We start from the raw sequence: 115456 nt of genomic DNA on the forward strand, positions 1-115456 counted from the left end.
GAGCTGGGCACAGGCATGGTGATGCTTGCTTAACGGTAGTCCCAGCTACTAGGGAAGCTGAGGTGAGAGGATTGCTTGAACCCAAGAATCCAGCCTGGGCAATATAGCAAGACCACATCTTAAAGACAAAACAAAACAAACAAACTATGTATATAGTTTGCGTGGTGTCATCATAGCTCACAGCAACCTCGAACTCTTGAGCTCAGATCCTCTTCCCTCGGCCTCCAGAGTAGCTGAGACTGCAGGCACCTGCCACTGTGCTTAGCTAGTTTTTGTATTTTTAGTAGCCTGTGTTCTCACTCTTGCTCAGGCTGGCCTCGAACTCCTGAGCTCACTCCTGCCTCTGTCTCCCAGAGTGTGAGGATTGTAAGTGTGAGCCACTTTGCCCCACCCATAATATGTATCTTATGTCTTTAACCTGTTTATTGTTGTGTCCTCTGAAAAGGCTAAAAACTCTGTGGGTGGGGACTTTTGTTTTGTTCCCCACTGTATTCCCAGCTTCTAGAATAGGGTTGTGCTGTGTTGAATACTGTCTCCCAAAATTCGTGTCCACTCATAACCTCAGGGAAGTGAGGTGATGCTGGATTAGGAAGGGCCCTAAATCCAACGACTGGGTCCACATAAGGAGAGATGCTTAGATATACAGAGAAGGCAGTCATGTGATGATGGAGGCAGAGACTGAGGTGATACAGATAAAAGCTAAGAACATCAAGATTTGGGCAGGGCCTGTGGCTCAAAGGAGTAGGGCGCCGGCCCCATATGCCGGAGGTGGTGGGTTCAAACCCAGCCCTGGCCAAAAACTGAAAAAAAAAAAAAAAAAAACCATCAAGATTTGCTCTCCAGCACACACTGGAAGCTGGACAAGGCAAAGAAGGACACCGGATTAGATTCAGGGCCTATCTGTGTGGCCCCATTTTCCCTTAATCCCCTCTTTAAAGGCTTCAACTCCAAATAAGGTACTGGGAGTTACGACATCAACCTATGAATGTGGCGGGGACACGACTCAGCTCATAGCATCCGACAGCTCTGTGTCTAACCTCCAGAGGAGCCACCAGAATGTTTTCCACAATGACTATGCCCACAGGTAACTCTTTAAACTTGGCTGCGTTTTCTCCACACTCATCCTGCCTGCTGAAGAATTGCAGCTTTTGAAGACAAACTTAATCTCCAAATTGTTCTCAAATGTAAAGACATGGCAGGAATATTTAACCGTTACTTGACTTACTGTTAGATGTTTAACAAAACATTAGCTAACTTTGATGTTGCTGGTTCCTTTCTGTATGGAACCAATATTTTCTTTTCTTGCTCAAACATTTTGGGGAGGTGCTTAAAAAATAATTGCAATTGCCAGGATCTCACCTAAGGTGCACAATGTGAGGGTGTTCAGCACGTCCCCTTGGTAAAGGACTGAAAACAAAGCAACATAAACATCTATCCCTTATGTTAATTTTTTTTTTGAGACAGAGGCTCACTGTGTTGCCCTCAGTAGAGTGCCTGTGGCGTCACAGCTCACAGCAACCTCTAACTCTTGGGCTTAAGCGATTCTATTGCCTCAGCCACTGGGACTACAGGTGCCCTCCACAATGCCAGCTATTTTTGTTGTTGTCGTTGCAGTTGTCATTGTTGTTTAGCAGGCCCGGGCTGGGTTCAAACCCACCTGTATATGGCCGGTGCCCTCACCGCTGAGCTACGGGCCTGAGCTCCCTCATGTTAATTTTTAATACAAATTAAATAAAAATTTCTCTTGCCCACTGGGCCTGTCAGGCCTGTAGACAAAGCATTAAAGTAACTTAGCACAAACATGCTAAGTTTGTGAATTTGGGTCTTTGATTTTTATAGCTATGGAAACCTCAGTGTGATGCTGAACTATCATAAAATTATTTCCAAAAGTTTTTCAGAAATACTAAAATACGTCAAAATGTCTATTTTGTGGACCGCACAATTCTTATTGTTAATCTTTTAATTATATGTATGGAAAGAAAAATAAATCTGAGAGGACTGACATCAAAATGTTAGCGGGCTGGTGAGTTCTTCTCTGGGCTTGGGGGCTGGGGGAATGTCCACTTTAGCTGTTTTGTTGCTAACAGCCCACAGAGATTAGTGGCTTCAAACAATGATTTCCTAGAATTCAATGGGTTGACTGGTGGTTTTTCTGCTGGTCTCTTCCTGGGTCACTTGTGCGGCTGCAGTCTGCTGGCAATGGACTGGGGAGTGGCATCTCAGACACCAGGGCTGCTTCTCCTCAAGGCCTCGCTGCCTCTATATGGGTTTTCATTACTCCTAGTCTGCAAAATGGCAGCTGGCTTCCAAGAAAGAGTGGGAGCTCCAGTTGGCCTGAAATTCACATATCATTCTTCTGCATTCTGTTGGTTAAAACAAGTCACAAAGTCCACCCAGAGTGAGGGGGAGGAGGAACAGACTGCCCCTCTGATGAGAGGAGGGAAAAGCATGTAAAGAAAGGGAGGAATTGTTGGCAGCCATCTCTAGAAACAACCATCACAGCATTATTCTTTCTGTTTTCTAGAACGTCTTCACTGGGGATGTATTACTTTTTACGATGGGAAAGATTATTTCTAAAATAGTGCAATTTAGCTGAGCATTGTGGAAGGTGCCTGTAGTCCCAGCTACAGGAGGCTGAGGCAAGAGAATCACTTGAGCCCAAGAGTTTGAGGTTGCTGTGAGCTATGACACCATGGCACTCTACTGAAGGTGACAAAGTGAGACTCTGTCTCAAAAAAAACAACCAAAAAGCAAATAAAATAGTATAATAAATTGTGGGAAACTTGAACAAATAACTATAGAAATCAGTAAGACCCAAATTCTTGAATTAAGCTTTAATTGAGGTGAAGAATGTATGACAAGCTGAGGTCAGACTGTATCAGTTCTTGTGGGCTCCATTAGTGTTTTATTTTGAGAACAGCATGAAATTTACCAGAACAGGGGAAGGGCATGATCCACCCTTCATCTTGGAAAGAAATCTCAGCCATAATTTCAGGTGCTGAGATGTACCTGGGACAAATGTGGGGAAGGCCAGAGGACAGCAGGCTATTACAGGCGCTGAACCGAAAGAATTCTTAAGGAAGAAAATAAGAATCAGCTAGGATTCCTCAAGCAGAAGTACGGTAATCCCTGTTGTTATTGGTTGTATATTTGCAACATTCCATAGGTATAGATGAAGATATAGATACAGATGTGAATAAGGGAGATATAAATGAATAAGGCCGGGTGTGGTGACTCATATCTGTAATCCGGGCACTCTAGGAGGCCAAGGCAGGAGGATCTGTTGAGCTCAGGAGTTTGAGACCAGCCTGACCATGAGCAAGACCCCATTTCTACTTAAAATAGAAAAATTAGCCAGGTGTAGTGGGGGCTGCCTGAAGTCTCAACTACTAGGAGGCTGAGGCAGGAGGATCCCTTGAGCCCAGGAGTTTGAGGTTGCTGTGAGCTAGGCTGAGGCCATGGCACTCTACTCTGGGCAACCGAGTGTGACTCTGTCTCAAAACAAGAAAAATTGTGAACGTTGCCATTACCTCATGGCAAGACCCAATCAGATCAGGCCTTATTACCCTCTGCCTATAAAACCTACCCCAGGGTCAGCGCCCGTAGCACAGTGGTTACAGTGCCAGCCACATACACCAAGGTTGGCAGGTTCTAACCCAGTCCAGGCCTGCTAAACAACAATGACAACTGCAACAAAAAATAGCTGGGTGTTGTGGCAGGTGTCTGTAGTCCCAGCTACTTGGGAGGCTGAAGCAAGAGAATTGCATAAGCCCAAGAGTTTGAGGTTGCTGTGAGCTGTGACGACACAGCACTCTACTGAGGGCAACATAGTGAGACTCTGTCTCAAAACAAAAACAAAAACAAAAACAAAAAAACAACCTATCCCAGCCTTCGGCTAGGGAAGATGGTTAAGAGTATTGCCTCCTTATATCTTTGCCAGTTGACTCACAATAATGCCCTTCTTTTCTCAAAAGCCAGGATTGGTTTCTACCCAAATGAGGGAGCCAACCCATTGCTTGCTCAGTAACAAGAGGAGGGGCTGGGCCAATAGGGGAGGTCTGGGGAATGTCTACCCTGCTACTGGGACATCCAGCAGCCAGGGCCTATAGACCAGCTCAGGCTCCACAGAGAGGTACACTGTAACACACTGGTCATCAGGGCAATGCTGGGAAGGAGGCTGAGAGAAAATGCCTTTACTCATCCTTGATTTACAGACAGAAGACTGAGGTCCAGAGCAGAAAGAAAATAGATAATCATGAGCCTCAAATAGAACTGTAGTTAAGATCAAACTATGCAAATTAGAAATATTTGTATCGTATACCAATTTTTTTTTGTTGTTTTTGAGATAGAGTCTCACTCGGTCACCCTGGAGTTGAGTGCTGTGGTGTCACTAGCTCACAGCAACCTCAAACTCTTGGGCTCAAGTGATCCTCTTGCCTCAGCCTCCCCAAGTAGCTGAAACTACAGGTGTCACCACAACTCCCAGCTGGTTTCTTCTATTTTTAGTAGAGACAGTGCCTCACTCTTGCTCAGGCTGGTTTCGAACTCCTGAGCTCAGGCAATCCACCCACCTCTGCCTCCCAAAGTGCTAGGATTACAGGCATGAGCCCCTATGACCCAGCCTTGCATACCAATTTTGAAGATTAGAAAAATACATGGGAATTAGCAAAAAAAAGGCAGTCACTTTTCCCAGATACTTTACTGCCATCTGCTGGAGTATTGTTGTAATGACTAAAAGCATCCTGACACTATTGCACCCAACTGCACCCATGAGTGTGTAGCGGACATTCACAAAGCATCTCATAAGAATTCTGAAAAGGGGCGGCGCCTGTGGCTCAATCGGTAGGGTGCCGGCCCCATATACTGAGGGTGGCGGGTTCAAACCCGGCCCCGGCCAAACTGCAACCAAAAAATAGCCGGGCGTTGTGGCGGGCACCTGTAGTCCCAGCTACTCGGGAGGCTGAGGCAGGAGAGTAGCTTAAGCCCAGGAAATGGAGGTTGCTGTGAGCTGTGTGAAAAAAAAAAGAATTCTGAAAAGGAAAGCCGGCTAGGAAAAATGTTTCAAGAATTGCAAAGCTCTGGGGGATTTGTGAGGTAAGCCTTTCTGGGGTAAGGTTGAGGACCATCCACATACCACATACGGCATACTGAAAAGGGAAAATGATTACATTAAACCAGGTAGGACAAATTCTTATTTAATTAAAATTTGTACATATTCTGTATCTTGCCATCATGAAAATTTTGTCTCTATTTTGTTTGCTGAAGGGAGTCAAAAGCTTTCCTCCAAATGTTCTGCTTTTAACATAGCTCATCAAAGGTTTTATCATCTCCCAATAAATAATTTCTATATCCCTTCCTAGCTATGACCTCAGGCAAATTGCTGCCTGACTTGTGTCTCAGTTTCCCCATTTGTAAAATGAGTATCATGGCTATGGCGAGGACCCAGTGTACTCATGCCTTTAAATCGTCTTGACACATAAAGTGCTCAATACTACTGCACACTGGCTCAGGGAACAGGCTCCAGAGCCAGTCAGATGGCGTTTAAGTCCTACCTCTGCCGCTTGCTTGCTGTTTGACCTTGGGCCTATAACTTAACCTTGCTGTACTTCAGTTTATCTGTAAAATGGGCATCCAAAAATGTCTAATTCATGGAGATAAGAATTAGATTTTAATATATTTCTTAGATAAGAGCCAGGCATCCAGCAATTCCTTCATTGCCTTTTAAGGTCTCCATTTTATAGGAGGAAACCGATGCTTGCACAAGTGCAAGGGTTTCCTCCAGGCCATCCTCAAGATCTAGTTTAATGTCAGTGGGAGGAGGGCAGGAGGGACAGGGCCACAGCCCTGGCTAAGTCCTGGGACCCCTGGACCCCCTGACCTCTACCCACATCTACATCCTGCATCCCTGTTTTTTGTTTATTTGTTTTTTGAGACAGTCTCACTCTGTTGCCCTGGGTTGAGTGCCGTGCTGTCACAGCTCACAGCAACCTCAAACTCTTGGGCTCAAGTGATCCTCTTGTCTCAGCCTCCCGAGTAGCTGGGACTACAGAGGCCCACCATGACACCCAGCTAGTTTTTAGAGATGAGGTCTCGCTTTTGCTCAGGCTGGTCTCAAACTCCTGAGCTCAAGCAATCCGCCGGCCTCGGCCTCCCAGTGTGCTAGAATTGTGAGCATTAGCCACTGTGTCTGGTCTGTGTTTGTATGTATATACGTATTCAAGATAGAATCTCCCTTTGTTGCCCTGGGTAGAGTGCTGTGGCATCTACACTCACAGCAACCTCAGACTCTTGGGCTGAAGTGATCCTCTTGCCTCCACTTCCCAAATAGCTGGGGACTATAGGCGCACACCACAATGCCCAGGTAGTTTTTCTGTTTTTAGTAGAGATGGGGGTCTTGCTCTTGCTCAGGCTGGTCTTGAACTCCTGAGCTCAAGCAATCTGCCAGTCTCGGCCTCCCAGAGTGTTAGGATTACAGGTGTGAGCCACCATGCCCGGCCCTACATCCCTCCTGCTTTTAAAGAGAACATCTGTTTTGATTTTGGTGATTTTTACTTGTTTTGCAAATGTTTGCTTGCCTCATGTGCTTATTGTGGTAAAATGCACATAATGAAATTTACCATCTTAATCGTTTTAAATGTACAATTCAGTAGCATTTAGTACACTTACAGTGTTGTGCAACCATCATGTACATCTAGTTCTAGAACATTTTTGAGACACCCCCTCCCAAGAAACACTGTAGCACTAAGCAGTCATTTCCCATCCTCATTGCCCCAGCTCCTGGCAACTACCAATCCACTTTCTCTATATATAATTTCCCTACTCTGGACGTTTCATGTTAAATGTCCCTCAGACTCACTGTTTTTCCTGGCTGAATAATATTCCACCACAAGGACAGACCACAATTAAAAATCCATTTATCCGGCGGTGCCTGTGGCTCAAGGAGTAGGGCGCTGGTCCCATATGCCGGGGAGGTGGCAGGTTCAAACCCAGCCCTGGCCAAAAACCACAACAAAACAAAACAAAAATCCATTTATCCATTGGTGGACATTTGGGTTATTTCCACCTTTTAACTATAGTGAATAGTGCTGCTACAAACATTCGTGCACTGGTTTGTGTTTAAACACCTGTATTCACTTCTTTAGGTTCTTTACCTAGAGGTGGAACTGCTGTCATGTTGGAAGTCTGTTTAGGAGTTCTGCCTGAGGCGGTGGCTCACACCTATAATCCTAATACTCCGGGAGGCTGAGGTGGGCAGATTGCTTGAGCTCAGGAGTTCGAGAGCAGCCTGAGCAAGAGCCAGACCCCATCTTTACTAAAAATAGAAAAACTAGCTAGGTGTTGTGGCAGCCCCCTGCAGTCCTAACTACTTGGGAGCCTGCAAGAGGATCCCCTGGGTGCAGGAGTTTGAGGTTGCTGTGAGCTATTATAACAGGGCACTCTACCCAGTTCTGCTTAACTTTTTTTTTTTTTTTTGAGACAGAATCTCACTATGTCGCCCCTGGTAGAGTGCCGTAGCATCACAGCTCACAGAAACCTCAAACTCCTGGGCTTAAGTGATTTTCTTGCCTCAGCCTCCCAAGTAACTGGGACTACAGGCACCCGCCACGACACCTGGCTGTTTTTTGGTTGTAGTTGTCATTGTTGTTTGGCAGGCCCACGCTGGGTTTGAACCTGCCAGCTCCGGAGTATGTGGCTGGCGCCCTAGCCGCTGAGCTACAGGCACTGAGCCTCTGCTTAACTTCTTGAGGAACAGCCAGTTTCCCACAGGGGCTGTAGCAACTTTCACCCCACCCAAAGCAATATATGAGGGTCCCACTTGCTCCACAGGTTTCTGCTGTAAAGTACAGGCTGCAAGGCATAAGACCTCAGGCTTTTGCTGCTGCTCCCTTGAATCATCTCTGACACTGGAGGTCACCCCACTGGTACCCTGAGGCTTTAACTGCTTCCACCCACTACCAGGTGTTGAAATTCCTCAGTCTGGCTCCCCTCAAACTTTGGGCCACGGAGATGGGAACTGCGGAAGGACTCACAGGCTCAATTTTTGTCTGTCAGGTGCAGAGCTGAGTGTGGGAAGGCATCTGTCCCTTTGGCTGCCAAGTGCCTGACATCCCCTGGCAGGCAGGAGACAGTTGTGCCCACCCTGTGCTGTGGAGGGCTGGTCATCTCTCTGCCTGCTCCTGATGGCCACGTGGGCCTGTGGCCAAATCATGGCCAATGACAGATGAAGGGGCAGGTGAGAAGATAGCTTGAAAGAGACCAACAGTGGCCGGGGGGTTGGGTGGTGGTGGTGGCTTGTAATCCTAGCACACTGGGAGGCAATGTGGGAGGATCATTTGAGGCCAAGACATCCAGACCAGCCTATCTTGAAGCCTGGCCTTAAGATCATGTTTCTACAAAAAATGTAAAAATTAGCCAGGCCTGGCGATGCATACCTTGTAGTCCCAGCTACTTGGGAGGCTGAGGGAGGAGGATGGTTTGAACCCAGGAGTTTGAGGCTACAGAGAGTTCTGATGATGCCACTGTACTCTAGTTCAGGCAACAGAGTGAGACCCTGTCTCCAACAAAACATCAAAAAAAAAAAGAAAGAAAGGGACGGAGAGAAAGATGGAGAGAACCTGGGTCCTGGCTGCTTCCAAGTCTCTGCTCTATCCTGTCATGGTCAGCAAGGGAAGTGGTCTTCTGAGACCCCCCTTCTGGGTCTCTGGTCTTTTCTTCACAGGGTTCCCCGTTCAGCCCATGAATCCTGGGACTCTGGCATCTGCTCTTGCCCAGCAGTCTCCTGACATCACCACACTCATGGTGTCTACACCCGACCTCAGCATCTCCCTGGCCTCCCTGTGCTTTCCACACTCCCAGCTAAGTGACACCTCTCAGAGCCTACAGTCCTTGGTGTTAGTCACCTGCTTTCAGTGATGTTTCAACCTCATGCTCAGAAGTTAGACTGTGCTTTTTTGTTCAACTGCCTCTTACATTAGACCCACTTGTATTTATCCTCAACTCAAAATGTGCTGATAGACCAAGACTTTCCTGCAACAGATACTTTCCCTCCACCCTGCTCCTTCATGCTAACCTGATCATAGTTTGTTTGGGTTATGAGGACAGCTTCTGAATTTGTTCTAACTTTTGTGTTAAGACAATGAACTTTACCGGCTGGGTGCAGTGGCTCACACCTGAAATCCTTACTCTCTAGGAGACTGAAGAGGGAGGATTCCTCCAGCTTGGGAGTTTGAGACCAGCCTGAGCAAGGGTGAGACCCTGCCTTTACTAAAAATAGAAAAACTAGCTAGGCATTATGGTGGGTGACTGTAGTCTCAGCTACTCCAGAGGCTGAGGCAAAAGGTCACTTGAGCAAGAGTTTGAGGTTGCTGTGAGCTATGATGTCACATCACTCTACACAAGGAGAGTGAGATTATGTCTCAAAAACAAACAAAAAAAGACAATAATCTTTACCAAGATACTCCCCATTGTAACTTCTTGTGTCTCTTAAATTTCTCTTTTCATTAAATTTTTTTTTTCTAACAGCTACTTGCAAAAAGATAAAAATTAAACCCCTCATATACCATGTACCAGAAGGAACTCCAAACAGGGTGGGGATCTCGGTGTAAAGACTTTGGAAGTTGCACAAATGCCAGAAGAAACCTGAGGAGACGGCCCTGAAACCTGGGTGTGGGAGAGGCATTCTGACTCCCACACCAGCCCTATGATGCAAACACTGATAAATGTGATGTCATAAAAATAACTTTTACATAGTGAAACTCCATGAATGAAGTCTAAAGAGGAAAAGATAGTCTGGGATATATACTTTATAGAATGGTTCAGCTGTTCACAAATTTGTGGTATTTGCAACGTACATGACCAGTAAGAGGACCTTCAGTCCATCACCTCTGCTCTGTTCCTGCTGGAGGGCCACCACCAGCAGAAATACCAGCTGAATCCCAGTGGACATTTTTCATACAAAGACTACAAGGGAAGGATCTTATTCATCACAAATGTCAATGTCATTAAACACAAAGGGGTTGAAAAAAAAAACAAACCAAAAACGCTCCAGATTAAAAGAGACTGGATTGCCCTGAGCTCACAGGTTTGAGACCAGCCTGAGCAAGAGAATCGCTTGAGCCCAAGAATTGGAGGTTGCTGTGAGCTATGATGCCACAGCACTCTATTGAGGGTGACAAAGTGAGACTCTGCCTCAAAAAACATATAAAGAGACAAAAGGGACCAAATGAACACAAACATGCACACACACAAGTGCATGCCAGGCAAACACTCAGGGTAAATGTTTCATAATAGTGAATCTGGACAAAGGGTATACAGGTGTTTTTTGTACCTTTCTGGAAAGTTTTTGTTAAAGTTGTTTCCAAATAGGAAAAGGAAAAAAGAAGCAAACAGGATTTTATGAGGAATGCCAACAGGAATGCCATATTTAATATGGGCCCCTTCCTATAGGAAAAACTGCCATTTCATACATAATGTTAAGAATTTTGGGCTCGACCTACAAATTTAATTTCAATCATAAGTTAAAAAAAAACAAAAAACTTCCTCTTCAAAGATGTCACTGTGAGTCTTGGTGAGGTGGGACATGGCAGGCAGCCTCCTCCCAGGCTGCTTCAGGGGTTCCTGTCCCACCTGCTGCCCTGGTCACACCATCAGCATGAGGTGACAGGTGATTTCCCAACCCTAGACCTGGTTGGCCTTAGTGACTTGTGGACTGACAGAATATGGCAGATGTGATGGGCTGTGACCCCCATGGCTTTCCCGCTGCAGGGGAAAAGCATCTAGAATGCTACCTTGTACCCAGCTGCCATGGTACGAGCAGAGGTCCCATGCAGGGTCTCAGGGATGGCTCAGCTAACAGCTTGCAGCAGCTGCCTGTCATAGCAATTAGCCACCTTGGATGTCCACCAGGCCAGTTTCATATGATGCCAGCCCCAGATGCCATCTGACTATACGAGTCCCCAGGTAAGCACTGCACAATCTTGGAACTGAGAGATGGCAGCGATATGCAGGGCTCTTTTTTTTTTTTTTTTGAGACAAAAGTCTTACTCAGTTGCCTTCAGTAGATTGCCATGGGATCATAGCTAACAGCTACCTCAAACTCTTGGGCTCAAGCGATCCTCTTACCTCAGCCTCCCAAGTAGGTTGGGCTATAGGAACCCACTGCAACGCCCAGCTAGTTTTACAGATGGGGTCTCACTTTTGCTCAGGCTGGTCTAGAACTCCAGAGCTCAAGCAATCCACCCACCTCAGACTCCCAGATTGCTGGGATTACAGGTGTGAGCCACTGTGCCCAGCCCCACTACACGGTTTTTGAAGTCAGCAGTGTGCTTTATTCCACAGCTGTGCAGGAAAGAATTAACCTTGCCCAAAGAAAGGTTGTTCTTCTGAGGGGTCACCTGTAAGCCCTTGGAATAAGCTCCTTGATAAGGTCCTAGTTTTGGGGGGGCCTTGGGCCACATCATGTAGTCTAAGGAGGTGATTTACGGTGGGAGCTGTGGTTAGCCAAGTGAGCTAGGTAGTTGTCGTAACCAGCCCCCAGTGAAAACCCTGGATACCGAAGCTCAGGTGGGCCTCTCTAGGTGGTCACACTTGGGTTAGCCCCCAACCCTAGCCTCTCTACCTCCTTCCTCTTTGTCCAGGGAGCAGACCCTCTAGCCAGCCCCTGATTCTGCTCCCACTCCCTCTGCAAACCTCTGTTGGTCACATCAGTGCAGGAGGAATGAGTGCTCTAGTGGAGAGGATGGCTGGAAACTCGTACCTGGGCTCTCTTGGATTCCACCCAACATGCCTCTTCCCTTGGTTGATTTTAACATCTATCATGACTCTGAGCATGATGGCTGTCTGAAACCTGGGAGTCTTTCCAGGACATTTTAAATGTGAGAATGTCTGGGGGGGACCTCCCGAAATGCCGCAGAACAGAACCACCACCCTTACTGAGCCAGAGAATATTCCAGGTTCCCACCTGGCTGAATCCCACCAGAGGTCTGAGTAGCCCTCCTGATAGGCACCACAGCTTCCGTTTTTCTCATGGGAAATGGAGGGTACTGGCAGCCTGGGATCTTTACTTGTCTTTCTGAAGCCACTCTAAGCTCCAGAGCTCCTGCCCAAAGAGGATGGTTTCCTTACGGCAACACTGACTGGCTTAGAAAAGCATTCCTGATGGCCAAACAGAATTGGGAATGTAGTCGCCTCACTTCTGCCCAGGAGGCCACTAAAGGGGCCAAAATACTCACTGGACTATACCCTGCAGGTGTCATCTGCCTGCAGACAATACCCCAGGGCTATATCTTCCTAGGGTAAATTGAGTCCAGAAGAGCTCAGCCTTGAAAACAGAATCTCTCTGGAGGGCCAAGGCCAGGCAGGACAGTCTGAGTGGGATTCAATATGACCCTCAACAGCACCAATGAGGGAGTGGCAGAGAATCCCCCATCTCCCTTGGCGACTGGAGATATCTGTCTCATCACGTAAGGTCAAGAACAAGAGCTGGGTCCACCTGAAAGGGGTCTACTCAGTGGGCCATGAGCTGGAGGTAGAGCTGACTTGGGGAAATGAACACCCATTGGCAGAGGACAGATGAGGAGTTTCTCCCAGCTTCCACTCTTGTCCTGGCCTCCCTGGTCCAACCCAGGCCATGTCTGTCTACACGACGGACCGGTGGCAGGATCTCTCCCTCAGGCGGCAGGGGAAGCCCCCTAAGAGCACATGGTGCTAGGCAGACACAGGCAGCCTAGGCAACAGCCCTGAATGTGGCCCACCCAGCTGGTGAGACTGAGTAGCCTCCCCATCCCTTTGGTCTTCTGAGGAAATGGTTACCCCAACCCTGGCAGTTTTGGGGGCTGCACTGTTTGAGACAAGCTGACGTACAATAATGATTTTATTTTAACATATTTAATTACAGACATAAAATAGCTGGGGAGGGGTGGGCCCAGTCTAGCCCCACCATGGGGCTCCTGGAGGGGGTGCAGGCGAAGCCTCCCTGATGACCCTGTTTCTGAGGGTCTTCCTATGGCGGGGCCCTATTGCTTTAGTGGGGGAGGAGCCATGCACATGAAGGGGGCAGGGCAGCTGCTTGGCCCCACCTCACCCTGAGACTGGCCTCCCTCCAGAATGCCCGGCTGAGCCCCCAACCCTAGCCTCTCTACCTCCTTCCTCTTTGTCCAGGGAGCAGACCCTCTAGCCAGCCCCTGATTCTGCTCCCACTCCCTCTGCAAACCTAAAGGGGAATAAATACAAACTTTACAAAGTAAAAGGAGGTCCAATGTTGCCCTGGGGCGGGGCCGGCTCTGCCCTCCCCTGCCCTACCAGCTGGGGCCTGGGATCCAGTGGGAGGGGAGAGGCCCTGGGATGCAGGACGCCCCACACGTCGCCTCACATCATTCCTAGCTGCAGCAGCGTGTTGGCGTAGGCCATGGGCTTGACGTTGGGATGAGGCTGTGGAATGAGAGGCAGACGGGATGGACAGAAAGGTGAGTGAGTAAGGAGCCAGTTCTGGGGGAACCTCTGAGCACCTGCACACAAAACCCACCTCTTTCCCCCTTGACTAGGGATATCGCTCAGCCTCCCCCTCCCCAGGTTGGGTTTGGGAGGGGCAGGGACCCAATGGGTGACTCACCACTGCTGTGAACTGGTGGAACTGGGGCCGCAGGTCGGAGCCCCGGAGGTGGATATAGGAGGCTTTGTTCCCCATCTGGTCACTGTAGGAAAAGGAGCAGAGTGGACAGGGTGGTCAAAAGTTGGGCAACTCTGGAGGGTCAAGAGAAGGGCCAGAAGGAGAGGAGAGAGAGGGGCGGAGAGGGAGAAAGAGAGAAAGAGAGAGGAGAGGGGAAAGAGGGGGAGACAGGAAGAAGCAAAGGGCAGAGGCCAGGAGAGAGCAGAGGGAGGGACCTGGGGAGAGCCATGACAGGGATGGAAAGAGAGGAATGCAGAGGAAAGGAGGGGGGCCCAGAACACCAGCAGGATGAGGGGGATGAGGGAAAGAGGATGGGGCTGAGAGAAGTGGAGAGGATAGAGTACAGCCTGGGGAGGGGGACTCTCCAATACTGGACTTGAGGTCTGATACAGGGACAGAGGAATGCGTGACTCAGCACCACTGGGGTGAAGTCTGCCTAGTCCAGGGCTCAGGTAACCAAAGCCAAGCAGCCTGGTTTCTTCAGCAAATAAATGTCAGGGGGTGGGGAGTTGAGGATGACAGGAAACTCACAAGGAAAGGGACTGAAATGTGGCCCTTATTTGGGAAGAAATCAACTGAACAAACAGAGCTGGGGGAAAATGGAACTTGGGAGGATTCAGGTGACTCCATGGAATTATTCCTCCTTTCTTAGAATTGTGACAGCGATACTGTGGTTAGGTTGAGAAAAGAAAAGAGCTCTGTGTGTCCAGCACACCATGCTGGGCAACGAATGGAAGGCAGACAAGACGCCTCGGGTTCTCTATAACACAGCCCAGAGGACAGGCTGGTTGGCAACAAGAGATGACTGGCTGGTGCCTGGTGAGGCAGGTGATGGGTCAACGGTCTTGATCATATTGTCAGATCTACTATCTTTGACATCTTTATGACTTCCATCTTTATGTTCCACCATAAAAGTTAAGACAAAGACAAAAGGCTGTGGCCTGGGAAGAAAGGCTCTAGTGGGGCAGGCAGGACATACCAGTAGTTGGGAGCAGAGAAGACAGTGACGCAGCGGCCTCCATGTGCCACCTCATAGCCCTCGGCCTTGACCTCGTGGCTGCGGATGATGTAGTCCAGGTTGTTCTCCTCCAGGAAAGCCTTGGTGACGTCAGGCCCAAACTGACAGCTTACACCCCGCTTGCTGACTGAGCGCCCATTCTTGGGGCAGGCAGGTAGGGAGAGATGGGCATTCAGAGTGACTTTTGCTCTCCCCAACTGCTCTGCCCACAGCCCACCTGCTGGCCCTGGAACCACCTCCCAGACTCACCTGTGGCTGTGGATCTGACCAAAGCAGGTCACACATGGGACCTGGTGGGGAGAGAAGGGAAATGTCAGGGACTTGTCTGCCTTGCTGGGGGTGGGTACTCACAGGCCACATCCTGGCCCAGTCAGGAGCTCAGCCCATGGCACAGCCTAGGTAGGGTCCAACAGGGGACAGATGTCCACTGTGTTCAGGGCTCAGGACATGTCACTGTGATTCTGCTCCAGTGGGCTCCCCAAGCTCTTCCCTCCAGACTCCATTCAATCCACTATGGCCCTGGAGCCACAAGGAGCTTTTAACATTGCAACTCAGAACCAGTCCCTCTCCTGCTCAAAGCCTCTGTGGCTCCCCACTGCCCTAGGAACAAAGACCAAGCTCCACACTGAGGCCCACCCGGCTCCATAGGATCCAGCCCCAGGTAACCTCACGTCCAGTGTCAGCTCTTAAAGCACAACCCTGCCCACCTGCAGTCACTCTGCTGCTCCTCCCCGCCACGTTCGCCCTTCTCTGCATGCCTGGCATGTGCTTGACAGGCACCTCTTCCTCCTACGTGTTACCTCAAATGTTACCTCCCCAACCACCCAGCGGCACTCCACCCTGTCCGTGTCCTCCACAGCACTTACATTGTGTTTGTGTGTGAATACTCTCTGCCATCTGTTCCCATCACTAGAATGGGGACTTGGGAGTACAAGGACAGGTGTGCTCCAGGGCCTTTGCACTGTGCTGTAGTCACTAATGTGCTTCTGCGAGCCTGGCCCACCAAGGAGGAGCACTAACCCATGTTCCAGAGGAGGAAATTGAGACTCAGATTTGCTGCTTGTTGCCAAGGGCACACAGTAAGGGAAGGGCTGTGGTTGCAGCTGGGATCTGAGCCCAGGTCGCTCCTTTCTACTGGAGATCCTGGGGCCCCACAGGGAAGGGGTTAACCTCCTGACCCCATCACACTCACCGGAATCTGGGGGCTGCCGATTCCGCTCAATCTTCCGGATATCATCCAAGGTGACGCCGTCTTCACTGAATAAGCCGCCATGCATGATCTGGGGAGTTGGAAGGATGGCCACGGTGAGGTGAGGAGCCAGCCACCCCAATCCCAACTTACTTCACCTGCACCTCTGCCCAGGTGACATGGTGGGGGAGGGACCCCACACTTGGTCCCCAGCACCATCCTTACCAGCACTTTGCCGTTGATGCACTGCGCCAACGGGAGCCACTCAAACACCTCGCTGAAGAGCTCGTACATCTGAGCTGTGTACTTGGCCTTCACTTCACCCTCAAAACCATAGATCTGGTTCATGTTGTCTGTCTCATGGTTGCCTGGCCGACAAGGGGACAGAAGAGAAACCTCAGCTTCCAAGTCCATCAAGGTCCTCCTGCAGTCCCAGGTGTTCTCAGCCCACTGGCCCTTCACAGGAACACCATGATGTATAGACGCCATTCTCAGTCTGCCTTCTAGGGGAGCAAACTGAGGCTGAGAAGAATCCATGAGAACATAACCACCAGGGCCTCCGATGTCGTCCTTCCAGGCTGGAGGTACCAAGGAGGAATCACAACAAAATGCAGGACAACTTACAGAGCATCTGGTGTGGCCTGGTCTGCACAGATCTCTATCCTTTACACACACACACACAGCTCCATTTTTTTTTTTTTTGTAGAGATAAAGTCTCACTGTACCGCCCTCGGGGGTATCTGGTGTGGCCTGGTCTGCACAGACCTCTATCCTTTACACACACAGCTCCATTTTTTTTTTTTTTTTTTGTAGAGACAGAGTCTCACTGTACTGCCCTCGGGGGTAGAGTGCCGTGGCGTCACACGGCTCACAGCAACCTCTAGCTCTTGGGCTTACGCGATTTTCTTGCCTCAGCCTCCCGAGCAGCTGGGACTACAGACGCCCGCCACAACGCCCGGCTATTTTTTGGTTGCAGTTTGGCCGGAGCTGGGTTTGAACCCACCACCCTCGGCATATGGGGCCGGCGCCCTACTCACTGAGCCACAGGCGCCGCCCGGAGCTCCATTTTTCATACACACACATCCAGCCACATCCATCTCTTCTGGGGTGTTGGGCAGACCAGTAAGAGGCCTAGTCCTGCATCTGCTAAGAGTCTGACTTTCTCATTCCTCAGTCCCAGCCCTTCCTACCTCCTGAGATTGGCCTCCTCAGGGGCTTCCTGAGCAGTCACCATGGTGCCAGGTGTTGTTGTGGAAGCCCATGGCCGGGCACAAAGACTCAGGCACCCAGCAGACTGGCACCTTTCTCGCTGCCTCCTCCTGGTGCCCTCTCACAGGCTGCACCTCCTACTCCCCACCAACCTCACAGTGGGCCCCCTGTACTCCTCGGTCCTCATTCCCAGGCAAGGTCACTCTGCCCACTGCCACTGGAATCCACATTCATGACCGCTTGGGACCCCACCCCACCTCATGTCTCCTAAGTCTCAAAGGTCTTGGCCACTCTCTGCCTTCATCAGTGGCAGCCACAGCCCTTCTGGTGCTCCAGCCTAAAACTTGGAGGCCCCTTTGGCTTCCTCTCTCACACCTGCCTCTGCTCCTCCAGTCTCTGGGTTCTTTTTCACTCAAGAGACACCAAATTTGATACTGAGCTCACATCTGAGGCAACCCAGTCATCTCTTTGTCAGTCTTCCTGCTCTCATCCTCAGCCCCTGATCTGTTCACTCAGTTACTCAACTTGACTTTATTCCTGATTCTGGCCACCTAGGAGCCTGTTTTATGTCCTTGTGCAAATCAGGAAAAAAGGGGCCCTTCCTTAAGACCTTGACTGTCGTCTCCTGAAAAATGGACATAATAAACACACTATTTATGCTGTCTATGACATGAGTGCTGCCCCTTAGTGTGATGACATTGTGCAGTGAACAACCTGCTCAACATTACAAGACAGCCCTGGAAATGATCTCAGACAATCCCCAAAACAGATGATAGCAGCAACTATTATTCTTGCTTTCTGGAGAAGATGGAGGCTCACAGAAGGCAAGTAAATGCCCCACCTAGGTTCCTACAATGTCCAGGCTCTGCTGCCTTTCAACTCACCTCGCAGTAGATGAAAATGATCTGGATATAGGAGCTTAAAGCCAAAAAGGGTGAGAATCACTTCTACGGAGAAGGAACCACGGTCCACAAAGTCGCCATTAAATATCTGCCCTGCTAAGGAAAACATAGTATGGCGGAGGGGAGAGCAGATGGGCCAGAAGGGCTGCTCCTTAGGTTCCTGTCACTACCACCCAAGGAGTGAGGACTCAGCAGGTTTGAGGAGCTCTTGGTGTTTGTCTCTTTCTTTGCTATGTGGCTCTGGCCAGCCCCAGCCACCTAGCCTCTGGGCCTCAGTGGGATGGCGTGGAAGATACCAACCTCCCAATTCTCAGAAAAATCAATGGCCCCTGGGAGGGGGCACTGACAGTCAGCCTGCTTCAGCTCTTCCCCAGAAGAGGTCCAAACCTAGGGAGATGGGACACAGGCCCTCTCAGCCAACAGTGCATAGGCCCAATGGCCCTACATCAAAGAAACGGCATAATATCAGCAATGCTAATGTAGCATCAAGTACAGACCAGGGCCTGTTCTTAATTCTTCTACTTATGTTAATAACCCTGTGAAATCAGTCTTATTATTACCTCCCATTTACAAGTGAGGAAACTGAGGCACCAGGCAACAAAGTAACCTGCTTCCACTTGGATGTGATCTTATAGTAGACACAAAAAAGCCAGGACCAGGACAGACTGAGTTCCCAGCCCAGGCCACACAGCATGTGAAACTGGCTGGCCTGTCTGACCCTACAGCCTGGAATGTAGGGCCAGCCTGCTGCTCCCCCTCCCTTCCAGGGTCACGCCTTTGATCTAGCAGGGCTCCTCCCCCTCCACGTGAATGGGGTGGGGGAAAAAATGGCTTTTGGGAAGGATACATAGGGGTTGGTCTCAGAGGGTAAACCGTTGAGTTCGAATATGTTGAGGAGGTCATAGAACTGGCCATGAGTGTCCCCGCACACCGTAATCTTCTCTGTCTGGAAGAAAAGAGGCCACCGGACAGGGAGGGGCCCAGAGACAGACGTGGGGAGGGGGCAGAGGTGAGGGGAGGGACAGGAGGTCACAGCAGGCCAAAAAGAATCATGCAAGAGGCATGAGCAGGGGACACAAATGAAGTAGAAGGGACACAGACCAAGAGGCCAGGAGAAGAGGAGACATCCAGGGAAGAACACATGGGGTGGGGGTGTCGGGGGAGAGGGAGGTGGGTGTGTGAGTTCCTGAGTTCCACGGCCCCTCCCCAGCCAGGAATCCCCCCATCCCATCCCCACCCCCCAGGCCCCACCCACTGCCCCACAACGCACACCTCTTTGAGTGTGGTTTCCACGAGCGTGCTCAGTTTGGAGAGGACCTCTTTGACCTGTACAAGAATCTGGAAGGCAGAGCAAACTGTGAGTGGGACCTGTCCTGGGATCCTAGACTGCCCAGGTGGTGCTGCTGGGGGGAAGCGGGGAGATGAGAGGAAGGCAAGGGAGGCCAGGACGGGTGCGTACAGGCCAGGCTACAGGTGGCTCCCAGCTGTGTCCCAAGTGGCCTACACGAGACACTGATACATCGGAATCATTCTATGTGAAAATCTTGACTTTTGATTTCCGTTAAAGTAATCAGCATCACGAGGAAACATGGATGAATTAGGAACATAGAAGATTTTACAAAAACTGGCCTAGATGTGACTCAATGACACTATCATAAAAGGTCTCCCACAAAAGACGTGAGACTTTCCAAAAGAAAAGAGGTAAAAAAAAAAAAAAAAAGAGAGAGGTTAAAAAAGGTTGTTTTGAGAAAAACTGGAGGAAATTAAAATATCTGTCTAGACGGTGCATCTTAGAATGGATACAGGCGAAACCTACTAAATGCAGAATACAAATGTCTACATACAATAACTAAGAAAATGCCATGAAGGCGACGTTGAACAGTTTGATGGGAATATTTCAGATTGTATATGAATCCAGCACATTGTACCCCTTGATTGCACTAATGTACACAGCTACGATTTAACAATAAAAAATAAATAAATAAATATACCACAAAAAAAATCTGTCTAGAAATGGAGATAAGATAGCATTATTTTTCACAGATTGAAGATTACTTCAAAAATGTCATGTATAGTTGCCAGTGATTCCAGATTTTATGGATGGCCGATGGACTGTTACATTAGTCAGTTATTGTCATGCCCATGGTAAATTTCTAAGGAGGAACATTCTACTGTAGTCATGCAGGAGAATGTCCTGTTTGTAGGAGATCCAGGTTACGATGACTGCAACCATTCTCAAATGGTTCAGGGGAAAAAAGTACACACACACATACATACACACGTAACCAGAAACACTAAATGTGTCAAAATGTTGACAACTGGTAAATCTAGGTGAAGGGTACCTGGATGTTAACTGTACTGTTCTTTTACTTTTTCTATAGGTTCGACAATTTCCAAAAGAAGTTTGGGGAAAAATGTGTTTAAAAAAGTAAAAGGAGGTGTTCACTTATGGTCAAACCGTAGAAAGTTACAAAAGACTGTCATTCTCACCCTACCAATGAGAACGAGCTAAATAAGCAATAAAATCAAATGAAAAGTCATCTGAGAGCCAATAATACAAAGGCTCTTAAATTAATCAAACTGCACACAGCAGCGAGCCCTTTCTTGGGGGAAGAAGCCCATGCTGCTTTTACCCCGACAGTGTGGTGGAGGGCAGATCCACCAAGGCTGAGCGTGAGGGGCGGCCAATGAAGTTCATGGCCTTGTGGGGGCTGGTGGGACAGAGGAGAACCCAGGGAGGCCCAGCCCCACGTGCCAACCCTATCATGCAGCTGTCATGGAAGGCTGGGCAGGAAGTGAGGTGGAGAGAGGGCTCCTGAGGCTAGAAAGTGGAGGTGAAACAGGAGAGCAGAGAACTCTCCAGCAGCCCCCAGTGTGGCTGCAGGGCTGGATACCAAAGGGATCACTCACTGTTCCATAAAGACATTCTTAGGATTTGACAGGTCTAAAATCCCAAAGCCCACCGAAGGGAAAGTCCTGATTGCACTTTGAAAACATTTAAAGCCTTAGGTGAATGAACTCCAGCCAAAGCTGCTCCTAAACTACAGATGAAGTCCATGTAGCCCCCTCACTCCCTGTAGTCTGACAGAAGGAAGCTGCGCCATCTTCTGAGGAAAAGTTTTATTTACCTCACTCTCTACTCTTCTTTTATACAAAATGTCTGAAATACAATAAAAAATTATGAGACACAAGAAAAACTGACAGCAGAAGCCAACTCTGAGATGAACCAGATGCAGGCTTTAAAATAACTATGGTAAGTGTGTTAAAGAACTCGGTGGAAACAGTGGACAGTATGCACGAACATATGGGGCAGAGAGATGGAAACTATAAAAAACCCCCAACTAAATGGAAATGCTGCAAATAAAAAACATAATATTAGAAATAAAGGATTCATTTGCTGGCTTAGCATTTAGAAAGAAAAAGTGAAAGATTCAGGCAGACAAAAGCTGACAGAATGATCTACAGTAGACACACACTGCAAGAAATGCTAAAAGTACTTAGGCAGAAGGGACGTGACACCAGATAGAAGCTCACATTCACAAGAAGAAACAAGAAATAACAGGGAAGGTAAATATGCAAGGAAATATAAAAGACATTTGAAAAAAATTAGGTATGTGTATCCATATACATATAAGCAGTTCCTTTAAAAGACTCCTGGCTACTTAAGGAAATAATAACAATATATTCATCATGGGTTTACAGCATATGCGTAAGTATGACAACAGCGTAAGGTTCCTGTAAAAGGAATGATAGTAATGTAAAATTCTCACATTGTTCATTGAGTAACATTATTTGAAGGTAGAACAGGACAAGTAAAGTTGCATATTGTAATCTCTGGGCAGCCGTTCTCACTCTGGGGTCTGAGAAATAATTTCTGGGAAATAATTAAGCTCCACAGAAAATATTTTCAGTGCCTATTTTCTCAGTTTTCCCAAGGAGGGTAGACAGATTCACAGGAGAGAAGCTAATTCACTGCATAAAATGGATCCTAAGGGCATTAGAGCTTAATTCTCTACAGAGCCCCAGTGGAGAAGGGCTGCTCCAGAGTCAACACCGAACAAAATCCCCTCCTTCTCTTCGCACATGCTAACACGGGGGTGGGAAGCTGCAGTTTAAGGTCACATGTAGCCTTCTCAGTCCTAAATGTGGCCTTTTGACTGAATCCAAATATACAAAACAAATCCTTTTATTTTCATTCATGTATTTATTTTTTTGAGACAGAGTCTCACTATATTGCCCTCGGTAGAGTGCAACATCAACCTCAAACTTGGGCTTAAGCAATTCTCTTGCCTCAGCCTCCCAAGTAGCTGGGACTACAGGCGCCTGCCACAACGCCTGGCTATTTTTGTTGTTGTTGTTGTTGTTATTGTAGTTGTCATTGTTGTTTGGCAGGCCCTGGCTGGGTTCGAACCGCCAGCTCCAGTGTATGTGGCTGGCTCCCTAGTCGCTGAGCTATAGGCACCAAGCTGCTTTCATTTTTATTAATACCTTTTTGTTTGTCCTTAATGATTTTATTTTGTTTAAAATAAATGTATTTAAAATACCAAATAAAATAAGTTTTCAACAAAATAATCCTCCCACAATGACCAGCACAATTAGAACATTAGTAAGCCTCAAGGGCTAGATTGACAGCTGCTACACTCATGATTTAGTTCTAAGTTCCCCTGCCTGCCTTATACTACTACCCCATGGAGCTGGTTGGTGAGAACTTATGGGGGTTGAGTACACCAGTTATCAGCTTTTGCCAAGGATACACTGTTTGTCTGAAGAGGAATTTGTGAATAATTCCAAATTATTCAACAATACTTTTTTTTGCAGTTTTTGGCAGGGGCTGGGCTTGAACCTGCCACCTCCAGCACATGGGGTGGGCGCCCTACTCCTTTGAGCCACAGGTGCCACCCTCAACAGTACTTTTTAATTCTGTCTACTTAAACTATAATGTCAAAAAAGAACAAGAGAATGCTGAAGGAAGAAAACAGGTTTTTTCAATGAGGAATGGGAATTGCAACATTACCTTGTTTCTGCTAAAGATAAGGTGATTCGCTTGTGATATGGCAATATCAACAAAAAAGAAATTCAGTACCCCTGAGCATCATAACACTCATAAAGACCACATTTTAAATGAGAGAGAGAGGCATGAAATTGAAAGATAAAAAAGATAATAGGCCAGGCATAGTGGCTCATGCCTGTAATCCTAGCACCCTGGGAGGCCGAGGTGAGTTCAAGACTAGCCTGAGCCTATTAAAAATAGAAACAAGAGGATCACTTGAGCCCCAAGTTGAAGATTGCTCTGAGGTATGATGCCACGGCACTCTACCTAGGACAATAGCTTGAGACTCTGTCTCAAAAAAAAAAAAAAAAAAAAAAGAAAGAAAGAAAAAAGACAATTCTTTCAAGCAACAATAAGACCTGGAATAATGCCACTGAAGGATTATAAAATAGCTTATATTTTGGGGGGGGGGGAGAAAGGGAAGCCATTCAATGACGGAGAAATGACTGTCCAAGCTGTAGAATGCTTAGACATTCAAAGTTCAAATGTTTCAAAGTTCAAATAACTGACTCTTTCAAGGAGGAACACAACTGATCCGCAGCATAAATCAGCCTTCAACTTAACAGAACAACTTCATGCAATACTTCAGAAGGAAAAAAAATATATATTTTTATATATAAAGAGTTACTCACTTTGGGCACTCCTATAAATAAAATATAGGGAGTAGATATTTTCAACAACTTTTAAGATAAATGTCGTGAAGTTGGACAAATTTGGTAAATTTGTGAGTTTATGTACAAACAGTGCACCTCCCACAACCGGAAAACATGAAGGGTTTTATTGCACAAATTAAAAAAAGTATTAACAGATCCAGATGCTCTCATTTCTTTTCATTGTATCTTCCATCAGCAAAATCTCTGTGCTAAAGCTACTATCTTTGTAAGTATTGTTAACTATATTTGTGCAAATGCAACACAACATTGTCAGTTTCATGATGTGCTAAAGTTGAACGTGAGGTATTCAGCACGGATTTGCCATATCATTCTCAAGTGCACTGGCTATGGCAGCACAGAGACAGGTGTTAACCAAAATTTTATCTCTGTGAGAACAGATACTTAAATTTTATGAAGAACAGAATCAGCAATGTGAATTACTAAAAGATTACATACGAATGCAGCATCTCTGTGTGATACTGTATCAAATCAAAATAATCTGAATATTTCTTTGTAAGGTAAAACTAAGTCTATATAGACTTAGTTTTTTTTTTGTGGCAAAAAAAAAAAAAAAATCCAAGCATTTGAAAAAAGTTATCTTTTTCCAAAATACTTCTTTTTTTTTGAGACAGTCTCACCTGGTCACCACTGGTAGAATGCCGTGGCGTCATAGGTCACAGCCACCTCAAATTCTTGGGCTCAAGCGAAATCTCCTGCCTCAGCCTCCCGAGTAGCTGGGACTACAGGCGCCCCCAACAACGCCTGGCTATTTTTTGAGATGAGGTCTCGTTCTGGCTCAGGCTGGTCTTGAATCCGTGAGCTAAGGCAATCTACTCACCTTGGCCTCCCAAGTGCTAGGATTACAGGCATGAGCCATCGCCCCCAGCCTCAAGACACTTCTTCAAAACAAATTGTGGATGAATATTTTCCCCAGGTAGCAAAGGTCACTGATAAGCAAAATGACATATGTGAATCATCTGAAGAATATGTAGGTATTATAAACCTTTTAATTGGAGAATACAATGAAAGGTTCACTGACTTTGGGAATTATGACATCACACTCAAATTAGCATTTCAGTCTTACTAGTTGATATCACCAAGGCACCTAAAGAACTACAGACTAAATTGACAGAACTCTTGGGAGATGACATTTTAAATCATTGTTTGATGTTAAGGAAGATCCAACTGAAATGTGAGAAAATGCAGAATACCCATGCCTTTGGCAACACGCCCAAAAAATGCTTTCTTGCTTTTCAACCACTTATTGCTGCCAATTTACATTTTTCTACCTAACTCAAGTCAAGATGTCCTTACAGGGTGGCACCTGTGGCTCAATGAGTAGGGCACTGGCCTCATATACCGAGGGTGGCAGATTCAAACCCGGCCAAACTGCAAAAAAAAAAAATAGCCAGGCGTTGTGGTAGGCGCCTGTAGTCCCAGCTACTCAAGAGGCCGAGGCAAGAAAACTGCCTCAGCCCAGGAGTTGGAGGTTGCTGTGAGCTGTGTGATGCCACGGCACTCTACCAAGGGCAATAAAGTGAGACTCTGTCTCTACAAAAAAAATAAATAAATAAAGAATTAAAAAAAAGAAAATCAATGAAATAGAAAAAAATACAAGCAAAAGAGAAATTCAACACAGCAATGAAAACATATATCCACCAAAAGACTTCTCCAAGAACATACACAGCAGCTTTATTTTTTAAAGTTACAAAGTGGAAATAACCCAAATGTCTTAAAAGACTGCATGAGCAAATGGTGGGCTATTCATGTGAAGGAGTACTTCACACAGGTATGAAGCTCACACATTAAGTCGAGTGAAGGAGGACAGACACTGGGATTACAGACCCCCCTGACATTTCTATGAAATTCAAAACCAGGCAGAATTTAAGGTGACAGAAACCCAGTTAGGATGGCACCCGTGGCTCAGTGAGTAGGGCGCTGGCCCCATACACTGAGGGTGGCGGGTTCAAACCCAGCCCCGGCCAAACTGCAACAAAAAAATAGCCAGGCATTGTGGTGGGCACCTGTAGTCCCAGCTACTTGGGAGGCTGAGGCAAGAGAATCGCCTAAGCCCAGGAGCTGGAGGTTGCTGTGAGCTGTGTGACACCACAGCACTCTACCAAGGGCGATAAAGTGAGACTCTGTCTCCTTTAAAAAAAAAAAAAAGAATACCAGGCCACCAGCTGCCTCTGGGATGGGATGGGGGACTTATGGGAAAGGTGTCAAGGGAACTTGCTGAGTGATGGAAATGTTCTACAACTTGTTTGGGCAGTGGGCACATAAAACTTAAAATTCATCTACCCAGACATTTCAGACTGTGTATAAATTATATTCCAATCAAAAACAAGCAGGAATGTGGACATCCCTTCTCTTTGCTCATCTTCATCGTGTTCATAACAGCTAATCCATGCACAGCACTATGTGCCAGCCACTGTTCTAAGTACTGATGAGGATTAAACTCAGTTAACCCTCACAAACACCCTTGAAGGAGCCAGTATGATTATTCCCATTTTACAGACAAGGAAATCAAGGCACAGAGAGGTGAAGCTGCCTACCCATGAGCACACAGCTAGTAAGCAGAAAGATTTAACCTAGGCCATCTGGCTCAAGGATCCATCAATTGGTAACATCACGCAGGTGGGGTGGTGTATGCTTGCTTGCACCAGGCCCAACTGCTCCCTAAATCTTCCCAATCACCTGCTACACTCAACTGCCTGTCAAGTGGACTCATAGCAAGTCCTCCTTATACGACCCCAGGAAATGCAGGACCCCAGTAGTTCCAACTGTACAGTGAAGTCCCTGCATTCCTGAGAGGTCAGGGGAGAGGGTCTCATTCAGTCATAATACAAGAGCCTGAGTCTCAGTAAGCTCAACATCCTGTGGCCAGCTGTCCTCCTGGGGGTCACAAGGGCTTAACAAACCATCAAGTCCCAAACAACCTGCAGCAGCTGACAGCCACAGATACTCAATAGCCCAGGACCAAAGCTGCCAGCCAACAGCTCTGTTGCTTCCTCACCTTTGGCCCATCGCTGGTCACCTAACCCCTCTGGCTCTGTGCCTTTGTACCTCTGACAGGGCATCACCTGCCACTTCTCCAAACTGCCGTGGGACTAGATGAGATCATGCAGTAACCCCTCAGCATGGCACCTGGCACAGGATGCCCACACAGCGTCAGCTGTCCTGACTGCCTTTCTCCCGCTCTTCTGCCCTTCTCCATGGTGGTTTGTGCAGATGTTACAAGGAGTCCCAGGCAGGCCCAGTGCAGGTACGTTACCTGGTAGGCGCATTTCCGGTGCAGTTTCTTCTGGTCCTTGTACCACTGCATGAGCTCCTTCATGAAAGTGATTGTCACTTTGCCGTCCTCAAGCTTGGGCCCACTGTACTCATCCTCAATGGCTGGTGTGTGAACAGAAGGAGAGTCAGTGGCCATAGTCATTGTGAAGGTGAGAAGGAGGGCCTGGCTCCCAGGGACAGGCCAGACCCAGTCCTGGACACACAGGTCACGAGGGGTCACTGGGTGCAGAGTCCCCTTCCCCATGAGGTCTGGCTCAGAGGCCTCTTCCTGACTCCCCAAGAGGTGAATCAGACAGGGGAGACTGTGAAGGGTTGATGCTCCTGTCAGCAGGCAGGGGTGTGGGTGGTAGAGATGCCAACAGGGAGCCAGGGCCCAGGCAGGGAAGAGGGGGCAGTGAGAAGGGGGAGCCTGGGCCCCAGCCTGGCTCACTGGGGAACACGAGGCCCAACTGTGGACTGTGCTCAGGGATGCAGGCAGAGAAGCAACAGATGGGGGTCTGGGGACAGGGCTAGGGACTACCCAGCTCGTCTGTACCTCAAGGTATGCAGGCAATGGGAAGGGCTCATGCCAAGATGTTCTTGGTGGGGAGGGTGGGACAACTGGCCTGACTCACTCATGCTCTCGACATCGAGAGAGTCCACGACTGAGCGCTTGTGCTCATCGCCTGCGATGGCCCGCTCGAAGGCCTTCTGCTTCACAATCTTGTTGCATTCCTGGTATTTCATTTTGGCATCCTTGTCATGGGGCTTCACCTTGACCACCTGGGCAAGAAGGAAGGGGCACCCACACTGAAGCCTCCACCAGAGACTGCCTAGCCCTGGTTCTGTGAACCCTGAAGTCAGACTGCCAGGGAACCCCCCTTGAAAGCAACCCTGTAGTTTCACTTCTGAGCCTTGCTTTCTGCACCCAAACAGGGCACAAAAGAGCTGCCCACACAAGTGTGCTTCATAGATCTAGCCATGAGTACTGCTAAAATCAAACGCCACTTCCTGTCTGAGAACCACTGCTCAGCTTCAAGTCCCTCTGGGAACTAGCACAGGCATAAGCAGTGTCATAGAGGCATTCACCCTGATGTCACTATTGTACTACCAAGGCAGTGGGAGCCTGAAAGGAAAGAACAGACCAGGTCTATGGTCACAATGAACAGCCCAGACTCACCTGAAGGGTCAGTGACTTACTGGGTGACCCAGACTCTCTGAACTCAAGTTCCCTCAGATGTAAAGTGGGGGTGATGAAGGGCTCCCCCTGCCAGGGCTGTCAGGAGGAATAAGTAACAGATGCAAGGCCTGTCGGGCAGCAGAGGCCTGGCAAGGAGCAGAACTGAGTAAAGTCACGTGCCTCACTTAACCTCTGGGGACCCAGGACAAACTACTTCCCTCAGCTTCCTCCAGTGAAGAGAGGTGAGACTGGGCCACAGACCCAGGCCACCTGGGGCCGAATCCCATCTCTGCCAATTATGAGCTGAGCAAGCTTGGGCAGGCCAGTCTGCCTCTCTGCAGGTCAGTTTTCCCTGCGAGGCAAGACCCACGGCAGCACCTAGCTCAGAGGGCCGCTGTGAGAACTGAGTGAGTGAACACAGCAGGGCCAGGCGAAAATGAACTGCAGAGCACAGACAGCTCTTCCCTGCCCCTTTCCGTGGGTTGCTGTGCCAAGTAAATAAGCCCAATAAGCTTGGGGCCCTAGGACACAGAAAGGCAAAGGAGTCTATGCCCTCTCTCCACTTTCTACCCCACTTACTGCACACTCTAACCCTCAAAAGCAGACAGAACTGGATTCAGATACTCACTCTGCACTTACACGCTGTGTGACCTCGGACAAGTGACTTCATGTCTGTTTGGTTATCTGTAACTATCACTGTAATATTGTGAGCCCTGCCTGACCTGCCCATTTCTGAGTTGGCCCCCATAGCTCTTGTGCCAGGGACAGAAGTAGCCAGAGCTGGCCCTCAAGAAGCAGGGGCAGCCCCCTGTGAGCCTGGCAGTGTGAGTCAGAAACTATGCCAAAAAACTCACTAACTCTTGGAGGCTGGCTAGCCAGCAGCATGGGGGTGAGGCTCATTCATCCTGGGGATAGGTGTGTGTACCAAGTGGGGGGTGGGGGGTGGGGAAGCAGCTGAGGAGCAGTAGGCAATGGCCTCCTCCCTGTCTGGGTAGGCCCCAGCCAGGGCACCCTGCCAGATGGCTCCACGGGTCCTGTGGGTGTGATACAGGGCAGGGCAAGATTAGCGGCACCAAACCAAACAGGCCCTGGAGTCCTTCTTCTAATGGGAAAAAGTCCAAACCACCACATGGCCTGGCCCATGGGCCACATCCACCTCACCACCTCTCTATTTGCCCAGTACCACCCAAACAGGCCATCTCAAGCCCCCAATGTGCCAGCTCCCTTTTCTGGGCTGTCCCTGCCCAGAAAACCTCATTTCCACTTCTAACTCATTCTTAGCTTCTCCTCCCTTAGGTCTTACCTCCACTGTCCCCTTCTCTAGGGATCCCCCCTTCTCCTGGAAGGGGGGATCAGCTAGGTCAGGCACTTCCTCTAGACGTCCACAGGGCCCCAGTCTCCTTGCCTCAGCCCTGGGCACTGTTGGGAATGGGTCTGCCCACCAAATTGGAAGATGGCTCTGTGAAAGCAGGACCAAGGCTCATTTACAGTTCTGTCTCCCATAGTGAATGAATGGGGATGTGTAGGAATCACCACCACCCTGCACCTTTCATCAGTGGCGGCACTTATCTCTGCTGTCCCTTTGTGATACTTTTTTGATTCCCTACTTTCCTGGGTAGAGACAGCTCTATGGCTTCCATCTGGCCTTTTCTACCATAATGGCCCTCACTACATAGGTTTGGGGACCAACATGGGGATTCTGCCAGCTGCTGAGTATGTCTATTCTGATTACACATGCTGGAACTGCGGGGATGACCACAAGAAGGGTTCAGGGGTCCCGTGGACCCACCGTGAGCTGGACTTGTACTAAAACTCCATTGATCACCTTACCTCCACAAGCCCCTACTCTGACTGAGGACAACAGTCAGAACACTCTGATCGCTGCTTTGCTTCTGCCGTCCATTACAGAGACCTGGCCTTCGATGGCCGAGTGCTACCACTTGGCTCCTGCCACCCTGAGATCCAATTATTCCCACTGTATTTAAGTTTCCTGATTTATGACTGTGGTCCCTACTGTAAGGTCCAGCATACAGAGAGGCACTATCGTCATGTTCTTCAGAGTTGCTGGGACTTGCTCACAAATCTATTTCTCAAAGAATTAGTGAAAAGTATGTCTTCTGGACCCTTTCAGTGTGGGTGAGTAGGTTTTAAGTGACAAATACACTTCGGTGTTCCAGTCTTTTAAGCCTTAGATCTGTTCCTTTATGTTAAACCAAGAGAGACTGGGCATTTTTCACTCATTATGGGCCACCTTTTGATCCATGTTTCAGCCAGCACTATATTAGCACCGTACCTAACTCCTAGCTGTAAAATTAAATACAGAATCTGGGGAAAAAGGGATGGGGTAGATGCTGGTATGACTGTGCAATTTTTGCCAAGGGAGAGGTACCCCAGCATAACGATTATACTTTTTTTGTTTTTCTTCTACACATCACCTCAACTCCCTGTCCCTTACTCTCCACCTGATGCAGTGGTCCCAGGACCAGAGCTTCAATTACAAGTGCTAGAAGTAAGATGATTTCTAAGCAAGAAACTGTAACTATCTTCTTAAACCTTACATCAGAATTCCTAAGGCCTGATGGAGGTGAGTGGTGTCTTCACCCCTCTGGACAAAACTGGGGCTAGCAGTGAATGTAGCTGTATATTGCCAGATGTTGAAGTAGCCTGTGCAGTATTCCCGCATCTGAATGGGAGTGACTGAATGGAGGCACTTGTTAGACTTGCATCGTGTCCTAAGATCTAGACCCAGCACAGTGGCTGATTCAAATGTCCATTCCAAAGGTGGAAAAATTTGAGGAAAAAAAAAACACAACAACACTTTTTATCTGAGGAAAGTGAGTCCCTTTTAAATTATCAGGACCGGAGTGGCACAGCAATGAGATAGCAGTCAATATCCCACTCCTCCGTTGAGAAAAGTAAACAGCTCTTTGCTATATAGGCTCTAGATCAGTGGTTCTCAACCTTCCTAATGCCGTGCCCTTTAATACAGTTCCTCTGGGTCGTGACCCGCAGGTTGAGAACCGCTGCTCTAGACTGACTGATGCCACAAAGAGTTATAAATCAACCTAATGTTGTCACATGGACATCATGTATAGCCAATTACCAATTGATGTCAGTCCTACAAATCAAGGAAAATTCCTGAAAAACAGCTCTTATAATTGTCCCTCTCCTGATTTGTCTTTGAGCCTCTCCTTTGTTTCCTGGAGCACTTTCCAAGATAACTTTGAAGTGTTTCCTAGGCTGTAGTCCTCAACTTTGGCTCAAATAAACTCTCTACCTATATTAATTTTGCCTTAGTTTCTTCCTTTAGGTCAACAGGTATACATGAAAAGAAGGAGAAATAGCAGCTGAGAATAAAGAAATGAATAAACAGATTACAAATTGAGAAAAATACAGTATTATGATACATTAACACCTCAAAAAAGGCACACAGCAAGAGACAACAGTGTCTCTTAGCTCAGTTATACCAGACGCCTGAAAAGGTGAAGCTAGGTTTGCAAAAACCACCCCTGCTTATGGAACCTGACAAGATGGCATGGAAGCCTGCAAATCTGAATGCCCTTCACCCTACAAGACATACTCATACAATATGATGGACTTCTTTTCTTGTTTTGTTTGTTTGTTGTTGTTGTTGTTTTTTTGGAGACAGAGCCTCAAGCTGTCGCCCTGGGTAGAAAGCCGGGTACCACAGCTTACAGCAACCTCCAACTCCTGGGCTCAAGCAATTCTCCTGCCTCTGCCTCCTGAGTAGCTGGGACTACAGGCGCCTGCCACAATGCCCTGCTATTTTTTGGTTGCAGTCATCATTGTTTTTTGGTGGGCCCGGGATGGATTTGAACCTGCCAGCTGAGGTGTATGTGGCTGGCGCCTTAGCAGCTTGAGCCACCATAAGTCTATGATGGACTTCTTAAAAAGAAAAAAAGGGCCACTGCCCGAACTCCTTATGCAAAGGCAAGATAAAGAACTCAGGCACCTGTGTAGAACTGGCCCCATGATTGTCTACGAAGGAAATTCCCTGCTGACCTCCCATAAGCAAAGACATGTAAATTCTGTTAGAATCTAAAGCTGAAGCTTGTTTAATTCCACACTAATAATGAATTACAAATTTCCCTTACAGATGACAGCACTGGAGCCACACAGAATCATTCTTCCACCTATATCTACATAATTGATGCTTCCACCGCTCTCTTTTCTTCTAACTTTCCTTTTATTCAATTGTAAAATGTAAATTTCCTGGGCCTCACAAGAACATAACCATTTTGCCTCATCAGTCCCCTCCTCCTTACATCATCCCCATAGGCCTTTAAATGCTGAAGCTTCCCCTTTGAAAAACAGTCACAGCTCAGTCTATAAAACCAGTGTATGGTGCCCCATGATCGCATTAATGTACACAGCTATGATTTAATAATAAAAAAATAAAAGAAAAGAAAAAAAGAAAAACAGTCACAGTTCGACCTCAGCATCTTTCCAAGTCGAGTCCCCCATTTGGTTTAATAAACTCCTACTGGATTGATATTTTTGCCTTAATCACTTATTTGGGTTAAAAGACTAGATTATTAAAGACTGAATTGTAGTTATGTGTCAGTATCTTCTCAGTTGTATATCCTCTAAAGCAGTAGTTCTCAACCTTCCTAATGCCTCCTAATGCTGAGTCCCTCATGTTGTGGTGACCCCCAATCATTAAATTATTTTCGTTGCTACTTCATAACTGTAATTTTGCTGCTGTTACGAATCGTAATGTAAATATCTGATATGCAGGATGTATTTTCATTGTTGCAAAGGAGTCCTGACCCACAGGACCCACAGGTTGAGAAGGGCTGCTCTAAGGGAACTGTGTTTAAGGACCAAGGGCGGACTATGATACTGTGAAATACATATTTTGGCATTCATGTTTCATTCCCTAACATACAGGTTCTAAAATCTTTGGAATCTCCAAAGTGGTGTTTTTTTGTATGTTAATGAGTGGACTGGTGGCTGGCCATCCCTAGGTAGCTTCAAGGTGGGGACTGGTCACTGAAAAAACCAAGGCAGGATTATAGGACTGAAACTTTCTGTCTCATCCCCTTTCCTCCAACCTCTAGGGAAAGGGGCCAAAGGTTCAGTTGATCACCAATAGCCAATGGTTTAATCAATCATGCCTGCCTGGAGAAGCCTTCATAACAACCCAGAAGGACTAGGTTCTGAGAGCTTCCAGATAACTGAGAACATGGAAGTACCTGGAAGATGGTGCACCAGGAGAGGGTATGGAGGCTCCACGACCCTTCCCACACCTCCCCTGTGCATCTCTTCATCGTTAACCTTTTTTTTTTTTTTTTTTGAGAAAAAAAGTCTTACTCTGTTGCCCTGGGTAGAGTGCTGCCACATCGTAATTCACAGCAACCTCAAACTCTTGGGCTTGAGCAATCCTCTTGCTTCAGCCTCCCAAGTAGCTGGGACTATAGGCGCCTGCCACAATGCCCAGCTACTTTTTCTATTTTTAGTGGAGAAGGAGTCTCGTTCTTGCTCAGGCTGGTCAAGAACTCCTGAGCTCAAGCAATCCACCCACCTCAGTCTCCCAACGTGTTAGGATTACAGGCATCAGCCGCTGCACCTGGCCATCTGTAACCTTTGTAACATCCTTTCTAATAAATCAGTAAATATGTTCCCCTGAGTTGTGTAAGCCCCTCTAGCAAATTAATCGAACCTATGAAGGAGGTCGTGGGAACCCCGATTGATAGCCAGCTGGTCAGAGGCACAGGTAAAATCACCTGGGCAGCTGACATATTCTTTGTCCCACAAGAAGACAGTCTTGTGGGATAAAGCCATCAACCTGTGGGATGTGATGTTATGTCTATATAGATAATGTCAGAATTGAATAAGAGGATACCCAGCCAGTGCCTAGTACAAAACTGCTTAGTTGCTGGTGGGGAGAAGTCTCTACATATTTCTTTTTTTTTTTTTTTTTTTGTAGAGACAGGGTCCCACTTCATGGCCCTCGGTAGAGTGCCGTGGCCTCACACAGCTCACAGCAACCTCCAACTCCTGGGCCCAAGCGATTCTCCTGCCTCAGCCTCCCGAGCAGCTGGGACCACAGGCGCCCGCCACAACGCCCGGCCATTTTCTGGCTGCAGTTTGGCCGGGGCCGGGCCCGAACCCACCACCCTCGGTACATGGGGCCAGCGCCCCACCGACTGAGCCACAGGCGCCGCCCTCTACATATTTCTTGGTGACCAGAGGTTTCAGAAGTATTAATTACTGAGTGAGAAAACAGAAAAAAGAAAGAAACACTGGTTTTTATCTCTATGGTCTCAAACTCTTTAACAGATGAGGACACTAAAGCCCAAGACACAAGGCACTGGGAGACACTGGTCCCAGTCTGAGCTGGCTGTGAAAATGGCATCCTGTGCCTTGCACCTGTGACCTCAGACCTTCTGACTATGGCTGACATCACAGCCAACACACACCTATATTCATGAAAGTGAAAAACATTTTCATTAAACAACATATACCTACTTGATGAACAATTTTCTCTTCTCCATTTAATGAAGACAAAAATGTTGGTCTCAAGACATTCAATTGACTTTGCTGCCCACAGTTATAAGCATGAACTCTGGGTTCAAGTTCTAGCTCTACCACGTCCTTGGTGGGTGATATTGGAAGAAGGGCTACCCTTCTCTAGGCTTTAGTTTCTTCCCTATAAAACAGGTTGGATTCAGGCACACAAAGAGCTCCCAGTGGTGCTGGACCCAGAGTGAGCACCACATGAGAAAAATGAGGCCCAGAAAGGGAACACCCTCACACAAGAACCCAGGCTGCTGAAAGGTCACATCTGGCTCTATCCTCAGGTGAGCTCCAGGTCCAAGAGGACAGGGCCTGGGCATGTCCTCTGTCACACTCCAGCATCTGTCACAAGAGGTGTCTGAAGGTCAAGAAGGGTCTTGGCAGGGAGAGCTGGACCGGGGAACACAGGGCTGAAGAACCCTGTCAGAAGGGAACAGGACGGAAGGCCTGCAGGCATGCGATGGCCTCCTGATAGGCTAGGCCTTCAGGCTCAAGTGAGAGTCCCCAGTGCTGCTGGGAGAGGCCCCACAGGGAAACGTGCCATGACAATTTAGGGGCTGGCTGTGGCTCCCCTCAAGTGGTTCTGCAGAGGGCTCCAGATACTCCCACCAGCCCTCCTTGGCATCAGCTAAACCTGGACACAGTTCTCATGGATATGACCACCAGATGGCTGCAGCCAACCAACCAAGCCTCAGGGAGCATGTGAGGTTGGGGCCCACACTGGGCCAGAGCCCCCCCAAAAACCCGCTCCTTGCTTTGGGGAAAGACTTTCCAGCAACCCTGAAAGTACCAAAGATCCTTCCCTAGACTTGTCCTCCTGGCACTCTTCTTCTCTTCTGCCCCCACACATCTTCCCCAGGATCTTCATCCCACCTGCAGCCCAGCCCTATCTAACCTCCACCAACCTCTACTATCCTTCTTGGTTACTCATTACTGAGCCCTGCACACCAGTGACCTTCACTCGTATCAGGTCATCAGAGCCAGGGGATGGCTTGGGAGCCAAAGCTCAGAGGGACTCTGATCTGCTGTCCCTCCCCCCATTCTCCTGGCTGTCACTCTAACCCCCTCCATGCTTCTGCCTCCACCCTGACACAGTTATCCCCTGGCCATACAGGGACCTGAGGGACTCCCCCTCCAGACAGTCCCGCCGCTATGGCTGGTGAGGGCCCTTGGCTCTTAGCCTCTCTTATACAGGCTGAGAGTCTGAGAAATCATCCTCTGAAATAAGTTTTTCCTCTCCAACTCCCACCCCCAATTTAATATTAAATTAACAGGCCAGCAGGCCCCCACTTCCCCCTGAGGGGTCTCAGGAAGAACTTTTCACTGCCCTCTTTGCCTACATTTTCCTTCTTTAATCCTCTTACCATGACTCCACTTCTCCTGTATCCACTAATTTGATTTTTCATTTTGCTGCTCCATCTTTGAACCTCCTCACCTTGCCCATTCTACCCCTGTCATGCATCGAAGGATCTTTGGAATGAGCTCTGAGTTTTGGGGCCCTCTCCATCCCTCAGCTACCCCAGATCTTTCCACACCTCTTCCCCTGAGGGGCCATGGCCCTGTGCTAGGCTGTGGAGGGTGCTGACTGGTTCCCAACTCCTCCTCTCCTACAATCCTCACCCAAACACGTCACAAAAATCTTCCCTATACCCTCTTCTGCCTTTATTTTTTGATTTGTGCAACTTGTAACCAGGTGTTTATGGAGGAAATAAACTAGGAATAAAGGAGAATGGAAAATGAAAAAAAAAAAAAGGGTTGGTTCAAGCCTTGACCCAGCCTAAAGTCCACCCTCTACTGGAGAGCAGCCAGTCTAGGCCACCTGACCTGGCTCCCACCAACTGTAGACTGTGGCCTCTCAACCCTCCTTGACTCCCCCACCCTAGGTGACAAGAGATGCTATCAAAGCATGTGATAGATGCAATGGAGGGAGGGAGTGAAGGCCTGTCTGTATGTGGAAGCAGAACACGTACTGACCAAGCTCCTGCTGCATTACCCCAATGAACAGAACAAATGCACACTCTCACCCTCAGGCAGCCAACTCTGCAGTGGGAGGGACAAGGCCCTAAGACCCTGGATCCCAGCTCCCACTTACCAGCTAGGGGTCATTGGGCATGTGACTTAACATTTTGGGCCCTCAGTTTCCTCATCTGTGCAATGGGTGCGATCCCAGTTCCCACTTCCCATGCTGCTACAATGATTTGAGTCAGCCAGTCTCTGGCAAGGAAGAGACAGAACACACCTGGTGTGAAGATGTGTGCTTGCTTTGTCACGATTACCATCAGAGCACATCACCACTGGTGGCAGTGATGAATTCACTAGGGAATTCCAGCCAGGCTCCACGTTCCCTTCTCATCACTACATTTCGACACATTCTATCTACTTGCCCCAACAGCCAATTGCTCTATTTCCTTCAAAGCACAGATCTTGGTCTGTAGTTACACTGCAGACCTACCCAGTGGTGGGTTGTTTTGCCAGCCCCTGAATCATTAGCTCCACCAGAACGGTAGTGTGGCTCCTGTTCACCATGACCAACATCAATAACAATAATTGTCAGGTTAATCATCACAGGATACCAAAACTCACTTATTCCTCACATAACTCTTAAGGGCAAGTCCTCCGGTTCTCATTTCAGAGGCAGAAAGGAATAGAGAGGCTGGGTAACTTGTTCTGGGTAACAAAGCATGGGACGGTCCTCCAGGGATGTGACCTGGGCAGTCAGCTTGCAGCTAAGGACCCTAGGAATACTTGCTGGCTAAATGAGCAGTGATTAAAGATACGAATGGCCCCTCAGCAGCCATCTGGCACAGGGGCCCACACTGGGCCACACCCTGCAGCCCAGCTCACCGTCTCGTAGTCTCTCAGGGCAGCCCGGAACTTGCCCAGTGCCATGTTGCTGGCGGCCCGGCGGTAGTAACCCTTGATGTACTTCTTGTCCAGCTCAATGGCCCGCGTGGCATCGCCCAACGCATAGCCATAGCACTCTGTACGCAGGTAGGCCAGGCTGCGGTTGCCATAGTAGATAGCATTGCCGGGGTTCAGCTCAATGGCCTGGCTGTAGAACTTGATGGCGTTCTCGTAGTCCTTGGCTGCAGAGATGGAAGAAGAGGCATGAGGCAATGCACCACCCCAGCTAGAATAGGCCCCAGGTTGGGTGTGGTCCAGTCCCCTAGGTCACAGGTGGGAAAGCAGAGGACCACAGCTGAGCTCAAAAGCATCTCTTCAGCCTGCCCCTCTTCACTGCTCTGATTGTCCCTCCCTAGCTCAGGCCCTGTCCCCTCAGGTCACCATCTCCCAGAACCAAACTGATTCCACATACCCACCCAACACCCACCCCTCAAGCCACCAAGCTGGGCACTACTGGCAGGACTCTAGGAGGGGCCTGAATCCTCGCCATGGTCCCCAGGGGTATGTTAGTGAGGGCCAGAGCTTTGAATCAGGCAACTCTGACTCTGCCCTGGGCCCCGTGCAATTTGCCAAAGCAAGTAGACAAGCCCAAAGAGGGAGTCAAGTGGGAGAATAGAAAGTGGGGAAGGAGAGGGGACATATCAGCAGAGACCCAAAGAAGGAAGACCCAGGCCTAGAAGAAAAGCACTGGGGCAGAAGATAGCAAGTGGAGACCCTGAGGCACAGCCAGCCTGGAGTCTGAAATGGGTGTGGCTGGGGTAAGGGGAGGTGGGAAGAAAGGCAGGGAGGGTGGAGGGACAAATCCCCAGGGCCCTGAGCCACAGCAGAAGTCTGGACATTGATGTTCTATTATGCAGTGACAGCATGTGACATCTGGCCAAGGGGATTTAAAATAAGCCATGGCTGTGCCCTGTGGAATCCTCATGTCTCCATGGCATAAGTACCACCCAGCGCTTACTTAGCAGACAAGCTACAGGGTCTAACACCCTGTCTGCACCTGAAAAGCCAGGCTTGACCCCTCCCACGTGCCGATTTGACAGGCAAGAAAACTAAGGCTTGAACAGCCTTAGAGCCTTGCCCAAATTGGGCTGTGCTGTGCCAGGTACCACCTGGGGTTTCAGTGCACGAGGCCCTTCACATAACCCTCACAACCTCAGGACAGCTGCATCACCCCATTCTCCACACAAGGGGACTGAAGCTCACAGAGGGAAGGCCTGTGCCAAGGTCATACAGCAAGAGACAGATAGGGATTTGGAGCCAGGCCAAGGCCAAAATGCTTCTACCTCACCTCCCATGCCAGGTTGACTGCTGGTGGGAGTCTGGTGGAGGTGCAGGCACAGATGGAGGGGTAGGCAGTTGCAGTCCCAATTCCTTGCTCTGCCACTTACTAGCTGTGTGTCCTTGGGCAACTTAGGAACCCCATCTGGACTTGAGTTTTTGAACAGAGTCCCTACTCTAACTCCCACTTTAAACCATGACATTTCCTTGTTTTGTCTGCTTAGTATCCAGCTCCACCATTTGAACCTAAGCCTTGTAGTACTTCCTTGAGAACCTCCCCTGTCTGATGACCAGGAACCCCCAGCCCTGCCCTTCCAGTGCTCACAGTCCAGAGGAGGAGACAAATCCATCCCCAGTGGTGCCCCGAGAATGTTTAGGGTCAGGGCAGCCCAGAGGACACTGGTGCTGAGACCTGGAGGGTAAGAGTGAGTCAGGGGAAGAAAATGAAAGAAGAGAGTCCCAGGTTCAGGGAGGGAGGCACAGAGAGATGGAGATAGACACTGGAGAAGGGAGAATAAGCTGGGTGCTGGGGACATGGCCAGAAACAGTCTAATGACAATCCTTCCTGCCAGCCTAACTTCTGGCAATCTTTCAAATGGCTCAGATGTCCCTTCCTATGGGAAGCCCTTCTTCACCCCCAGGGCAAGGTCAGATGTTCCCGCTGGGCTTCCTCAGTCCCTGGGCGCCCCTGTCTCAGCCCTGTCCACTCTAGTTGTCACTGTTCAGTGATGGGTATGTCCCCTCAGGACTGTAAGCCACAGCAGGGCCCAAGACTTTCCAGAAATAAGCCAAAGGCAGAACTGGGCAGCCCAGCTCTGACCAACCCTCCCTGGAATGCCAGTGCTTTCGAGGACTCCTTCCAGCCTCCTGGCTGTGTTCCAGAGGCCAGTTGGCCAGCACTCTTGATGGGTGAGCTGTTACTTACTCAAGTGGCACAGGGTAGAGAGCCTGGTATCTCCGAGCCTGACACCAGCTCTGCAGATCCCTAACAGCAGACCTCAGGCAAACAGCTGCCCCTCTCTGAACCTCATCTGCTTACCTGGAATTTGAGAATCACAATCAGCTCTGTCTCACTGGATGGCTGTGAGGCTTCTCTGAACTTACGAAAACTGGCTTCCTCAGAGTAAACAGTCACAGATACTCTTTTTGTAAAAGAAGTGAATGAATGAATGACTAATGAAGGAAAGAAGTGAAGAAAGCTCAAGGAAATAGGAGGGGCCTGACCTACACACCACATCCTGGGCCTGCCATAAGTGCTAGAAATATGAATACATTTAAGCCTCAAGACATCCCCCATTTTAGAGATGAGAAAACTGAGGCACAGAGATGGTTAGGGCAAATGACCAGGGATTACAGAGCAAAAAAGAGGAAGAAATAGGATTTGAATGGATGCAGCCTGAGCTCTTAATGATGATGCTTCCTCTCCACAAACTTAGACCTTAGGGGTTAAGCAGTAACCCCCACCCCAATTTTACATAGGAGATGCACTGAGGCCCAGAGAGAGAAGAGGGCTGAGCCATTTCCCCTGGACTTGGACCTGAGTCAGGGACCAAGCTCTGCCCCTCAGGACCTATGGAATGGGCCTGAGCTCTCTCCCAACTGGTGGGAAGACATTCTCTGAGCTCCCAGGACCCTTCTCCCCACTGAGACCCCTTTTCTCCCCAATAGGACAAGGATGGCTGTGGTAGGGACTCAACGTGGGAGCCAAGCACATGGCAAGGAAGGGGATATCCGGGCCCTGCTGCTCATACACTCTGACCTTGGGCAAGCAGTTTCGCTTCTTTGAGCCTTGCTTCCTCTGTAAAACAAACAGGGCTGTGCCTACCTACCTCCCAGCCCCCAGGCAAGATTAAACTCAGAGGTATACCTGACCCCCGCAGGGCTCAATTAAGGTGAGCTTTAATTATTCTTTTTATTGTTATTCCCATAGCCCCTGAGCCTGGGGCTCTGTGCTTGCCACTGCCTGCCAGACAGCAAGGGGCCTGGAGGGCTGCTGTAACTCTCCTTTATGCCAGCTCAGTGCCACACACCTCTGGCTGCCTGCCCAGCCCCAGGGTTCCCAATTGCTTGGATCCCTAGGCCTGGGGGACAAGGGGCCCCTCCCAAATGGCTACTGTTCCCAGAATTCGTACAGCCTCAGCAGCAACCTCTATATTGGCTGCTCCCCGCCATGCACCATCTCAGGGACAGGCCCCCTTCCATGCCATCACCCAGCTGAGACTGGGCCCCTCCTGGACATCCTTGACTCCTTAACCCCCAAGGCCTGGTAGTCACTTTGTTCTGTCAAGGAACATTTCTCACATCCATTCACTTCCTTCCACCACCACCCTGCCCTGATCTGGCCTGTCCTCTCCTGCCCAGGCTCCTGTCCCAGCCTCTACCGTGGCCTCCCAGCCTCCAGTCCTGCCCCTGCAGAGGGGTGTTTTTAAAGCACAAACCTGACCCTGTCCTTTCCCTACTCAGAACCATTTATGGCTCCCCACAACCCTCAACAGAAAGCCCTGGGTGACCTGAAAGCCTCCCCAAAGCCCTGCACAATTTGATCCCTGCAGCCTCACAGAAAACTCCTCCCACCTCCTTTACTCACCTCCTCAGGTGCCAGGCTCTGTTCACCCTTGGGCCTTTGCCACCTAGTTTTTTCTGCCTGGAGTACCCTTCCCCTCTCTCCAAGGAGCTCAGGGATTACAGAGCAGGAAAGAGGAAGAAATAGAAATAAAAATAGCTTTCCTTCCACTTCACTAACCATTTCACCTTTGCCTCTCCCTCTTGCACTTGGATTTCTGTCCTAGACCCTGTTCCTAAATAACCTTACACATTCCCAGGGCAATTCCAACCACAGGTTGATCACACCCAAAGTCTTCTCCAGTCCGGACTAGCCCATCTAACCTACTCAATGTGTCCTCTTGAATAGCTAAATAAAATACAAAATTGTATTTGTAATGACTTATGAGACCCTGCACAATCTGGTCTCTGCCCTACTCATTTGCCCAGCTCCCTGAAGTTCCAGCCATGCCAGCCTCCTTTTATTCCCTAACCCAGGGCCTTTGCACATGCTCTTCCACACACCTGGAACAATCCTCTCCAGTTTCCCTTCGAGTTTCAGCTTAAATGCTTCCTCCTCAGTAAGGCCTTCCCTGACTACTCTATATAAAGTAGCCTCCAACCTTTTCCTCTACTTCATCACTGTTAGTTTTCTTTCAAAGCACTCATGACAATTTATTCATGTGTTACTCAATGTCTGATTCTTCTGCTAAATTGCAAGCTAAGGGCAGGGCGACATCTGGCCCATTCACTGCTACATCCCCAGAGTGTAGCATCACCTTTGGCATGTAACAGGTGGTTAATAAACCTTTTTGAATTAACATATGAATGAGTGCCCCCACACCTCTCTTCTTCCCAAAATCTTAAGTCATGCTATTCTTGGGAATCCCACACCTCTGCTCTCAAGGGCACCCCACATTTTCCTTTTACTCAGGTCACCCCAAATCTCCCACTTCTTGACCCCTCCCCCACGCCTTCTAATGATCCACGCCCCACCCCTACTTTGCCTTAATAGGCTGTCCCCTCTTCACTCCCTACTCGGTGGCATCCACCCCAGGTCTCCCCAGTTGCTAGCACCATCACTCCTCCGCCATATGCCACTGCTTGGTAGTGCCCTCTTCAGGTCTCACCACCAAGTAGCACCTCTCCACATCTCAGAGTTGGTAGCTCCTTTATTTTGGTCCCTCTCCCGCCCCGCACTTGGTAGCGCCTTCCTCAGTCTCCCCAGTTAGTAGCATCCACTCCATATACCACTTCTAGGTATTATCCCTCCCCTACAAAGCTCCCTATGCTGCCCCTTGATAGCGCCATCCTGGCCTCCCCACGCCAGGTCACTTGGTAGTGCCTGCCCCGAGCCCAGGCTGCCGCTCCGCGTTGCCATGGTTCCGCGCGGGCCCGGAACCCCTCGGCCAGGGCCGCTGTCCACCCTCCCTCAGAGGCCAGCATACCTTTGAAGTAGTCGTTGGCCTGCGTCTTGAGCTCCTCTGCCCGCTTCAGGGCGCCCTCAGCTGGGGGCTCGTCCCGGGGGGACTCAGCACACTCCGTCCGCTCGCCCTCCGCCATCGCCATGCCGCAAAGCGACCCCCACCCTGGCAACGGCCGCCAGCGGCACCCGGCCGAACCGTCGCGAAGGAGCGCCGGGTGGCTGCCGCCGCTGTCGCACAAGTGTCGTAAAGCGCGGGCCCCGAAGGCCCCCTTTGCGCGCTTGCGCGGGGTCTTCTTGCCACAGAGCGCGGACAAGGTGACCACAGGGTACCCAGACGGCATCCCATGCACGATGAACCAATAGGGAAGGAGAAAGGGTCATGGCGAGGGGGAAGACCTGGTATAGCTTCTGCTCCCAAAGATACCAGGTTCCGGCCGCAAAAGTGTCTCAGGTCTTAAAAGTGGGGTTCCCCGCCGCTCCCTCCAGTTGGTGGGTGGGTTTGCAAATGCCGCTGGGAGTAGAGCTGCAGCACAATTCTCAACGCGGAACTGGAGCTGGGCGTCCAGCCCGACTGCCAGTTGCCTGTGTGACCTTGAACAAATCTTCCCTTGCTGAGTTACCCCTCTATGGAAAATGGGTGGTTTCCCCAAATTAATTTCCAACTTGGAGGATCAGTGTTTCTAAGTTTTTAAGTGAAAGCAATCTTGAGTCCCCAAGTCCTGAGCAAGGCTTGGGAGTTCGTTATCCATCTTTTTTCTCCTCCTTGTATTCACCTTCCTGAATCCTGCTGAATCTTCAAATTGACTCTCCTGCATGTATCTGTATTTTTTTCTTTGTCTAGATCACAATGTCTGCCTTCTCTACTGCTTGCATTCAGCTTTTCCTCCTCCAGTTTACCCTCCATATGGCAGCTAGAGGGATTTTTCTAAGACAAAATAAGACCACGGTGTACCCCCTCCCCCAGCCTTCCATGCCTCTCCAGTGCCTTTAGGAGAAAACCCGCTCTTGATGACCTAGGAGACCCTAAATAGTCTAGCCCCAGGCAACATTTAGACATCCTACCCCTTTCCATTAATCCCCCCACACTGCACACCCTCCTAGTCCATCCCTTCCAAGCCCTTAACCTCTGTTCACCAGGAGCTATAGCTCTGAGTACTTTAAGGCACTACCCTGGCTCCCCTCCTGGAAGCACAAGCTATCCCATCCCTAACCTCTTGTCCTATCTGACATCACCTCTCTGACCATTTCATTGATGAGGACAGAGATTTGCAGAGGTCAATACACATGCCAGAGGTCAAACTGCAAGGAAATGTCAGAACCAATGTCTCTCCTAATTCCTGTGCTCTTCACGACTACTTTAAACCCTTTGTATGTGCTAGAGGGTTAGTAAATTTTTCTTTTGTTTTTGTTTTTTAGGCTATCTTAATGGATTTGAATCTTGGATTTAAGTCCAGCTCAGTTCTTTCCTGGCTGTGTGTCCTTGGGGGCCCTCTCTGGGCCTCCTTTTCAACCCCTATAAAGTGAGGAATATGCCCATTATATAGAATTAGAGGGGCATTTGATGAGATTACAGGAGTATAGCTTTTGGCAGGGGGCCTGACACAGAGTAAGCACTTTTCATATTCAAATACTCAGAGTGGAGCAGAGTACCTAGTGCTGTAATGGGGGCAGGAGATTTCAAAGGGTTATGGGAAGACTTTGCCCAAGTGGGAGGTAGGGAAGACTCCTGGAAGAGGCAGTGTCTGAACCAAGATAAACAAGTGAGGGAAGGAGAGAAAGGAGAAACTCATTTAAGGCAGAAGGAACAGCAAGTGCAAAGACTTGAAAGTGGTTTTCTTCCCTTGAAAAGATTCCTACGTAGACCACCAGAGAGAGGTTATGAGGGTGATATAAAGAGGTATGACAGAAGAAACATACCAACCTGCACTTGAATCTATAGACACATACTCTCTCCCACACCCGTGCTCAGTTAAGTACATGGAACCAGGTTGTACACATGTCAGTACCCAGAATCACAGTGTCAAACAGTCCCATGCAAGTACACAGAATCATGACATTGCACAGATATATACAAGTACAAAAAAATATACCTCCCACATTCAGGAACACAGAAACGCAAAGTAACCAGAGACACACATAAGGCAAAATCATTTCACGGATATTAACACATGTAGAAGGAATTACAACCCTCCAACAGGTTCACAGAATTATGTCACAGAGACTCACATGTATATACAGAAGACCAAATCACCAGGTGCACACATTGCATAGACCCTGTAGGAAGATAGTCACTCCCCTCCCGACAGAACCAGACTGGACTCCCAGCCACCTGGGGTACCCACGCCCCCCAAAGCGATCCCAAAGATAAGTCAACACACAAAGGTCTGGTGCCTACCAAGGTGAAGTCTTTATATGGTGGCATAGAGATTAGCGAGTTTCAGATCCAGCATGGCTGATCCAGTCTCTTCTCCCCTAGACCAGCATAGCTCCCTCCCTTGAGGATCCATATCACCCCCTGAGGGAACGAGGGGACAGACCCTAATCTCCCCCCGCCCCCAGCATCAATTTGGACAGGTCACCCTTTGTCGAAAGAGAATTAGTGGTCCCTTCCCAATAGGGTATGAATGGAGCTGAAAAGCAGAGGGCTTTCCCTGTGGGAGATAAAGAGTAGCACCATTGTAGAAAGGGAGCTGAGAGGTAAGAGGGACATGTAGGTGCTGGCAGAGAGCTGAGGAGTCCTGGCCTCTCTCCCCACCCTTTGATGTGCAGATAGGGCTATGCTTGTGCCTGTGCGGCTGGAGAAGTCTTCTGGATTGTGAACACCCTCCGAGCCCCACGTTTCCCAGATATCAGGGATAAAGTCAAGGTAAGTGCACATCTGGAGGACAGGGTAGGCAAAAGAAGAGGTTCTAGGACAGAAATTGCAGGGATATTAGGTTGGAGAGGCTTAACCAAGGCGTCCAGGAGCAGCGGGGCCTGGAGGGTAGGAGTCTAGAACAGGAAGACTTAGAACAGGGTAGGAATTGGGAAATGTTCAGTGGGGTGGGAAGCCCTATAGTTAGGTGGGTAAGGTCTGTAGTTAGGGAGTCAGAGATTGTAAGATTTAGCACCAGAGGAATCTGGTACAAGGTAAAGTGTAGATTCTAGAATCAGAAGCATTTGGAATCCCGAATCCTGCTGAATCTAAATTCTGGAATTTAGATCTGAAATCAAAGGAAACTGATTAGAAGCTGTGAGGCCTAGAAGCAGAGGAAGTTATAGAGTAAGGACTAGAATTAGAAAAAGTCCAAAGACTGAGTTCCAGAACCAGAGACATTTTGGCACCATAAGCTCTAGAATCAGAAGGAATTGGTGGTGGTGGTGGTGGTGGGGTGTTTGTAAGGTCTAGAACCAGGGAACTTTATAAGTTCATGTTTGAAGGCTGAGTACTAGACTCAGGATAATTTGGAGTCATAAAATCTGAGTGAGGGGGAGTTGGAGTTGAATATGAGGTCTAGAACCAAGGGAACTTACAAGATGTGTTCTAGAATCAGAAGACCTTTGCAACTCAAGTATAGAATCAGAAAGAAACAGAAAATCAGATCTGGGATTAGAGGGCCCAAGAGGTCACAAGTCTGGAGGTTATGTAGTCTAGAACCAGTGAATGGTGGAGGTCATGAAGTCCAGTACCTAAAAGAACTGGAACATGGTGTCAGGTTCTGGAAGAACTTGTTATAAGATCAAGACATAAAAGTCATTTTATTTCTTTTTGATGGGGAAAATGAGTCCTGATTGTAGAAAATTGAAGAGGAATGAGTTGGGCCTCATGAGGTCTGGAACCAAAATGATTTAGAAATTAGGAGGTCTGGATTTAGAACCAAATGTATTACAGATTGGGAAAACTAGAGACAGCAGGAAACTTGAAGCTGTGGGGTCATTGGATATAAGATCTAGAACCAGAGGGAGTTGGCGGGTGTGAGATCCAGAACAAGAGGGATTTATAGGGAGAAGTCTAGAACCAGAGGAAGTTAGAGTGAGTTCTAGAAGCAGTAAAATCTGGTGGTCATAGATTCTAGACGCAGGAGTCCTCAAACTTTTTAAACAGGGGGCCAGTTCACTGTCCCTCAGACCATTGGAGGGCCAGACTATAGTTAAAAAAAAAAACAAAAAACTATGAACAAATTCCTATGCACACTGCACATATCTTATTTTGAAGTAAAAAAACAAAATGAGAACAAATACAATTACACCACCGCATGTGGCCCGCGGGCTATAGTTTGAGGACCCCTGTGTAGAGCCAAAGGGAGTTAGAGGTTATAAGTCCCAGAACTAGGCAATTTTTAGAGATTACGAGTTTGGCAAGCAGGCAGAATAGGAGGTTGTGAGGTCTGGAATAAGAAAGATTTACAGGATAATGAGATCTATATCAGACCATGTTGAGGGTTATGCAGTCTAGAACCAGTTGGAGGTCAGAGGTTATATAGTCTGGAACCAGAGAAGGTTAGAGGTTATGTGGTTTGGAAGCAGAGGAAGTTGGAGGCTGCCACTGAAATTGGAAGACCACAGATGAAGCCAGTGTCCAGGCGGAGCTGGAGGCAGCAGGAAGTCTGGAGCAGAAGGGGAAGGCAGAGCTGGATGGCAGCTTGGGAGGCTGAGTTCTTAATCATAAGTTGCTGGGGGAAGGTCTGGCCCAGAGCCTCCCCCAGGGACACCTGAGGATGGGGGAAGAACAGAGTCCCACATTCTTATGGACTCTGAGAAATTTGTAATGATTTAAAACCATTCTCATGAAATCAGCAAAAATAATAATAAAAGATAGAAAGAAATTGATTATGGTTATCCACACTCCCCAGAACCCAGAAACACAGCTCTGACCCCCAACTCTCCCCAACCCTAGTTCCCCAAAATAAAGCCAAGAGAATCTGAAAAGGGGATAATGAGGTAACCAAGTACTGAGAACCCCAAGGGAAGTCCTGAGTAGAGGAGGGGGGACCCCCTCCCAGAGGTCACTAAGCTGATATCCCAAAGAGCCCCCAGACTGGGAGCAGGCAGAGGGGTGAGGGCTGAGGTAGGCCCGAGGTGGGTGGGGGCACTCTGAGAAGAGAGGTGGCCCCTCTCCTGGCACCCTCATCCTGTGCTCTGGCTGCTGGCTTGGAGTGTGGTTGAGGTCCTTGCTGGGGGAGGAGAAAGGACAAGGTAAGAGGAGCTGGCTCAGTGGGCCTGGGCCAAGCCTGCGCCTGGCTGCAAGTGGCTCCTGGGCTGGGCAGTGTCCTCATCCGGACAGAGAGAGAGCAGTGAGGGGCCCAGGCCTGTGGGGGAAGATGGAAGATAAATAAGTGGAGAATTATCACCCCAACCTGTTTTCCCTTCCTGGGCATGCAAAACTTTGGCAGTGAGGCAGGCCTGCCTGGATTTGAACAGCAGTGAAATCTCGGGAAAGTCCAGCTCTCAGGGCTGTGGTTAAGAGCCCAAGTCTGGAGCCAGATGCTGCTCTTGTTTGAATCCAAGTGATCCCAAAGATGAGTCAACACACAAGGTCTGGTGCCTAGGTGAAGTCTTTATGGTGGCATAGAGATTAGTGAGTTTCAGATCCAGCATGGCTGATCCAGTCTCTTCCCTTCCCCTAGACCAGCATAGCTCCCTCCCTTGGGGATCCATATCACCTCCTGAGAGAAGGAGGGTGTGCTACTTACTTGCTGTGTGACCCAGGGCAGGTGACTTCACCTCTCAGTCCCCTCATCTGTAAAATGGGCTAATAACAGTACCTCCCTCCCAGGGCTGTTGTGAGGACTAAATGAGTAAATCCAACTAAAGTGCTTTGAACAATAACTAGTACTGGTGAGTGCTCAGTGAGTGAGCTGTTATTACTTGGGAAACGTGGATGGTCATGCCCACCTCATTATGAGAGTATACTTATTGAGCACCTACTATGTGCCATGCACTTTGCCAGGTGCTGGGGGACACAGCTGTGAGCAGGATGAATGAAACTCCCTGCCCTCACAGGGCTGACAGTTCAGGGAGGGGGACCAATTGACCCATATACATAAAGGATTTAGCACAAAGCCTGGCATAGAGTGAGTGCTTCAGTGTTAGTTCTTCATTTACAAAGATGTTCTGGGGACTTTCTCTGTGCCCAGCCACATGCACAAAGTAAAGTGCAGCAGTGACCAATACAGCATGGGGCCCCTGCCCTCACCGGTCTCTTACCTGCTGGGAGAAGACAGCCAGTAATCACATGACACAAATGCCTGTATAACATAAGCCTGATCTTTCTCTGGAGGACAATAGGGAGCCATGGAGGGTTTTGAGCAGAGAGGGGCCAAGGTCAGATTCATACTTTGGAAAGATCCCTGTGGTTGATGCCTGGAGGCTCCAAGTGGAGCTATGGCTTTTGAGAATTGCATGAAAAATGATAAAGCATGGTGTTATAAGCCATGAGTTTATGAAGGAAGGGAAGCCTTTGTGGAAGGAGTAATATTTTATCTGAGATCTAAAGGATGTGGGAATTTGGCAAAAAGAAGAAGGAAAAGCATTCCAGGCAGAGGGATCAGGATATGCAAAGGGCTAGAGGCAGCCTTCTCAAGCAAGAAGCCATGACAATGCCCTACAGAGAGGCTCTATGCAATCTTCCCTTCCCTCTTCTGTCCTCTTCTCTGCTTCAGCCATACTGGCCTTGCTTTACCCACATAATACAGATACACTCCCACCTCAGGGCCTTTGCACTTGCTGTTCCTGCTACCTAACACACTTTCCCCCAGATATCATCAAGGCTCACTCCTCCAGGTCTATGTTCAACTATCACCTTCTCTTTGAGGTCACCTTGATCATAACTATTTGAAAACTGAAATGGTCTCACCCTAGAGCTCTCTCTTCCCTTGCATGTGTTATTTCCTTAGTAGCACTCATTTTCATCTCTATGTTATGGTCTGTTTCCCACACTAGAATATCAGTTCCATGAGGGTAGGGACTTCTGTGCATTTGTTCACAGTATGTGTCCAGTATCTAGGACAGTGTGCTGGACACATACTGTGTGCCCCATAAATATTTGTAACATGCACAAAAGAAGGAATAAACTGAAAGATGGTGATTGTGGCTGAAACAGAGGATCTGAAGCAGACTGTGGCCTGAAATGAGGTAGTAGCCACAGTCCAAGGGGGATTGAGTCCAAGCTTGATCTTTCTTTGAAGGGCAAGAGGGAGCCATAGAATGGTTTTGAGCGGAAGAGGGCCAGGGTCAGGCTGGTTCTTTGGGAAAAATCCCTCTGGTTGATGCCTGGAGGTTTCAAAATGGCTTTTGAGAGTTGCACAAAATATGACAAGCACAGTGGCTTGTCTAGTGTTCTGCGGAGCCCCACAGCCATTGGGCAGACATTTGTTGAGTGCTTACAACATAACATATCTTAGGCTAAAGCCCTTCTGGTCTGGCATCTTCATGAGTCTTCAAAACATCTCATTTGGGCGGTGCCCGTATCTCAGTGGGTAGGGCACCGGCCACATACACCAAGGCTGGAGGATTCGAACCTGGCCCAGGCCAGCTAAAACAGCAATGACAACTGCAATAACAACAAAAGATAGCCAGGTGTTGTGGCAGGTGCCTGTCATCCCAGCTACTTGGGAGGCTGAAGCAAGAGAATTGCTTAACCCCAAGCGTTTGAGGTTGTGAGCTGTGATGCCACAGCACTATACCTAGGGCAATAGCTTGAGACTCTGTCTCAAACAAACAAACCAACAAACAAAACAATTCATTAAGGCAAGAGTTCTTGCCTTATAGTTATCACAATAGGCCCCAATTGGCAGAAGCAGCAGCTTTCACAAAGGCACATAGATGGGAATGGCCAAGGCAGGATTCAAGCCAAATTCAGTCAAAAAACCAAGGCTTGGTGCCTTCAGTCAAAAAACCAAGGCTTGGTGCCTATAGGTCAGCGGCTAGGGCACAGCCACATACACCAGAGCTGGCGGGTTTGAGTCCAGCCTGGGCCTGCCAAACAACAATGACAACTACAACCAAAAAATAGCCGGGCACCTGTAGTCCCAGCTACTTGGGAGGCAGAGGCAAGAGACTCGCTTAAGGCCTTAAGCCCGAGTTTGAGGTTGCTGTGAGCTGTGATGCTACAGCACTCTATTGAGGGTGACATAGTGAGACTCTGTCTCAAAAAAACAAAACAAAACAAAACAGGCTCGGTGCCTGTGACTCAAGCGGCTAAGGCACCAGCCACATACACCTGAGCTGGCGGGTTCAAATCCAGCCTGGGCCTGCCAAACAATGCCGGCTGCAACCAAAAAGTAGCGGGGCATTGTGGTGGGCGCCTGTAGTCCCAGCTACTTGGGAGGCAGAGGCAGGAGAATCGCTTAAGCCGAGGAGTTGGAGGTTGCTGTGAGCTGTGATGCCATAGCACTCTACCCAGGGTGACAGCTTGAGACTCTGTCTCAAAAAAACAAAACAAAACAAACACCAAGGTTTTGTTGAGAGTTATAAGAAACACCTGTATAGCTCGAAAATGAAACACCTTGGTGAAAAGGGCATGGGGAGGGTTTAAGCTCTCTTAACAAGCATGAGAGCTCGCAAGATGAGAGCATTGGTGAAATTGGCAGTCTCTGCACCTGTGGAGTTAAGCGCCACAAGATCAGCTCTATATTAGGCTGCAGGAGCAGGCAGTCAGGAGTATGCATTCTATCATGGATTGCTCACTGACTGTCGCTTCTTCTGCCTGCAGAACACCAGCATGGCATCTCTCTGCTGAAGATTACTAAGCTTTGCTAAAGACTGTGAAGACTTATTCTAAGACTGCTTCACCCTCAAAGACTATCTCTCTCTCTCTCCCTTCTGCTAAAGTAGATAGCCCTCAGGCACCTAAGAGCAACTACCTGAGCAAGGTAGCAAAGTGGTCTGCCTCCGGAACCTAGATAAGCCAGGGCCAGAGACCAACCAGTCCGGGCCCCTGACCACTGACAATGAGAGGTCTGGGCTCAGCTTCTACCCCAAAGGGGAGCCTTGGCAAGCCCCTGCCTCCCTGAGGGTGTCTCCTTCCTCTGCAGTGCCTGTTTCCACCAATGTCACCCCTGGGCACTGACAGTCTCTTTGGAATGGCTCCATCCAGGTACCTTCCTGGGGAGAGGGTGACCCAGGGCCTCTGGATACCCAGATTGCCACTCACCCAGGGGCTCATTCAGGTCCAGGAGGTGGGTGCTGGGATGCTGTTGGCTCCCTGGGGCTGGGCCTCCTGTCAGAAGGAAACTCTGTGGGAGAGAGACATACCCACTGCTATCATTGTCATCACCATCATTATTAACATCCAAAGAGTGGTTAAGGGCGCTGTTGGGGTCCAGCAGCCACCTGTCACTGCCCCAGATGTCCTCCTTGTGTTCCCCCTGTGCCTTGTCCTCCCTTTTCCTCTTCTGTGCTCTAGGAGGCTGGCCTGTACACGTGGACTGCAAAACCGTGCAACCTTGCCCTGTGTGTTCGTGTTAGGATTGGGTTCAGCTCAAGGGAAATTTATGAGGGGTATTTATTCTTCTAGCTGTTTCCCTGCTAGGTCACTATGAGAAGGTTGTGTCTCTATACGAAAGGTTTCAGCTTTTATCAAATGGACTCCACTGGCTCCAGAATCTGGCAGCCACCTCTGCCTGCACCTTCCGACAAGGGCTAGTGCCAGCTTCCCATGTTGCTAACCCCAGGGTGCTGCACCAACCCTTGCTGACTTCCCTCTACCCTGTCCACAGCTTTGTCAATAGTCCTGTTATGAAATGCCCCTCAACATCCCATCCCAGTTTCCTGTCCAGACTCTGACTGACACAGTTGCTTAACTTCTCCTATATAAATGTATATAATAATATCTCAAGAGTAATTTTGGTGTTAAATTAATTATGCAAGCCACTTAGTGCAGTCAGCATCTGGCACGTGATCAGCACTAAATACACGTAAGCTGTGATACTGTCAACCACATCCCTTGGGTTAAAACAGCTCTTTGCAAAGTGAGGAGCCAGGGTATTTCTATGGGTAATAGGGAGCCATGGGAGGACCTAGAGGGAGGCCTTGTGGAAGGGACAGAGCCCAGACTGGCTTTTAAAAAGTGCATTCTGGTTGCTGTTGTGCAAAATGGGCAGTAGGGGTTGAGGCTGAAGGCCAGGACACTGGGGGGATGCTGCTTTTGTTTGGTTTGTTTTTGTACATCATTTATGGACAGCCTACTAAGTGTCAGCCAAGAGGCTCATTTCATTTACTCATGGCAGTCTTGTGAAACGTTAACTATTCCCACTTTCCAGATGAGGAAACTAAGGCTCAGAGTGGTGATGTCTCCTGCCCAAGGTCTCAGTTACTAGTGGTCAACGTGGGACTTGAACCCAAGTCAGTCCGACTCTCAATTCTGCACTAGTAATCCAAGGCCAAATCCTGTTCTAGTTTGGGGAAGGAGTCCCATGGGAACAGTGAAGATTCCTACAGATACTAACCACCTGCCATTTCTCTCTTACCCTAATTAATTTTCCTTAGCACCTATCACCAACTTACATGTATTTGCAAAGCCTTTTCATGCCCATTAGTGAAACTAGAAGATCAAGGTCCTAGCCTTAGCTGAGCTGTAAGACCTTCGGCCATTCTCCTCTTTGGTATCCAATCTATAAAAGAGGGGATTTAAGCCTGCTAGGTTCTGAGAACCAGAAAATCCCATCAATCCCTCAACATACCAGGCTGAGGGGAAACAGCAGAAAGTTTTCGGGTTCTGGGCTGGGGCACCGTTTGGGGGGTCTCACTCCCAATAGCTCTGCTCCTTCGGCCTCGTCCTCTGAGCTCTGGGTCAGGGGCCTACAGGAAAATAGGCAAGAATCTCTGGACACAGCAAACCTGGGCAGGTGTGAACACCATTGTAAGCAGGTGATGAGCATTCATTCACTCCCCCAAATACCTCCTTTACTTATACACCCTCAAGCCATCTTCCCATTTGTCTATCTAGTGATCCCTCATCTACCCACCCAAACTTTAATCTACCTCTCCTTTCATCCATCCACCTATCTTAGCATTCACACCATCCATTCATCCATCCATCCATCCATATTCACTCATTCATTCAGCTATATACCTACAAATTTTTCCATTCATCCAGCTGATGATCCATCACCCACTCATACTGCCTCCACCATCTACCCTTCCATTCATCACCTGTCTATCCACCCACTTGCCATCCATCCATCCATCCTTCCATCTACCTACCCACTCTATTCATTAATAATTCCCTCCCAGGGCAGTGCCTGTGGCTTAGTGGGTAGGGCGCTGGACCCATATACTGAGGGTGGCGGGTTCGAACCCAGCCCTGGCCAAACTGCAACAAAAAAATAGACGGGCATTGTGGTGGGCGCCTGTAGTCCCAGCTACTTGGGAGGCTGAGGCAAGAGAATTGCCTAAGCCCAGGAGCTGGAGGTTGCTGTGAGCTGTGACACCACGGAACTCTACTGAGGGGGATAAAAAAAAAATTCCCTCCCTCCTTCATCTTATAGGTCTTTGTTAGGCATCCACTGTATACCCTGCCCCAAGCTGGGAGCCTTGGGAGATATGAAGAGATGTCCATAAAATCCTCATAGGGGGGGCAGCACCTGTGGCTCAGTCGGTAAGGTGCCGGCCCCATATACCGAGGGTGGCGGGTTCAAACCCGGCCCCGGCAGAACTACAACAACAACAAAAAAATAGCTGGGTGTTGTGGCAGGCGCCTGTAGTCCCAGCTACTTGGGAGGCTGAGGCAAGAGAATCGCTTAAGCCCAGGAGTTGGAGGTTTGCTGTGAGCTATGCGATGCCATGGCACTCTACCTAGGGCCATAAAGTGAAACTCTGTCTCTACAAAAAAAAAAAAAAAAAAAAATCCTCATAAAGACAGTAAAAGACCATTCTGGATACTAAACTGGGGACATGCCTAAAATCTGGAGAGCAAAATCTGAGTATTAGTAATCTAACACCTTTGGGAGGGGGATTAAAGGCCCTCCAAAATCATATACAAAATCATGTGTGTAAATTTCCTTGGAAAAGAGTACATAGCTTTCATCTGATTCTCAAAGGTGTTAGAGACTTAGTTCCAGATAGCTTCTCTGACATTGTGGCAATATCTTAACTATGCCAAATTGTCACTAGGCCATATATAAATATGTTCCAAAGGAGAGACCCTGGTGGACAGGTAGGATTTAGATCAACCATGAGAACAGTGGCAGGTACTTGAGAAGGGGGCACAACCCAAGCAATGGCAAGAAGCTGGAACAGACTTGGCTGTGCTGGGGACAATGAGAGCTGGAGCAGAGATCAGGATAGGAGGACTGCAAAGGCTGATGTAGAGGGAGGGACAAGACCAGGCGAAAGGACCTACTCTGTACTCCTATGGCATCACCTGTATAAGGTGGCTCACCTCTTCCGAGCCCCAGCCATCAGGGGGGATGCTGAGGGGTCCCCTCTGGAAGGGCTGGTGCAGCTCAGCCGGGGGTCACTCCCCCAGCGGGGCAGCAAGGAGGGCTCAGGGGGAAGGGGTGACAGGCCATGGAAGCTCCGAGCACGGGGCCGGGGGATAGCCCCTGGAGGTCTGTGGTAGGCCCTGGGTAGCTGCTCGCTGGAGTTGAGCTGGAAGTCATCATCCATGGAGATGTAGGGGGCCAGCATCTCCAAATCCAGAGCATCGACATCCTGCAGAGGGCAGGAGGGAGTGAAGAGCATGAGCCTCGGGGTGGACCTGGGCTGGAATCCCAGCTCTACCAATCCCGAGTTGTGTGCCCGAGGCCGAGTCTGAACTTTAAAGTGGGTATAAAGACTCTTTGAAAAGCATGTTAGAAAAATCTTAACTTGCTTTTAATAAACTATTGATCAAAATTTGAACTTTGAGGAGGCTGCTGATGAGGGCTTAGGGAAGTGAGTAGCATGTTATTGGAAACCAGAGAAAAGGGGGCTGTTGTGTAGTGGTAGTGGCTGAAAGTTTAGCAACACCATTGCCTGTAATTATGTAGAAAGTAGTAACAAACTGGGTGACCCAGCTAAGGAGATTTCCAGCCAGAGTGTTGAAGGAGCTGGCTGACTTCTTACTACTCATCGTACAAGGCAAGAGCTGATAAAGGAAATTTCCTTTTTTTTTTTTTTTTTTTGAGACAGAGCCCTGGGTAGAGTGCTTAGTGTCATAGCTCACAGCAACCTTAAACACTTGGGTTCAAGTGATCCTCTTGCCTCAGTTTTCATTTTTAGTAGCGACAGAGACTCTCACTTTGCTCAGGCTGGTCTCAAACTCATGAATGAGCTAAAGCAATCCACCTGCCTCAGCCTCCCAGAGTGCTAGGATTATAGACGTGAGCCACCTCGCCTAGACTAAGGAAATTTCTCCTAAAGGAAGAAATGTTAAATATGAAGAATCTGGCATTCAAAGGTGTTGAAAATTCTTAGCCTTCCTGTGTAGTGAAGAATTAACTTCACCCGAAGAGAAGGTCTGGCCTTAGCCCCAGCTCCTAGGAAGTAACCTCTAAGCCCTCCAAATTTCCTGAGTGAAGCAGTGTCTTTGCTATTCCTTAGACCACACCTGATGGTTGGTGCTAACAAAGCGGCTCATGGTAGGTCCCTATATTATTTATGCTAATGAGATAGCTCTGGATGGGGGCCAGCCATGACAGACCATGTGAGTAGAGGGTTGTGGCTTTGGGTCACATGAAATCAGCCTGACCTCCAGGGAAGATAGGGGTGGCACTGGAGATTGATTTACTGCCCACATAATTGAATTCAATCAATCATGCCAATGCAATGACATCTCCCAATAAAATCTTGGGACACTGAGGCTTGAAGCTCTCCAGGTGAGCAATACTTTATATACACATTGCCACATACTAGTGCTGGGAAGATAATGTTAGGACCCTTCCAGTCCTAAATTCCATCCTATGCATATCTTTCTTTAGCTAGTTCTGATGTATATTCTTTTGCTATAATAAAACAAAAATCCTAAGTATAGTGCTTTCCCCAAGTGCTATGAATACTTCTAGTGAATTATCAAACCTAAAGGAATCTTTGGGAGTCTATAGATATCTCTGAATAGATCAAAAGCTGGTCTGAAGTAAGGGTGGCCCTGTGGACCCCTAAACTTTCAGCTTGGGCAGACTTGGCAGTCTGAACAACTATGTTATTAACCTTGAGTTTGGCTGACTATAGCAACTCTCCAGATGGCAACTGATGCTAAAATTAAGAAATAGTTTCTGAGCAAAGAAGGGCACTCCCAGGAAAGCTAAAGATGAAGCACAGGATAGGACTTAACTCCTTGTTAAGGCTTCAGAAAGGTGAAAGGTGGTGCCTCAGCCTATCCTTCAGTCAGACAAAAGACACTCTGAAGAGTTTAAGGGTAACTCTCATAGGTTTTCTCAATCAAATAACAGGGCTTCTATTAAACAGCCATCTTAGCCGTCTTAGCAGAAGCCAAGATAGAGGAGGGCTTATCTCAAAGCAATTTGTGAGTGTGGCTTTTGTCTAGTGGAGCTAACGCCAAAGAAATTCACACAAGACCCACAAAGTTGGTTTGGTTTGGGGTTTATGTATTTATTTATTTTTTGGAGACAGAGTTTTCACTTTGTCGCCCTCAGTAGGGTGTCATGGCGTCATAGCTCACAGCAACCTCAAACTTTTGGGCTCAAGTGATCCTCTAGCCTCAGCCTCCCAAATAGCTGGGCCTACAGGCACCTGCCACAATGCCTGGCTTTTTTAGAGATGAGGTCTCACTCTGGCTCAGGCTGGTCTCAAACCTGTAAGCTCAGGTAATCCACCTGCCTTGGCCTCACAGAGTGCTAGGATTACAGGTGTGAGCCACCGTGCCTGGATATTTATTTATTTTTGAGACAGGGTCTTGTTCTGTCACTGAGGCTAGAGTACAGTGATGTCATCATAGTTCACTGCAACCTCAGACTCCTGGGTTCAAGCGATCCTCCTTCCTTAGCCTCCTAAGTAGCTGTGACTATAGGTATGTACCACCACACCCAGCTAATTAAGACCCATAAAGTTTTTTCTTTTTTTTAAGACTCACAAAGTTTTTAAAAGAGAATTATATGAAGAAAAACATCACTCGCTTAGACTGAAAGGGATAAGATGGTACAAAATGAAAAGAGGCCTTTGGATCACCACATTTCTACAAGGAGAAAGCAAGCTGAGAAAACTACTCAGTTGCAAATACATTACCTTTTATTAAAAAGAAAAGATGACTCAGAGCAAGGAGCCAAAAGCCCAGAGGGTGGCACCAAGAGCCATGGGGAAAAACTCCTGGGAAGTAGTATGAATAAGTCCTCATCAAGGAACTTCTATATCTGCCTGGATGGATTTCAAAACTGCTATGGACCAGAGGCACATGGGCTCCCTCTTTTGCCCCTTTTTGAATAGTGGTGGCTATTGCAGTTATTCTGTTCTTGTCCCTCCACTGTGCGTTGGGTGTGTGGGTGGCAGATGACTTTTCTCTTTAGTCCACAGGCCAATAGATCAAGAGGAACTGTACTCCAAGAGCTTCACCCTTACCCGGACCAGATTTAGATAATAAGGTTCTGGACTGGCTCAGCACCTATGGCTCAAGTGGCTAAGGCACCAGCCACATACACCTGAGCTGGTGGGTTCGAATCCAGCCCGCGCCCGCCAAACAACCATGACGGCTGCAACTAAAAAAAAAAAAAAAAAAAATAGCCGGGCATTGTGGCAGGCACCTGTAGTCCCAGCTACTTGGGAGGTGGAGACAGGAGACTCGCTTGAGCCCAGGAGTTGGAGGTTGCTGTGAGCTGTGATGCCACAGCACTCTACCCAGGGTGACAGCTTGAGGCTCTGTCTAAAAAAATAATAATAATAAGGTTCTGGACTTCAAGTGGATCCTGTAATAGGAAGTGACTTTGAGGGACCTTGGATGGGGGGGACTGTATTTTGCCTGAGAGAGAGACATGAATCACTAGAGGTCCCCAGTGATCCCTGCCTTTTGGTGTTCATACTCTTACGAACTATACCTACCTCCCATATTGTACTAGTGTTGGTCTCTATGACCAACACAATACAGCAGAAGGAACAATAGGTCACTTCTGAGATTAGGCTATGAAAGACTATCTTTCATCTCAGGTGCTCTCTTGCTCTCTCTCTCTCTCATACTCTCTTCTCTGATCACTTGCCTTGGAGGAAGCCACCTGCCATGTTGTAGGGAAACCCAAATGTCCTCAGGTGATAGGAACCAAGGTCTCCAGCCAAAGCCAGTAAGGGACTGACTGCCAATAACCTCATGTGTGTGAGCTTGGAAGCAAATTTGCCTCCATCAGCCCCAGATGAATGTAGCCCTGACCAAAAGCTTGACTTTCAATCTCATGAGAGATCCTGAACAAAAACCACCAGCTAAGCTGCTCCAAGATTCCTGATTCTCAGTAACCATGTGACATGATAACTGTTAGTTGCTTTAAGGTGCTAAGTTTTTAGGTAATTTCTTATGTAGTAATAGGTAACCAATATATCATGCTATCTTATTTATCTATGCTATCTTATTTATCCATCTGTTATCTTATCTATCTACCCAATAAATCATCCATTCAAATATCTTTATCAATCCAGTTTTCATTCAGCCAATGAACCAGTGGTCCATCTATCTAACCATCCAAACATCCATCCATTCATTTATCCTTCTAAATATCTGCCTAAACATCATCTACCATTCAATTAATGAATATGATAGTCTGTCCATCTATCTATCCATGCATCCACTCATCCTTTTAGCCATTCCACCACACTTCTCTAAAGCACCAATATGTCAGCCCCTAGAACACAGGGGTGAAGACTGCTCTGCCCCTGTCAGCCCTTACCTGAGCCATATCTAGATCTGTCTCCACTGCATGAAGGTCTTTCCTGGAGGTGGAGAGTCTGTGTGCATTCTCCATGCCCAAAAGTAGTTTATCTGGGAGGTCAGCCTAAGGAAGAAGGAATAGAGTCTTAAGGAAATCTTGAACCTGGGACCTATCAACAGTAAGACCATCTGGAACTTAAGGGTAGAAGTGGGGCTTAAGTGTCAGACAGCTGAGGGCTGGGGTGCGATGGCTCATGCCTGTAATCCCAGCACTCTGGGAGGCTGAGGCAAGAGGATTGCCTGAGCTCAGGAGTTCGAGACCATCCTGAGAGAGAGTGAGACCCTGTCTCTAAAACCAGCTGGGCATTGTGGTGGGCACTTATAGTCCCAGCTACTTGGGAGGCTGAGGCAAGAGAATCACTTGAGCCCAAGATTTTGAGGTTGCTATGATCTATGAAGCTACGGCACTCTAACAAGGGGGACAAAGTGAGAATGTCTCAAAAACAAAAAAAAAAATGTTAGACACCTGGGGCACACAAGAAGTCATGTAGCAAATGCAAAAGAGTTCTGAACCTGGGTCTTCAAAAGTCAGAGTGCTATGTATATGTAGATCAACAGGGCAAATTAATGATGAAGTTTAGAAAGATCAGGGTCTGAGGCCAAGACATTTAGGTTCTCTGGGTTAAAGAGTCTGGCTTTTAGGGGTAAAGGATGAAGTCAAAAGTCATAGTCTTTTTTTTTTTTTTAGAGATAGAGTCTCACTTTGTCACCCTCAGTAGAGTGCTGTAGTATTACAGCTGATAGCAACCTCCAGTTCTTGGGCTTAGCTGATTCTCTTGCCTCAGCTTCCCAAATAGCTAGGACTACAGGCGCCTGCCACAACGCCTGGCTGTTTTTTTGGTTGCAGTTTGGCCAGGACCGGGTTCGAACCTGCCACCCTCAGTATATGGGGCTGATGCCCTACGCACTGAGCCACAGGTGCTACCCAAAGGTCATAGTCTTTACTTCTCTGGTGGAGGGAAGATGTTTTCTTTCAAGAGTGGGGATGAACTGGCCAGGTGTGGTGGCTCACACCTGTAATCCTAGTGCTCTGGGAGGCTGAGGCAGGTGGATTTCCTGAGGTCATGAGTTCAAGACCAGCCTGAGCCTCCTTTAGAGCAAGACCCCCTCTAAAAATAGCTGGACATTGTGGTGGGTGCTTGTAGTCCCAGCTACTTGGGAGGCTGAGACAAGAGAATTGCTTAAGCCTAAGAGTTTGAGGTTGCTGTGAGCTGTGACACCATGGCACTCTACTAAGGGGGACAAAGTGAGACTGTCTCAAAAACAAACAAATAAGAGTGGGGATAAAGACAGTCAACACCAGATGGTGGGGAATCTGTGGTCTCAAGGCCACATATGGCATTCCAGATCCCCAAGTGCTACCTCTCAACCCAATCCAAATTTCGTAGAACAAATCCCTTTATGAAAAGGATTAGGGTTTTTATTTGTTTGTTTGTTTGGGTAGAGTGCCATGGTGTTATAGCTCACAGCAACCTCAAACCCCTGGGCTCAAGCAATCCTCTTGTCTCAGCCTCCCAAGTAGCTGGGACTATAGGTGCCTACCACAATGCCTGGGTAGTTTTTCTATTTTTAGTAGAGACAGGGTCTCATTCTTGCTCAGGCTGGTCTTGAACTTCTGGGGTCAGGCAATCCATCTGCCTCGGCCTCCCAGAGTGCTAGTATTACAGGTGTGAGCCACTGTGCCCAGCCTATGAAGAGAATTTGTTTGGTAAAATTTGGTTTCAGTCAAAACACTGCACTCAAGGATCCAGATTATGGTCTACTGAGTACCTACTAGGCACCAGGCCCCTACTAAGAGCTTCCCACAGATAATCTCATTTAATCCTCACAATAACTAATGATGTGGCCACTTGCTATTATCTTCCTTTTACAGGTGAAGAAAAGAAGGCCTCAAGAACTCACTTGCAAAAAAAAAAAAGAACTCACTTGCAGGTGGTGCCAGTGACTCAAGGAGTAGGCGCCGGCCCCATATACTGGAGGTAGTGGGTTCAAACTCAGCCCTGGCCAAAAACTCCAAAAAAAAAAAAAGAATTCACTTGCTGGCTTGGTGCCCATAGCAGGGGTTCCAGCACTGGCCACATACACCCAGGGTGGTGGGTTCAAACCCAGACCAAGCCAGCTAAAAACAACAATGACAACTGCAACAAAAAATATCTGGGCATGTGGCAGGCGCCTGTAGTCCCAGCTACTTGGGAGAATGAGGCAAGAGAATTGCTTAAGCCAGTTGTTCTCAACCTTCCTAATGCTGCAGCCCTTTAATACAGTTTCTGTGGTTCATGACCCACAGATTGAGAGCCACTGGCTTAAGCCCAAGAGTTTGAGGTTACTGTGAGCTGTGATACCATGGCACTCTAGCAAGGGTGACATAGTGAGACTCTATCTAAAAAAAAAAAGTCACTTGCCCAGGGTAACACAGCTGGTAAGAGGCAGGCTCAGGATTTGAATGTAGCTTTGTGTAAATTAAGACATTAGACATTCTGATTCTGAGGTCAAAGTTCAGAGAGCCTGGATACTTGATCACAGACTTGGGGGGTGGGGTCACCTGTGCCAGTTCAGAACTTGCCAGGTTATAGGCCAGACTCTACAATTCTAATAATTGAAGGCTCTGGAACCCCTGCCCCATCTCATTCCACCCTCCCCACTACTTGTACACATAGAGAAACCAAAGCCCATAGAACAGCAAGGTTTGAGCCAAAGGCCAAAGCAGCCTAGATCCAGAGGGCTCAGGTGGGTGGGAACACCTACCGGAAGAGGACTCTGGGGACGCTGAGCAGCTGGCGCTGTGCTGGGGGTGGCAGCTACTGAAGCCCCATCCAGGATGGGTGCCAAGAGGCGTCGAAGGTCAGGGCTACAAAAACGGCGGGGGTCAGCAGCCAGGATGGCCTCACTCAGGGCAGGGGGGTGCAGGAAGGCAAGAATTCGAGGACCAGAGGCATCTGCAGGACACATAGAGGTGGTGGTGGGGGACATAGGTGGTTACCTAGGGCTGAGGGCCAGAGCCCTCCACACCAACCCCAGGGAATACAGTTGACACAACCAGTCACCATGGCCACTGGCCACCATCCTTCGTGGTAAGGAGAAGGGGCTTGGAGAACTCCTGTTGCATTGAGGGTTATTTTTAGATGCCCGCTTGTAGTGAGGCCCTGAGGGTTCCAGGGGAAAGGTCTGGGACCCCAGAAAAGCATTTGGCCATTTAGCTCTGTGAGCATGCACATCAGGAGAAAAGGCTGGCCAGAGGCCCGCAAGGAGATGCTAAGGTACCCAGCGGGCAAGACATGGCTCAGAGCCAGCTCTGAGGCAGAAAAGGAAAGGACATTGGCAGCTGTACCTCACCAAGGGGCAGGGGCTGCCACAACAGCTTAGAGAAGGTGAGGCCGTGAGAGACAGAGAGAGAAGGAAGAGGGAAAAAGGAGCCAGACTTGGGACAGTGGAGATTTCTGGAAGCCAAAGAGCAATGAAGCAGGCCCAGGGAAGAAGCTGAGGGGTGGGAGCAGTGGGGCGTCACAGGACCCAGAGCAGAGGGCGGCAGGAGACTGCAGCAATCAGCCCACAGACACGGGAGAGGAGGGAGGACAAAGGAGAGAAACTGCCTGTGCAAAGGCCTTGAAGGCCATGAAGCCATGTTCCAGGAGCTCTCAGGAAGCCGTGAGGTTTGGAGGGTGAGTGAGAGGGGTGGGAGGCAGGAATCAGGAACCACAGAGCCTGGTGAGCCATATTAGGGCACTTGGGCTTCCTTCCAAGGTCCTGAGGACACAACCCCTCCCAGCCCTAGCCCTGCTCCGTACCAAGGCTGTCCTCAGAGTTAGGGGCATCCTTCTGAGAGCAGGAGGCGCCCCACTGAATGGGTCTGCGAGAGTGCCGTTCTGTCTGCTCCAGGGACAGCACCACTCCGGTCTCTTCTACCCGGCTAGAGTATAGGCAGAAGGGATGGGAATCAGGGAGGGTCCCGGGCCCCAGGCCAGGTAACCCCTTCAGATGATGTGCTATTAACTGGAGGACATTTTGCAGAAAATAGTTCCCCACATTTATTTGTGTTTTATAAGGATTTGATTTCTGTTGGCAGCATTTTATTATAAAAGCATTTTTTTTTTTGAGACAGGGTCTCACTCTGTTTCCCCAGCTAAAGGACTGTAGTGTCGTCACAGCTCACTGCACCCTCAAACGCCTTGGCTCAAGCAAACTTCCTGCCTCAGCCTCCTGAGTAGCTGGGACTACAGGTGCAACCCACCATACCTGGCTACCATTTCTATTTTTAGTAGAGATGGGGGTCTCATTCTTGTGCAGCCTGGTCTCAGACTCCTACCTCAAACGATCCTCCCACCTCAGCTTCCTGTGTTGGGATTACAGGCCTGAGCCACCACGCCTGGCCTATAACAGCATTTTTAAAGAAAGTTAAGTTTGTCCCTTCCCAAGCTCCCTCTGTAGAAGGAAAGACAGAAAAAAGAACTAGCATCTGGCAGAGGCTGGGTAGAGAGAAGAGAGACTGAGGGGTGGGGGTGGGGCTGGGGAAGTCAGCGTGAGGACACCTAGCAATAAACAGGCTGAAGAACTAAACATTCTCTTCATAGATATTTACTATAAAGAGATTCTTATAAATGTATTGATAAAAGATATATTTTTAACATATTTTCATTACATTACCAAATATGAAGAATTCATAGGGCTATATTTTTATGAATAAGATTTTATTTATGATGTTTCTATTCATAGATATTTTTCACATTCAAGGGAACAGATTTATAAATACATCCTTCATATGTCCCTACACCTCCCTTCATGCAGTCTTTGGCTGTGGAGATGATCCAAGTGCTCGCTGGGCAAACTGGCTTTTGGAGGGTTGGTCTGGCTGAGGACCAGGCCCTTATTATTTACATCTGCATAATACCCTACAGGACAGCATGCAGGTGGATCTGGTCTTCCCACCAGCTCTTTGAGAAGCTAGGGCCCCTTTGCATCCTTTGCTGAATCGTTCTTGGGCTGGAAACATCCCAACTTAGGCTGGACCAAAGCTACCCTCATCCCCCTGAAAAGCATAGGAACACACAATCACACATGTACACACACGCACACACAGGAACGGTTACATATGCCTGTGTGTACACAGGGACAGACGTGCTCACTAGCCTCTGGGCTCACATAGATGCACACACGCCACATTCATTTGTTCATTCCATAAATAGTACCGCCCAGTGGTTAAGAGAAAGAACTCTGTAGCCAGTGGTCTGAGTTCAAATCCTAATTCTGCCACCTATGACCTGTGTAACCTTGAACGTGAATAACAAAATATATTATTAAAATTAATTTGGCCGGGTGTGGTGGCTCACGCGTGTAGTCCCAGCGCTGTGGGAGGCCGAGGCGAGTGGATTGCCTGAGCCCAGAGGTTCGAGACCAGTATGAGCGGCTGTTAGCCAGAGTAAGAGCCTGTCTCTACTAACATCAAAAAAAAAAACTAGCCGGACATTGTGGTGGGCGTCTGTAATCCCAGCTACTGGGGAGGCAACGGGAAAGAGAATCACCAAAGGAAGAACATTTAAAAAAAAAAAAAGTACTTCAAACGAAGAAGAATGAACAAGCAAGCTGAAATTAAAAAAAATTCTTTTTAAATTAATTTCACCTACTTCTGTTTGCCTTTTTAACTTAGCTACTAGGAAATTCAAAATGGCATGTGTGACCGACATTGTACTTTTTTAGCACAGGGTTAAATTAAACACTGATGAGCGCTAGAAAAAAAAAAGCAGAGAAGGGGGTTTGCAGTTCTGAAAGGGCCACTCAAGAAGGCCTGGCTCAGCCAGGTGCTGTGGTGCATACCTTGAATCCCAGCTACTTGGGAGGCTGAAACCAGAGGAGGATCACTTGAGCCCAGGAGTTCAAGGTGGCAGTGAGCTGCATGGTGTCTCACTGCATGCTCCAGACTGGGTGACAGAGTCAGACTTTCTCAGGAAATAAAAAGGCCTGGCTGAACACTCAATTCAATAGGATAGTTACAAATGGCTTTAAATGCTCTGGAGCAAAAGCTTAAGATACTGAGGGGAGATCTGGTGTGAGGGCCCAGGAAAGGGTCTCTAGGAAGTGCTGTCTGAGCTGAGACTAGCCAGATGAGTGAGTATGACTCAGCAAAAAGGGGAGGAGAAAAGACAGCAGAGTATTCTGAGCAGGGGAAACTGCAAGTGCAAAGGCCCTGAGGTTTGGAGAGTGAGTGAGAAGTGGAGGCAGGAGTCCACAGGGCCTGGTGAGCCATGCTGAGGCACTCAGGCTTTCTCTTGAGGATACTGGAGAGCCAGAGAAAGGCACTCCGAGCAGTGCAGAGCCCTGAGACACAAATTGGTTTGTATTTCAGAATATTTTCCAAATTAGGAAAAAAAACCTAAAGCTTTAGAAATTGCTGCCATGTCCTATAAGATAACAAAGAAAAGCTATAATTCTAATACTCTTTTGTAATAATATGCTGCCCCCATCATAATGTTGACATCCCTGCATTCCTAAATGGTGAAAAACCTCTAAGATGCATGATGGGGGGTAAAAAGGCTATGATTTCACCACTAAATGTCTATTAGAATAACTAAAATTAAAACTAAACCAAAAAAACCCCCAAAAGTCAGACAGTATGCAATACTGTAAAGGATGAGGAGCAACTTGGAACTCTCACATACTGCTGTGTGTAGAATGGTACAACCGCTCTGGGAAACAGTTTGGCAATTTCTTAAGAGGTTAAATACACACTTACCCTAGAACAGTGGTTCTCAACCTTCCTAATGCCGTGACCCTTTAATACAATTCTTCATGTTGTAGTGACCCCCACACATGAGGAGCAGGGTCTTGATTCCTAAGACCATTGGAAATATGTGTTTTCTGATGGTCTTAGGTGACCCCTGTGAAAGGGAAAAGGGTCGTTCGACCCCCAAAGGGGTCGCAACCCACAGGTTGAGAACTGCTGCCCTAGAACTTATCCCTTCCACTCCTAGGTGTTTACCCAAAAGAAATAAAAACGTGTAATCTCACAAAATCTCGTATGAAAATGTTTGTAATAGCTGTTTTGGTATCCACCCTAAATAGGAAACCATCCCAAATCCTCCAACTGGTGAATAGATACACTGAGGTCCATTCATACCATGGAATAGTAATCACAGAGGAACTACTGAAATAAACCACAGCATGGATGATAAATACACCACGCTAAGTAAAAGAGGCGAGACCCAGGAGTCTGCATGATCCCCTGCATCTGACATGCTGGACAAGGCAAAACTCTAGGGTCTGAGGACAGATTGGTGGTTACCAGGAACTGGGGGCTGGGGAGGGGTTTACTATGAGAGAATTTGGGGGGATGATGAAACTGTTCCATAGCTTGATTGTGGTAGTGGGTATATAACTACATGCATTTGTTAAAATTCATAAAACTCTATCCTAAAAAAAGAATGGGCTGTATATAAATTACACCTCAATTTTTAAAAAGCAAAAAATGACCCTATAATACTTTGGACTTCTTTTTTTCTTTTCTTTTTTTTCAGACAGTCTCAAGCTGTTGTCCTGGGTAGAGGGCCATGGCAGTCACAGCTCACAAGCTCACAGCAACCTCAAATTCTAGGGCTCAAGGGATTCTCTTGCCTTAGTCTTTCTATTTTTAGTAGAGATGGGGTCTCGCTTCTGCTCAGGCTGGTCTTGAACCCGTGAGCTCAAACAATCCATCTGCCTTGGCCTCCCAGAGTGCTAGGATTACAGGCATGAGCCACTGCGCCCAGCTGTTGCATATCTTATTTTAACTTGAATGCAGTACTTTTAAATTTAACACTGCACACACCCATCCACATACATGTGTTCACATGGCCATACACACACTTACGCAGGATACATGCATGTTCATGTGCGCTCGCACACACACACACACCTGTCCACACTTACAGACCAGACCCACAAACACTGGCACCCCACCCCCTCCTGTTTACCTGATCAGGAAGTGGACACAGATGATACTGTCCGACTGGGAGCCCCGACCCCCAGACACCACTGTGGCCTGGGTCTGAGTCCACAGGTAGCCACCACTCCGGGCCAGGAAGCGATACTGCCCTGTTACTGCCTGGCCCTTGCTCAGCACTGAGAAGGGGAATGGGGAGGGTTCAGGGCTGTGGCTGTAGGAGGGGCAACTGGGAACAGAAGGCTCTGAGGGCTGGGAATTTGGAGAAAGTTCTCTGAAGCTTGGGGAGCTGGGGGCCATGCAGCAGCAGCTTCAGGCTGGGGAAAGGGGACACATACAGGTGTGGATGCTCTTGCTGACTGCATCTGAGTCCAGCGCATGGATGTACTCGTAGGCGGAACAGCCAATCAAGTCATCGGGACTATAGCCAGCGACCTCTGCGATCCTGGGATGGGGGGGGTGTCTCATCAGAGTACAAGTGGCTGAGGTGGAGGGTGGGTGGAGGGAAGGGGCAAGGGGATCCAGGGACAAAGCCAGTGAGAGAGATAGGATGTAACAGAGAGAGAGAGAGTAGTGAGCTGGATAATGGCCCCAGAGATATCCTCATCCTAAGTCCCAGAACCTATAAATATGGCATCTTACATGGCAAAAGGGACCTTGCAGAGGTGATGAAGTTAATCTTGAGAAGGGGAGATGAGCCCAGATTGCCCAAGAGGGCTCAGTGTAGTCACAGGGGTCCTTACAAGAGAGAGGCAGGGGGGTCAGAGTATGGAAAGGAGTAGTGGAGATGGAAGTGATGTGCTCTGGGATGGAAGAAGGGGCCATGGGCTAAGGACAGCAGGTGGCCTTGAGAAGCTTGAAAAGGCCAGGACACAGATTCTTCCCTGGAGCCCCCCAAAGGAACACAGCCCTGTAAACTCATTATGAATTTCTGACCCTGAGAACGATGAGCTAGTGGATTTGTGTTGTTTTGAGCCGCTGAGTTCGTGGTAACATATTAACATGTCACAACAGCAACAGAGAACTGATACAAGGGGAGAGAGGGCAGAAGTGGGAGGAAGAGAAAAGAAAAGAAAGAATGAGAGAAAGCGCAAGACATAGGAGGGGAGGAAGAGAAGGGAAGAAAGAATGAAAAGAAATAGGCTGAGCGTGGTGGCTCACACCTGTAGTCCCCAGCACTTTGGGAGGAAAAGGTAGGAGGATCACTTGAGCCCAGAAGTTTGAGACCAGCTGGGGCAACATAGAAAGATCCCATCTCTAAAGAGAATAAACTAAAAAAAAATTAGGCAGGGGTGGTGGTACATGCCTGTAGTTCCAGCTACTTAGGAGGCTGAGGCAGGAGGATCACTTGAGGTCAGGAGTTTGAGGCTGCAGTGAACTATGATTGCACCATCTTAATAGAGTGAGATCTTATCACCAAAAAAAAAGGAAAAAAGAAAAGAAATGGCCCATAAAAGAATGAAAAGAAAGAAAAAGAAATAATGATGATAATGATTAAAAATTAGCCACTTCTATCATGTTCTAATACTGAGCAACTCATTAAGTACTCAGAACAACCTTACTAGGTTCTATTACAGTGGTTCTCAACCTTCCTAATGCTGCGGCCCTTTAATACAGTTCTTATGGGTCACGACCCACAGGTTGAGAACTGCTGTTCTATTATGATTCCATAGGACAGATGGGAAAACTGGCACAGAGAGGTGAAGGCACTTGGCCAAGGATACACAGCCAAGACTTAAACCCAAACAGCCTGGACCCGGAGTCACCATTCCTAAGCACCACTTCAGGGTGAAGGAAAAGAGGGAAGACAGAGGAAGGAAGGGAAAGGAGGACAGAGGGAGGAGAGGGAGAGAGAAAAAGAGATGAAAGGAAGGACAGAGAAAGAATTAAGGACAGTTTACTAAATGCTTCCTGTGTGCTGGCCACCATACCAACTGCTTCACACAAATCGCCTCATTTAAGAAAAAGAGCAAAGGGAGGTAGACACTAAGAGAAAGACTCAAAGAGAGGCAGAGAGAATCAAAGATAAAAGGATCCATAGAAAATTCAGATATAGTCTACGGCCATACCACCCTGAACGCGCCCGATCTCGTCTGATCTTGGAAGCTAAGCAGGGTCGGGCCTGGTTAGTACTTGGATGGGAGAAAATTCAGATATAGGCAGACACAGGAAGGGAGAGAAAGAGACTGTGCATGCTTGACAGTGGGCCTGGGGAGGGTGGAAGGGGAAACAGCATTGGAAGTTGGGCAGGAGGGAAGACAGGGGCTGGAGGGCAGCTGGGTCTCTGCCCACCTCTCGTCACAGTAGGTGAATTTCATGTCCAGGCTGTGGCGGCTGAGGAAGGCCCCCTGGCCCAGTGGGGGCTCCAGGCTGCCCGGGTGGGGGATGGCTTCACAGATGAGCACCAGGCATTGCAAGGGAGGCTCTGAGTTGGGGCTCCCAGCTGGGGAGGTCTTCGTGGGGGGCCTGTAGACTCTCATATGCCCAGAGCAGTGTAGCACCTGGGGGCCAGGAGGGGTGAGATGGGGATATGTCTGGTTCTGGGCTACCCATGGGGCTGGAAGGCGAGGGGAGCAGAGAAGAAATCCCTGAGAACTCCAGAGACTCAGCTCAGAGAGGTGAGGACTAAGGACTTCCAGACTCCAACCCCAGGGAGACTCCAGGCTCAAGGGGCTGAGGAGCAGAGATCCATCTTAAGAAGACTTACAAGGAACCCAGATCCCAGCTCCCCAGATGCCCAACCATCCTAGATGCCCTCAGGACCCACCAAACCCAGCCTGAGAGAGCCAAGCAGTGTCCCCAGCCCAGGAGACCCCTGGACTCCAACCCTCTTCGAGATCTTCACGGGCTCAGGCCTGGGCTCAGGCCTCTGCCCACCTTCCAGGTGGCCGCCTTGAGGTTGAGGGTGCGCCCGCGGCCGGTGAGGGTGCTCTTCATGCGCAAGGAGAAGCACCGCTCGGTGGGAGCCTCTGGCTTCTTCTTGGACAGGCCTAGGGAGGGCCAGGAGTTTGGGGCAGGTCACTAGGCAGCTACAGACAGGGCCTAGTTCTCTCCAGCACCCTGGAGAGCCACCCCTGCTTTATCCCTAAAATTGGGACCCAGAACCAGAGAGGGTCCAGAGGTACAGTGTGTCCCCATAAACCCGCAGAGCAGGGCCATATCCCCAGAGTCCCCAGGACATGGCTATGTCCTCTCAGAACCTGAGGCAGGGCTGTGTCCCCTGAGTCCCCGGGGGTAGACCTATTTCTCCTCTTCCTGCTCCCCTTACCCTGGTGTTCCAGAGAAAGAAGGGATATGCTGAGGGAGGGGTAGAGCCTCAGTTTCCTCCTCTGTAAAATGGAGAGAGGCCTCCAAGGAACTCACTCTGCTGGGGGGTCAGGGCGTCCTGAAGCTCCTCTTGGTCACAGGGATGGATGAAATCAAAGATACTGTGTCCGATAAGTTCCAGCTGCCAGGAGACCCGGGCAGAGCTGGTAAATTGGACCTTTGACCCATCTCCTCCCTACCACCCTCATCCCCTTGCCTGGATTACTTCACCAGTCTCCTCATGTGTTCATTCATTCATTCATTCATTCACTAAGCAACTATTTATTCAATACCTACCATCTGCCAGGCTCTCTTCTAAATGGTATGGACACATCAGTGACCACATACATAAATCTCTGCCTGGCAAAGCTTACTGGCTAGTGGGGGGAGACTGATAGTAAACAAAAGAACTTATATTAACAAAATAATAAGTAACATAAAGAAAACAAAAGTAGGGCAAGGTGATGCAATGATAAGATGCTACTTTAGAAAGACAGTTTCTTTGAGGGGGTGACATTTAAAAAAATTGTTGAACAAAGCAAGTGATGTGGCCTATGGCTCCCAGGAGCATTCAAAGAAGAAGGACTAGCCAGCCCTGAGATGAGACCCCATTCAAATCGTGCCTGTTTGGCAAGCCAAAAATGCAACTTCTCATCTCAACTTAAGAAATGAGGCTGGTGCTGGGTAGAAGGGAGACAGATGACAGGAGACTTATATCGGCTCACAATGGGTGTAGTGCTGGTGACAGTGAATGGGGGAAGAGTGAGATCTTGCTCTTCTGACAACACCTCTTTAGCTGGATTCATACCCTGCCTTGCCACTTTCTAGCTTTGGGACCTTGGGACATTCATCTCTCTGAACCCAAAAGCTCACACCAACAGAGAAATTAGTACCAAAGGTGAGGCAGGGAAAAGGAAGAGATGTCAACTATGGTGCCCATTTATGTGAAATAGAAAAAAGAATGGGAACTTTCTCCTGGAGCCTGCTGTAAGGATTAATTAAAGTTAGTTCTACTTCCTAAATGTGTCTTGTTTTTTATTTTCTCATCCCATGGCATCTGTCCCTATGCCTCTTCTGCCACCTGAGACTGGCACCCATCCCTCAATCTCCCAAGCTCGGGTCTCATTGTTTCCAACTCTATTTCCAGGCAGCACCTAGAGGGATCTTTCAAAAATGCAAATTTGATTCTACCTCTCTGGCATAACCTCTCCACTGCTTAAAATCTTTCCATGGCTCCCCAGGGCCCTGGAGAGAAACTTTCTAATTTAGTCCTAAATTATCCAATCCCTACTGATCTCTCTAGGTTTGTCTCTCTCAACTGCTCTCATTGCATTCTGCAACTAGCCAGGATAAACTTTATTTCCCCAAAGCCCTCTGCTTCACTCACCTGTGAGCCTTTGTCTGTTCTGTTCCCTTGGTCACGTATATATTCCTGATATTTACCAGTTTCATCCGCTCCCCTAACCACCCCATCCCCCCTTTTTTTGAGACAGAGTCTCACTCTACCCTGGGTAGAGTGTAGTGGCATCATCAAACTCAAACTCCTGGGCTCAAGTGACTTTCCTGCCTCAGTCTCCTCAGTAGCTGGGACTACAGGCACATGCCCCATGCCTGGCTAATTTTTCTATTTTTGGTAGAGACTCACTCTTACTCAGGCTGGTCTCTAACCCCTGAGTTTAGGCGATCCTCCCACCTCAGCCTCCCAGAGTGCTAGGATTATGGGTGTGAAGCACCGCACCCAACCCCCATATCTTTTTGACTAGCTATGACTTTCAGGCTTCAGCTCAGATGTACTTTCTTAAGGGAAACACTCAATTCCCCCCCTCCCCAAGGCTGGGTCAGTTACCCCACTCCCCTCCTTGGGCTCCCACCCTGTCCCATTCCAGCACTGACCATTCCAGGTCTTCCTTTCTGATGACACACCTATCTCCCCTCTATACTTTGAATTCCTTAAAGGCAGCGGGCACTGTCTTGGTCACCACTATACCCCCAGCATCACCATCTAGGGCCAGCCACCGAGCAGGCAGCTCCTCTCACCTGACTGAGGCCTAGGTGTTTGCTGACATTCTCCGACAGGTAAGCCATGTCTCCCTCGATGGTGAGCACCATGACGAAGCCCTCCAAGGCCTTCAGGTAGCAGGCATCCAGTGGCTCTCCCACCTGGTTCCACTCCCCTGTGCCGGGGGCAAGGGGGCGGGTGGAGGCATCTCTAGTCAGTTGTGGGCTTACCCTGGCTAACCTCACTCTGCCTCATCGAGAGAATTTTACGGTTCCCCCCAGGTAAGGGGGGGCACATCCTAGTGACTGGGAGTCCCAAGGAAGAGGGCAGGACCACCAAGCATTCGAATTAGGAGCAGGCTCTCCCAAGGAGCAGAATTCTGAGGATATGGTCCTTCCAGGAACACAGAATGGCTACTGAGAGAATAAGTTATAGAACTAGAGGAGAGGAGAGGGGAAGAGGTGCTCTCAAGTACAATAATGAAAAATTGGGCAGCCCAGACTCCCTGGGGCATTTATTATAAGAGGCAGGGTCTATCTGGAAGATCTCGTAGGGGATCAAATCCTAAGGGTTGAGCAAGGGCCTGAGGGAGTTAGGGGGCCTCACTTAGAGTCCTAAGGAGGCGGGGCTTCCCAAAGGCGCACTTCAGGGGGCGGGGCCACACTAGCGATAGCCTCTAAGCGGGTGGGGCTCCAGCAGGTCCGGAACTTGAATTGGCGGAGCCTCTCCAGGGTAATGATTCCGGTGGGGTGGGGCTCCACTGGGAAAACGTTATTAGGAGGTGCCTGGTCGGGATAAGACTTCCCGTTGGCTGGGCGTCTCTTGAGATGTAACTTTTGGTGGGCGGGGCCTTGTCAAGACGTAAATTCCCGGGTGCAGGGCTCACCAGCGGTGCAGAGGCGGTGCATGCGCAGGTAGCTGATGGTGAGGCGCATGATAGAGGCCTTGTCCAGGTGGGCGCTGACGCCGCGCGCGAAGGGCAGCGTGTGCGCCAGCTGGTACAGCACCTCGGTCTCCTGGCTGCGCCGGCTGCGGGCTGCATCCCGAGACTTTTCCTTGCGTAGCTCCGTGCTCGACCTGAGGGCAAGAGCCGCATTCACTGTGGAGTCCCGGAAAAGGAAAGAGGTGGACTGGACTTGCCACATGGGGCCGGTGCTCATTGAGTGCAGGACCGCGGCTGTGCAGCCCTTTTTGTGTGGCTCCTGCGAGTTCACGACGCTTTCAGTGTCTGGGAGGGTTACACTTTAGAGCCCCACCTAGTCCGGATTTTACCTGTTTCCAAGCCAGCCCATGCTACCCTCCTGGTGCCTAGCTTCTCTCCCAAGTGCCTTGCTCTGTCCCCTCCCTGACTTATCTGCAGGGGACGCCTCCTGCTGGGAGGGGGCTGGCCTAGCTGGCCTGGGGCCAGAGTAGAGAAGGAGCTTGAGGCAGAAGCCCACAGCTTCCCAGGCCCCCTGCCCAGTAACCTCCCAGAATCCCCTCCTCTTCCCTTTCCTCTTAGCTGAGCCGAGTCCTCATGATCTAGGAACATAGATCTCAAAGTCTACCCGCCACTAGGAGGGCCAGGGACCCAGCAGGGTGGCACAGCAAACCAACCTGTTCTGTCCAGCCAACAGCTAACCACTCACTCGAGCCTGTAATCCACTTCAAATACCTCGTTTTTTGTGTGGGGGTTGAAAGAACGAGTATCTACCTGTCAGAAATAACTGCTCCTTATCCAGCTTTTACTATGTTAGACCCTGGGCCAAGAGTGAACCTTGTAACCCATTTAATGCTCTGACAGCCCTAGAAGGGAGTTAATGGCATTCCCATTGAACAGAAGAAACCGAAGCAGAGAGAGGTGCAGGCTTGCTCATAAATAGTGAAGCCAGGGTCTAAAAACTGGTCTGCCCAAACTCTTAGATTTTCACTGTCCCTCTGGTCCTGGTTTATCTCCAGGTTTTGGCAACACTCGCTGTTTCTGCAACTGTCTTCCAATCAAACTCCAGGTCTGTCTGAACCCAAAGTCTCTATACTGAATAAAAAGTACAAGGTCCTAGTATAGTATATGGTATAGTCTTATCTACGTTTATAATGTTAGTAAAACCATTACAAGTAAGCAACTGTCATTTGCTAAATATTTATGTGTGTGACACTGTGCTGCGTATTCTGCCCATGTGTACTCATTCAATCCAAGAGGAAGGCATTTTAAATCACCACTTTACAAAGGGGAAATCGAGTCTCTGGAAGGTGAAGTCCTTTGCCCAAGACGTTGCAAAGCCAGTAACTGGCAGAGCTGGGATTAGAATCAGGGTGGTGAGGTTCCAAAACAGCCTTTTCTGTAATCCTCTTCTTCAGACCCATTCCAGGGAAGCATAAACTCTAGGAGGGTAGGCTGTTCCTTCCTATATTCAGAGGAACAAAAGCTGCTTCTAGGGTGGCATTAACTTCAGCCCCGGACGGGAGACCTGGAGCTCCACTCCCAGGGAGAGGGGAGGAGATTTCCTATCTGGATGCAGGGTGGGGGGAAGGCCTCAGTGCAACAGGGTAGGAGGTACAGAAGGAAGCAGACTGAGTGGAGGGTTGAAGGGGTGAGAAATCCCCCCATCCTCTCCCTCGTGGTTGGTGGGGGCAGAGGCCTCAGTCCTGCCTGCCCCAGAGGACAGTCTGTTCCAGCCCTGTTTGTCTTCCTGCCCTGAGGGTGGGGGTGGGCGGGCCTCCCTGAGCTGGGGGCCTAGACAGAGGGAACAGGGAGAGGGAACAGGCACTGCCAGGGCCCCACCTCCCAGGCAGCTGGGCTCTGTAATCCTCTCTTCATGGTAGGGCTGCTTCCTTCAGCCAGCTGGAGGCTGCAGGGGGACCCTCCTTCCAGCTCCAAGTCTGTTCTCAGAACGTTCTAACATCTCTTAACGGGTACGTGGGCCTTTCCGGTTAAACAGCGTGTGGGGTTAGTTCCTCTGGTTCAGGGTTCTAGTCATTACTTATCAGCCGTGTGACTTTGGACACATTGCCCCCCTTCCCTGAACACAGTAACAGCACCTACATCACTGGGTTGTTTTGAAGTTTAAATGAGTCAGAAATATATGTCTGACTAAATATATGTCAAGGAGTCAGAAAAACAGGGCCATGGCCAGTGGTTAGTGCTATAAAGGCTAAACTTACCATCCTCCCTTTGTGTACATCAAAGATGGAAGGCTCAGGCTTAGGAGCCTCTTAGGTTCTAGAGTCACCTGTGGGCTGTGATGGTGACCCCATGATGTGGCATATATGTACAATTGCATGATTAAGGCCAGACACAGTGGCTCACTCTTGTAATCCTAGCACTCTGGGAAGCTGAGGCGGGTGGATCAGTTGAGCTCAGGAGTTCGAGACCAGCCTGAGCAAGAGTGAGACCCTGTCTCAGCTGGGCATAGTGGCTGGTGGCAGTAGTCCCAGCTACTCAGGAGGCTGAGGCAAGAGGACTGCTTGAACCCATGGAGCTAGGCAGACACCATGGCACTCTAGTCTGGGCAACAGAGTGAGACTCTGTCTCAAAAAAAAAAAATAGTTTTTTTTTATTATTACATGGTTCTTACACATGAACCTAAGGGAGGACTAAATAATAGTAATAGTAGTAATAGTGATATTGTTGGTGTATTGAACAATCACGGAGCTAGAGACTCCATTAAATCCTTATAACAACCCTCAGAGCAGAAGTAGATCACTCCCTTTGTATACAGGCAGAAACTGAGGTTTGGAGCAATGGCAGCCCGGCATACCCAGGGGTAATCTGTGCTCACCGCATTTTCAGTTAATCCAGCCAGGTACCTGCTATTACCTTCCCCATTTTCTGATGAGGAAGCAGGCCCAGGGAGGTGAAGGAACATGCCTGAGGCCACACAGCTTTCAATAGCAGAGGAAGGATTCAAGCCACTATCTACTTCCTCCTCCTAGAAGTCTGGAACTGATCTCAGTTTACTGCATATCTACCTACTGGGTATCCCGCCTCCCAGGTCTGTTTCCTCTCTGGTTCCTCACTTTGATCTGGAAGTGGGTAGGGGAGGGATGACCCTTATTTTCCAGGATGTGAAACTAAGGCTCAGAGAGGCAGCTGCTGACACGAGGCCATACAGCCAGGAGGTGGCTAAGCTAGGATTTGAACCCAGACTTTGGGGCCTATGCTCTTGGCAGATGTGCCCACCACTCAAGGGGGCCCTGCCCTGCCCCTCCTTTGCCAGGTGGACTCAGTCCCTTCCCCTGTCCCACACTTGCTGCCTCCTGATCCCTGATCTCCCCAGCTGGCCCCATGCCCAGCCCTGGTCCAGCCCCTTGGCACTCTGCCCAGCTCCGGACGTGCAGCTGGAACCCTGCCACCCTTCCTCTGTGTTCCATCCCAGAACAAGGGGTGGGGCCACAGCCTAGAGGCCTCAGGGTGAGGCCTGGGAAAAGGGCTGGGGCCCAGCACCCCCTAACCCAACCAGGAGGGACAGAAGCCCATGTCTTCCCTGTCCTGAAAGTCTTGCCCCCCATAAGCAACAGTGTGATGAAAGTGGGGAGACTGCCCCACATTCAGGGCTGCTTCTGGACCTCTCTCTTCAGATACTCAACTGGGTATTGGGGCTCTGGCAAAAAATGGAGGATCTAGAGGTGGGGGCTTAGGTCATACCTCGGCAAGGACTCCTCTTGGCATTGGCCAGAGGTAGTCTGAGAGGCCAGAGGTAGGGTTTGAGTTTGAGAAGGGACTCAGGTGGGGCCAGGAGCAGACTCTCTTCCCCTGATTCTTCTTGTGCCCAAGGACATGGTAATCCAGTGGGGTGCCCCATCCCTAAAATTTTATATTCTCTGGGAACCCTTCTCTGGTGCTCACTTAGGGTCATATACCCATCAAAGACTTACAAGAACACCCCTGCTCACAGTGGGATGGCAGAGAGTCCAAACTGGAAGAAAAAGGGGCAAAGAGACGTGGGAGACCCACTCACCATCACCCAGGCCCCTAGGGGTGCAGGAAGAAATAAAGCATGGCCTGGATCCGGGTGCGAGTTATGAGTGGGTGGTGCGCAGCGGTGAGGTGACACCACAGGAAAGGGCTGGACGTGGGTAAGGAGGGGGGAGCACCCCATCTCCTCGGGAGGGGGTGCTGGGAGGTGGGGCTATGGCTGGCCCAGAAGGGGTGGGATACAGTTCCCTGGCCAGCTCAGAGCCAGAGACTGGAATAGAATGATGGGGGCAGAGTTGAGGGGGCAGTAAAAACATAGGGGTGTGGAAGGATCCAATCAGACCTGCGAATCCAGGGAGGAGGGAAGGAGATGAGGTTTACTGGATGCCTCAGATTGGAATGGGAAAACCAACAACTTGGGTCATTTTCTGGGGTCCCATGAGAACATAGCCAGATAGGACCCTCTGGCAGTGGTCCCAGAGCACAGGCTCCCTTCTGCCCTAGCAGATCTGCACCTGCTGGGAGGTGAACCCAGAAACCCACCCTCTGCCCAGGATAAGCCAGCTGAGCACTGCACAAGGGGCTCCCATGACAGGCTCTCACACTTAGGCGGGGCACAGCTCCCACCAAATGGGGTCTACCCAAAGTAAGGCTTGAATGCCCCCCCATCCCTCAGTAAAAGGGACTGGGTGGGGGTGGAGGAGTGAAACAAAGGGCCAGACTTTGGGAAGTGGGTCAACCTTGTTACCCTTTTATTTACGGGGGTGACCTAACTTTTAAAAGGCTACAGAAAGGTCCCAGGCAGCTTCTGAAAGGGGACGCTTTCTGCTCATTTCAAGGTAAACTCAAGGTTTGGGAGACTGTGTCAAGAAGGCTACACCAAAGGAATCTTTCTGCTCTTGAACTCAGGAGATGAATGCCATTCCAACTGACTCCTGTATCTGTGAAGGCTCAATTTGGGGGTATCTCATATTTCCTAGGATCCCAAGGTTCTAGTGGCAAAGAACAACCTCCAACCTGAAGGTTTGGAGGCCAGGGGTAACAATGTGTGTTGGGAAAATACCTCCAAGAAGCCCCGGGACTACTCAAATTCAACTATCCCTAGATCTGTAACCCAACTCAGACGGGGAAGTGAGCCTGGGTTAGCAGGAAACCCCGAAACACTACTGATGAGACAAGTGGGGTAGCTGGGGACTTGGGGAAATCCTCCACCCCTACAGTCCTCTACCGTGGAGGGTGTGGCAGGGATGTGCCCCTAACTGCGCCCCCGGGGGGGCCTTGCCTCACTCCAGCGCACGCCTCCACCACCAAGCTCAGGGGTCTCCAGGAGAGCACCCCAATCCCTGTCATTCCTGCCCCCGAACCCAAGTACCTTGCGCGCTGCAGCCCCAGCGCCATGGCTCGCGGGTCGCCGCTCCTGAGCCCTTAGAGGCCCCCAGCCCCCTCCCCTGGCCCTGTGAGCCCCCTCCTCAGCTCCGCCCTCCGCCGCCTGGTTGGCTGAGCTGCGTCCAATCCGGAGCTCTGGTTGGGCGACGGGTCTGTCACTCCCGAGAAGAAGGCGGGACCAGAGGAAAAGACTTGGAACTCCGGGAGGAGTGGGGGACACCAGTAATGCACACCCCCTCCCCCAGCCGCGCCCCTTACGGCAGACTTCTGCGGTGTGGCACGCACAGTCCGCTGGCCGTGCCTTCTGTCGCTCAGCCTCTGAAGTTCCAACACCAGTGACCTACCCAGTCACTCTACTCCCTACCCCAGCCTCCGCCTTCTAACCCTCACCCTCGTCTCGCCTCTCCATTTCCACCCCCTTTTGGGGGCCTCCGACCTCCAATCTCATCCCCTCCAACCCCCAAGCCTTGCCTCCTCGGGCTCCCAGCCGCCCCTGGTCCGAATTCACTGAGTCCCCACTTGCCGTCTCCACGCCTCAACTCCCAATCCCATCCTGGTTCCACAGCCCCTCGCGCTGTGGATCCCAACGCTCCCTCTCGGTCTCCAGCCCTTTCTTGCCACCTGGGTCCAGATCTTTGTGGTTCCGGTCCCCAGCTCGCCGCATTCGTCCGGTCTGGCGCCCTCTGCCCTCCAGCCCACCTCCCCCAGCCCCTTCGTCTCTCTAACTCCTTTTTCACTTTCCCACTGATGAATAATTAAGTTTATGTTAAGAAAATCTGTTTTAATTCAGTCACACCTCCTTTTAAAAAGAGCAGAGAAATGGCATCTTTTTACAAGGAGGGAGAGGTACAAAGTTAATGAGGGGAGGTGATTGCAGTACATGGATAAGGAACTGTGTGTGTGTGTGTGTGTGTGTGTGTGTGTGTGTGTGTAGCGCGCTTGCGCAGAGGGGGCTGCTTGTCAACAGCATATTGGACCAATATTCTGGATTCAGCCTCAGGCAAGAGTAAGTTACTATAGGCGAGACCTACAGCAGAAGTGGCCTTGCTGATCTTTGAACTCACAGGCAAGTACAATCTCAGGGCCTTTGGACAAGCTATACTGTCAGCTTAGAACACTCTTCCCCCAGAAATCCACGCAGCTCTCTACCTCACCCCAGTATCCCACTGACTTTTCTTCTGGGAACCCATTTTTCTTCCCTCTCAGTCTATTTAATTTGAGTAGGACTGGCCATAGGAGCCCTACCCCGACCAACTCCGAGGAGGTACATAGGATCTGGATCTAGCCAGTTTGTTCTGTTTCTTTGGCCACAGTAATTGGTCCCACACAGGAATGTAACCTAACATGGATGGAGCTGGAACATATTCTTCTTAGTAAAGTATCTCAAGAATGGAATAAAAAATATCCAATGTACTCAGCCCTACTATGAAACTAATTTATGGCTTTCACATGAAAGCTATAACCCAGTTATAACCTAAGAATAGGGGAAAGGGGGAGAAGGAGGAGGGGAGGGGGGAGGATGGGCGGAGGGAGGGTGATTGGTGGGATTACACCTGTCGTGCATCTTACAAGGGTACATGTGAAACTTAGTAAATGTAGAACATAAATGTCTTAACACAATAACTAAGAAAATGCCAGGAAGGCTAAGTTAACTAGTGTGATGAAAATGTATCAAACGGTCTATAAAACCAGTATATGGTGCCCCATGATCGCATTAATGTACACAGCTATGATTTAATAATAAAAAAAAAGGAATGTAACCTAACTCAGCCCCATGAGAACCAACCCCAAGACATTGCTGCAACTATCAAGAAAGAGGTTTTCTATTTCTTCTGGAGTTGCCAACCTGGAGCTGGAAGGGCTCTCACTGCCATAAAGAGAGAGTCTTTATGAGATGAGGTTGAATATAGAGGAGAGCAGAAATGAACAATTGTGAAAGTCTTAATGCCAGCATTTGGATGCCTGGATAGCCATACCTGAACTCCATACATTTTTTTTTTTTGAGACAAAGTCTTACTTTGTCACCTTCAGTAGAGTGCCATGTCTCAGCTCACAGGAACCCCAAACTCTTGGGCTCAAGCTGTCCTCTTGCCTCAGCCTCCTGAGTAGCTGGGATGACAGGCATCCATCACAATGCCCAACTATTTTTAGAGATGTGGGTCTCATTCTTACCCCGGCTGGTCTCGAACTCCTAAGCTCAAGCAATCCACCCACCTCAGCTTCCCAGGGTGCTTGGATTACAAGCGTGAGCCACCACATTGGCCTAACTCCATCCAATTTAATCTTGGACTTTCATGAGAACCATAATGAATTCTTTGGTTGTTGCTAAATGTTGCTTTATTTACTATTGCTTAATTTACTTTGTGCTTAGGTTAGTTTAAATGGATGTTAGATGCTTGCATCCAAAAGAATCTTGATAAACAGAAATTAGCTCTCAGTCCTCACTGTGGAGGCATGTGGGGTATGAGAAAAAGAGAGGCCCGGATTAGAAAAGGCAGCAGGGGAAGCAGTGTTCTGAGGATTTCTCAGGGTTTGGGTAAAGAAACGAAGTACAAGAAGTGTTTAAGAAAGGAGGAGGTGCGATTGCTAACCAGGTAGGAGAATTCCAGAGGGTATGTTGGAAGGATTTGAAGAGAGGACCAGGGAGCACTAACGATTTCATGGGAGGAAAGTACCCATTGATAATGGGATGAGAGGGTCAGAGCATAGACAGTGCCCAGGGAAACCTGGCACTTGTTAAATAAACATTAAAATAGGACAAACACTTCATGTGTGACACACCCACATGCACACACACATAGGCACTAGGAGTCTATGGTCTAGGACAGCACTAAACTTCACCCAGACATTCCCAGCAGCTAAGGCAACATGTGTTCGTTGGGGAAGGTTTCCAATTTTTGGTAAAGGATGTGTTCTTGTTTGTCTGGAAAGACAAGTTTTGTAACTGGAACTGAAGTTTAGGGGGAACTTAAGAACTTTTATATAAAAATGCAGAGTCGTCTGAGCCACCAGGGACTGTGAGGGTTATCCATTAGGCTTCCTGAGGAAGAGACATCTGAATGAAAACTTGAGGGATGAATAAAAATCAGGCGGGTAAAGAGAGGGCTAGGGAAAAGCATTGTAGGTGACGAGAAGAGAATACAACAGGTCAGAGGCAAACGAGAGCCTGGTACATTGAGGGGATTGACAGGCAGGCTGCGATTACAGCCTGAAGTGTAAAGAGAGGAGGTGGATGTTGGCGCTGGCAGGGTGAGAGGTGGGGGTGAGATTAAACCAAGCCTAAAAGCCATTAAAGAAGCTGGGGCATTCCCTAGGGAGTGCTAAGGAGCAGTGACAGAGTTTTGAGCAGGACAGGACCACAACATTGCCTTACACAGATTCCTCCAGATGCCATCTTCAGGGCGGGTCGAGAGAGAGTGAGACTGCAGGAGTCTGGAATGCAGACTTGGGTGTAACAAGATGCCTGGGCCAGGCAGGGGCCATGCAGAAGAAGGACAGTGGACGGCCTGAAGAGAGATAGGGAGGTTTATTAGCAATGGGATCGACAAGCAGACCTGGCGTAGCCACGCAGCGAAGACTACTTGGGAAGAAAAAGGAAGGAGCTGCAGGTGCACGTACAACATGGATGAACCTGAAAAACTCTATGATGAATGAAAGAAGTTAGACACATGGCTTGGCTCCCATAGCTAAGTGGTTAGGGTGCCAGCCACATACACTGATGGGTTCAAACCCACCCCAGGCCTGCTAAATAACAATGATAACTACAAACAAACAAACAAACAAACAAAAAACTGGGCGTTGTGGCAGGGACCTGTAGTCCCATCTACGTGGGAGGCTGAGGCAAGAGAATCGCTTAAGCCCAAGAGTTTGAGGTTGCTGTGAGCTGTGATGTCATGGCACTCTACCAAGGGCAACATAGTGAGACTCTGTCTAAAAAAAAAAAAAGAAGGCAGACACAGCAAAGAATATACTATGTGATTTCATTTAAATGAAGTTCCAGGACAAGTGTGGTGGAAAAAAATTAGGAAAATGGTTCTTTGTCTTGATAGGAATTTGGGGTACACAGGTATAGCATGCATCCAAACTCAGTGAATGGCGCTCTTAAGATGTGCATCTTCTTATATGTAAATTTTAACTCAAAATAGAAAATAAAGAACAGTAAACAGAAAGTCCCCAGATTGTGAGGGGACTGACAGGGAGGGGGGACAGTATACTGATATCTGCAACTTTCGTTGAACTGCATCCAAACATAAGCTGGAGTGAGGGATGATGGAGAGAAGGATAGATAGGCAGAAAGGTGGTAAAGCAGATAGAGCAAAATGTTAATGTAGAATCTAGGTGATTGGTGTAAGGGTGTTTGTTGTAAAATCCTTCAGCTTTTCTGTGTGTTTGGAAACGCTCATAATAAAATGTTGAACAAAACAAGAAATATGTAGGAGGCAAGGGGAACACGGTTTAGAGAGTGATCAATTATTTGTTGTGGGGATAAAAGGTAATTTTTGTTTTTGGCTGGGGCTGGGTTTGTTTTTGAGACAGAATCTCATTTTGTCGCTCTTGGTAGAGTGCCATGGTTTCATAGCTCACAGCAACCTCAAACTCTTGGGCTCAAGTGATCCCTTTGCCTCAGCCTCCTGAGTAGCTGGGACCACAGGTGCCTGCCACAATGCCCGGTTATTATTATTATTATTTGTTGTTGTTGTTGCAGTTTGGCCGGGGCTGGGTTCGAACCTGCCACCCTCAGTATAAGGGGCTGGCGCCCTACTCACTGAGCCACAGGCGCCACCCAATTTTTTTTAGAGATGGGGTGTCACTCTTGCTCACACTGGTCCTGAACTCGTGAGCTCAGGCAATCCACCCACCTCAGTCTCCCAGAGTGCTGGGATTACAGGCGTGATCCACCTTGCCTGGCCTAGAGTTTGTTGTTGTTGTTATTATTATTATTATTTGCAGTTTTTGGCCGGGGCTGGGTTTGAACCCATCACCTCTGGCATATGGGGCTGGCTCCCTACTCCTTTGAGCCACAGGTGCTGCCCGAGTTTGTTATTTTTTTTTTTTTTAAGTCTGCTCTGCATTGGACAAATGGAAGCCTTCATGTTTTAAGGTTTGTTGAGGTCTTTTCCTGCCTTCCTCCTCTTATCCTCTCCCCTGAATCTATTTGTCCAACAGTATACTGATCCATTAAACCATTCATTCTTTCAGTTTATCCAACAAATGTTCACAGAGCACCAAATACATGCCTGCCCTTGTGGTAGGCACTGGGGGTACAGCGGTGAACACCACAGATAGAGATCCTTCACCTGCCCTGTGGAACTTCCACTCCAGTTGGGCAGACTGACTACATACCAGAGGCATTAAGTGAAATAAGTAATACATTAGAGTGTGCAAAGTGCTATGGAAAATGCTCCCCAGGGAATGGGGATGGGGAGTGATTATTTTTGTTGGATAGGGAGAGCTGTAATTTTAAATAATGTGTTCATGGAATGGCCTAATGAGAATGTGACATTTGAGCAAAGACCTGAAAGTGAGATGGGCAGCCATCTGGATTTCTGGAGGAATTGCATCCTGAGCTGAAGGAACAGCAAGTGCAAAGACCCTGAGGTGGGACTTGCCTCATAAGTTCAAAGGTCAGCAAGGAGGCTAGTGTGGCTACAGCCAGGGGATGGATGGGGAGAGTGGGAGGGGAGGTCAGAGAAGTGACATTAACAGGGAACAGTGGTGTAGACAGATCACTTAGCGGTCTTTTATTTATTTGTTTTATTTTTTGCAAAGAGCTCTCTCCACAGTATTATTATTATTTTCTGTTTTTAGAGACAGTGTCTCACCCAGTCACCCAGGCTGGAGTGCAGCTGAACAATCATAGTTCACTGTACCCTTGAGTTCTTGGGCTCAAGTGATCCTCCCTCCACAGCAGCGGTTCTCAACCTGTGGGTTGCGACCCACAGGAACTGTATTAAAGGCTTGCGGCATTAGGAAGATTGAGAACCACTGCTCCACAGCCTCCCACATTGCTGGGACTATAGGCACGAGCCACTACCCATAGGAAGAGTCTTTTGGATTATGTGAGGACTTTGGCTTTCCACTATGCGAGGGAGATAGGAATATGGCAGGCTTTTACGCAAAGAAGTCACACCTGAGTTAGGTTTGAATAAAGGGAAAAGTCTTCAAAGTCCTCTTTCCCTTCAGCTGGGAAAGAACTGGAAGCTCTCTAGTTCAGGGGTTCTCAACCTTCCTAATGCTGCGATGTATTTTCATTGTTACAAAGGGGTCGCGACCCACAGGTTGAGAACCGCTGCTCTAGTTTAGAAAACAAACCACCCAGTGAGATTTCCTTTGCTCACAAATTTGCAATCTGAGCAGGGATCAGCAGGGATGGCTCATCTTTGCTCTACTTGACATCCTCTGGGGCAGCTTTTTTAAATTTATTTATTTATTTTATTTTTAAATATGGAACGCTTCACGAATTTGCGTGTCATCCTTGCGCAGGGGCCATGCTAATCTCCTCTGTATCGTTCCAATTTTAGTATATGTGCTGCCGAAGCGAGCACTAAATTTATTTTTTATTTTTATTTTTTTGCAGTTTTTGGCCGGGGCTGGGTTTGAACCCACCACCTCCAGCATATGGGGCTGATGCCCTACTCCTCTGAGCTACAGGCATTGCCCTGGGGCAGCTTTTTTTTTTTTGAGACAGAGTCTCACTGTATTGCCCTCGGTAGAGTGCTGTGCCATGGCATCACATCTCACAGCAACCTCAAACTCTTGGGCTTAAGCAATTCTCTTGTCTCAGCCTCCCAAGTAGCTGGGACTACAGGCGCCTGCCACAATGCCCAGCTATTTTTTGGTTGCATTTGTCATTTTTTGGTTGCATTTGGTTGTTTATCAAGCCCGGACTGGGTTCGAACCCACCAGCCTAGGTGTATGTGGCTGGAGTCCTACCCCCTGAGCTACGGGTGCCGGCCCCCCTAGGGCAGCTTGAAGGCTATGGGCTGGAATGATTCAAAGCTGCCTCATTCACCCATCAGGCGGTAAATGCTTCCTGTCAGCTGGGACCTCACTTGGAAGCGATGGCTGGAATATCGATTTATGACCTTTCCATGTGGCTGCTTAGACTTCCTCATGGCAGCTAGGACCCAAAGGGCAAGGGAGGGAGGGAGAGGGAGGAGAAAGGAAGGGGAAAGCAGAAACCTGTTTCCTTTTATGACCTACCCTAGGAATTCATGCACTGTCACTTCCACATTTGCCTCTGTGTGTGTGTGTGTGTGTGTGTGTGTGTGTGTGTGTGTGTGTGTGTGTGTGTGTGTGTGTGTGTGTGTGTGTAGACTATCAGAGTCCTGCCCAACATCAAGGAGAGAGAAAAACTCTGTTTCTCAATGGAAGGGCACACTTCCACAAGAAAGAGCATATGATATCCAAAACATTACTGGGCCATTTTGGGAAAATAACATCTGTCATACCCTCCATATCTTGGAGCTTTCCCCGTGAGCAGCATCTGGGAGTCATAGGCTTTAGGATACCAGAGAAGAAATGCTTATTTTATCAACAAGGAGAGAGTGTTCAGCAAAAAAATCCAGAAATGCATGAACCCTATTCTAGTAAGTCAGTGTCTCTGGCCACTCTGTCCTGCTTATGTGTTTGGACATTTTACTTCTGTTGACTCACACTACCTACTGCCCACAGTTGGGGACAATTGCTCCTTATCTATTCACAGCTACCTTCTTGTGATCTTATTATTTTTTTTTTTTTTTTGAGACAGAGCCTCAAGCTGTTGCCCTGGGTAGAGTGCGGTGGCACCACAGCTCACAGGAACCTCCAACTCTTGGGCTCAAGCGATTCTCCTGCCTCTGCCTCCCAAGTAGCTGAGACTACAGGCACCCACCACAACACCCAGCTATTTTTTGGTTGCAGCCATTGTTGTTTGGCAAGCCTGGGTTGTATTCGAACCCCCCAGCTCAGGTGTATGTGGCTGGTGCCTTAGCCATTTGAACCACAGGTGCTGAACCTTGTGATCTAATTTTTATCTCCAATCCCCCTTCACCCATTCTGACTCCTAGTATGGTGGATTTGTTAGTCTAGCTGGCATCCATGGAACACTGCCAAGGGCAGAAAATCCCTTTATAGTCAAGCCAAGGCCAACCTGGAATCAGGTGATGGAAGTAACAACCCAAATCCCAAGCGTGATGTACAGGTGCTGCCTAGCTCTTATTGCAATGTCTCTACAACCTCATTAAATGGGCTCCATTGTTTGCCTATAAGGTATTAGTTAGGATCCCAGGCTCTGGAACCAGCCTGCCCAAGTCCAAATCCTGACTCCACCATTTACCAGCTATGTGAATTTGGGAAAGTTACTTGATCTCTCTGTAGCTCATAGAGCTGATTTTAAAAAGCCACTGTGGTAGATTGGATTATTTCCAAAGCTCTTCTCCCTTCTTGTTACAGAATTATATGTATATCCTTGACTTTACCATAAGACTTTATAAGAGTCTGCTAAATACATTTCCTGGCCCATTAATTTTTGGGGCTTGGTCATGTGATTTCCTTTGGCCAATAGGCTGCAAGTGTGCTGTTAATATTTTCTCTCTCTCTCTCTCTGTCTCTCTCTCTCTCTCTGACACACACACACACACACACAAGATGACCAAACTCAAAGTGCCACCTGGTGGAATGACAAAATAAGTGAATCTGAATCAAATCAAGCTTCCGGATGTAATAACTGGTTTTATTTATGGTTTACAGGAAAGGCAGTGGACAGATATATATGTTAACACCAGGAGGAATCAATCAACCAAATATCGACTGTGGGAAACTCTAGAACAGTGCTGTCCAATAGAACTTTCTGTGATGTTGAAAATGTTCTATATCTGAACCATCCTTGTGGCAACTGAGCACTTGAAATGTGGTGTGATTGAGGGACTGACTGATTTATGTAATTGTGGGGTAGCTTTTTAAAAAAATTGAGGCAAAATTCCCATAGCTTACAACTATCTATTTAAAAGTGTACAATTTGGAGGTATTTAGTACAATCACAGTGTTGTTGCAACCATCATTTCCATCTAGTTCCAAGACATTTTCATTACCCCCCAAAGAAAACCCCATAGCCTTGGTCATGTGACCTATTAAGCAGTCACACGTGGATTCTAATAAATACACATGTCAGCACGTGTCCTAGTATCAAGATCTATGTCTTAGCCTTAGGCATGCTTTAATAGGAGCAGGTTTATTGATGATGGCATGTGGACACACATTGGTACTGATAGTGACTGATAGTGACATCTGTAAACATTAGGGTTCTGTAAAAGGGCAAAAGGGCATCTTGGGGCCTGCCCAGTCTGCCAATACAGAAAGAATCTGATAACAACCATCAGATACCAGAGCCTCTCCCATTTTACCTTGTTTCCCCGAAAATAAGACAGTCTCTTATTTTAAGGTGTGCTCCCAAAGATGCACTAGGTCTTATTTTCAGGGGACGTCTTATCTTTCCTGTAAGTAGGTCTTATTTTCGGAGGATGTCTTATTTTCGGGGAAACAGGGTATGTATAAACAGCAAGAATTTTGCACCATTTAAATGCACTCCAAACTTTCAAAGAAAGCAACTACATGTAAATCAAGGGGAAGATCATACCCTGTTTTGGGCAGAAGTTGGTATTGGGAATGTTCACCATTTCAGAGAATTATATTGCCAATGTCTGTCCCCTTATGTTATTTGAATCTCAGACAATCTAAGCTGGTCACTTTGCTTTGGCTTCTGTCATAGTCTACAAAAATATATGAATGTTCTTATTTAGTACCTAATTAAAAAAAAGTCAAATATTAGGCCGGGTGTGGTGACTCATGCCTGTAATCCTGGCACTCCGGGAGGCCAAGGTGGGTGGATTGCTTGAGCTCAGGAGTTTCACACCAGCTTGAGCAAGCAAGACCCTGTCTCCATTAAAAACAGAAAACCTAGTTGGGCGATGTGGTGGGTGCCTGTAGTTCTAGCTACTGGGGAGACTGAAGCAAGATGATCACTTGAGCCCATGCTCGCTTCAGCAGCACATATACTAAAAATTGAATCACTTGAGCCCAAGAGTTTGAGGTTGCTATGAGCTATGATGCCATTGCACTCTACCCAGGGTGGCAGAGTGAAACTGTCTCAAAAAATAAAACAAAAAAACAAAAAAAAACCCAGTTAATTATTATATCAAGAAAAATAGATCTTTGACTGAATATTGTCTTATTCACCTTAAATCTAAACGTATAATTCATCAACAGCAGGAACATCTGACTCTGTATGTCTGTGGATAGAATTGTGTGCAAGCATTGACCTAATGAAACACCTCTTACCTAAGAGGAGATAAATTACAGGCTCACCATCTGTCGGCCACAATTTCAAGATCCAAATAACTCTGAAAAGGGAGGGGATTGTTGTCTAATTTATTTGGTGGCAAAAATTGACCTGAGCTGATGCAAGGTTGTTTTGGTAGACTATATTTTTTATACTACTTTGGTGTGAATAGGCCAAATTTCACTGCATAAATGTTGATGTGCCTACTCCTGCAATCCCAGCACTTTGGAAGGCTGAAGCATGACAATTGCTTGAGGCTACGAGTTAGAGACCAGCCTGAGCAATTTATCAAGACCTTGCTCTCTAGCTCAGCACCTATAGCTCAATGGTTAGGGCACTGGCCACATTAAAAAAAAAAAAAAGTAGCCAGGCGTGGTGGGCTCCTATAGTCTCAGCTACTTGGGAGACTGAGGCAAGAGAATCACTTAAGCCTAAGAGTTTGAGTTTACTGTAAGCTGTGATGCCACAGCACTCTACCGAAGGTGACATAGTGAGATTCTGTCTCAAAAAACAAAAGCAAAAACAAAAAAAGGTCTTGTCTCTAAGAAAAATGTAAAAATTGTCCAAACGTGGTGGTATGTACCTGGGGTGTCCTAGCTGGGAGGTTGAAGTGGGTGGAGTCCTTGAGCTCAGGAGTTCAAGGCTGCAGTGAGCTATGACTGGGCCACTGTGCTTCAGCTTGGGTGACAAGCAAGACACTGTCTCTAAAAAAAAATAATGTTGGCTCAGTGCTTGTAGCACACTGGTTACGGCACCAGCCACATACACAGAGGCAGGTGGGTTCGAACCCAGCCCAGGCCAGCTAAACAATGACAACGGCAGCAAAAAATAGCTGCGCATTTGTGGCGGGTGCATGTAGTGCCAGCTACTTGAGAGCCCGAAGCAAAAGAATCACTTAAGCCCAAGAGTTTGAGGTTACTGTGAGCTGTGATGCTGCAGCACTCTACCAAGGGTGACACAGTGAGACTCTGTCTCAAAAAACCAAAATTTAAAAAAAATTTTCAAAAAAAGAATGTTGATGTGTTTGACTCTAGGAGCCTCCCTGAACCCAGCTGGTGTGTTACATCATTTATATATCTCACCTTTTAAAAATCCAAACACCTGGGGTGCCACCTGTGGATGAGTGGGTAGGGAACTGGCCCCATATATCAAGGGTGGCAGGTTCGAACCCAGCCCCTGACAAACTGCAACAAAAAATAGCTGGGCATTGTGGCGGGTGCCTGTGGTCCCTGTTACCCTGGAAGCTGAGGCAAGAGAATCTCCTAAGCCCAGGAGTTGGAGGTTGCTGTGAGCTGTGATGCCATGGCACTCTACCAAGGGCGTTAAAAGTAAGACTCTGTCTCTAAAAAAAAAAAAAAAATCCGAACACTTCCTCAATTCCTACACACACATCTAGTAAGGGATGGTAGACAGTATTTTTGTTTGCTTGCTTTTTTTTCTATATTACAGATAATATATTGCAGTGATTTTTATCAGAGATTGTATATGCAGTTACGCTGTGTGTGAATTGCATTTTATGATAATAAAAGAAATGTTACAAAACATTTATGTATTTTTTTTTTAAAGGAGGAGTAGGCCAGGTGAGGTGGCTCACGCCAGTGCTGGGATCCTAGTACTCTGGGAGGCTGAGGCAGGTGAATTGCTTGAGCTCAGGAGTTTGAGACCAGCCTGAGCAAAAGCGAGACCCCATCTCTACTTAAAAAAAAAAAAGAAAAAAATAGAAAAACTGAGGCAAGAGGATCACTTGAGCCTAAGAGTTGGAGGTTGCTGTGAGCTATGACACCAGGGCACTCTACCCAGGTGACAGCTGGAGACTGTCTCAATAATCAAAAAAAAAAAAAAAAAAAAAGAAAAGGGAGAGTACGGGGTTGAATAAAGTTGAGAACTGAAGCCAGTGGCTTCCAAAGTATGGACTGCTGATCCCTGCGGGCTCTCTGAGATCCTTTCAAGCATCCTTTGACCACAAGATCAAAACTATTTTTCATACCAATACTAAGATGTTGTTTGATTTGCTCTTCTCTGTGATATACAATGAAGTTTTCCAGAGTTATCATTCAACCCGAGGTTAAGCCATAAGTGATAAAATCCTTGCTGTGATAGTAACATGTAATAGATTTAGTATGAACTCCTGAGCTCACGAAGCAGTAAATTTAAAAAGAATGGCTCCGTTTAAATTTAAATAAGGGCAGATGCTGGTGCAGATTTGGAGAGAAGGGAACACTTTTGTGACTGTTGGTGGGACTGCAAACTAACACAGCCTCTTTGGAAAGAAGTATGGAGACTCCTCAAAGAACTCAAAACAGACCTTCCATTTGATTCCGCAATCCCCTAACTAGGCATCTACCTGGAACAACAACAACAACAACAAAAACATTTTATCATAAGGACATTTGCACTAGATTGTTTATTGTAGCTCAGTTTACAATCACCAAGATGTGGAAACAACCCAAGTGCCCAAGAACCCATGAATGGATCAATAAACTGTGGTATATGTATACCATGAAATGCTATTCAGACACATAAAGATGGATGTTTTACATCTTTTGTCTTAACCTGGATGGAGCTGAAACACATTCTTCTTACTTGGTAAAGTATCTCAAGAATGGAAAAGCAAGTATCCAATGTACTCAATACAATATGAAGCCAGGAGACGGTCTAATACACATCCACACTACAGAAAAACTCAATTCCATTCAAGTTGGTGGCGGGGGCTTTGAAAGGGGGAGGGAAGGGTCTGGTGTGCTCTCACCAAACCGCACAACGTACTGGCACCTCCTGGCTCCTGGGGACGGGACACAACTACATTATAACCTAATCGTTTGTGCCCTCAGATTACAATTTTTTGACCTGAAATTTGAAAAAACAACAAATTAGATAAATATTGATAGCTACCCAGTGATGTGGTAGTGATGTGCCAGCCCCTACTGGCCCGGGAGAGCCAATTGTTAAACTTTCAAGATCTTGCGAACGGTTATTAACCCTTCCGTAGTTCAAAACGGATCGCGGTGAAGAGTATTTAAACTGCAAAACTGCAGAATCAGCAAATGCTGTATGAGGGCTTTCTACTCCCTCCAGAGAGCTGGGGGGTTTTTTTGTTTCTTTCTTTTGGAGAGTCTCAAGCTGTCGCTCTGAGTAGAGTGCAGTGGCGTCACAGCTCACAGCAACCTCCAACTCTTGGGCTCAAGGGATTCTTTTGCCTCAGCCTCCCAAGTAGCTGGGACTACAGGCGCCCGCCACAACGCCCGGCTATGTTTTCTTGTAATTGTCGTTGTTGTTTGGCAGGCCCAGGCTGAATACAAACCCACCCCGGCTCTGGTATATGTGGCTGGAGCTCTAGCCGCTTGAGCTACAGGCGCCGAGCCCGGAGAGCTGTTTTATTAGTACTCCAATGTATATAATACTCATGAACAAAAGCTCTTTGGGGGTCCTCATTTTAAGAGTATAAAGAAGTTTTGAGATTAAATCACTTGAGAACCAAACAGCGGTTTAGACATTCTAACCTAAAAAAAAAAAAAAAAAAAAGTGGAACCTTAAGTAAGCCTGACACGCCCTCTGGTGGCAGAAATTGGGATGACTCTCAGTATACACAAACACACCTGAAAGGGTGTGTGTGCGTGTGTGTTTGTATATGGTTCTGAAGAAACAGCAACCTACAGATAAAGGTCAGGCTGATTTTATATTTTTCGTGGCTTAATTTTGCATGTTAGTATTTCCAATTCATTGAAAAGTTACGTGCCAGGAACTGTTATAAACATTTCACGTCCTATATAATTTAATCCTCACATCTATCCTCACATTTATTTCCTGAACCATTTGAGAGTAAATGGCCAACATAATACCTCATCACCTCATCTCTAAATATTTTGGTGTATAATTCTTACAAATAAGGGTGCTCTCCTAACACAACCAAATCAAAGAATAAGAAATTAACATGATAGGGTGGCGCCTGTGGCTCAGTGAGCAGGGCGCTGGCCCCATATACTGAGGGTGGAGGTTCGAACCCGGCTCCGGCCAAACTGCAATCAAAAAATATCTGGGCGCTGTGGCGGGCGCCTGTAGTCCCAGCTACTTGGGAGGCTGAGGCAAGAGAATTGCTTAAGCCCAAGAGTTAGAGGTTGCTGTGAGCTGTGACGCGACAGGACTCTACCATGGTGACAAGTGAGACTCTGTCTCAAAACAAAACAGAAAACCAACTCAGAACTACCCATGACAATTAATTTAATTTAATTTGGCTTTATGGTCTTCACACTTCTGAAGACATCCAGCCAATTTTTTCATAGGACATTTTTCAATTGTGTTTGTCCGATGTTTTCTCATGATCTAGCTTCAGGAACACCATAGAAGTGAGTGTTTTTCTTGTTACCTCCTTGCAGGTGATAAGTGAATACATTTTGTCATTACACATGATATTGACTTTGATCACTTGATTAAGGCAGTCCTTACCAGTATCTCCTCTGTCAAGAGACTCTTTTTTCTGGCGGGGGGGGGGGAGCCTGTTATTCAGTGAGTAGGGCGCCCGTGGTTCAGCGAGTAGGGTGCTGGCCCCATATACTGAGGGTGGCGGGTTCAAACCCCACTCTGGCCAAATTGCAACAAAAAATAGCCAGGCGCTATGGCGGGTGCTTGTAGTCCCAGGTACTCAGAGTCTCACTTTATCACCCTTGGTAGAGTGCCGTGGTGTCACAGTTCACAGCAACCTGGAATTCCTGGGCTTAGGTGATTCTCTTGCCTCAGCCTCCTGAGTACCTGGGACTACAGGAGCCTGCCACAATGCCTGGCTACTTTTTTGTTTTGCAGTTTGGCCAGGGCTGTGTTTGAACCTGCCACTCTTGGCATATGGGGCCAGCACCCTACCCACTGAGCCACAGGTGCTGCCCTGGAATTCTTATTTTATAATAGAGGTCATGTTGCAGAGTGGAGGGAAAGGATAGTCCTTTCATCAAATAGTACTAGGACAACAAGGTATCCAAATAAAAAGAAAATTAATTTGAAACTCTACCTATATCATACAAAAAATAAATTTCACGTGAATAAAAGGCTTAAATATGAAAATCACAACTACAAAGCATTTATTTAGTATCTTTTTTTTTTTGTAGAGACAGAGTCTCACTTTATGGCCCTCAGTAGAGTGCCGTGGCCTCACACAAGCTCACAGCAACCTCTAACTCCTGGGCTTAAGCGATTCTCTTGCCTCAGCCTCCCAAGTAGCTGGGACTACAGGCGCCCGCCACAACGCCCGGCTATTTTTTGGTTGCAGTTTGGCCGGGGCCGGGTTTGAACCCGCCACCTCAGTATATGGGGCCGGCACCTTACCGACTGAGCCACAGGTGCTGCCCAGCATTTAGTATCTTATCTAGTATCATATCTTCATGACCTGTATAAAGCACTATCTTTCAAACAAAACCGCAGAAAAAGATTCTTTCTCTGTAAAATTAAGAAATTTTATGAATAAAAAGAAACCATTAGTAAGGGTGGGCATCCAAGCCACCAAGTGGGAGAAGATATTTGTAATACATAGTACTAAAAAAGATGCATGTTAAGAAGGTATAATGCGGCTGGGTGCAGTGGCTCATGCCTGTAATCCTAGCACTTCGGGAGGCTGAGGCGGGTGGATTGCTTGAGCTCAGGAGTTCGAGGCCAGCCTGAGCAAGAGACCTCCGTCTATACAAAAAATGAAAAACTGAGTCAAGAGCATCACTTGAGCCCAAGAGTTTGAGTTTGCTCTGAGCTATGATGCCACGACACTCTACCAAGGGGGACAAAGTAACACTTCTGTCTCAAAAAATATATATATATATATGTATATATAAATGGAATTTATAAAGGAATATAAATATATAGAATATGTAATAGAATTTTGAAATAATGAAGAAGACAGAAAACTCAATACAACATGAACAAAACGCTCTAAAAGGCACCTCACTAAGAAGAAATCCAGATGACTAACTGATACTTGAAAAGTTTCTCAACTTCCTTTTCCAGTGAAGAAATGCATATGAAATGCACAGTGAAACCCCACTCATCCCGCAAACTTGGCAAAAAGTCAATCGGAAAGAATGTGTAGCAACTGGAACATTCACACACTGGTGGTGGCTGGAGAAATGGATACCACCCATTTGGAAACATTTTGCTTTTATCTGGTAAAGATATGTACGCTTTATGGTACAATAATTCCACTCTTGGGTGGTGCCTGTGGCTCAAAGGGGTAGGGCGCCGGCCCCATATGCCCAAGGTGGTGGGTTCAAACCCAGCCCTGGTCAAAAACTGCCAAAAAAAAAAAAAAAAAATCCACTCTTAAATGTATTTCCTGGAGAATCTCCATATATGGGAGATTATTCTTAATAATAAGATAATAATGTATTATTGTCTTATTAATGTAATTAATGTATTATTGTAATTATTAATTTTATTATTAATGTAATAATTCCACTGTTAAGTGTATTTCCTGGAGAATCTCCCATATGTGGGAGATTATTATAATTATTATTATGGTATGTTGCAAGTGAATTGATGGTTCTCTTGTTTATAAGTGTAAAAAAAAATGGCAACAACAAAATAATCTACCTTCTGTGGGAGCAGCACAGCCCCAGTTCTGATGCTCTGTCCTGCTCCTCCCCACTGGATCAAATCATCCACACATAATCTCTAACCTTTCATTGAAGGTGTTTTCAGGTGACAGCTGGTGATCTGGTTTTAAGCAGAAAGAGTCACTGTCCCCACCTGCACCCCCAGAAACAGGTGGATTGCAAACAGCCTTTCTAAGTGAACTCCTGGGTGTGGGTGACAAAGGGAGGTGGCTTTCTGGCTTTCTCTTTGTCTCCTTTCTGTACTGTGGCAGCTTCAGGCACCCTTTGCCCACAACAGAGGGCAGTTTCCAGTGTGAAATTCCTCACTTTCTCCCCTTAGTTCAAAAAATATGTCTAATTCTCACAATCCTCTGCCAGCTTTCTACTTGCCTATATGGCTGGGTAGTTTCTGGAGATATATATGGTATTTATGCTCTAGGATTTCCCCCCATGTTTCAAGAAAGTTGCGTCATTTTAAAATTTCTCTCCCTTGGTATTTCTGCAGGTCAAAAAGTAGAAGCGCTCTCTGCCTTTTCCTGTCCACGAGCAGAGTCCAAGTTCCCCCGACCCTCTGCTGGAGAGGGTGAGCTGAGAGCCAGAAGACTTTCACAGGCCAGAGGAAATGACGGTCAACTGGGCCCTGCACCCAGATTAGGACATGAGGGGGTGGCTGGACCCACAGAGCTGGAGTCTGGCCACAGGTCCCTGTCCCGGGAAAAGTATGTGTTTTTATAAAAGTTATCTCTTTCGGGCGGCGCCTGTGGCTCAGTGAGTAGGGTGCCAGTCCCATATGCCGGAGGTGGCGGGTTCAAACCCAGCCCCGGCCAAAAAAAAAAAAAAAAAGTTATCTCTTTCCCCCATTAATTCACTCCCTGTAGGAGCTGCCTCGTGCTGGTGGTTCAGCTCAATGTCCATCTGTCAAGCAACAGGACCCCAGTAGTGGCTTGGGTTTTTCTGAGACAGAGTGTCACTCAGTCGCCCTGGGTAGAGTGCTGTGGTGTCATCATAGTTCACAGCAACCTCAAACTCTTGGGTTCAAGTGGTCCTCTTACCTCAGCCTCCTAAGAACCTGGGACTAATGGTGCCCATTACCATGCCCAGCTAGTTTTTCTATATTTAGTAAGAGATGGGGGTCTCACTCTTGCTTGGGCTGGTCTTGAACTCCTGAGCTCAGGTAATTCACCTGCCTCGGCCTCCCAGAGTGCTGGGATTATTGCACCTAGCTTGTGATCATTCACTGTGTGCTCAGGTCTGCAGTTGTGGGGGGGTGTCTTGTAGCCCTGGGACACTTGTGTCTGCTTTAGGCAATGACGAGTAGGAGGGGAGAGAAAAAGAAGGTGCAGAGAGGTCTCCTTTACTCATCAGGTGACGAATGGATCAAAAAACTATGGCCTCTGTTGGGTGTTCCTCTCAGGTCACAGCAGAAAGGAGTTAGCCAACTACCAGCTTCAGACATTCCTTATTCTTGAGACACAGATACGATTTGGGAGTTGACTGTTTCTGGCTGGAGATGGGGAGCCGAGGGGACCAGGATAACAATTGCTGCAGCAACATCCACCACTCGGTTATCTGTGTTGCACACTCTGCTACACGTTTGGTGTCTGTAAATTTATTTGGGTCAGAACTTCCAATGGATGTGGGATACAGATCCTCTTGTTATTGACTTCTTCTTCTTTTTTTTTTTTGGAGACAGTCTCACTATGTTACCCTCAGTAGAGTGCCATGGCATCACAGCTCACAGCAACCTCAAACTCTTGGGCTTAAGCAATTCAGTTGCCTCAGCCTCCCACATAGCCAGGACTACAGGCTCCCACCCAAAACACCCAGCTATTTTTGTTGTTGTTGTTGTTGTTTGGCAGGCCCAGGCCGGGTTTGAACCTGCCAGCCCCGTTGTATGTGGCCGGCACCCTAACCACTGACCTACAGGTGCCTTTTTCTTTTCTTTCTTTTTTCTTTCTTTCTTTTTTTTTTTTTGAGACAAAGTCTCATTATGTTGCCCTCGGTAGAGTTCCATGGTGTCACAGCTCACAGCAACCTCAAACTCTTGCCTCAGCCTCTCAAGTAGCTGGGACTACAAGCTCCTACCACAATGCCCGGCTATTTTTTCTTTTTGTTGTTGTCATTGTTGTTTAGCAGGCCTGGGCCGGGTTCAAACCCACCAGCCCTGGTTCATGTGGCCGGTGCCCTAACCACTGAGCTACAGGCACTGAGCCAAAAAGGTATCTTTCAAAAAGGAGTATGTTATTAAATGAGGCATTTACTATACTTCCTAAGAGCACTGGATGGGGAACATGTTTTCTAAACTATATCTAAAAAGTGGAATGTGGAATCAATCCATCCTCCTCCCCTTAAGGGCTGTCCACTGGTTAATGAATTAAAAAAACAAAACTATAAAACAAACCCCACATACATTCCTCCTAAAAACAGAGGGAAAAAAATAACACTAAGATACCCTAGATTATTCTCCAGATTGGAACCAGGGAACAGCTTCAACAATTCAAGTTAGTCTGTTACAGAGTTATCACAAGCACGCCTGGCTTTAAAAAAAAAAAAAAAAAACACTTTTTTTTTTGAAACAACAAAACAAAAACTAATACTGATCACTTTTCTGACAATATAGTATTACTGAAAATGAACTAGTATTGGGAGGGGACCATACCCAGGGGCCTTGTCTGATACGAATGCATGTGGGTAGGTGCAGGGCATTTGTCATTATTGCAAAAGCAAACTTTAATTTTTAATCTTTAGTTTGATTTAAACATTGCTTTGAGTATGGTGCCGACATCAGCTGTGCAGAAAGGACTCTGGAGAGATGTTCATAGCAGCACAGACCTGTGGTTCTTCTTAGGTTTGACATTCCAGGGCAGCCAAAATTTCTTCATCAAATACTTTCTTTAAGCCTTTCTGTGTAAGTGCAGGACACCCCACATATAGCCTTCCGGTCACCGGCCAGCTTTTCAGCAGTCTCTGGTGTGATAGGCTTCTATTTCTTCTTGGTAAGTTTCTCAATAGTAGAAGGGTCATCTCTGAGATCAATTTGGATCCCAACAAGCCAAAAAGGAGTTTTTGGACGATGGTGAGTTATCTCAGGCATCCACTTTTCTTTCACATTCTCAATTGCAGATAAAGAGACCACTGAAAAACAGACTAGAATACATGTTTGTGAATAACTCATCGGTCATAATCTGTCATTATCCCCTTGCCCTGCGGATCAAAAAGTCCAAGAGTATATGGCTGTCCACCAATCATAACTGTGACTGCTTAGTCGCCAAAAACAGTCGGAACATACTGAGATGGGAGACATGTTTTACCGTCACCTACCACAACGCACTTAATTGTCTGCATGGCTGAAATAGTTTTGTATCCAGTTTAACTATTTCAAATCTGATGTTGACCTCTGCATCTCCACCGGGGCGTTGGCAGCACTGCCCCTAATTAAATTATTTTTTGAGAGAAATGCAAAGCACAGTAAGCATATTCTTCCTTTTACTCTTTTTCTTTTTTTTTTTTTCAGTTTTTGCCCGGGGCTGGGTTTGAACCCGCCACCTCCGGCATATGGGGCTGGCACCCTACTTCTTTGAGGCACAGGCGCTGCCCGAGAATGTGGCTGAGCCGAGAAGAGCGCAGAGTGAGGCGTCTCCTCGCCAGCGTGGGGGCTGGACATACCCGGTACGCCACTCAGTAGAGGCGGGAGAAAGGGAGGGCTAGCTCTCGCCCTGGGGTAGTGGGGGAGGAGCCCTTACTCTTTTTCTTTTGATCAACATAATTGAAGTGTGTCATGGAAGTTCAACTGCAGATTCAAGTGTGCCTTGAGATAAGAAAGGTTGAAAAACACCACTTCAGAGGAGGGAGCAGACTCAGGAGCGATGAGCACTGACTGCCTGGGCTGAGAAAGGACTCAGCACCCGCTGAATATAGACCCACCTGCCATCACCAAAGAAAGCCCGAGGGAGCCATCCTTCCACGTGAGTGAGTGCAGGACAGATGACATCATTTGGGGGGCTCATTGCAAGATGACCGTGCAGCACTCCTTATTCAAAACTCATTATGAATTCCAAGACGCTGACAGCAGAACATCAGACCAAGCACAGGGCCCTTCTAAGTGCTGGTGGCCTGCCCAGGAAGCTGGCTTGGGGACCCATTCTTTCCACATCAGTTAACACCCGGTGAGATCCTAAACAAGATTAGAATCACGTACAAACTAGCCTGCTCTCCACCTCCTTGATTTCAGTTGCACTGGTGATTTTTTGTGGTCCATAGAACATGGTAGCATGATCATGCAAGTGTCTGTGATCAACTTTGCTATGAAATTAGAAATTAGCGGATGGCGCCTGTGGCTCAAAGGGGTGGGGCGCCGTCCTCATATCCCGCAGGTGGTGGGTTCAGACCCAGCCCCAGCCAAAAACTGAAAAAAAAGAAAGAAAAGAACTTAGAAATTAATTTTGTCCCCAATGCTTTTTATTCCAGTTGTCAAATTACTTCATGTCACGCTCCAAGGCTTAAATAGTATTGAACAATCAAATGGGACAACTCTGCATTGCATTAAATGCCAAATATTTTGTGACACTCCAGTAACTGATTGATAGTCCCTGAAAAAGTAAAAAATAAAATAAAATAAAACAAAAAGAAAAAGAAATAAAACAAGAAAAAATAAAAGAAAACAAAAAAATTGAAAAAGCAGCCAGGCACAGTGGCTCATGCCTGTAATCCTAGTTCTCTGGAGGCTAAGGCAGGTGGATTGCTTGAGCTCAGGAGTTTAAGACCAGCTTTAGCAAGAGTGAGATACCGTCTCTAAAAAGTAGCCAGGGTTGGTGGCACCTGTAGCTCAGTGGGTAGGGTGCTGACAACGTACACCAAGGTAGGCAGGTTCAAACCTGGGCCTGCTAAACAACAATGACAACTGCAACAAAAAAATAGCTGGGTGTTGTGGCGGGCACCTATAGTCCCAGCTATTCAGGAGGCTGAGGCAAGAGAATCACTTAAGCCCAAGAATTAGAGGTTGCTTGTGAGCTGTGATGCCACAGAACTGTACCGAGGGTGACAAAGTGAGACTCTGTCTCAAAATAAATAAATAAATGACAGACAGGAGTAGTGGTAGGTGCCTGTAGTCCCAGCTACTCAGGAGGCTGAGGCAAGAAGTGCTCTTGAGCCCAAGAGTTTGAGGTCGCTGTGACCTATGACACCATGGCACTCTATCCAGAGTGACAAAGTGAGACTTTATCTAAAAAAAATTTTTTTTAGGGCGGCATCTGTGGCTCAAGAAGTAGGCCGCCAGCCTCATATGCTGGAGGTAGTAGGTTCAAACCCAGCTTGGAATATTGGCTTTTCAAGTGTCATTATTGTATTACTATTGTTACTGTTTTCTGAGAGCAAAGTATATAATGTCACTTCCTCTAAAGGTATTATTGATAATGAGGATTACCATTACAACTTATATAATTACTACAGCACCAATGACTGAGTCCCTTTCATCATATGGTTATGTAACAGTGCTGGCTCTTTCAACAATGCTGACAATAAAGTCTGAGTTTAGCCATCATTCCAGAGACCTCCTTGAAGGGTGCTTCCACTTTCTTTCCTGGGACACTAAAACATTGTGAGTACTCTCTGGCCAGCCGGTTGGAGGGTGAGAGAATATATGGAAGAGAGCCCTGTTGTCCCACCTGAGGACATCCCAGAGAAGCCTGTTATCAGGCAACTGAGGACAGACATGTGAAAGAGTTCTTTGTTGATGAGCCAGCACCCAGGCTGTCCACCTGTGCCAAGATCGACTGGACCTAGCCCAGGTCAGTAGAACCAACTAATGACCTTTAGACTCAGGAGAGGTCATCTTTTTTCATTAAGGTCATTTTTTTTCCATGCCCCTGAATGTTGAGGCAGCACTATCAAACAGACACATGGATGCTTCATGATGGGTTCTTGGTTTGGGGGCTCCCAGCAAAGCTCCCTAATTTCAGCCCCTGGAGGGCTCATTCAGATCTCTTACTCAGATCACACTCTGTCATCTGGGGATGTGTTCTTTAGCCATTTCCCAGAGTGCTCTGTATTGCAGTGTAAGAGGCTTCTCAGTCCGCTGATTGGCCACACAGAAAGAGAGAGATGAACTGGCCCTGTCCATGGTGCTGACTGCGTGCCTCCACCCATACCCCGGCCAGCAGATGAGCTGACATGCAAAAGCAGGAAACACATGGCGGCGCCTGTCGCTCAGCGGCTAGGGCGCCGGCCACATACACCGAGGGTGGTGGGTTTGAAACCCGGCCTGGGCCAGCTACAACCACAATGACAACTACAAACAAAAAATAGCCGGGCCTTGTGGTGGGAGCCTGTAGTCCCAGCTACTTGGGAGGCTGAGGCAAGAGAATCGCTTAAGCCCAAGAGTTTGAGGTTGCTGTGAAATGTGATGCCATGGCACTCTACCAAGGGCGACACAGTGAGACTGTCTCCAAAAAAGGAAGAAAGAAAAAAAAAAAGAAAAGAACCATCATTACCTTGGGAATAAGAACAGTCCTGGTTGTTGTGTTAATGTTTATCTGGACACAGCACTGGTGTCTTTTCTCTCCCAAGCGCGGGGAACTCCTCCCTGACTGTCCTTCACCATAGTGACGTCTATGCAATAATCTGAGCCTTGTGTTTGACATGGGATGTCTAATTTGCTAATTAAGACCAGACATGGGTCCCTGTGGCACCTGTAGGCACCAAAATCTGTGCTCAGCTAAGTCCTTTTTCCTGTTAGAGTCTTCTGGTAGGTCAGACTATAAACTGGAATAGAGGTTTCCTGAGGGAAGGGTGACACGTGACCAGGAGGAGGAAGGGGGTGTGAGTTTCACATTTTATTTCTCTGTTGGGCTTGGATGCATTTCCAGGTAGGAGCTCTAATAACCAGACCCCATATAGGACCATAGCCAGGGCACGAAACCCTCTTCCATTGCCCTAATGACCGGGAATTTCTTTTTTTTTTTTTTTTATTTTTGGCCGGGGCTGGGCTTGAACCCGCCACCTCCGGCATATGGGACCGGCGCCCTACCCGTTGAGCCACAGGCGCCGCCCATGACCGGGAATTTCTTTCCTGGCAAAATCCTGCCTGACTCCTGGGACTCTGCCTTGGGCACTGCAGCAGGATCAGATCCCATACGTACTGGCTTCGCCTGAAACTGTGGGATCTGCACTGGAGAAAATGGTCTAGAAGTGGCCACCAGGTGGCGCTTGACAACTAGTGAAGACGACACTGGGTCTGACACTGGGTGCCCGGGTTAGAGAGGGGGCACAGCCTGGGGCTGGATGCCTGGACTCGTTCGGTCTCCCTCTGATTGCGTTTTCTCTACCTGGGGCGGTCAGTGGGTCACTGGCCTCAGCAGAACCTGGAAAAATCTAGGGTGACTCCCCTGTGATAAGTGGGTCCTGCCAAGCAGGAGAGGCACCCCAGGCCTCCCTGCCTGGCACAGTTCTCAAAACCCAGAAGAAGATTTGGAAACTTTTCTGAGCTCTCATGGAAACTACCGGGTATCAAATGGGATTGAGGCCAGGCCAGCGATGCCCTCCCTGTCCTCTCAGGCCATCACTATGTGGCCCTGGCTTCATAGTGTAACAGGCAAAGGTCTGAAAGGGGGCAATGAAATATTTTACAAGTTGTCTCTTTAACCCATCTCCAACATTTTAGGGAATTAAAATCTGAATTCCCTCCTGAGGCCAGTAATTAAAGGGGGCAGAAAAATGTTCCTTGCTGTTTGTTTTCTAGTATCTTAAACCACAGGAGAGGGTTCAACAGAATTGTCTGGATGAGGGTCCCAAGACTATTGAGGCTCCTCACTTTCACCTCCACCTCATGTCTCTCACCCCAGCACCCCTTCCTCAGGCTGGACTGGAGGCACCAGCAGTTCTGGGAAGGACAGCAGACATGGGGAGATCAACCAGGGCAAGCAGGGTGAGAGGGGCCCCACCGAGAGGAGAGGAACAGAGGGGAGAGTGAGAGGGACAGAAGGAAGGAGAGAGAGACACTGAAAGAAAGAGAGACATGGAAAATCTGGAACTTCCCTGCTAGATAACATGCTTTTGTGTATGACTATTGAAGGAGCACAGGGAGTTTCACCCCAAAATACAGCTGCCTGGTATAATGAGTATTTTGCATTAAAATCCCTTAGAGATCAACCGGCTTTAGAAGACACTTCCTCCCTAATTAGCTCACCAAGGAGAGCAGACTCACCAAGGAGAATCATTGTCTTTGTTCTCCTCCCAGTTACGTAATTAGTCATTACAATACAGAACACCAAGAATGTAACCATACCTGAGCAGATTCCTTTACACCCCTGCCTCCCGGAGTTTCTACTCACTGAAAGGCATAAAAAGGTAGTTCCCAGAGACTAGAATGCAGAGATGTTCCGGCCAAGTTTATTGAAAGGGGATGTGACCTGTCTGGGCAGGGCAAAGATGGGATCTGCACCTGGGGGAGAGGGAGTTAGAGATTGCTTTTTTTTTGAGACAGAGTATTGAAGGAAAGTACTACCAAATCCAAAAAGGGGGGGGGGACCAGCCATGTAGCAGCACCTCTCGCCCCCTACCATAAGATTGTGACCTTTTGTAACTGTCCTAGGAAATAGCCCCGAGCTGAAGCAGATAACTGGTAACTGGTTCTGAAAGAAAAAAGCTAAGCAAATGTTTAACTGCTGATCTTGTCTTAAGACAGATGAGTAATGAACCAGAGTTCTTCTTATCTGGAAAAGCCCCTGCTATGTCTGCTACCCCTCCCTAAAGCCCCTGCTATGTCTGCTACCCCTCCCTACTTTGTGGTTTTTGCCTTTATAAGCTTGTAAAACCTGCTGTTCAGGGCTTGACTCCTCTGCTCCTAAAAGAGTTGCGAGTTAAGCCCCAGCATAATGGAATAAAATCCTCTTGCTGATTGCATCAAGTGCCGTCTCTTGCGGTTGATTGGGGTCGTCATTGCTCAGGGCAGAGTGGGGGGTCCTGCCCCAAGTCTTTCATTTGGGGGCTCTCCTGGGATTTGACGACCACCCCTCACCTGCAGAGTCGACCTTGGAGGTAAGAAAGGGGTACCCTGAAAACTGTCTGGTCTGTGTCTTCAGTCCTTTGTTTGACTTTGTGTGTGCGCTTTCGATTTCGCAGCCGTTCAGCACCTCGTGAGAGTGGCCGGACAGTGGTCGGTAGACGTGCCCGGAGGACCACAGGCTGAAATCCTGGGGGATGCCCCAGGAATTGAGGAGAACCAGGGACGCCTGGTTGTCTCCTGCTGTAAGGGCGCTGATTGAGTCTGGTTGTTCGATCAAAAATTACGGGAAACACGCCTGTCTGATTCTGTTGTAGGCTTGTGAGGGACCAAGTGTGGTAGGTAGGTCCTTGTATCTGTAACATTTCTGTTATTTCTGTTATTTGTGTTTCTGACATATCTACTGACGATGGGACAGACTGTGACAACCCCTCTGAGTTTGACTCTAGATCATTGGACTGAAGTGAAGAGAAGAGGTCGTGACCTGTCAGTAGAGGTCAAAAAAGGCCCATGGCAAACTTTCTGCTCCTCGGAGTGGCCCACTTTTAACGTCGGCTGGCCCTCAGGAGGAACCTTTGACTTATCTCTTATTTTTGCTATTAAAGAGATTGTTTTTCAGAGAGGACTGGGAGCCCATTCAGATCAACAACCTTACATCATAGTCTGGCAGGACCTGGTGCAGAATCCGCCCCCCTGGGTTCAGCCGTGGACTGCCACATCCAGGCCCCCGTCTAATCCTCGGGTGCTCGCTGTCCAATCTTCCGGTTCCAGGGGCGACAGCTCGGACCCCCCTAAGAAGATCTACCTGGAAATTCAGACTGATCATCTTCTCCTCGACCCTCCGCCCCCTCCTCCCCCATACCCTCCCGCCTTGGCTCCTGTCGGGGGGCAGGGAGGACCAGCATCACCGGATCCAGCGAATGCCCCCTCTGCACCCCCGGGGGAAACTTCACTGGGGCCCACACAAGGTACCAGGAGTCACCGCCGGGGAGGAATATCTCCCGACACTACTGTTGCCCTGCCCCTGAGAGCATACGGCCCCCCGCCGGTGGCAACAGATGAGGGACCACTGCCTCTCCAGCCCCTCCAGTACTGGCCATTTTCTTCCACAGACCTGTATAACTGGAAAACTAATCACCCCCCTTTTTCAGAAGACCCCCAATGCCTGACTGGGCTGGTAGAGTCCCTGATGTTCTCTCATCAGCCCACATGGGATGACTGCCAGCAGCTCATACAGACTCTCTTCACTACTGAAGAGAGGGAAAGGATTTTACTAGAAGCTAAGAAGAATGTACTCAGGACAGACGGGCGTCCTACCCAACTCCCCAACATCATCGAGGCTGCCTTTCCCCTCTCCAGACCTGACTGGGACTTCAACATGGCAGAAGGTAGGGAGTGACTAACAGTCTATCGCCAGGCTCTAGTGGCTGGCCTCCGTGGGGTGGCAAGACACCCCACTAATTTGGCTAAGGTAAGAGAAGTAATACAGGGGGCCACGGAACCCCCCTCAGTGTTTCTTGAGCGCCTAATGGAAGCTTTTAGGTGCTACACCCCATTTGACCCTGCCTCTGAAGGACAGAGGGCTTCCGTGGTTATGACTTTCATAGGGCAGTCAGCTGTAGACATTAAAAGAAAGCTGCAGAGGATTGAAGGATTGCAGGACTATACCTTGCAGGATTTAGTTAAGGAAGCTGAGAAAGTATACCATAAAAGAGAAACTGAGGAAGAAAAAGAGCAGAGAAAGGAGAAAGAGAGAGAGGAAAGGGAAAATAAGAGAGACCGAAGACAGGAGAAAAACTTAACACGGATTTTGGCCGCAGTAGTAGGGGAGAGGAGCCAAGAACAGACCCAAGGTAGAACTAAGAAGTCAGGTAGCCTGGGCAACCACGTCCCGTTAGATAAGGATCAATGTGCCTACTGTAAGGAGAAGGGGCACTGGGCCAGGGAATGTCCTAAAAAAAAAAGAACTCTCCAAGAAAGTACTGGCCTTACAGGAAGACAAAGATTAGTGGGGACGGGGCTCGGAACCCCTCCCCGAGCCTAGGGTAATACTTAAGGTGGAGGGGAAGCCAGTTGAGTTCCTTGTAGACACCAGAGCTCAACACTCAGTCCTACTCGAACCATCAGGACCCGTCTCCAAGAAAAAATCCTGGGTTGTAGGGGCCACAGGGCATCAGCAGTACTCATGGACTACCCGAAGATCAGTAGATCTGGGAGTGGGACGGGTAACCCACTCGTTCTTAATTATCCCTGAGTGCCCTGCACCCCTCCTCGGGAGAGATTTACTCACCAAAATGGAAGCCCAGATCACTTTCACTCCTGATGGCCCAGAATTAACCCAGAATAAGAGAGTAACAGCCCTGACCATGCGTTTGGAGGATGAACATAGACTCTTTGAAAAGCAATGGGAGAAAGGGACTAGTCTCGTACATGACTGGCTAGAAAAATATCCCGGGGCATGGGCCGAAACTGCTGGAATGGGACTGGCCGCAGAAAGGCCGCCTATAGTCATAGAACTCAAAGCTACTTCCACTCCTGTGGCAGTGCGCCAGTATCCTATGACTAGGGAAGCTCGGGAAGGGATTAGGCCTCACATTCAGCGTCTCCTACAGCTGGGCATACTAGTAAAGTGCCAGTCACCATGGAACACCCCCTTATTACCCGTCAAGAAACCCGGCACGGGAGACTATCGCCCTGTGCAGGACTTGAGAGAAGTAAACAAGCAGGCACAAGACATCCACCCCACCGTGCCTAACCCTTATAATCTGTTAAGCTCTCTCCCTCCGGACCATATCTGGTACACTGTCCTGGATTTGAAGGATGCCTTCTTCTGCCTCCAACTACACTCCTCTAGCCAGAACATCTTCGCATTTGAATGGAGAGACCCAGACTTTGGAATGACAGGGCAATTGACATGGACCCGACTTCCACAGGGGTTCAAGAACTCCCCAACCATCTTTGATGAAGCCCTCCACCAAGACCTAGCTCACTTTCGCGCCAGCCACCCTCAGGTAACGCTCCTACAATATGTAGATGACTTACTACTAGCTGGAACGACAAAGGAAGAGTGCCATCGGGGCACAGAACTGTTACTGGAAGAACTAGCCCACTTAGGATATCGAGCCTCCGCCAAGAAAGCCCAGATTTGCCAGAAAGAGGTAACGTACCTGGGTTACACCCTAAGAGGAGGGCAGAGATGGTTAACAGAAGCCAGGAAGCATACTGTGACTCAGATTCCAGTTCCCCGCTCGCCCCGCCAGGTGCGAGAATTCTTAGGAACAGCAGGGTTCTGCCGCTTATGGATACCGGGGTTTGCTACTCTGGCAGCCCCCCTCTACCCTTTGACCAAGGAAGGCACTCCCTTCGAGTGGGGTGCCAGCCAACAGCGGGCCTTTGACAACATTAAAAAGGCATTATTATCAGCCCCGGCCCTGGCCCTACCAGATGTAACAAAGCCCTTTGTCCTATACGTAGATGAGAAGAGAGGAGTGGCCCGAGGGGTGCTGACGCAGCCTTTAGGGCCATGGAAAAGACCGGTAGCATACCTCTCCAAGAAATTGGACCCCGTCGCTGGTGGTTGGCCAGCCTGTCTGAGGTCTGTGGTGGCAGTGGCGGTACTGGTAAAAGATGCAGACAAATTGACTATGGGGCAGAAGTTGACAGTCATTGCCCCCCATGCCTTAGAAAGCATCATCAGACAGCCCCCTAACCAGTGGCTGTCCAATGCCCGCATGACAACATTACCAGAGTCTCCTATTAAATGAAGACAGAGTCCAGTTTGGCCCGCCTGTCATCCTCAACCCGGCTACCCTACTACCTGATACCTCTGTCCAGGAGGATGTATTACACACATGCCAAGAGGTACTGGCTGAGGAGACCGGAAGTCAGAGGGACCTCTGTGATCAGCCCCTGCTGGATGCCCAACTGACCTGGTTCACTGATGGGAGCAGCTCCATAATAGAAGGTGAAAGGGTGGCTGGAGCTGCGGTAGTGGACGATAAGCAGACCATCTGGGCAAGTAGTCTGCCTGAAGGGACGTTGGCCCAGAAGGCCGAGCTGGTCGCCTTGACCCAGGCCTTACGTTTGGCAGAAGGGAAAAAAGTTAACATATACACCAATAGCAGGTATGCTTTTGCTACAGCCCATGTCCATGGGGCCATTTACAGACAGCAAGGACTGTTAACTTCAGCAGGAAAAGAAATTAAACACAAGGAAGAAATCCTAAGTCTACTGGAGGCTGTTCACCTCCCTAAGAGAGTGGCCATAATCCACTGCCCTGGACATCAGAAAGGGAGGTCCAGAGTTGCCGAGGGAAACCAAAGAGCTGACCGAGAAGCTAAGTGAGCGGCTCAAGGGCTCAACATCCTACCGCTATATGAAAACACTTTAAGGCCTAGCCTTAAAGAAATAGCACCCCCCCTTATCAAAAACTTTAAATATTCAGAACGGGATCTCGAGAGGATGGACAGATTAGGCCTCCACCTAGAATCCCCAGAGGGGATCCGAGAAACCCCGGAAGGGAAAAACATCCTCCCTGAGGAGCAGGCAATCACCTTTCTCAGGCAACTTCATAAATTAACCCATCTGGGCCCCAAGCATCTGAAAACCATTGTTCAGTCCTCTCCATACTATATTATAGAATTAAGTAAGCTCATTGATGCAGCTGTAAAAGAGTGCAGACCTTGCCAATTAGTAAACACCCAGCCTAGCACACTACCTCAGGGAAAACGACTCCGAGGGGATCGCCCTGGAAGCTACTGGGAAACAGATTTTACAGAGATTAAGCCGGCTAAGTACGGATACAAGTACTTGCTAGTGTTCATAGACACTTTCTCAGGATGGGTCGAAGCTTTTCCTACAAAGAGGGAGACTGCTCAAGTTGTGGCCAAAATAATATTAGAAGAGATTTTTCCAAGATTTGGGCTACCCAAAGTAATCGGATCCGACAACGGTCCCGCTTTCATTGCCCAGGTTAGTCAGGGTTTGGCCAAAATCCTGGGGCTTGAATGGAAATTACATTGTGCTTATCGGCCCCAGAGCTCAGGGCAGGTAGAGAGGATGAATAGAACCCTAAAAGAGGCCATGACTAAATTATCCTTAGAGACTGGCATTACTGACTGGACAGTCCTCCTTCCCTTTGCCCTGTTCCGTGTGCACAACACCCCTAGTACTCTTAAGCTGACCCCCTTTGAAATCCTATATGGAGCTCAACCCCCGCTCGTTGCCATGCAGCACCTCCCTTCCCCAGAATCTTACTCCTCTCAATCTCTATACACCAGATTAAAAGCCCTTGAAACTGTGCAAAAGGAAGTGTGGAGCTGGCTGATCAAAGCCTACAAGCCCGGAGATCTGCAAATACCTCACCAGTTCCAGGTTGGAGATTCGGTGTACATCCGGTGCCACCGGACAGCCAACCTTGAACCATGGTGGAAAGGACCATACCTAGTACTGCTCACAACCCCAACCGCAGTAAAAGTTGATGGCATCGCAGCCTGGATCCATGCGTCTCATGTCAAACCAGCACCGCCGCCAGACTCCGGGTGGAAAGTGGAAAAGACAGACAACCCCCTCAAGCTCCGCATCTGCCGCAGTAGCCCTGCTCCTGCTGATACAACTCCCGGTGATAAGTAGCTCTGGCCCTAATCCCCATGTCCCCCAGAGGTTAACCTGGCAGGTTCTCTCTCAGACTGGTGATGTAGTATGGAGTACTACAAAAGAGGACCCTCCTTGGACCTGGTGGCCATCCCTCACCCCAGATATTTGCGCTTGAATAGCAGGGCTAGATAATTGGGATATCTCCGATGAGACCTTTAAGGAGGTTCCATCAAGCCTTGATCATCATTTGGCAAAGCGCTCGCTTACCCAAGGCTCCACATCCCAAGGCCAGTACATTGCAGACACCCCTGGCTGCGGCAACTTGCCTGCCCAGCGCCGATGCGACAAACGGAGTTCTATATCTGTCCCCGGGACGGGAGAATGAGAAGCCAGGCCAACAGTTGTGGGGGGTTAGAAAATTTCTATTGTAAGCAATGGGGATGTGAAATGACTGGGCAGGTCTCCTGGCACCCCATTTCCTCTTGGGACTTAATAACCGTAAAGAGAAGCAGTACCGGGGCAGGTTCAAACCCCCTAAATATTTCCTTCACGGAGAGAGGGAAGCAAGCCCGAGATTGGATAAAAGGAAGAACATGGTGATTCCGTTTCTATATGTCAGGGTGAGATAAAGGATTTACCTTCTTTATCAAATTAAAAATAGAGACCCCCGTCGCTGTCCAGATAGGATCCAACATCGTACTCTCAGGACAGCAGCCGCCAGCCAGGCCACCTATTTCCCCCCGTATGCCCCAGACCCCAGGGAGCACCCAATTAACTGAGGCCAGCGCAGCCCCATCTCCTGCGGAACTGTCTCCCCAGGTAACATCCCCGGAGACTCCAAGCACCGGGCAGAGACTCCTTAACTTAATACAGGGGGCTTTTAATGTCCTCAATACTTCCAACCCTAATCTTACCGAATCTTGCTGGTTGTGCCTAGCTTCAGGCCCGCCCTATTATGAAGGGATCGCCTTCTCAGGTATCTTCCAAAATACCACCTCCCATAATTCCTGTGACTGGGGATCCAAGGTCACCCTTACAGCAGTCTCTGGGCGAGGCATTTGCCTAGTCACGATCCCCGAAAATCGCCAGCATCTGTGTAATCAGACCATTAAAAGCCCGCCAACCACTATCAATTATTATCTAGTGCCCCCTAAAGGAGGATGGTGGGCTTGCAGCACCGGGCTAACCCCGTGCATTTCCTCATCAGTGTTTAACTCCACTGCAGACTACTGTATCCTCGTACAGTTAATACCTAGAGTTATCTACCACGAGGCGAGTTCCTTCGAGGCAGAATGTGATCTCAGACCCCGTAGACAGAAGAGGGAACCAGTCTCTATTACCCTAGCTGTCCTGATGTGTATAGGGGTGGTGGCCATAGTAGGAACAGGAATGGCTGCACTTGTCCAGACCCCACAGTATCTCGAAGAACTGTGAGCAGCCATAGATGAGGACCTAAAAGCCATAGAACAATCAATCACAAAACTAGAAGAGTCACTGTCCTCCTTATCTGAAGTAGTATTGCAGAATAGATGGGGACTCGATCTCCTGTTCCTAAAAGATGGAGGGTTATGCGCTGCACTGAGAGAAGAATGCTGTTTCTATATAGATCACTCTGGCATGGTAAAAGACTCCATGTCTAAACTCAGGGAGAGACTGGAAAAAAAGGCAACGAGACCAGAAGGCCCATCAAGGGTGGTTTGAAAGTTGGTACAACCAGTCCCCTTGGTTCACCACTCTCGTTTCCAGTTTAATAGGTCCCCTTATCATACTGCTTCTAATTCTTACCTTTGGGCCATGCATTTTCAACTGTATAGTCACCTTCATCCGGGAGAGAGTGAGTGCTGTACAAGTGTTAATGCTCAGACAGCATTACCAGTCTCTCCGCCGGGACAATAGCCATGAGAATGAACACATAGGGCCAGAAGTTCCATGATTAGAACTTCCCAAAAAACAAATGGGGGAATGAAGGAAAGTACTACCAAATCCAAAAGGGGGGGGGACCAGCCATGTAGCAGCACCTCTCGCCCCCTACCATAAGATTGTGACCTTTTGTAACTGTCCTAGGAAATAGCCCCGAGCTGAAGCAGATAACTGGTAACTGGTTCTGAAAGAAAAAAGCTAAGCAAATGTTTAACTGCTGATCTTGTCTTAAGACAGATGAGTAATGAACCAGAGTTCTTCTTATCTGGAAAAGCCCCTGCTATGTCTGCTACCCCTCCCTAAAGCCCCTGCTATGTCTGCTACCCCTCCCTACTTTGTGGTTTTTGCCTTTATAAGCTTGTAAAACCTGCTGTTCAGGGCTTGACTCCTCTGCTCCTAAAAGAGTTGCAAGTTAAGCCCCAGCATGCTGGAATAAAATCCTCTTGCTGATTGCATCAAGTGCCGTCTCTTGCGGTTGATTGGGGTCATTGTCGCTCGGGGCAGAGTGGGGGGTCCTGCCCCAAGTCTTTCAGTATCACTCTGTCATCCTGTGTAGAGCACTCTAGCATCATAGCTCACAGCAACCTCAAATCTTGAGCTCAGGTGATTCTCTTACCTCTGTCTCTTGGGTAGCTGAGACTACAGGCACCTAACACAACACCCAGCTATTTTTAGAGATGGGTGTCTTACTCTTGCTCAGGCTGGTCTTGAACTCCTGAGCTCAAGCAATCCACCCACCTCAGCTTCTCAGAGAGCTGGGATTACAGGCATGAGCCACAGTGCCTGGCCCTACAGACCACTTTTATATGGGGCCGTGGGGGTGGGCACATTCCACAGGTTGCCTGTCGGGTTAGGGTCTTTTAGCATGAACTTGTGTGGGATGGGGCTTGCTAGATCCTTTGGGTCTTTGTCTGAGGAGGAGGAGGGGGAGAGGAAAGGGTTTGTGTGTGGCTGTGTTAGGTGACCCCCAACATTCCTGACTCTTGTTAAAAGGGGTGATGGGATGATGGTCTGTTTTCAGGAACTGCTTCTGGCTGGATAGGGCAGAAGCTGTCTTCAATGGGATGAGTCAGGTGTCGGCGGGGTGTGTGGGTTTAGGGTACATTGGGAGAGGGTTTGAGAGTAGTAGAAATTGGGTGGCAACTTGGGCTGACATCTTTTTACTCTGTCTTAGATAAATGAGGACAGGAATTGTATGACACAGGGGCAGTGGTTAATAATAGGAGGATTGCAGTTTGGGGGGGGGTGTCTCAGAGGCATAGTATCTATCCTCCTCATGAGCTGTCAAACCAGGGTCTTTCATTTTGAGATCACAGGTGGGTAGCTTGTTCCCAGCGCTGGGGGATGCCTTCTTGGACCAGACCAGACTTGTTGGTGTAGAAACAGCATGTCTCCTGTAATAAGAGTGTAAAGGTCCCCTTCCCTTGCCATGATTAGATCTAAGTCTCTAGATGTCTTGATTAGTCATCAAGATGGTGGGGGAGGACAACTGGAAAGTAATCAAAGGATGAGCAAGATCCTTAAGGGGCTATCGGTTTCAGCAAATGAATGTAATGTCCTGCTCTAAGGAGGATACATTCTTGCTTTCAGTGTCTTTCTGTTTTGAAGAGAGGTCACAGTTCTGGAGTCCGGGCATAGAATGCTTCCTGAGGAATTTTATTTCAGGAACATAGAGTGATATTGGAGGCAGGAGGCAGGGTTCCTGTCTCATAGAAGGGTGTGGTCATCTTGCCTGGGCCTTTTGAGTAACTATCTCTGAAGAAGACTTAAAGTGGCAGCCAGTATTTAACAAAACTTTTCTGCTTTCAGGGCTGTTGTCAGTCCCATTTTCTCTTTTTCTCTATTCTCTCTCCATCTTTATTAAAAGACCATGAAGGCCAGGTCTAAAAGTTCTGTTTGTGGGGTTTGAGGCTTATTTTTAGTCTTAGAGTTTATTTTGAATTTTGGGGCTGACTGAGAGATGGGGCCAACTGGGAGATAAAGTACTTTATTCCTCTCTGGTAGTAAGATTTACGTGCACCTGGTGTTGTGTGGCCTAGGGAGCAGGTATGGCTTGCTGTGCCACTTGTTAAGGGAGCTGTTGGGGCACTGGTGGGGAGCTGTCAGGTTGTGAGTTGGCAGATTTGAGCCTGGGGGTGCCGAGTCTTGTGCAGAGGTTCTGAGCCCTGTCTGTGGTGTGGGGAGGGGCGAGGCTATTGGAGATGGGGGGAAGCCATGAGAAGTCCCAGGATCAGTGGGGTAGGAGAGAGCAGAGGGCCTTGAGATGCTAGGGATGATTAGGAGGTGGAGGGGCAGTAGAAGCTGGAGAAATCCTGGGAGGAGGGAAGATAGGGAGGTAAACCAGGGTAGAGGGAAAAGAGTTGGGAGTGATGGAGAGAAGGGCCTGAAGATAGAGGATTTCAGTCCATTTGCCATTTGTTCTTAGAAGAAATTATTTGAATTCATTAAGACATTGAAATTAAAGTTCCCATTTTCTAATTTGAGGTTGAAGGAGACCCCCCTCAGGGTTTCTCTGTTGAGGGGTGCTGCGAAGACCAGCTCCCATGTCTCATCTGTCCTTCCCCTACCTGAGTGAAAAAGAAGGCATCCCTTGTTTCCCAAAACGCAGGAGCAAAAAACAAAAAAATTAAGAAAGACCGAGAAAAGTCAGGCATCCCTAATTTTTCTCAAAGAACTTAAGATCCCTGGGACCTTAAAAAGCCAAAAGAGGGTTCAGTGTTGTGCTTAAAGTGAAAATGAAACAAAAACATGAAAGGATTTGGGGTCCCAGGCCCCAGAAGGGAACACAACACTAGGCCAAATCTCTCTAGTTAGGCATGAACGAATGAATGAAGAAACACAAAGCCTAAATTAGGGTCCAGCACTGGTCCTGAAGTAAAAACTGAAAAACAAAATGAATTGAGGTTCTAGA

At 48.2% G+C, this 115456-nt stretch overlaps 3 protein-coding genes, 1 non-coding gene and 1 pseudogene across 6 annotated transcripts; 1 reads left to right on the top strand and 4 right to left on the bottom strand.

The window, feature by feature from the left end:
* Positions 1 to 12853: 12853 nt before the first annotated feature.
* PPP5C (protein phosphatase 5 catalytic subunit) lies at positions 12854 to 43144 on the bottom strand. The gene is made up of 13 exons (XM_053604196.1): positions 42852 to 43144; positions 37525 to 37766; positions 27596 to 27743; positions 26962 to 27083; positions 19257 to 19322; positions 18832 to 18930; positions 17967 to 18072; positions 16099 to 16241; positions 15877 to 15964; positions 14934 to 14974; positions 14646 to 14824; positions 13610 to 13691; positions 12854 to 13428 (listed from the first exon to the last, which is right to left on the bottom strand). The coding sequence occupies exons 1-13, from the start codon at positions 42970 to 42972 to the stop codon at positions 13366 to 13368; spliced, it is 1500 nt and encodes a 499-aa protein (XP_053460171.1). The 5' UTR covers positions 42973 to 43144; the 3' UTR covers positions 12854 to 13365.
* A 1623-nt stretch (positions 43145 to 44767) lies between these two features.
* On the bottom strand, positions 44768 to 79196 carry HIF3A (hypoxia inducible factor 3 subunit alpha). Of its 3 annotated transcripts, XM_053607633.1 has the most exons (15): positions 79135 to 79196; positions 73755 to 73945; positions 72907 to 73043; positions 70927 to 71011; positions 70441 to 70553; positions 69856 to 70064; positions 67902 to 68008; positions 67595 to 67742; positions 63440 to 63561; positions 62400 to 62590; positions 59614 to 59718; positions 55191 to 55462; positions 53491 to 53608; positions 51963 to 52044; positions 44768 to 48117 (listed from the first exon to the last, which is right to left on the bottom strand). In XM_053607633.1, the coding sequence occupies exons 1-15, from the start codon at positions 79158 to 79160 to the stop codon at positions 48020 to 48022; spliced, it is 2004 nt and encodes a 667-aa protein (XP_053463608.1). In that variant the 5' UTR covers positions 79161 to 79196; the 3' UTR covers positions 44768 to 48019. The 3 variants fall into 3 exon arrangements, with proteins under 3 accessions (XP_053463608.1, XP_053463610.1, XP_053463609.1); XM_053607635.1 differs by lacking the exons at positions 72907 to 73043; positions 79135 to 79196 and having other exon boundaries at positions 73755 to 73964; XM_053607634.1 differs by lacking the exons at positions 44768 to 48117; positions 72907 to 73043; positions 79135 to 79196 and having other exon boundaries at positions 51279 to 52044; positions 73755 to 73964.
* Positions 79197 to 85586: 6390 nt separating this feature from the next.
* Positions 85587 to 85693, bottom strand: LOC128597820 (U6 spliceosomal RNA). The gene has a single exon (XR_008383379.1). It is a non-coding gene; the product is annotated as a U6 spliceosomal RNA (small nuclear RNA).
* Positions 85694 to 98848: 13155 nt separating this feature from the next.
* LOC128597281 (cell division control protein 42 homolog) lies at positions 98849 to 99507 on the bottom strand (annotated as a pseudogene).
* A 5932-nt stretch (positions 99508 to 105439) lies between these two features.
* Positions 105440 to 110619, top strand: LOC128596742 (uncharacterized; the record flags this gene model as incomplete). The annotated part of the gene is given in 3 exon segments (XM_053606414.1): positions 105440 to 106999; positions 107001 to 108767; positions 108769 to 110619. Coding segments are annotated over 3 exon segments (5178 nt in total), but the record flags the coding sequence as incomplete, so codon positions are not given.
* Positions 110620 to 115456: the final 4837 nt, after the last annotated feature.

Source organism: Nycticebus coucang, chromosome 10, assembly GCF_027406575.1.
Source record: "Nycticebus coucang isolate mNycCou1 chromosome 10, mNycCou1.pri, whole genome shotgun sequence".
Classification (NCBI taxonomy): Eukaryota; Metazoa; Chordata; class Mammalia; order Primates; family Lorisidae; genus Nycticebus; species Nycticebus coucang.

Excerpts from the sequence above, each read along its gene's own strand:
- HIF3A (XM_053607633.1), bottom strand. The coding sequence starts at position 79,160 with ATGGCGCTGGGGCTGCAGCGCGCAAG. Across the intron at positions 73,044-73,754 it reads GCACCGCCTCTGCACCGCTG|GGGAGTGGAACCAGGTGGGA; the intron begins GTGAGCCCTGCA and ends CCCCCGGCACAG. Across the intron at positions 68,009-69,855 it reads TTCACCTACTGTGACGAGAG|GATCGCAGAGGTCGCTGGCT; the intron begins GTGGGCAGAGAC and ends CCCCCATCCCAG.
- PPP5C (XM_053604196.1), bottom strand. The coding sequence starts at position 42,972 with ATGGCGATGGCGGAGGGCGAGCGGACGGAGTGTGCTGAGTCCCCCCGG. Across the intron at positions 37,767-42,851 it reads GGCCAACGACTACTTCAAAG|CCAAGGACTACGAGAACGCC; the intron begins GTATGCTGGCCT and ends CCATCTCTGCAG. Across the intron at positions 27,744-37,524 it reads CCCTGAGAGACTACGAGACG|GTGGTCAAGGTGAAGCCCCA; the intron begins GTGAGCTGGGCT and ends CTTCTTGCCCAG.